The sequence below is a fragment of the Colius striatus genome, chromosome 4 (genome assembly GCF_028858725.1).
Source record: "Colius striatus isolate bColStr4 chromosome 4, bColStr4.1.hap1, whole genome shotgun sequence".
Lineage (NCBI taxonomy): Eukaryota > Metazoa > Chordata > Aves > Coliiformes > Coliidae > Colius > Colius striatus.
In genome coordinates, this window is record NC_084762.1 from 50,623,868 (window position 1) to 50,768,046 (window position 144,179).

The following is a 144,179-nucleotide window of genomic DNA, read 5'->3' on the forward strand; positions in this document are numbered from 1 at the left end:
TCTTTACTCATCCAGTCTGTTCTTATCCAAGTCTCCATTTTAGGAAAATGTTAAAACAAAGATTTCCTGGGAAAGGAATTCAGAATTGCCATCATGACAGTGATGATATCACCATCTTCATGGTGACTTAATTAAGCTTATCTTAACCATGAGTTGAAAAATAGGTATACCACGGAGCCTTATGGCCATTGTGGGGCTGAGCAATTGTCTGATCCCATTTTTGGGAAAATCCTGGTAGCAAGAAGCTGTACTGGCCTCTGAATAATCGCATCCAAGCCTGACATAGTCTGGTAAAGTAAAACCTGTCTAGTCTGGAATTTCATGATAACTTATGATTGCTTTCTCCTATTAGCGTTTTCTACCTGATCAAACATTTACTTGTTAGAGTTTTTATATGTCAGAGCTAGTTTGACTAATCTGTACTTTTTAACTCTTGTATTTTTAATTACAAATCAAAATTGGTAAAAAGACAAAGTCTGAAAAAGTCTTGAGATTCAGTGCACATCTTAATACCTTCCTATAGTACAAATATTTACACGCTACTTGCAAGGATTGAGTAATTTCCTCTATTTTCACATTTTTAAACTTGCATTAAATTTTAAGACAGAAATTTAGCAGACATCTCATATTCATCCAGGAATACCTTAAATAATATGTATGGCTTGTCTGTTTGAATTCACTCAATGTAAATTTAACAGTATATGTGGCATTTCATGTGTAGCTGTCAGAGTGCAGAAACTAAAGGTGAGATATCAGATAAAGTGGGAAGGCTTGCAAATAAGAATTCTAGGATAAATTGATTTTTCTGGGTTACATTGTTGTTTCTGTAGTGTGAAGTTTTGCACGCCTCACAGTTTATGAGTGCACAAGGTTCACGCTGGCAGTTGGTGCTCAGAAATACTTTTTTTTCCTGTAATAAAAGTTTACTTTCCTCTTGGAATGAGCTAGTGCAAGATATTCCTAGGTAAAGAGAATTGTGTGCTGTTTAAGTGCAATGTATTGAGTTGATGTGTACGTATGTGTAGGTGTATGCATGTAACTAGATATGTGTGTGTATGTATCATACATTTAAATTGGATTTCAGACCTCATTCACAGTGTCTCATTCTTGGCTGAATTACTAATCCATTTTTACATCTCTGGTAACATTTTCAAAAGTGACATTATATGTAAGAAAGTAAATGACATTCATGCTCTGAAGGAAATTTAGGTGCTTTTGAAAATGGGGTCAAAGTTTCCTTGTCATTTGGATGCATAAAAATTTTTACTTTCTATGCTTCTAACAATTTATTATTAGTATCACAGTAACATAGAGGAGGCCTAGTCATGGGAACAGAAATCCATTGTGCTCGATTTTGAATAAACATATTCCAAATAGACAGCCTCTGACTCAGAGGATTTAGGAATTATTTTTTTTTTCCTTTGTCTGTCCCTTTGTTTTCTTTTTATTGGTTGCTTTTGAGCAGACTATAAGTAATGTTAAAATATTAATCTAAAATATTTGAGCAATTTAGAAGGAAGCAAAAGTAAATTCACCCATCCATGATTTTTAGTAAAGGAAAAAGTTGAAAGTAAGGGTTCAAAGTTAAACTCTTTGGAAAAGAAAGTGATAAAAATATGAATAAGCAAACGTTTGGTTGAATAAGAAAAAAATATCTCCTGTTAACAGAAAAGAAATTTTTAAAAAAACATTAAAAAAAGCACATTTGTTTAAAAAAACCCAAACCTAATTATTTTGCCAATATAAATTAAAATCTATGAGATATTTCAGAAGACTGTAGTATTTTACATAGTTCTCACTATTTTTTCTGTGCCTTGATTATGATCATATTTGAAATGATAGTGATTTGTGGATATGTCAGAAAATATGTTTGAGAACTTTTGATTCCAAATCAGTGCAACTATCTTCCTGTTCTCTTGGTGCACTTTCAGTGAGGGAAAACATTTCAGGGAAATATCTTGACTTTTTTTGTGAAAACAGAGAGAGTATTATCATGTGGACACTCCAGTATTCAATGGTCAAATTCATATCTCCAAATCTAGTTCTACAGGTATTTCCAAATTACATAGTTAATTTAGTCAGTTCAGTGATCACAGAGTTACCCATTTGTTAAAGAACAAAAACTGCTCCAAAACAACTTCAAACACAACAGATATTTTAAGAATGTCTTCTGTGTCACTCATAGCATAACACTGCAAATAGCACACAATCCCATTTTGTTCCTTTGGTTTCTTGAATTGTTTTTTTATTTTTGATGGTGCAATCAAGTGTTGAGTTCTCCATTAATTTTGTTTTCATTATTTTGTTAATGACTCATACAAGCATTTATCAGGTGTTAAAAGTTCTATTTTATTGGAAAAAATAGGAGATATTGTGTTATTGTACATTAACAGAGACATTTATTGCTTTACAGGAGCATGACTGTTAATTTATTTAGGTACCAGAACTGTTGGTTTCACTTGTCCTCTGGAAGCACTTTGATGGGCTCCGACTGAATAACTGTGGTCAATATTCTTTGCTTATGTAGATATGTACATTTGTCAGCAGGGCATGAAGAATTTTCCCCCTTTTCCTCTTTGCATGGTTTGCCTAAAAGTCAGCAAAATTTTAGTCCATCGTGGCAAAATGTTTCTTGGAAAGTGTAAGAAATTAATGACATTTCCTTCTCTACTTTGCTCTTTGATTAAAGAAAAAGTATCATGGATGTCGGAACATCTGAGAGAAATCCTGAAAGAATAGATATGTATCTAAGCTCAGATACTTCTTCCAAACTAATTGGCATGTGTGTGCTGTAGTGTATTCAGATTCTCATTCTTTGCCATTAGGAGAGCAACAGGACTTCTCCTCACTCAGCATTTCTGGAATTCCTCATTACAGAAACCACTTTGTGTGGAGATTACCGTTTCTCCTGATGGTCTTACAAAGTGAAGTTGAAAAACGTCTGGGACTTTATATCTGAACACAAAAGCTCCTAAGTCCTCCCTGGAGACCAAAATACTAGGTGTACCATAGAATATCAAGAGGATTGGGCAGAATCTAATTTCATTGTGCTAAACGTATGATTTCTCAGTTCCTTAGCTTTAATGTCTGTGGGCAAATAATAAGTGAAGTTTTTCTGTTGTGTTTGAAAGTTTCCAAAATTGATAAAATCAATCCAGAAAATCAATGCACAATAGAGATTTGAAATTTCAATGATTTCACCAGTACTTCAGGATGAGCTTTAGAGATATTCACTCCACCTTAGCATTAAAGCAATTTCATTTGGCAGGAACCAGTTTAGTGTTCCAAGTTTTTAAAATTATAAGAGCCTTTTTGCTGAAAAAGCATTGTATCCACAATCAAATGTTCCACTGACCTGAAAATATTACACACATGTACACAAAGGTAAGATCACTGTATCTGAGTTCTCGTCCTTGTAGAAGACACAGGTCATGCATTGGAGAACCATCTATAGTTGCTTCATCTACAGCAATTCTGTGTTGACTAAAATATATATACTTATACCAGTGCAATGACGGAGCTCCAGTTCCTCATGCAAAATACTGTGCAGCAAGATCTCCTTCTTGTGAACAACAGGCAGGATGTAAAGAATGGGGGAAAAAAAAAAAAGTCTGTTATGAGAACTTAGCTGAGAGTTACTGGTCCATCAGTAGTATTGCACTGGAATTTTCCAAAGTTTAGTTTTTTCTTTTACCCCAGCAAATATGTGCTTTAAAATAGGAAATTTTAAAAAGGGCATTTAATACATGAAAGTCTTACATTTGCTTTTATGTCCTGTACTGGTATTTTAAATGGAATTTGTGAAGTTATTTCCTTTGCTTCTTGACTTTTCTATTCATTCAGACTAAAAGTTGTTAACTAAAGCTTAGACAAAACAAAGCTTTTGTTTTGTTTTGGTTTGGTTTGGTTTGTTTTTCAGAGATGGATTGACTTCTGGTTTGCAAATTAAGAAAAAGAAATTGAGATTTTCCTGTGGTCTTCAAAGTACTCCTCTGTCAGAAAATCCATTTCTCTTGCTGATCTATTTTTCTTTGTAGAATTCTTTGACTGACCTTCGAAGGCAGTTTCTGACCTCTTTGCCTCATTTTAATATGTGTGTGTACATGTATATTGAAAGCTCAAAGCTATAATTCTGATTCTTTTTTCTTATCTTTGTCTTAGATGAATAGATTGCATGCTAAGGATTTTCTTCTCCTTACCATGACCACTGTGAATATGTATACACATACACAGAATTCCATCTAAATCCCATGTTTCTAAAAATGTTTAGATAACAAATAAAATCATAAAGACATTTAAAAACTGGAAAGTTGACCTAAGTAGCTGGGAGATCCAGATGATTTATGTGTAAACTTTTGTTTTCTTCTATTAACTTGGGTATGCTTTATTGGTCAGTCAATTTTAACTAGCTAAGAACATTTCCAAAATACAGACACGCAAATGGTGCTCTATGTTGTTTTCCCTATGATTTCTGTATTGTCACATGCACCTGTTACTAGCACCAGTCATAATTATGAATGAATAACAAAAACCTGACAAACTTTGTAAGAACATTTATTCTGTTTTAGTAAAGAAAGTGAATGCTGGATCATGATTTTTACTTAGTTAATCCTATTACTTTGCAAAATGATTGCTCGTGATTGGTCAGAATTAAATCTAACAGGAGCAGCAAAAGGCAGGTCTCAATCTCATCCTGAACTGATGGTAGATATGGTGGCTTGTTTCAGTATGACCTTTATATGCTTCTTTGTTCTTGAATGACTAATTGTGTTTACTTGATCAAACAACATTATACAAAATCTGGAACACAAAAGTTAATATTCTTGTTTTAAAGCTTTAATTTTAAAGAATTGGAATATTTCCACAGCTAAGCAACAAAGAAGATCTGAAACAAGTTAGTTGTGTTTTTTTAAAACGTGGATTACTCTGCACAGAAGAGATCTACAGGAGTATCAATGGTAGAACTGACATTGATCCTGTTGAGAGCTGAGACAATGCTTAATTTCTTTGAAGATACTGCTTCCGTTTCCAGATGTCCTTCCAGGGAACCTTTTTCTGATGACAGGGAAAGATATATGTAACTAATGAAAGGCTATAAACTTTTTAACTTTTTTTCCTGAATGAGTTAACTGTCATGGGCTTAAGTAGATATATTCAAACAGGACCCTACCTCTTAGAAAAACAAAAACGAGTAAAGAAACTGCAAGGTGTCAAAGAAATTAGTGAAAGAGTTGGAAAAAAAGGAAAGAACTATCCAGACTCTAGCATATGAGCAGCACCTCTTGAATCTTAACTAATTTTTGTTTTCAGAAAAATATATTTTGAACTTCAAATATTGATATTCTATTGATATTACAAGCAATTTTTTAAACTGAAATTTTTTTATTGGTGTTTTTAGGGTTTTTTTCCTCCCTGAAATTCTTCCTATAGATTTGGTTGTTTTAGTGTTGTTATTCTTTTAATATTGATCTTGATTTTTTGAAGTAACATGAAACTGTAATTGTTACTATCCTTTTTTTTAAAAAAAACAGTTAAATGGAATAGTAGTATAAAAAGAAATTAAAAGTATCTTTAATTTAGGATAGAACAATTTCCACTACCTTCCTTAAAAAATTTTCTTCAGAATTTAACAGCTAAAAGTGACTAAAAAAAAAATTAAAATGCATCTGAATATGTGATGACTGATTCATTGTAAGGACTCTCCATAAACAAGGAAGACAATAAGCACTTTTGAATGGATTTATAGACATAAATGTGGTTTGTCTGAGCTATGAAGAATACAAACAAAATCAGAATACTACTTTTTTACTATTTTGAAGTTTGGTCCCATTAAAGATGATGTGAAAACTGAAGGCAAAACCATGCATATACAAAAAATCACTTTTTTTTTCCTAGCATGCTTTTTATTTTTTTTGATAGAGTTTATTACTGCTTGCTGTCCACACTAGATCTATTTAGTCATCACTTCTTGATTCTAAAATTTACATGCACAATACCTTATATCCAGAAATATGAAAGGCTCTTTAATAAAGGGAAAAAAAAAAAGAAAAATCTAGTTGTTGGCTGGTGGGGGTATCTGAAGGAAAAGTATATCAAATTAAGTTCTCTATTACAGCAGAATTTGCATTCTTTTCCTAAAGACATTTTAGGAAAAAAACTGAGCAAGAGAAATCAGAGCAAATAAAGTAGCTGCTGCTATTGGATCCTTGGTGTCAAACCTGTTGTCTTATGAATATCCCACTCTCCCTCAGGGGCATTTAATGTTATGACAGTGTTCCAGTTTTCTTTGCTCCCATTTTGATCCTCCTGCTTCCAACAGTTCAGTGTTAACAGGGAGAGATGTGGAAAATGAACAAGTTGGGGAATGAGAATTAGTGTGCTCTTTAAAAACTGAGGAGATTGTTACTTATTGACAGATGGGTGATGTGTTTCATAGTATTCTCTGCACCACAGTTATTAAGTTCCACAAATGTTTTAAGCATTGAATTCCTTTTTGGATCATTTGATTCAATAATGCTCATGGTACAACTGTGCAACTTCTATAGCCATGCAAATTTTCCTAGAGATTAAAGGCCATAGCAATTTTCACAGTCAATGGGAACTCTCACTTATTTTCTAAGGAATTTTGAAATTAACCTATTTGATGGCTTTAATTCATAAGATAAACCAGTTCTTTTTTTATGTTAAAACAATGGAATCCATACTCCAAAGGAACTTGTAAATTGAGACAATAAAAAACCAAAAGTACACTCTCTTTAGTAACACCATATGAGTTTGAAAAATGTCCAGGACACGTGTCTATATTTAGTTTTTTGTTTAGTACTGTGGCAATGTAGAAAGCCTATACAATCAAATCTAAAGAGCACTAAATACATGTCCCTAATTGTGGCTTCACTACAGGATGCATTTGCATCCAGTCTACATATTGAAGGCATTCAGTCTTAATGTTAAGCTGATGAACCAGGACTCTCCATATCACCAGGGGTTCTCTGCCTTCAACTCTTTCTTAAGTTGTACTTCTGTGCCAGAATGTAAGGAAAGTTTTAAAGGAAAAGATTGTTGCTATGTGCCTTTAGGACGTGGGAGCGTTATGTTTTACTCTAGGAGCTCCATACAGCTCCCTACAGTAGAATTCCATACAATTCTTCCTCCAAGAGGCTATGTCAGGGCTGTATTCCACACTGGAGAGACAAATCTGGGGCCAGAAATATAGGACTGCCCACTTCACTCTCAACAAGGTGACTGGGGAGCTAACAGGCTACCCTGCAGACTATCAAAAGTATGAGGAACTGTTTGTAGGGCTGAAAATAGAGTTATATTTTTTTCCCGAAGCTTAATTTAATGGTAAATATGGCACTAGGCTAAATAATAAACTGTAATCTCAGCACTGGTTTTCTTATTCAGCTACATATCCCCTGAACAACAGTTCAATTGCTCTAGAGTCCATAAGGAATTCTTTAGAAAGGGAGTTCTTGCCCTATGTATTCTGGGTTCACTTGCTAGTATAATACTAGTATGTTATAAAGTAATAGTACAATAGAAGAGTTAGTAGTATTTCCAGTAAATTAAAATATAGGTTTGATATTTGTGTCATGATTTAATCCCAGTCAGCAACTATGCACCCTGAGGCTGCTCACTCACTCCTCGTACTCCTAGTGGGATGTGGAGAAGAATTGAAAAAAAAATAGAAATTGTTGGTTCAGAGAAGAATAATTTATTAACAAAAGAAATAAATATAATATAATAATAGCAATATTATTAATAATCCAGAGAATAATAACAATAATAATATTAATTAAAATGAGTATAATGTCAAAGAGAGAAATAAAATCCAAGGTAAAAATCCAAGAGGTGTACAATGTAATTGCCCACCACTGCTGACTGATACCCAATCACTGATCTGCACCTCCTTGCCAATTCTCTCCAGTTTTTATATCACACATGGCAGCCTATGGTATGACATCCCTTCAGCTAGTTTGGGTCAATTGTCCTGGTCATGCTTTCTCCTAGCTTCTTGTACAGCTTCCCACTGGCAGAGCATGAGAAACTGGAATATCCTTGACTTAGGATAAGCACTACTTAGCAACAACTAAAATATCTGTTTGTTATTAATGTTATTCTCATACTAAATCCAAAACTGTACCTCTAGGAAGAAAATTGACTCTATCCCAGCCAAAACCAGAAGATACTATTAGGTAAACCAAATAACCTTGTTGTTTTGCTTGCATTTGCCCCTTCTTCATTTTTCTTATTAAGGAGATATTTCTCCCACTGAAAATAGTTATCAATATATTTTACCTAAATTACATTTTTCTACACATTTTTGAAATGGTAATACAATCACATTTGTAAAATTACAAAATTACCATAGAAAAAGTCCCACATTTTAAAAAAGATGTCATTATAGTAAGAAGAATGTGAAAATAATGCCTACCTTCCAGCAGAAGAAAACACACAGCTATATTCCATCAATTGCCTAGTTAATTTTGCTTCCTATTAAAAATAATTGTTCTTAGTAGTAGTTCATTGTGCTTCATTTAGTTCCCATAACAGGAAAGAACAGCACCTTGTGACTGTGAACTCTGAATCTCAAATGACAGCCCTGGAAAGGATCTGTAGAGGTCATCTGGTCATCCAATCCAATCCCTCAAGACCAAGCAGGGTGAACTAGAGCCAGTTGTCCAGATGACTCTACAATGTCCTTGAGCAACCTGCTCCAGCACTCAGTCACTCTTACAGTAAAAAAAACCCCATATTCTCGGAAGGTAAAGAGACCATTAATGTGGAGACTAAATATATGTCTATGGGAATCTTAGGATGTTCTGCATCTCCACTTCCTGTTCAGTTCAACAGAAATTGAGTTGACAGATACTCAAAACCTAAGAAATTATTTTCCTTACCTTACCTGTGTAAGGAAAGAACTGAGTCCTTTGTATTTGACATCTTTCTTTTCATCCACTTTAGGGGCTCATGAACACATGTAGTCCAATTTGTGCTCTTAAAGGCACTTAGGTATCTTGTTCTGATTGTGCACAATTGGAAGCCAGGATGTATGTAATTTGAAAATATAGCTTTTAGAGCAGGGTAAGTGTTTAACATATTAAAAGTTCGTTATCTTCATAAACGCTTCTACATTGGTGACACAACAATTATTTTGGAGAAGCAACATGAGATGTCACAAACACGGGGCTATGACATCCCTCAGCTAAAGGAAAAGCTAATACGTGAGGCAGAACACTATTAAAACAAAAGCATCCTTAATAATAGCAAAAGGAATAAAGACTGTTGCTATCTAAGGAAATTGCTTTTTATATGAATATGCTTGGATTGTGGGTTTTTTTAATGCACTCTGAATGAAAGTCTTCTTTAAATGAAATTGAAGGAATTTCTTCTTTATTTTTTTTCTTTTATTTTTTAAGGAATTATTATTTTTCCCTCTTCAATGAAAATTTTAGGCAAAAAGGAAAGGTAACTGACTATATCCAGCCTCTGTTACTCATCATGTGTTTGGAATAATGTAATACTAACATCATTTGCTAATCCTGACTACAACAATGTACTCCGAGTCTAAAAGCTAAAGACCAGATCCCAGTCTTCCTAGTCATGCAGGGCTGTAAGTTATGACTGGGAATTTCCTTTGAACAAAAACTAAAGCAAAGTGAACTATTAATGGTAAATATTTCATTTGGCTCATTTGATTCAGATTTTTATACTCAAAAATTTTTCACAGGATGATATTTTTTCCAATTAATTGCTGTGTTTGAGTTCCTGTGGAAAAAATGAATGCATATTACATTAAGGTATCTTAGCCTGTCATTTCAAAACTGTTTGCTTCACCTACTTAACCTTTATTTTTGGTAGTATGCACACAAAGGCACCAAAAAGCATTAGACACAGTATGCACTGCAGGAAGAGGGGAGAAGGACTGATGAGGTATGTGCTCTTCCACCTGCCCACACACCTCAGGGCTTGTGTCAGAGCTGTGCTTCCACCACTGCAAAGAGGGGCACAATGAACAATCCACAGCTAGATGAGAGGAAAAGAGCAACATAGCTGAATAACTACAGTCTTAAATGAGGATAAGCAGTTCCACCTTATTATTTTCTCTTTTTACAAGTGCTATTGTTTCCTATTTATCTTTTCACTTAGTTCTCAGAAAACCAGCTGATTTCTTGTACATCTTTTTGGTAAGATAGGACTCCAGGAGAGATTTACTCAAATGTGTAAAGCAGAGTTCAGCTGGGAGACAACAGGTTAACACAGCTGAAGTGACAGGAATGCTTGCATTTTTATTGGCAAAATAGCAAACAGGAATGGCATATAGATGGAGATGAAACGGTAGTGCATTTGCTTTTGAAGAAAACAGTGTTCATAAGCAAAGAAAACTTGGAGCTTTGGAGATTTTTGAAAACTGAATGTGCTAGGAAAAATAATTAGGTAATTGAAAGTATTGGAAAAGCTGTCTCAGAGATATTGTTACAGGAGATATAGACTGTAGAATCGCATATCAAACAGACAGTACCTTTACTCCGTCATTTAAGAGTAAACTATAACAAAACCAACAGAAATATTTGTCTCTATATGTAATATATACATTTGAAATGATAAGTAATTATAGAAATTTATATTCTTTATCACAAATGAAAACAACAGTAATAATTGTGACATATATTCTTAATATAAATATATTTTAAGTTTCTCATAAAATTCCAGAACAACACTTATTTATATTCATTGGTCAATGTGGAAAGCTAGAGTTCCCCCTGGCTTGTTGAAAGCTATTCATCAATGTCCAGAAAGTGTCAGTATCCATGATTATTGTGCTGACAACTACTGGGAAGGTATCATATATCAGTTGATTTGATCAGTGGTTATATTGCCTTCAGTTATAAACTACAAAATTGTTTTTTTTCCAGCTGCAGAAAGGAACTTACCACAAAGCATCTGCTATTATAAGGTTTTCATCTGAATTGTTACTGCTCTCATTTTAGCATGCAGCCTTTGGATAACATTAGGATAATCAATCTTGTGTTTTCTTATCCAAACCAAACCTCATGTATTAAGGTTTGCCCTTCACTATTGATGTGAATTTGTTTTATTACTCATATCAGTTAGAGTACTTTTAATTATTGTCATTATTCAGAAATAACTTAATGTCTGACAAGAGAAAGGATACCACTACATAGTAAACCCCTTATCCTAAAAGTAGGAAGGTTATTTACTGAGATCTGTTAGGAAGAAAAACAGATGAAAGGCAATATTCAATAATAGATTTATAATAGATTTATAGATTAATGGCTGTTAAGATAAATACACACCTGTGGGTCCCAAATTCTGACAATACTTTCCTGTTTGTGAATTTCATTTAAATGTGTATCTTTACCAAACTTTAAGAAAGAAGACAGATAAAGTCCCACTTCCAGTACTTCTGAAGTTTCTCTTGAAGTACTTGATTAAAAAACTTACTGAGAAAAATCTTTCTCCATGGGAGTAGAATGAAAGAATTGACCAATGCAATTTTGCTCTAATTTGAGAATGCGTTGGTAATATATCTCTTCTGAACCTGATCTGTCTCACCTTGCACCCTACTGTGTTACGGATGGGGAAAGAATGTTTGAGCACACGTCTAATGGGCTCAATGGTGTAGGATTGAAATCTATTCTGGTAATGCAGTTTTATAAAAGGCTCCACAGTCTTTGAACCTGGCTCTTTTCCAAAGCAGAGGAGCATTGTTGTAGCTTGCTTGTCATTTCTGCACACTAAATAAAAATGAAATTGGACTCCAAAGTAAGCTCCTTTCCAGATCACCTTTGAAAATCGCTGAAGCATACTAGCAGGGGGCAGCAATAGAGGAAATTAAAGGCTAAAGAGTTTAATCCAAATATACTGCAGAGCTTCCACAAGGAGTAGAAGGGACCAGATGAACTAACGTGAGGCATAACATAAGAGTTATGGGGAAGTAGAGTGTTAAATTAGCTAACGTTAGAAGTGAACAAATCAGAGTACATAGGCTTAGATGTGATGAATTTCCCTTCTGTTTGTGAATTGTTAGCAAATAGATTGTCAGAGGTTGACATTCCTTGCTGCACACAACTCATACAAATTTGTGCGCTGAAAATGGATGGAAATCCAGTCTAAGTATGTGCATTCAAAAAGGTATCTTTACTCTTACTATTTTTTGCAGTTTTGACCAGCCAGTAATGAAGTACCATGATAGTCTCTTTCTCACCCCTATCTCACCCCTTTCTCACTGTCCCCCCCTCCACCCCTATCCTCCTTGGGATGGTGGAGGCCCCAGGGAAATGGGAGGAAGAAGATAACCAAGGATGCTGTGGATAGAGACAAGGGCAGGGAGGGCTCACTGCCAATTATGGTTCCGTGCGAAACAGACTCCAGTACTTGACTTAGAGAGGAAAGTAGGAAAGTCTATTCCACTACCTACAAGAAACAGAACAGGTCAAAAAGCAAAAAGAGAACAGCATGATGAGAAAATTACAGCCAGCACTTTTAGATCTCCCTCCCCCATCCCTTCTTTCTTCCTGGGCCCAGCTCACTGTTCCTGATATCTCTACCTCCTCCCCACTCAACGGCTCAGGGGGGCAGGGAATGGGGCATGTGGTCAGTCTCCTCACAGATGGACTCTACTGCTTCTCTCTTCTCAGATGAGAATGACTTCTGGCATTCTTCCTCTGCTCCAATACAGGGTCTCTCCCCTGGGACACAGTCCTTAACGAAGTCCTCTGGTGTAGGTTCTTCCCAGCAGTTACGGCTTCTGCCAATACAAGATCCCTCTCATGGGATACAGTCCTTAATGAACATGTCTGGTATGGGTTCTTCCTAACAGCTGCAGCTTTTGCAGATACAGGATCCCTCCCACAGGACACAGCTTCTTCTGGCCATAATTTTAATGAGCTTCTTTGGTGTGGGTTCTTCCCCACAATTACAGCTTCTGTGACTGGGGTCCCTCCCACAGGACATGGCTTCTTCTGGCCATAGTCACTGTTCCTGGCTCGGGGTCTTTAATGAAGTGAGTTGCTGCCCTTGATGAGGGGTCTTTAATCAAATGCAAACAAATCACAGCTTCACCATTCCTTTCTGTAGAATGCAGGGGAGTCTGCTCCAGCACACCTCTCTTCCCTCATTAACATTATGGTTGTTTCTCTTCCAACTCCTTGCACCAGCATCAGCTGGGAAAAGAAGAAGAAGCAGAAGAAGAAGGAACAGGAAGAAGTCTCCTCTTCTGGCTTCTTCTGAAAAAGTGATCAAAGCATCTAACTGGCTGAGCCCCAGAAGTGGGTCTGGCTCAGAGCTGGGGAGAGTTTTGAGCAACTTCTTACAGGAGCCATCTTTACAGCCACTTTCCCCTTTCCAGAAACAGCTTCATGTCAAACCTTGACACCATTTCATTTCTACTTCAGAGAAGTTTTGAGCAGCTAAAAAGGTAAACTATCCAAGGCATGGCACGCTGTCATGGTGCTTTTCACTCTGCTAACCACTGAATTTCCAATCCTGCCAGCACTAAATCCAGGGAAATGAACCATATCCTGAAGGTGATCTTGCAGGATACATCCCACCATGCACAACAAGAGAATCTCAGTACCTTTTCTGAACCCATGACTTCTACTTTAAAGCTTTCCTGCTTTAGAGATTTCTCTCTGAACTTCAGGAATTTATCTTTCCAAGTACTTTCTAATTGCAAACTGGACTAAAACACATGCATTAGAGTGGTTTTAGACAGCAAAGCAAAACAGATTAAGCTAAGGGTCCAGGAAGCAGAAAGTTATCAACAGTCTTGTGCCTTTGCCTAACCACTTTGCAAAGGAAGCTTTTCTTCATGTCGTTCCTTTACTCTTGTTCATATAAACTACCAAATTTGTATGGACAACTGCTGCAATTAGGCATCCTATTAATTGTAAATGACAACTTCAGGGAACAAAACTGTGTCATTTCAGCCCAAATAAAAAAAATTACTGGTTTTATTTTTGAAAATCTAAACATTTAAAATACCTTAAGTGATGACTTGTGAAAAAAAAAAAAAAGGTGGTAATTTTTTTAGCATGAAAAACCTGCATAGCTGAGTTACACATTTCATTTTAGGTCAAAGTGAAAGAGATTTTTTTTTTCCTTCCCTAAACCAAGAAAAGAAATCAGAAAAATCCAGTGCAACTCTAGTACCAGACTCTGTCCCATATAAAAGAAATAACAGACTGTATGTCCTCTCGTATGACAAAAGACAGAATTTTATCCCCGCTAGACCTAAGGTTGCCCCTTATTACATGTGGAGCTTAATGTTACAATACGATATCAGCTTTCTACCTTTTGTCCTGTCTTCATTAATTGCAGAGTCCTTTTGGAGAAATGAGTGTGCCATCAATTACTACAAAAAAATCTGTGAAACTCTGATTCATATCTGTGATTCAGGGTACAATGCTTATATTCAATTTCTTTGAGAGCAAAAATCAAGGGGAGATTGACGTTTCATTCCTCTACTCTTTTAGATTTAAGTACATTACCACATTATCCACTTCTCATCTGACTCATAAAAATCAAGTTTAAAATCATAATGTTTTGGTCTTTGTGACAGACAGGGCTATTTTCTACATGGCTCTGTGAAAAAAAGATTCATGATCAAACCCTTACCTCCATTAAGCTTGCCTGCTGTGCATTTTTGTTACTATTTAGCAGTTCTGACCTTTCTAATCAGTCACTAATTTGCATGAAAATTAGTGAGGATCTGGGCAAGATCCCCATTCCAGAAGCTATGCATGAAATATTGCTGCACCACTGACTTATAAGCCCATAAGCTGTTTTCTAAGGCACTGAAAAAAACACCATTACAGAAGGAGACTGAGATGAAGGAGTGGTAAATAAGGTTAGGAGACCAGCAGAGGCAGAGTGCATTAATTTTCTACCCCACATGTTTTGCTGTGAGTTATTTCATTTAAGCCTGTTTTGTTTATAAGCAAACATTACTTTTTCCTGTTTCTTCTTGACTTTACTGGAGAGACAAAGATCACGTGCCTGGGGTTTGAAAGCAAATTTGGATACTGTGAAGGAAGGCAGTAGAGGCTAACACTTTTCTTCTCTCCATTTTTGCTTCAAATGTAGCTACTATAAACTGTAAAATTACTAAAGAAACACACAAGCACAAAGGAAATGCAGGGCAGGAATTAAGGTCAATGATTATCTGCTACTTCTAGTCATTTTCACCTTTTAAAAATGAGCCCAAAGTGATGCTAAACCACTATCAAGGCCAAACAGTATCAACTCTCATCCACTCTGCTCTCACACAAGTCACAGCACAAGGTGGAAGGTACCAGAGGATCAGGCCGTAATCTCTTTATCCCAGTCCAATTCATGACGTACCTCGGACAAATTGCCAAGCCACGGCCCACTCCCGCTGAGCCCACAGAGGGCTAAGCCATGCTGTGAATAGAACATATGGCCCTTCTGAAAGCACTTAGGCTGTAATCAAGTCTCAGCATGACAGAAGGATATCTCTTAGATCCATTATACATAGACCTCTGCTCAACTGCTCCTCGTTGTTGCTGTCTTTTATAAACTTGGAAAGATTTTCGGTTCGATAATCAGGATGTATATCTCTTTGTGTTATGCTCTGAAACATGCTTTGTGTTTATATGCACTGAGAGGCTCTGCAAGCATGGCAGAGCAAGTTGTTAGGCCTCAGCTTTCTGCCTTTCTGCAAACACAGCATTACTCATAAGGGGCAGATACTGCCAGCCCTTCCCAATGCTGAGGAGTCCCCAAACCACAAGGAAGAGACAGCATTGCTTGTGATCCTATGAAGGTTACAGAGCTGCATATAAGACAAGGCTTCAAAGGTGAAAATGTCAAGGTGAAATCCTTAGATCACAGATATAGTCATACCCTTCCTGGCTGTTGGGAGAGGAGATATACATCTCTATATACTTATAAGCTGATCTGATAGCTGACTACTACTGAAGGCTCCTGAAAGCTTATAGAGGACTCTTAAAGACAGCTATCCATGAGGAAGGATAAAGGTCTCTTGCACAATGACTCACCTTCTGGCAATTGAATGTTAAAATGACTTACCTTCTCCTTTCATGAAAGGTGCATAGAGTTCTAGCCGAACATGGACAGTTTTGGTGATATTTCCTTTGGACAACAACTTGAAACAGAGTGGAAAGGAGATCCCAGATTTCTCCTCAGACCAAAGAGAACTATAATAAACATGACAGGGATGTGACAAGCTAGGCTTCCAAGGCAGTTTGAGGTCTAGATCATCTGCAATTTCCTCCACAGGATGGTGCAGCCTTATACTGCCTTTTGCTGTGGGCTGTAGTAGAAATCACAATGTAGCCCATAAAGAGTGTTTCCTCTCTAGTACTTCTACACAAGCCTGCACTAACACTGAAGTTCACCGAAGTGCTCCTGAGAGTTTCAAAATATGAAAAAAATTATGTCCTGTCCAAACACAATAACAATGGTAATGATAACATGCAAGTAGATAAGGCTCTCAATTTGGAACAATAACTATCCACTCTATTTTCATTTGGTGATCCATTTTTACAAGGCAATCCAAATGAGTAAGGATAATGTAAGAAAATGAAGGGATCAGAATGGGATAAAACCCCACATTGAATAAATAAATCAATGGCAGAACTTTGCAGGATAAAGTCAAAGAAAAAGATGCAATAAGACAGTCCATAGTGATGTCAAATGTCAGACAAATCTGAATGCAGTCATACCTGTGTGGTGCTATCTGCCTACAGGTTGAAGGACAAATTAGCTAATGATAAGCAGTTTTAGAAAATTAGTTTTGGAAAAATAGTTTGGATTGATGAGCTCAAAGGGAATTTCTGTTTCTGCAAGTCTTTGCGTGTACTTTAGTAGGAGTCAGAGTGCTAAACTAGGGCCTCACTTTTAAAGACTGTTCAAGTAAGAAGACTTGATCAAAACTAAATGCCCTGTAATACAAAGAGTTAAATGTGGCATGTTATGTTTGTCCAAGGATGACTGTTCAAACCTGGACTTGATCTAACTTGATCTAACAGGTGCTTCAAGAAGCCAAGGAAAGATCCTGTGAGACTTGGGAATGTAACAAGAAACTGTCCCACAGCTTCTGTGACCAGGGGTGACTTATTCTTGCTCATTGGTGTCTGATGCAACCAATGTAGATTTTGACCCCACTAAATAGGAATGGTGCATGTCTAATGCTTGCAGGCTCAGGTCAGTTCCTCATCCTCCAAATATGACCTTATGGAGAAGGTGAACTGTGTGTACGACCTGTGAGAAGGTGAACTGCTGTACAACCTATTCACCAATCCTAGATTTCTGGGAGACTCTAATGAGGATTGCCCTAGCACTGCAGGGTAAAAAAGCAAGTGGATAAAGCCACACTATCTAGCAAAATGGGAAGAGAGACACTAATCTGTTTTTTTTTGTGGTGATCACAAATGACAGAGCTGACCTTTCATGAACTACAACTATGGGAAGGTCAGCAGAGCTTAAAATTGGATTGGACAGCATATCTGCTCAAGCTAATAATGCTGCTGGTACTTGTCAGTCGCCATGTCACTCCTGCTCTTGTAAACTGTGAACATAAACTTTGTTCTGGGGAAACTTAGTGAGCCTCAGAGACACAACTTCATAAAGAGATTCACAAATATGAGTACTGCTGAATTTTGATCTGTTTAGATTTTTAGGGGCAACCCTCCCTGTGTAAAAACACTGTGATGTGAAGTCATCAATGGAGAAAGTATCTGAGGACTAACTTTATCCAAGAACAAAAGTAGAAAGATCAGAATCTGGAAGAAGTGCTTAAAAACAGAGGGTTATTTTTGTATTTGACAATTCTGTGATGTTGATACAGTGTTGAGGAGGTGGGAACTGATGCAATGTCAAAAGGCTGAAGGAAAAACGTCCCACATCGTATGTGAATCAAAAGCTATTTATACCAAAAGGGGGAAAAAAAGACACAAAACCGCAGTATGGGGAGGGGATAAAATAAATCCAAGTTATTAAGAGAAAATGTCTGGAATTAAAACATATACACAACTTTGAAACTCTTTTTCTAGTAAGCAGTAAATTTGGACTTGCAAAATAGTCCCATGTTTCATCCCAAGGCAGTAGCTATCCCTACAATGCTATAATATCAAGTGCAGAATGTATATTTCCAGGGATGCAGTCTTTGAAACTACCTTCAGCTTCATGGGAGTTGTATGTGATAGGTTCCAAACCTCCAATCTGGATTTGAAGAAGCTCTTAGAGTTTCAGTAACTCACAGCTTAAAGAGCAGAATTCGGTGGAACTTGTCTACATTCATCTTCTGGCAGAACAATGTCACAAGAAGGCAGCTGCTTTCAGGAAATTTTTTAGAGGTTTAGAGAGAACAACTGTGACATCCACCACTAAACCATGTCCATAAGCACCACATCTACATATCTACTAAATACCTCAGGTATGATGACTCATCTGCTACTCTGGGCAGCTTGTTCCAATGATTGTCAACACTTTTGGTGAAGAAATTTTTCCTAATATCCAATATAAACCTCACTTGACACAACTTAAGGCCATTTCCTTCTTATCTTTTCACTTGTTGCTTGGAAGAAGAGACTGACACCCATCTCACTACAACCTATTTTCAGATACCTGTGTAGAGTGATCATGTCTCCCCTCAGCCTCCTCCAGGCTAAAAAACTTCAGTTCCCTCAGCCACTCCTCACAAGACTTGTTCTCCAGACCCTTCACCAACTTCATTGCCTGTCTCCAGACATGTTCTAGAAAATCAATGTCCTTCTTGTAGTGATGGGCCCAGAACTGAACACAGTATTCGAGGTGCGACCTCACCAGTGTAGAGTACAGGAAGACAATCATTTCCTTGGTCCTGCTGTCCATGCTATTTCTGATACAAGCCAGGATGCCATTGGCCTTCTTGGCTGCCTGGGAACACTGCTGGCTCATGTTTAGCTGATTAATACCCACAGGTCCTTTTCTGCAAGACAGCTTTACAGCCACTCTGCCCCAAGCCTGTAGTGTTGCCTGGGGTGGTTGTGGCACAAGTGCAGCACCTGGCACTTTGCTTTGTTAAACCTCATAAAATTGACCTCTGTCCATCAATCCAGCCTGTGCAGGTCCCTCTGAAGAATCTTCCTCTCCTCAAGCATCTCAACATTCCCAGCCATCTTGATATCATTTGCAAACTTACTGAAGGTGCATTTGATCCCCTCATCCAGATTATCAATAAAAATGTTCAAGAGAACAGGTCTGAACACTGAGCCCTGAGGAACACCACTGGTGACTGGTTGCCAAACGGATTTAACTCCATTCACCACCACTATCTTGGCCCAGCCATCCAGACAGTTTTACAGCTAACAAAGAGTAGATCCATCCAAGCCATGGGCAGCCAATTTCTCCAGCAGGATGCTGTGGGAGAGAAAGTTTTACTAATATCTAGGTAGACCACATCTGCAGCCTTTCTCTTATCCACTGAGCAGGTCATCTTGTCGTAGAAAGACATCAAGTTAGTCAAGTAGGACCTGCCTTTCATAAAGACTTGTTTACTGGGCCTGATCAAGTGATTCTCCTGTACATGCCACATGATGGCACTCAAGATGATCTACTTCATAACCTTCCCCTGAACTATAAGGCTGACAGGCCCAGGATCCTTCTTTTGGCCCTTCTTGTAAACAACTGTCATATTTGTCAACCTCCAGTGTGCTGGGACCTCTGTGGTGGGCCAGGACTGATGTTAAATGAAGGAAATTGGTTTACTGAGTAATTCCACTAGCTCCCTCAGTACCCTTGGGTTAATCCCATCCATAGGCTTGTATGCATCTAAGTGGTGTAGCAGGTAGCTAACTATATACTCTGGAATTATGGGGGCTCCGTTCTGCTCCCTATCTTTAAACTCAGGGGACTAGTACCTGGGAAATGACCAGCGTTACTGAGGCAAAGAAGACATTAAGTACCTCAGCCTTTTCCTCAGTCCTTGTCACTTTACCTCTCCCCACGTCCTACAAAGGATGCAAATTCTGCTTAGCTCTCTTTTTGCTGTTAATGAGTTTATTGAAACATTTTTGTTGTCTTTACAATATTTTTGTTATCTGTACAGCAATATGAGGGAGGTCCTCTTCCCCCTCTACTTTGCCCTGGTGAGGCCTCATCTGTGTCCGGTTCTGGTCTCCCCTACTCAAAAGGGATAGGAAACTTCTAGAGAGAGTCCGTCACTGGGCAACCAAGTGGATCACAAAACTGGAGCATCTTTCTTAGGAGGAAAGTCTGTGGGATCTGGGGTTGTTCAGCCTGAAGAAGAGACTGAGGTAAGACCTCATTAGTACAAATATTTGAAAGGTGAGTGTCCAAGGGACGGGGCAACACTTTTCTTTGCAGTATCCAGTGATAAGACTAGGGGTAATGGATAAAAGCTGGAACACAAAATGTTCCACTTAAATGTAAGGAGAATCTTCTTTACTCTGATGGTGATGGAGCACTGGAACAGGCTTCCCATGGAGGGTGTGGAGTCTCCTTCTCTGGAGGTTTACTGAACCCACCTGGATGCATTCCTTAGTGACCTGATCTAGACAGACCTGCTTGAGCAGAGGGGTTGGACTAGATGGTCTTTAGAGGTCTTTTCCAACTCCTGCCATTCTGTGATTCTGTCATAGCTGCATTAAATTCTAGTTGGGTTTTGGTCTTTCTAATTTTCTCCCAGCATAACCTCATGATGTTCTTGTAGTCCTCCCAAGTAAATTGCCCCTTCTTCCATAAACACTCTTTTTTTTTTTCCCCCCAAGTTATAGCCAAATCTCTCTTCAGCCAGGTTGATTTTCTCTACTGTCTTGTCTTTTGATGTGTGAAGAAAGCATGTTTCTGCAATTTTAAGAGTTCCTTCTTGAAGAATGTCTAGTCTTCCTGGACTTTACCCTTCAGGATTGCCTCCCATAATCATCTCTCAATCAGACTCCTAAACTGGCCTAAATACACTCCCATTGTAATATCTGCATTTTTGGCCTTCAGCCTGGTTCTTATCCATACACACACACTCTCAACCCTTATGTCACCATTACCAAGCTCTAGACAATCAAAACACTCTATAACATACAGGAATACTCCACTGTCTTTCCTTCATTGCCTGTCCATTCTGAAGAGCTTATTGTCATGCACTGCAACACTACAGCACTCCAGTTATGCAAGTCATCCCATCATGTTTCTGTGATGGCAACTGTATCATAGTTTTCCTACTGCACAAAGATTTCCAGTTCTTCCTATTTGTTGCCCATACTTCATGCATTGCTATACTGAACTATATATTTTGTTAACAATATTGAAAACAAATAAAAACAAAACTCAAGGTATTTATATTCCTAAGTTAAAAATATCACTTGGCTGAATATTCTCAACATTGCCTCCTAGAATTTTGAAAGTCTCTTCTCCAAGCTGGCATTACTACACTAGCAGAACCACAACGAGTTGTAGCTATACTAAGGTAAATTTATTTTGCTGACTTTGCTTATAACATTTTGAAAGCCAACGGAGAAAAAAGCAAGGCAGCAAAAACTAGTGATTGGTGGATGCCTTGTTTTTGCTTGATCCAAATGACTGTAGATGAAGCTTTAAAAGAAATCTTACAGAAAAAACCCCATATGAATGTGTTTTCATTCTGGAACACAAAGCAGTACTCCCATCCATTCTAATTCTGCAAAAGGACAATGCTTCAGGAGGGGAGACCATGGGTTCTGTAAAATTATTTCCCTCCTGTGGCTGAGAAAATTTTGACCTAAAAATCTTTCCAATTATAAAATATTTAGAAGTTCTATGGAACACTTTTATGTTTGAATGGAGCATCTTTCTTATGAGAAAAGGCTGTGCGATCTGGGACTGTTCAGCCTGGAGAAAAGACTGAGGGACCTCATTGCTACTTACAAGTATTTGAAAGGTGCATGTCAAAAGGATGAGGTAACATTTTGGAGTCTCCTTCTCTGGAGATTTTCAAAACCAACTGGGACATGTTCCTATATGACCTGATTTAGGTGGACCTGCTTTAGCAGAGGAGTTAGACTAGATGATTCAACCCCTACCATCTGCGATTCTGTGATTCTATAATTATGTAATTTAAAGAATCTGTTTTTGTGAAATAGTTCTAATAAAACGCTCCCCTGGGAAGGCAAGTATCTTTATTTCTTTGCTACATTTTGCAGAATGAAGAAATAACAGGTGGTATCAGGTTGATTTGAGATCGCTACTCTGGAATTCCTGAATGTTGCTTCTGTGTTACTTCCTCTAGATCATGATCATCCACATACTCATACATTTGGTGAGATTCGCATTTGTGAATCTCCCTCCTAATCATTCCACACAAAAGTAGCTTTGTATCCTTTTTGAAAAGGCATATGAATGGACTAAGAGAAATATGTCAAAGGACTGAATTGCTTGCAACAGCTTAAAATGTTCTTCTTTCTCTCATTGTCCTCTGCATCTCTGTTAGATAATTAAAGGCCATATTTCAGTCCTACATCGGTAATATAATCTCTTGTTTACATTTTCTACTTGGAGACAAAAGTTCTAGCTATTTATCATTTGAGATTTGTCACTCAGTTAATTTTGTTATGATTTCAATAGGCTGAGATCAGCAAAATGAAGTCACTTTTAGTTGCATGTTTCCAACACATTTTTACAGGAAAAGAAGTAGTGTGTTGCATTAAGTAGGAGTTTTATTTTTGTAACATTTTTTTCTCTCATTATCAATTCAGTGGTTAATTTTATATGCAGAGGTGTTGAATCTCTGAAATGCAATTTATCTTCCTTGAGTTTATCTGCCACAAATAAAATAAATGCCCCAGGAAATGTTACTTTTTTTGGGCTGCATGAAACATAGTCTTAGTATACATTTGTGCTGTTTTTGGCTGGAATAGTTAATTTTTTTCATAGTTGCTTGTATGGTTTTGGATTTGTGCTGCAAATAGTGTGAAAAATTCAGGGATGTTTTTGTTATTGCTGAGCAATGCTTACACTGAGGCAAGACCTTTTCTTCTTCTCACCCTACTCCACCAGCTAGTAGGCTAGGGGTGTACAAGTTGTGAGGAGACAAAGCTGGGACAGTTGACCCAACTGACTCAACGGATCATAGAATTATAGAATGGTAGAGATTGAAAGGGACCTTTAGAGATCATCTAGTCCAATCCTCCCTCAGAAGCAGGTTCACCTAGATCCGGTCGCATAGGAACATGTCCAAGACCTCCAAGGAAGGAGACTCCACAACCCCTCTGGGCAGTGATATCTCAGATCATCTGACATCATGCTCACTATGTAAAGTTGGTGGAAGAAGGAGGAAGGGGAGGACGTTTGAAGTGATGGTGTTTGTCTTTTCAAGTAATCGTTGGAGTCCTGCTTTCCTGGAGATGGCCAAACAGATCTCTGTCTGTCAATGAGAAGTGGGGAATTAATTCCTTGTTTTGCTTTGCTTGCATACATGGCTTTTGCTTTCCCTGTTAAACTGTTTTTATCTAAACCTATGAGTTTTCTCACTTTTACTCTTCTGATTCTCTTTGTCATTGCATTAGGTGGGGAGCAAGAAGGTGACTGTGTGGGACTAGGTTGCTGGCTGAGGTTAATCTATGACAACAGTATGACTGATGAGCTAGTTTTCGTTAATTTGGATAAAAGAAGATAGTTTGATGTGCGGTCTCTATAATTAAGAGCAAATTTATTTTAAATTTAAGAGAATAAGAAGATTGTGTCTCATTTTTATATGTTTGGACATGTTTCAGTGTGAGACTAGGTCAATGCAGAATATAATCCTGAGATATTTGGGAAGGGAAATCTGCATTTTGGATGATTGGTCTACTCCCTGTAAAACTTATATTTGAATTAGCATTGGATAAGAAATACTTATTATTATTTTCAAGATGAGCAGAAATTGCTGAGAATGAAATATATTAAAAAGTTGGTATTTAAGGATGTCTATAAAATGAAAATTCTGAATTGTGAAGTAATGTATAATAGTTTGGATCAATGATATAATTTCGTTATGACAATTTCAACCTGATTTAATTTGACTTCTTAGAAATATGTTACTGTTCCTTCAAAAAGTTATATTTTGAGCTGACAAATATTTTATCCTGAAATTGGGAACCAATTTCCAAGAATAAAAAAGCATGTCATATTTTAATATATTTTTTTCATTAGAAATGTTTCTTGATTTATATTGATATTATTTTGTATTTTTTTTTCAGATTCAGAAAAATCATTAACGATTCTCCCCTATTCCTTCTATTATGAGGGAGCCATAGGCAGTCGCCAGAAACAAGGGCTTGACTGCCTAATTTATAAATGTTCTGACAGATTCTTTTAAATTAAAATCAGCCATGAGGAAGTCTTACTTTTCCTCCTGAGATGATTCTTGCTGTGCCATCTGTAACTGAAGTTAAAAAAGTTCAGCAAGTGGAGACACAGTTCCTTCACTGGTTGGGCACATTACCCTTTCTGCATCATCTAAAAGTTGTCATTCTGCACTGTCTGACAGCACCATCTGGTTCAGAATATAATCTCTCAGTTATGGCCATTTCTAGAGCTAGATGCGCTGCAAGTATATATAATGTGAGTGGTTTTTGCCTTTGTGCTTTGTCTTCTGAAATCATAATGCTGATGCTGTATTTTCAAATGGTCCAAAAAACCCAGACTGTTTAAATAGAAATGATGAATAATTCACATCAGAAACAGAGAAAAGCAAATAAACAAAAGTCAATGGGCATCTCCTCATTTACTGGGAAAGGAAGGGATACACACTATGCATTGCTGTCATTTTCAGAGTATTTGGAATAACCTTTGCCAGCTGTGGAGAGCTCTCAGGAGCAATGCTAGCAGTGGCAGACCATTTAGAGGATCACTGGCTCCATATCACCCCTCCTTATGTATGTCAACCAGGAATGAGCTATAGCACACAAAGATCTCTCTCTACAGGTGCAGTCTTCTGGGAATCATAATGACTGGATATAACCAGTTGTTTTGGGTATAATTACACAATGTGTTTCAGACTGGGAGAATTTTACACAATGTCTTTAAGTAGGAAAAAAATATTTAGTACTCATAATAGTGCTTCTTCTATTAGCAGGTGGGGAAACTTTATACTGTGAGATGGATGGAGAAATTCAATGGAACACTCAAACTGCCTTGCGCCACTTTCTGACAAAAAGCATCCATAAATCTGATTTTATGTGGCAGTAGCAATAAGCTTCTGACTGCTTTGTCTTATTAGAGTTGTGGAAAGAAATTGGAATATGTCCCTAGTCTGGCAAACTAGGCCCTCTACCTGTAAATTATTAAACCTTATGCATGTCAGGTGTGCTTAGAAAGGAATGAACCAGAGAACAGAGATGAATAGAGTTTGCATCATTATGTGCAGGAAACAGAAAAGTGATCAGATGAAAAAGATCATATTTTGATTTGCCTTAGCTTTTTTTTGCTTAATAAGGAGAGTGAAACATTAAAACTCTCTATGAAAGGTCATGGCGATATGGGGAATAAAAAATGCACTGAGCGCACACACAGCTTAGTGAAATGTAGCATGTGTACTGACTAATATATGTGGTGATATTGAAAAAAAATACTTAGGGAGTCATACTCAGTTCTAAGACATCATTTTTTCATTGTATTGGAAGTAGGAAATGATGCTCACTAGAACTATGTAGACAAATATAGCACAATCCGAATTTATGTGAGTCAGTACTGGTTCTACTGGCACAGTGGACACTCAGCAGCAGTGAGTTTTCTACAGCACTGCAGTGTCCTAATTGTTCCACATAGAATAACTCTCTTGGCAAGTACCACTGAGCTGCAGGAACCCTAACAAAACACACTGTTTATTTGTTGTGTGTGCCAAATTGACCCTGGCACTTCTATGTATCAAAGAGCACCATGCACAACTCTCCCCTGTGTTTTATTTCAAATTATTTTAGGCAATCAAAATATGACTTGCCTGGGCTACATGCTACACCTTTGATGGCATTTTTTCAGGTTGACTGAACACATGCTTTAGTACACAGTATGTGAAGAGAAAAATAAAAATCAAACAGCTAAACAAAAATAATTACATGTAAACTACCTAAATAACTTCAGTTTCTCAGAAAAATTAAATAAATATAGGCATCTAATATAAAATTTGATTATGAAGGACCTGGGCTATGATTGGTTCATAGCAGAAAACTGAACGAGGATGTGACCTTACATTGTTATCTTAAAGACACTCAAGAATGATGTCAGTTATCCACAAAGGTATGAGTTGCTATAGCATAATATCACAGATTTAACCATTAAGTGCCATTGGGAGTGATTCTGTTACTTCTAGGGTAGTGCCATTACCACCCATAGATAAAATAGTAAAAATCTCCATTTATCTTTTAAATGATGTTACTTAGCAATTAGTTTCTTTCCTACTTCAAAACCTAGAATAAATGATGTACATCTGGGGGATAGAATATAGGGTCTGGCTGTTCTGAAGCTTTTGGTAAGAGACATGGCGGAGGTTCCAGTTAGCTGGCCTAGTTTCTGGCAGAAATGGAGATATTTGTACTACATATTTCACTACAATGTATCAGCTCAAGTTTGAAGCTCTATGATCTGGATGAGGATTTGTTTGTTATGGTTCCATATGTTTACTGAAAAAATAAAACCAGGACAAACTCCTGCCATTATAACATTTTCATTGACACAATAAATGCAGAAATATTCCTTTAATATACCAACATGTGATCATTTGTAACAATATGTGAGTGCACAAAGAATGATTGACCAGTGGCAGAGCGAACTCTAGCAGCATGATTCATTCCAGACATTAGAACCTTATAGCTCTCCTGCATCCTCAAATCAGAACCCCAAGCTTTCCACATTGCTCACTAGATACTGAGAATAACATGATCATATTGGAAATTCAGTCTTGCCTGCAGGCAAGAACTTGTCCCATCGTAGCAGGAACAAAAGTTGCACAGCAGGACCTTCACTATTACGAACAGCAGAAGAAATGGTCCTCATGAAACAACAGCAAGCTTAAATGTGGATATTTCATTTATGTGAATGTAATTTTCAACTGTTTCTATATCAACCTAGATACATAATGAGCATCATGATTCCCGTCAAATAGTAAGTACAATTCTGGAGACAATATTCATGTTTTACAGTTACTTGAATAATAGGGAATGGTGAAACGAAACTGCACTGATTTTTCCCAAATTAACCTTTTGATTACTTAAGTAACAGCTTCAGCACATATATATCAAGTCCAAAGAGTCTTTGGCAATGGACTTAAATTCAATTGGTAGCTGGTCATGAGAGGTGTTCCCCAGGACACAGTGCTGAGGCCACTCTTGTTTAACATCTTTATTAATGATCTGGATGAGGGGATAGAGCTCATCCTTAATAAGTTCTCAGATGACCTCAGACTGGGTGGAAGGGTTGATCTCCTTGACAGTAGAGAAGCTTTACAGAGAGATCTAGACAGGCTGAATGGCTAGGCCAAGGCCAATGCCATGAGTTTCAATAAGGCCAAATGCCAGGTCCTGCACTTGGGCCACAACAACCCCCAGCAGTGCTACAGGCTTGGAGAGGAGCGGCTGGAAAGTTTCCAGGCAGAGAGGGACCTGGGAGTGTTGGTTGACAGCAGCTGAACATGAGCCAGCAGTGTGCCCAGGTGGCCAAGAAGTCCAATGGCATCCTGGCCTGTATCAGGAACAGTGTTGTCAGCAGGAGAAGGGAGATGATCATTCCACTGTACTCGGCTTTGGTGAGGACACACCTCGAACACTATGTCCAGTTTTGAGTCCCTCTCTACAAGAAGGACATTGAGGTGCTGGAGGGGATACAAAGGCAGGCTTCCTCATCAGAAAGCTCGGGCAGTGTGTCTTGGATGAGTGGACAGTGAGGTGGATCGAGAGCTGGCTGAATGACAGAGCCCAGAGGGTGGTGATCAACAGCACAGAATCGAGGCCTGTGACCAGTGGAGTTCCTCAGGGATCGGTTCTGGGGCCAGTCTTCTGATGATGTCCTGGCACAGACTGCCCAGGGAGGTTGTTGAGTCTCCTTCCTTGGAGGTCTTCAAGACCCACTTGGATGTGTTCCTGTGTGACCTGATCTAGGTGGATCTGCTTCTACAGTGAGATTGGACTAGATGATCTCTATAGATCCCTTCCAACACCTATGATTCTATGATACTTAGCTAGTAAACGATTTGGAGCTCATATGAGGAACAGCTGAGGGATCCGGGGCTGTTTAGCCTGGAGAAAAGAAGGCTCAGAGGAGACCTTATTGCTCTCTACAGCTACATGAAAGGAAGTTGTAACGAGGTGGGAGTTGTTGTGTTTTCCCTAATTAATAATAAGCAATAGAACAATAGGAAATGGCATCAAGTTACACCAGGGGAAGTTCAGGCTGGATATGAGGAGGAATTTCTTTACTGAAAGGATGGATTGTCAGGCATTGGAACAGGCTGCTCATGGAGGTGGTGGAGTTACCATCCCTGGAGGTGTTTAAGAGAAGGTTGGATTTTATGTTTCTATCAGCTGAAGAAGTACCTTGTGGGATAGAAGAGACACTGTTGCTTAGATGATGATATGGGACTCTTCAGCTGTACTACCATTTCCTCTGCCTGCACTTTCCAGGCTATTACATCCAAAGATTAATATGCCCACCTGAATAAAAAGATCATAATGGGACAGATTGTGAATGAACGTAAAATCTTACATGTCAATGGAGTGATAGTTTTTCTCAAAACACACATTCTCTTAATGACAAAATCGTATCTGTCAGGGACATGGCAACAAAAACAATTTATCAATAAATTACATTTACACTGCTGACATCTGGCTAGCAGTGACCAGATGCTTTATAAATATAGAGACAGATAAATTACTTAGATTAAATAGGTAGATGTTTGGACTGAATAGCCATGAACCCTTACTTAAGGGATTTATCCTATAAATTCTGTGTAGCAGATTACTTTGCACTGATATCTTTTAGCTATCCAGGCTCTAAATCAAAGAACTATTGGCTTGCATGAAGGATGAGGAAGGAATCATATTGTATTATAAAGAAACATATCATATTCAGTTGTTCATTTTTTAATTTGCTACATGAGGAAAAAAACCCCTTCATTCTCTGACTTAAATTCTGTAATGAATTGCAAAATAGCAGAAAGAAGTTTAAAGATCTTTATTCTTTGGCATCAAATAGGCTTTAAGGTCTTTCTGATGAACCATTAGTACCTGCAGGCTACATGCTGTCTCAGTGGGATTCTGTTGCACTCATTTGCTATACTACACTCAAGCATAGTAACCCTTCCATAGCTTAAATGCAGCAACCACTCAGCAGGCAGTGGAATGAGCAAATCTGAGTGCAGGTATATAGGAAAAAACCAGAATATTAGAGGAGTCAGATCAGAAACCACAGTATTATGTATACCAGTAGCCTACCTTTATTTGAAGTAGTTACTTTCATTAATTTTAATAAAGTTGGCATCCAAAACACAAAGATGAGTAGGGAAAAGAATAGTTGTAAAGCAGTAACAGCAAAGTCCAGGCATAAGATATTTGCAGGGAACAATATGGAGTATTTGTTTAATAGAGTAGAATATTTTATGTTCATTACTCCATTTTTCCTGAGGTAAATATAGTTTCTCAGGTTTTGTCCCTCTGTGCTTTATGTATTGGCATAGGGTGTTGTGAATCTTTGGTGATTCAGTCTTGCTCTGGATCTGTGTGAGATGGAGAACAGACTTACCTGTGATAACAAGAGACAGCCCATGTCACCCTCAGGTCATGCCTCTCAGCATTCTGGCAGTTCTGCTGCTGTGCTCTGTCTCTAGACCTTAACCAAACTGCCAGCTTCTCTTGTATCCACGACCCTTACCCTGCTTGCTGTCACACAGAGAAGTTTTGGCTTGAACTCATGCTTATAACCTAATCACTACAGATGTTTTGCTGCTAACTGTATTTTGTTCTTACTCAGACAGAAACAATACTCAAGGAAGTGTCTCATTTGTGTTTCTCCAATATAGTGGTTTTACAGCCCTTAGTTAAAACTTTCACTTTACAGTAATATGGATCTTGGTAACAAAAGCATAACTAGTTGGAATAGAGTCATAGAAACATTGAATGGTAGGGATTGGAAGGGATCTTTAGAGATCTTCTAGTCCAACTCCCCTGCTAAAGTAGATCCATCTAGATCAGGTCGCATAGAAACATGTACAGGTGGGTTTTGAAGACTTCGAGAGAAGGAGACTCCACACCCTCCCTGGACAGCCTGTTCCACTGCTCCATCACCCTCACAGTGAAATAGTTTCTTGTTATGTTTAAATTGAACTTTTTGTTTTTCCAGCTTCATCCCATTAACCCTTGTATTGTTGCTAGATACCATAGAAAACAGGGATGCCCCAACCTCCCGACACCCACCCTTTAGATATTTGTAAATATTAATAAGATCTCCCCTCAGTCTCCTCTAGATCAAACAGCCCCAGTTCCCACAGCCTGTCCTCATAAGGAAGATGCTCCAGTCCCCTGATCATCTTGGTGACCCTGTGCTGGACTCTCTCCAGAAGTTCCCTGTCCCTCTTGAGGTGGGGACCCAAGGACTGGACACAGTACTCCGGATGAGGCCTCACCAGGGCAGAGTAGAGAGGGAGAAGAACCTCCCTTGACCTGCTGGCCACACTCTTCTTGATGCATCCCAGGATGCATCATGTTCAGTTTATTATCAATCAGGACTCCTAGGTCTCTCTCTCCAGAGCTACTCTCCAGCAAGTCAACCCCCAGCCTGTACTAGTGCATGGAGTTGTTCCTTCCCAGGTCCAGGACTCTGCACTTGTCCTTGTTGAACCTCATGAGATTCCTCTCTGCCCAACTCTCAAGCCAGTGGAGGTCCCACTGAATGGCAGCACAGCCTTTTGGGGAATCAGCCAGTCCTCTCAATTTGGTGTCAGCAGCGAACTTCCTGAGGGTACACTGTGTCCCCTCATCCAGGTCATTGATGAAGATGTTGAACAAGACTGGACTCAGAACTGATCCCTGAGGAACTCCACTGGTCACAGGCCTCGATTCTCTGCTGTTGATCACCATCCTCTGGGCTCTGTCATTCAGCCAGCTCTTGATCCACCTCACTGTCCACTCATCCAAGTCACACTGCCTGAGCTTTCTGATGAGGATGTGATGGGAGACAGTGTCAAAAGCCTTGCTGAAGTCAAGGTAGACGACATCTGCTGCTCTCCCCTCATCTAGCCAGCGGTTATGCACTCATAGAAGGCTATCAGGTTGATCAAACAGGATTTCCCCTTGATGAATCTATTTGGACTCCCTTGATAACCATCTTTTCCTTCATATGTTTAGTGACAACATTCAGGATGAGTTGTCTCAGCACATCAGGCCCCGGGGTGCTTGACCGGCGAGGGAGGATCTGAGGTCTGAATACCCTCAGGATGGTCAGAAGATGCGATGGAACGTATATTGCACAGATGCTGGGAAGGGGTAAAAAACTGAGCATAACATAGCCTAGTGAAGTGAAGCAAGGCAAGACAAGTCCTGGCAGTAGCTGGCTAGAGAAGTTTGGTCGGGGTGGACGAGGGAGGTTCCGAGAGGGGTCTCCCATCATGAGATGGGCCAGGTAGCCAAAGACAATACAAGTTAGGTCAGAAGTTTGAGATAAACCTTGCTAGGAGTCTGAAGGCCCTCAAGATGATCAGAAGATGTAATGGAACCTCTGTGGCAAGAAGGTTGTGAAAGAAAGGAATAAAAAATATATTAAAATATTACTTAAATAATAAATCATTTATTAAATGATCAGCACAATTTTCATCTGAGAATAACAGAGAAAATAATGAGTAATTTTTGCTTCTTTTCTCATGAGATGTTTATAGCTAAATTACATTTATGGGAATTTGTATTGTCAATCCTTTCTTTAGTAAAGCCTCTTAATACATTTGATAATTAAGCACAAGAACAGACTTAAGCCCAGAAAATTAGAAACCTGTAATTAATAGAGTGAGCTGTTAGTCATTATTGAAAACCAGATATGAATCATAGGAGCCATACACAAAGATATGGTACTACCTGTGGTCCATCTCAGAAGAAAAAGTATTGGTTCTTGCTGAAACTGTGTTAATAACCTAGGTAATGGAACTAAGCACAAAAGCTGCATTTGGCAAGGACAGCAGGGCTGACTTCAGCATTCATTCAAATATCACTGTGTAGTTTTACATCTTGTCCAAAAGACTGTAAACCAACTTCTCTTCACTTTTATCCACATGCTAAGTTGGAGTGACATTATCTGAATGTTGTAATGATATTGATAAAGGCAGTTTTCACACATCTCAAGTACCTAGTTATCTTTCAGTTATGACCTGAGGTGGCTGTGATAAATGAACTGGAAGTCATCTTCAAGATTCAGTGAGATTAAATAATCTAATTTAAAAATATTGTTAAAATTGGAGATGATTGACAAAAATGATAGATTTTTGGGATTGGTGAGAGATGAGAGATTGGTGGGATTTTTTTTTGCTCTTATTTCTCACCTATCTCGCCTTGCAATACATGCATAATCAGTTTGCATGATCCAAACTCTGTTTTCTAAGATTAATGATAGCAGAAAGAAGAGTAACATCTTACATATACATAGGTTAGAAAAGTGTTCCTCCTTGAGGAAAATATTTTCCTCAGTTCTTTTGCATTTATTTTAAATTTCTTATCAACTTTAAAAGCATGAAGAATGTGTCACATAATACAGTACATATTTTCTCTGCTCAGTTATCAAGATCTTGATATGTTACTTGCCGATATTTTTTTTTCTTTAAATTTATTTTAAAGATGGCATTAAAATTCACAGCTCTTGTAAAATCCACTGAAGGGACAGATTTACAGAATTTTAAAGCAAATTTCAAATGCTCAGCTGTCATCATACCATCCGTTGCAATGAGTATAAATAACTTCTCTTTAATATATGAAGAATTGGGAGGGAAAATAAAAAGATATTTGCATTGCAAGAAAACTCCAGGTGCTCCTAGATTTATTTGGGACATTTTCCAATTGACAATATGGAAACATTGTCACTCAGGCCAGAAATCTTGTTGCTATGGGGACACAATAGCAACATCATTTGACAACTTGGCAGTTGTTAGAGTTGGCAGAGAGAAATTCAGAGAGAGGGGCTGTTGGATGATTTCAGGTTGGTGTGCTTGATGAGTGGTTTAGGAAGGAAGAAGAACACTGAGAAATTTATTCAATCTTACAATCTCTCCTTCACTTTTTCTTTTTTTTTTTTTTTTTTTTTTTTTTTTACTGGTGGAGTATACCTGCTCAAAAACAAGAACTGGCAAAGAGATGAAGCTGCAGAGAAAGTTAGTGTGATTTTGACCATTCCCTCTGAGGAGTCATATCACAAACCAAGATTATAGTTCTTCTGTAGTTCAAATGTGAGAGTAGTTAGAAAATTATAGCAGCTGCAGCTCAGTACATAGAAAGTCTGAGATTAACTAGTGAGAATTTAAAAACACGTAGCAGTAATTATAAAAAACTGGAGACTTTTATAAAGATGAAAGAACTAATATTGTTCAAATTGGCTGAATGTCAGATAAGATGCATGTCACAAATTCGCTAAATTTCAAGACTCTTAACATCAAAGTAGTTAAGGAAATATTTAGTCAAATGATAGTATTCTTGGAAGAAATTGGGGTGCAACTTAGGCAAATAAAATCCAAAATAGATATAAGGCAAAGAATCCTGCTGCTGCATCTATTACATTACAGAATGATCACAGTTTCTGAGGTATTCTTCACTTAAAAAGTCCCAACAGAGATTGCACAACACATTGGAAAAATGTGCATTAGGCAGATATTGTGCACTGTGTGTCAGCTGAGAAATATATAAATCTTTCTATTTTTAATACCAGGAGGGGGTGAGCAAAATCTGGTGACTGCATGGGAGCGCTTTTCTAGCTGAAGTAAATACAGGCAACAAGGACTGAAAAATGATTTGATGGTTCTTTAATAGTTTTTGAGGGGAATACTTTCTTCCCTGTCTCCCATAGAAGAAAGAAACAAAGCAATGACTATTTTTTATGTGGTTATAGTACAATATAAATGTTAAGTGTGATCATAGTTTTTTATCTTTATTCCTATACAGGTAAATTGTTTCCTTTATGGTCTCATATAATCATAGCAGCTAGACAATTTCTCTTCCCTGTACAAATCAAAATCAATTAAAAATATCCCCAGAGGACCTGATTTTCAGAGAACCTAGATATCCACACCTCTAATTGAAGTCAATGATAGCTGCAGGCATGTGGCATCTCTGAAGCTCAGACTCTACAGAGCTAAGTAAAGAAAAACATATGGATTTTGTAGGTAATATATCATGGGAAAAATCTCTAAATAGGCTCTGAAATAATGAAGCTACATGTTTTATGCTATAGCCCAAGTTGCAATCACTAGGCCATCTCACCACAGGGGAAAAAATGGATATTGAAAGTTATTGAACATTGCCAATTTTTGCTGTGGATCAGCTTGAAGTTATTTAGCGCAGATGTTTCTGTAATTGTGACACGCTGGGAAAATCCACATGCTCAGTAGCCCTCAAACTTGCACTTCCATCTGTGCAGTGTGATGATCTACAGTTACTGCACACGGCTGCTATATAAAACATAGAAGAATACTGTCTGGCTTAAGATCTGCTGAAGGATTTTCCTTAGCACCATCTGTACTTTTTTTTACCTGTCTTCCTATGGTTCTATGTTTAGACGCAGTACAATTATAAGTGAGTAAAATGCATGTCTAACAAAAATAAGAGTGTGTAAAGAACCATACAAAACTTAACAGTGTGGTTAGAAAGCTCTCATGATATGAAATGACTGATGGGAATTTAACAGTATACCATGAAGTCCAGCAGCATTTCTATTTATAGTCCTAGATTGGTTTTGAGCCATATTAGTAGCAACTGAAAAATATGATTCTTATGATTGCATTAGGAAAAGATTGTGATTTGACCCATATCATTGAAAACCTGAGTTCTGGAAAACGTCTCCTCATCTTAATACCTTCTTAGCCTTTGATCATATCCCAAAAAGTACAGGGAAAATAACCCACCTCTTCTGATTTAACAAACGCTTTGGAATCAAAACAGTGTGTACCAATCCAGAAAATTAGAGAGGAAGACTTCCACTACCTTTGAAATTTAAATAGACTTGAGTGTTAATTATTCATAACTTATTTGTTCAGCTCAGGCTACAAAGAGAAAAAGAAGGCAATGTTTCAGAATTTAGGCATATACAACTCAGTGCAGAAAAACAGAAGTTATGGTTTGTACTAAACAGACAGGGTGAAAGCTCTGCTGTCATATTTTTTCCTATATACTGTTATTATAGGTCCCACTAGCTACCCCATCTAGAAAGCAAGTGGAAGTGTTACCCCAGCCCTTGACTTTATAGCCCTGGCAGCAGGGTGGACTTGTCATTTAGCTTCTCTACAGTGAGCATTTCTTTGTTCTGTAACTCTTCCTTGCAGTCTCCCAATCCATTTTGCATCTATGGCTGGTTGTTGAACTGGGAAGTATAAGTGTCACTTGAAAATGTTTACAATCATGTAGCCATGCTAAATACCAGAAGAGAATTTTTAGGTTCTTGCATTTAACAAAAATCTTTTTTACTTTGAGAGATCAAGGAAAAATACTTCAAAACCAGATAATAATATAAAAAAGTTGTCTGGAACACTAATTTAATTCTGTCCTATTGAAAACTGGAACATTAATATCAGTGTTTCGACCTTTGCTAGAAATGCCATGGGATCTGGAATGGTCAGAACGTCTATTTTACATCTTCCTTTCTTCCCTTCCAGACTTTTGCTCTGGAAGCTCAGCTTCATCGTGATCGGAAGGAAAGAGCTTACTACACATCAGTGTTGCAGAACCAGCAAGTTTCTGGGATGTGTTTTGTCCTGCTCTTGAATCAAGCTATTTTTCTTCATTTATATTTATAGATGGTAGAGCCAAAGGTAGATGCACCGTGTGTAGTCATCCAGCACTACTGCACATCTGTTACTATATTTTCATAACATTTACTTTCTCTCAAAAAAGTGGAAAATATCTTATACCATAATACATAATATTAAGGCATTACCTTCCCTGGTTGCAAGACAAACTTTCCACCTAATGTGCATCATGGGAATCTAATACATAGATATCTTGAGGAATCCCCTGTAATGAGAATGACTAAATTTTGTATGCTAAATCTAAAACCTCTGCAAAATGTATGAGGATGAAGAATGTCATGTTCTCCATTTTAATAGTCTTTCCCTTATGATATTTTCAAGGTTAAATTCATAATGTCTGTGTTTCCTTTTCCTTTTTTCTTAGTTAATATTTATTTCTTTCAATCTTTCTTTATCTATTTGCAATGACTTTGGGGAGCCCTTAACAATATTTATCAAAATATAAGGGCTGTACTGCATTTTGAACTGTTTCTCTGCTGACTCATCTGCCACAGCTAATCAAGACTTTTTGGTCTGGATACTGCAACATTTTAGACCTTTTAGCAGTAAATAAATGTTATTTGCTCAAAAGCTTTTAAATTATAGCACATGGTGTGTGGTTGATAAGAATTTTTATTTTTCTAAAATATTATGTCTATCTGGTCTTCTGTTTATCAAGTCACAGGCTTTCTGATGTCTATTAGTATTTTTCTGAGATGGAGAAATTGTTTCCTATTTAGGTAGCCTCATACATTTTCAAGTTGATTTCAACCACACCTGTTAGTGACATACAAGCCTAGGTTATTCTTCCTGTGTCCCACCACCACATAGGAAGAGGTACACAGGTCCTAAGTCTGCATGTCTATGGAGTGAAGTTGGGGACAAGAAAGATTACGTGGATTTTGTTGGGTGGAACACACTCAGTTTATTACAACTCCTCAGCTGCTATGGTGAGGGAAAAAAAGAACACAGCTTCCAGGATTTTCTAGATTTTATGCTCCCCCTTTTGCCTGTTCTGAGTTGTCTGTATTGTTCTCTTCTGTGTTGGCAACCGCTATCTGCTCCAGAAGGTTCCAGAAGGGACTGGATGACTTAGACTTGGTAATATTTCTCACCATTTTGGCAGCTGGGGAAAAAAAAGCACAGTTTGCAAAGGAAGAGTCTGTGCAACTTGATGAATGGTGCAGTCTCTGTATGTTCTTTCTAAAGCAGAGCTCAAATGTCTTGTCACTACTATCTGTTCTCAGCAATTTTCCTTTTTGTCCAGTTAGTATCAGTAGGTAGCTCCTTCCTCCCAAATAAAACAAGATGGGTTTCACAGAAACTTTTTATTTGGGTTTCACAGAAGCTCAGATAGAAGCAGAAATCAACTGTATTTAGGACCTCTATTGAATAAATCCCCCATTTTGCAGTACTGTTTACCCATGCATATTTCAGTACAAAATTTTGAACTTTATCCTCTATTAACTTTTTCCATTTTGGGGTTAAAAAATGAAAACCACATAATACAGAGCTAATTTAAGGATGTTATAGACATCTCTGTGTTAAGAAATATAGCACACAATCACTCGAGATTTGTTAAAAATTATCTAATCTTTGTTTCTGATTTTATGCTTACAAAAAATTAAAGAGGTAATTTTACAGACATTGGGCATTTAAAATCCTATAAAGTCTAACACATCTCTTTTACTGAAGTTATATTTGCCCAGAAGTTATACCTTTAATAGCTTTTTGATTGATTGCAAAATGATTATTAAAAATCTCAAGACATTTTCACAATGATGAGGAAGTCCAGATGATTTGCAAGCAAATAGGAATATCAGGTAATTCTTTACAGAGATTTTTCGTCGTAAGACATGGATGAAAATGTCAAAATTGGCACTCTATACATTTCAAAGTTCAATAAACTCTCAGTAATGACCTGGTTTGTGTGATTTTTTTTTAAATATTTCTGGAGTGTAAGTAGGTCAAAGATAGCACAGTACAGGTAGATTTTAAAATGTTCTTATCCAGTAAATTACATAGACTGAGAATTAGTAAATTATGATACATCTTTCTGGCCCAACTGCACTCTTTTCTCTCCCTAAGTTTCTACAATTAGAGCTCTGTAAAAGTAGAACATCTCTATTTTTTATCCTAGAGGTAATATGTATTTGTGGTTGGTGTCTCTGCTCCAGAGTACTCAGATTTACTTCAGTGGCCAGGAATCATGAAATCCCAGGACTAGAAAAGAACTTCAAGAAAATATCTCATCTTTTTTGTTAGTTTAACTGCTATTTAAAGCAAATGCCATCCTTTAGTCTTAGTTGACTCTATCAACTCATTTCCTTCAGTCTTTCCCCACAGACTGTATTTTTAAACCTCTGATCTTCCTTTTAATTTTTTTTTCCTTAGACTCTCTGCATTGATCTGAGTTTATTGAAGTGTAGTGCCCAGGAATAGACACAATAGTCCATCTGAGGCTATAGTGTTGAGTAAAACATTGAACAGAGCAGAGGGTTTGCTTCATGTTTCCTTCCAGTCATACTCATTCTTATACATCCTGCTGCATATATCCTGAGACATTTGCCTTTTTCACAACGGCATGATACTGTTGACTCATATTCTCTTTGTGATCCCTTACAACCACTCATTTACTTTTTTATAGAATTGTTTATAGTAAGTTATTTTTCATCCTGTATTTGTGGTGTTAATTATTCCTAAGTATGGCTTCTTGCACTTACCACTACTGAAGGTTGTCAGATTTTCTGTCTATATCTCCAATTTATTAAGATCAACTTGAATTTCGTCTTTGTCCTTTAACATTCTTCAGTTAATCCCAGCAAATGATATTTGTAAACTTAATAAGCTTATTCTCTATTCCTTTTGTGTCGTTAATGAAAATATTGAATAGTACCAAACCCAGAAGAGATAGACCATTAGAATTTGTCCTGCTATGCATGTTTTTCTGATGAAAAAGAAATCGAGAATATACTTCCAGTGTCCTAATGCATGTAAATGTTGGCTGAGTACTGACAATATGATTTTATTTCAGCAGTTAAAGATTTCGTTGTAATTTGAATTCAAAACAAGGGTAATTAATATTTCTCCAAAAAGGAGTGTGCATTTTTTAGTGAAAAGATTAGTTTTCTAATTTTTCTCTGCCTATATGCCTTTTTAGACTTGCCACAGATTATATGTGACCTTAAAAATCCAACCATCAAAAATTATGTTGAAAACTATACCATTTAGTGAAACATTTTGACATCAATAAACAGTTATTTAGAAAAAAGAAACCAAACAGTTTATTCTAAAAGGTGCAAAGCAAATTTAATATCTGAAGCTGAAATACTGATTAGTAAAACTTTAGTCTAATTACAATAAATTACAAGTAAATTGGAAAGAGGAAAAGTGGCTAAGGAAATCTTTCGGGTAATAAAATCAATGAGTAACTTCTTCATGTCCCTTCCCATAGCAGGGGGCTTGACTAGATGATCTTTAAAGGTCCCTTCCAACCTAAACCATTTTGTGATTTCTGTAATTCTGTAAACTACAGTGTTCAGAATTTTTCAGACTTAAGTGGGCAGGTATCCCACAAGGACCTGCTATGCCCTTACAGGCAAACAAGCCCATCTCAAGGCACCTAGAGAATTTATGCACTTCACAAGTCTATAGCTGCTAATGCCAAAGAACACATGATCTCCATTAGGCACCATAAAGGAGGAAAGGGAGTCAGCTCCCCTGAGCTCACTATGGTTCAGTGCCTGCAATTGTCTACAAGGCTTAGCACACCGTGTATTTTTTATTTTTTTACAGGTTGCCCAATATTAGGAATTTAAAGCAATGGTACTCTGTTTCTTTGAGGTAGTCTAGTTCTTATTATATCATGCTTTTTAGAAACCCACACAGAGAGAGAAAAATCTTCACTATTGAAGTTAAAAATAAAATAATTCCTCTATGAAAAGAAAACCCCAAAACTACAGTGCCTGTAGTTTGAACGATCTGCTTTTCACTTGTGAAGGAATAGAAAGCAAATAAGACTTTTTAATAAATGTCTGTTACAGGTTATTTTCAATTTCGATCTTTATTTACTCCATGCAGTCAACAGTCCTACTCTTCCCACTCTTTATACACTACTTTATATGGATAGTAATAAAGTACAAGAGAGAGAACAAACCACTTGACAGATGGCAAAGGCACACTTAATGTGCTCTTGGGAAAAGTATTACAGAAATGAGGACCATTCAGGAGCATACAGTGAAAAGTAGTACATTACACATAGGAGGACAAAGTTTTTCTGAATAGAGGAAGTGTGAATTTAGGCTAGCTCCAGTTTAACCATGGTCCCAGAGTCACTAATGTGCGTTAGCACTGTGCTGATTTCTAGAGGTAGGTCTTGCAGGGTTAGAAATCTACATATAGAGATTGAGAAGAAGATGGCGTGTTATGATAAATACTTGTCACTGATCTATTTTCCAACCCTTTCCTTCCCTAACTGCAGAAAATCTGGCAGTTAGATATATTAATTAGTTTTGGAACAGTTCTTCCCCAAACCTCAAGAATCCCCTTTAACAATGGAGAGTGAGATCCTTGACAGTTGGAGGCAGCTACTTTGGGTCAGGTTGAGGTTGCCAGGAACCCACACAGTCAATTTTCTCTAGTGGATGAATGTCTACTCCTGGACTCTAATTACAGACAGCAAGGAAAAATCCCTTGCCTTTTGTATTACTTTTGTGCTTGAGCAGTCAGTGACTGATTATACTCTGTTGTTGTAATGGTGTGTTACTGGTACTCAGCTCTGATTTTTACTTTTGTGGTTAAATTTAGTTTGGGTGAATGCAAAAACAAGAATATTAGTAGGGAAGCTAAGTAAAGCTTTAATTAGGAAAAATGAGTCTTTTGGTCATATTTGATTTGCCTGACAGACATAGTAATGTCCACTGAAATTATGATTAGATTCATTAATAATAATTTAACATACATTTTTTGAACTTATAAGGGAAACTCCTACACATTGAATCTAAATTTGTTTTCCTTCTTGACCTTTGCCTGTTTAGATGATAAACTTGCCAGAAAAGACTGTGTTTTACTAACTGTACGCAGTGTAACAGTCTCAGATCTCAAGTTGAGCCCTAGACACCACTATAATGCAAATAATAAAAGTTTTTGTCAAGAGAGGCTATATATGTATTTATATATAAGGATTTGTCTCCTGTTTTCTCATTCTTTCCTTTAGAAGTTTAGAGTGTTCTTTGCTAGTCACTCAAGTGCTAAATATTTAGCATCAATTCATATGAAAGTTGCTTTGATCTTTGTGTAAATAATCAGACTCTTCTACCCCCATAGGTCTCTTTCTTGAAAATGATTTCTTTCATCAAGTAGTTTGTTGTATCTCTGTGAACATCAATACTGTTTCCTTCAGAACTTCAAACACATATTTCCTGCACGTTTACAGGAAACATATTAAACACTCTAAATGGCAACCTGCCTTACACCTGATTCAACAGTTAGAGACTTGGGCAACTGAGTGATACAGATCTCTCCTGACATTATGGCAGATAAGTGTCAAATATACAATTTCTCTTCTGTAATAATGTTGTCACACACATGCTTATATTTGTGTATGTGTATATATAAGCAAACATTTATTTGTATAAATTATGTATTTATATACATTTACAGATATAAGAACGGTTTCCCTTTTGCATCCTAAATGTTTAAATACTGATCATATAAACCCTGTAATTATATTTTGCATTTAGTTGATAGTAATGTTTCTGGAAAACCCTAAATCCCAATGACAATAACTCTGATTGTCATTCAAGTGCAGATCCTTCATGGACAGAAGGGTAAGCAAATAGAAATGTAACCGGGAAGTGTGGGAGGATAGAAAGCCCATCAAGATGGAAATTTACCTCTAAGAAAATTTCAGCAAGTTTCAAAAACAGACTGTAATCTCTGAGGCGTGATCCGAAAGAAAAAAAATAAATCAATCCTGCCCTGCCTTCCCTCAAAATATCTCACCCAAATCTTCTGAGGAACTCAGCTTTCTGCCTACCTCACAGGTAAATGCTTAGCACACTTTGAAGGGCAGATTTTACGCGTGGAATGTACTTTTAAAATTTGTCTTCTCTTTTTACACAAGATTTTCACTTGTAACCTTCCATTGTAAAGTACTCCTTATTCACTTTATTATCTGTGTAACCATGTGACCAGAATCTGGTCTTCAGTGTCTACAATGTGATGTATTGGGCAGGAAGCCATGGAAGATTCTATCCCTAGAAGACATATTTTCAAAATGTTGAGTATTTTCTGCAGAACTAATTTATTAAGACTCTGAGAAAGAACAAATGGTTCAAATGAGTGGTTCTTTTCCCTAGCTAGCTTGTTGGCACTAATTTGTATGATTGTCATCTTCACCTTGTCATCAACTCTGCAAATTTCGAGTTACCAGGAGGTCATTGGGAAGTTTTCCATAGAATTCTTGTTTTTTTTAGAATAAACCAGCCATCTGTGAAGCCAATTTTAATAGCTTTACTGGCTTTCAGCACCCTATTCTTTGCACTTAAAAAACTCTGAAATCATTTTAACTGAATCAAACTCATGAATTATAATATCTGGGAAACACTGCAAAAAATTTTCTCTCTTTGTGATATTTACATTCTAACTCAACTATCCTTTTCAGTGTCCTGCTTTGGAGCTCCATTTTGACATTATTTATGCTGCAGTTGTATGCTTCACAATCAGTCAAGGCCCTACTATCTAACTCTAACTTTATTAAGTGATATGAATATTGAACAGCTAAGTTTTGTTAACTTTGAGTGAAGACACTCTTTTTTCTTCCTGTCTTACGACTCAGTTAATATTCCAAATAAATTCATGGCTTCCAAATAGGTATACAGTAGGCCTTTAGCTAATCTTCAACCAAAGAGATTAGGGAAACTAAAGCCTGTTTGACCCTTCAGTATATTTGAATCTACAAACACTTTCAGTGCTTTCCATTTTTTCTTTTTTCCCCCGAGAAATAGCTTTTCATTTGTCACTGTCCAAAAGGGAAAGCGCTCTCATTCCTGAATGAGCAGACATACACACAGAATATGTATAGTTTTACAGCATTTAGATATTTTACCATTACAACTTACATAGACTTTCTCTCTTTTGTTCCCAGCCAGTGTAGCTAAGGTTTATATGTCATGGCTATCATTAATTCTTAGTTTGATTCTACTGTTTAAGTATCTTATACTATTTTGACAGTGAGTGACTCATGGATCTCCAGAGCCTTGACAAATGCAGTAAATGCTCAACAGACTGGAGTTTTGTGGAGACAGGATTAACGTTGGCTCCTAGACTTGTCCAGGAGTGAGTTGAACACATTTGGGAAAAGGATGTACCAGAGTGCCTGGTGTACTATTCCCAAGCAAGATACTAAAAGACAGTAGAGAGGCTTATCATTTTCTGGATGACTCTTGTCTTCAAAACAGATATTTGATTCATCATTGTTGTTTGGATCACCATTAAGTTGAGAAGAAAGTGATATGTACACAGGACTGCTGATAGCGCACAGTGAAGGCATGAGAGCTGAGCAATAGCTGAAAGGCTTTGGTATCTAAATACATTGCTGAAAATGTGAATTTTTTTTAATGTGTGTTATAGAAACCTCTTGCCTGGAGTCAGATTGAATTTATAACCACTTTTTCACTGAAACACTAGGAAATGTAGGCCATGGTGTCACTTACCAGCCTTACCAATCATAAACTCTTCAGTTTTGCCAGGAGTAGGACACAGCTCTGGAAGAGATTTTGGATTGATCCAGAAATATAATCCCAGCCTTCCTATGACAGTATAATTTTGAGGCTTAATATCATCGTGGAGTTTATCTTATGGGTTTCAGCAAGAGAAAAAATAAAAATGACCTAATTTTCCAGAGCTGTGAAAGTGGATTAATGAAACTACATAAATACTACCTTGTCAGTTCACAATATCTCATTTTAGAAACAACCTTGTTATGAGGTTGACATATAATGATATATTTGACATTAAGTTGAATGTTTGGAGTTGTTTCCCTTTCCTTCTGATGAATGCTTTCTAAAAGCTATGCTTTCTATTTGCTCATGTTGAAGACTATGACTAAAAATGCATGTCACTGGTAGTATTCAGATGTAACCAAACTGATGTCATTGTTTGGATTCTGGGCAGATAAATTTTAGAGAGTGTTTTGCAAATATTATGACTATACTGTACATTCTTATTCATCAAATGCACATTGTTTATTTAACATAAAGATGACACTGTTGTAACTTTTCCTGACTTTTTGCCCATTTTTTAATATTTGAACTGTTTTTCTTACGCAGCATTCTCTGATCTACTTCTATTGACCTGTGGGTATGAAAGCTGTTTCAGCCAGATTAGTAAAATACAATGAAGATCTACTTTTCAGGAAAAGAGAGAAGTGGGTTCAGGAAAAGGTTGAGTGGGTTGGTTGGTTGGGAATAATTATCTGAAAGACTAGTCTGGTTTATTTTTTTAAACTCTGCTTTGTAAAATAGTCTTTATCAGGCAGTAAATCTGCAGTTAACCTGGTTTCTGAGGCCACTTAACCTATAGTAATTACACTGATGGGTCAGTGCTATCCCTGGGATAACGCTATTAAGAGCAGTTGGATTACACCACCATTGGACTAAATTGTGGTGGATTAAACAGTTCCTCAGTATACCTCTGAAAAGTTGAATCTCTTTTAACACACTGGATTCAGAGGGTAAAAAAACAGCAACAGTTTAAAAAAATCATTGTGGTAGAGGGAATGAATTCTTGCTTTTCATCTTCCTATGTCTCTACTGCACCCTTCCTTTCCTAGTGCCTTCTCAGTGTCCTCCTTCCTCCTTTTCTCTTGTTGCTCTGAGTGCGAAGAACTGGGTCAAGGTAGTGGCCACCAACAATACAGTATGCACCTCATTGTGCTATGCCATGAGCCATGCAGGATTGCCTGCTTAAATTTCTCACTCTATTTCATAGGACCTAATCTGCTCTCCATGAAACAGTAGACAGAGGCAGTTAGCAAAAATGTGCATATTTCAAAAGTGGAGATACTTTACAGCTAACAGATGTAAACTAAATGTTAGTGATATTTCTAAGTGCAGCTCTAATGCAAGGACTTTAAACAGAGTTCTTTTGTTCCCTCTATTCAAAGAGAAATAAAAGACCCTCCAAAGTCCAGCCATTTGTAGCTCAGTATCCTGATATTAAAAGAGAAAGAGATTAAATCTTTCACATGCCATTTGGCATCAGTCACATCATGTTATATAACATGACTGCTTTGTCACAACATAATGCACTAGGGAGGAATGACAAAAGCCATTTTTCACAGCTATGTTTGAAGAAGCCACAACACTTGAAACAGGCAACTTAATATATTTTCTTGTTAAAAGACCTTCTCTAAGAAGAGACTGGAAATGTACTCTTTTCCCTAGTCCATCTCTGGAAATATATATGTTCTTCAATTACATCTGCATTGTATATATGAACATGATAAAGACAACATCTCTTCACACAGGAAGAAAAAATGATCGAGAGTAAATATTTATGTCGTAGTTTCTACAGGCTTATATAACAAGCAGAATGGTATGTGTAACATGCAGTTACACATGCTTGCATGGATTACCTCTCATGAATACTTTGAGTTTGGTTTAATAGTTTCAGCACAAATATTGAAGTTTCAGTAAATTATATGGGATTTTACTGCCATCTTAATAAAGTGAGAGTTCTTATGCCTGTAGGCATTTTCTCTATCCCACAGTTCATATGATAATAGTAGCAATTTATTTTTCCTATTCATCAGAAGGCCCATCTATCTGGTTTATGCCATGTGATTCTACCCTACTCTTTCCCTCATCTGTGCTTGCTACCTGCTTTTTATACTCTCCTCAGGTCTAACCCTGGCTGCCTGCCATCAGGTTTAAAGGCTTGTGTTAATCCCAGGCAATGAGTATCACAGAAATCAGATGACAGCATTAGCCACATTGGTTATCTTGAGTCTCCATCAACTCTAGCACTTCAACTCAGTTATATCTAGCACTGATGTATCAAGGAGCTCTTGTTCTTTGGCAGCTGCATGGTCTTGTCACCATTGACTTATTTTCCCAGCAGTGTTGTGTCCTTTGCCATGCTAAACTGCCATTTCTGGAAATGTCACCTCCTCAAGCAGAGAAATTATGGATATAATGCATCAGTGCCAAGAATGAATGATTCAGTAATTCAGTGATGCCTGAAAATGTCATACTTTCTTAAAGTTTGACTGTGGCTCAGACATGTTAGTCCAGAGAGAAGGGACTGAAAAAAATGGAAGAATCTTCTTAGCTTGTTTTCCACAGTCCTTCTGGGAAGGGTTTGTTTCTCTTCTGAAACTCCTTTGCTTCTGACCTGGAGAGTCTGAGTGGATTAGGAAGACCAATTTTGCTAATTAATACTGTGATCTAATGATTCTGCAGGATGTAGACTATATCTGATAAGACTACACTAATGTTAACTATGATCTTATGACTGTACAGGATGGCCTCAATACTTTTAGTTATTTACTGGCATCTGACTATGGTATGAAATCCAAGCCTACTATTAGTTTGCAATACAATGGGATTCTGCCTTCTCTGGAATAACTTCATATTTATAAGACTGTGAATAAAAAAATGAGCTCTTGATGTAACAGTAAAAGGAAAATTTTGAGATTATTAGATGTGACAGCTCAGGAATATGGGCTATTAGGCTTACAAGAAAAAAAAGTACATTAAATTCACACACTTTTGTTAAGAACTACATGAAAACTTCCAGCTTGCCAGTCATGATGAAATATTTTATAGTTTTTTACCTATGCTTGTAGTTGCAGATGTAAAGAGAGAAACATTAAAATTGTCTTAGAGAAAGACGAATTTCCATTTTTGCCCATGGTAGTGGTGTTCAGACAACTACTGTTTAAGTAGATTCAGGATTATTTTTTGCTACTAACAATGAAAGGGTATTTAGTTCCCATGCCTGACCTAAAAGAAATTTTTCATTTGTGAGTGAGAAGAAAATAGATAAATACTGTGTATCATAGAATCATAGAATGGTAGGGGTTGGAAGTTGACTTCAGTCGGTATCTTGGTTTTAAAAATTAAAAAAAACCTAAGAATACTTGAAGTATGGTTTGAGCATCTGGTCTTAAAGAATGAAAATTAGATAAGTTTGAATTGTTAGAGTTTTGTAATCACAAAGATCATTTGATTGCAGACAGGTTGTTTACAAGGCTGAAGCTCATTACTATTAAGTAAATGATGCCAATAACATTAGAAAAAGTTGGCTCATTTATTTCATATTACAACTAGCACTAAACTCAGTGCTGATTTTCTTTCCTTGAAACATATTTGATATACTTCTGCATTTAGGAAGTAGATTTTAAAAGGGAAGATATGATCCATTTTCAAACTTTCCGTATGACCGGTAAAAATAAAAAAAGTAGCAATAAAGAATGCCTCCACATTTTCTCTTCAACTAGAGGAAAGGGAAGGAAAAGAAAAGTCAATACTTGGCTGTAATCATGAGCAGCTTGTTGGTTGAGTAAATCAGTCAGGAGCCCTGCAGCTGGTCAGCTTCACCTCACCGATAAATGTCACAACTCACTGCTGTCAATATGAATTACCAGAAAAGATTTTCTAGAAACTATGGGATGAGAGAACTCCTTTCCTTTGAATGAATTAAACAGACTAAAAACATACTGAAACAAGATTAGAATAGGTTGCTCTGATGGACTAGGCAATTATTTAAATGTACCCTGAAGGTAAGACAAGTCATGGAAAATAATGCAGGCCAGGTCACAGAATGCATGAAATTTATGACTTTAACTGCAGTTTGAGAGGTTAAGTTGTATTAAATCACAGAACAAATTTGCTTTAGTTTTCAGTGCTAGGAAGCATGAGCTTTCTACATAAAAGGAAGACGGGCAAATAACATTTGAAGTTATTCCGGAAAGATTTCTTCCCGAATCACAGGTTGCTTTGTGAAGCTCCAACAGACTTCCTCACGGGAGGGGGCAAAGAAATCTTCCTGCACAGCTGGACTCCCACGACCCACCCTCCGGGAGCAGGAGGTGGCCACTGTGTGCAGGTCTTTTCTATTGCCTCTTTGGGATGAGAGGAGGACTCTGAAAACATACAATGAACCCAAATTAGCTTCAGTCACAAAGAATAAGGATCATCCACCAATCTGTGAGCCAGCTGGGTGGTAAGCACTCCTGACATTTGTTACCAGAAATAACAGTGAGTGGGTAGCTGCCTTGAAACAGAAAAGCGTAGATTTTAATCGCTGCCTCTACACCTTGTCCTCATGTGTTGCATGTTAAGTTACACCCAGTTGTTTCCATTGGACCTGACAGGATGTTGACATGGAAACATGTAATTTGGGACAAAACAATAAAATGGTGACAACTGAAAAAATGCTATTTTTATGTACCTGAAAAGCACATGTCCATGTTCTATCAACAGTTACTATGTTAGTCAGAAAATGGAATCCCTTTTTCACAGAAAATCTGAACATTTAAACTAAAGGAGAAGTTATGATCACAGGAAAAAAAAAAGAAAAAAGAAAAAAATTTCACAGTAGAAAAATCTTGCAGAAAGAGAGACTTTCCAAAAACTGAAATGAGATGTTTATTTTAATTGAGATTCATAATCTAGCAATGATAAATTATTTTCACTTCAATAACATCAGCTATTTTTATTCAGCAAGGCAGAAAATGGAACTTAAGAGAATAAAAATATTTCAAACGTAGATATGAGTGTCTTTTTTATTCTGAACAAAACGTGAAAAAACTTGTGACTGACCAAATTGCTCACTCACTTTGGGTGTTTTATTTTTAACACAGTTTAAGAAATACTACTGTGTTCTTAAGGATACAAAAGAATAATAACAATCAGAAGCATGATTTCTAAAGGAAGGACATCAAGTGCCCCAGTGCAAAAATGTAAAAGTGAAACATTACAACATCATCGTATTTTTTTTCTAAAAAGAAGTCTTGGTGGTATCAAAAAGACTTTGTGAAATGTTTTGATTTTGAGTGTCTTAAGTAATAGAAAATGGTCCTGTCAAGTCTTTCAAGCAATTCTTTATTTCTTTATGTAAAAAATGGTAATGCACTCAACATTTAATCTAGTATACCTACTTAATCCAGACATTTTCCTACAATATTAAAATTAAACCTCAAATCAAGAAGAATATTTCGACTTCATTAAAAAAACATGTTCTGACTTTATTCAAATGAATCAAGGAAATAATATAGTTTTAGACTTTCTTTCCAATTGAATTGCAAACTAAAATGGACAAGTACATTATTTTGATTATAGCAAAATTGTGTTTCTTAGTGAAAATAAATATTCCAGGACTGCATAGAAGAAGATAATAAAACAAAGGATGAGAAAATAATGAGTAGTAAGGCAATTTTCTTGACAGTGTATCAGGTTCTGCTGCACTTAAGCCATTTCCTTAATTATCTATTAAAACTATCTGGATGCCACCTTCTTGCCTTTGACATCATCTGGAAATCAGCAAGATAAATTGTAAAACTAGATACTAATGTAGTCTCTGTTTTGAGTCCTGGGGCTTTGCTCCGCTATGCGACCTGATCTAGGTGAACCTGCTTCTGCAGTGGGGTTGGAGTAGATGATCTCTAAGGGTCCCTTCCAACCCCTACCATTCTATGATTCTATGATTTTATGATTCTACCAGTTCACTGCTTTTCTCTGATTCCTTGTGGTCCTGCAACAAAGCTGGCTAGTACATCAGAGATGCTGAACAACAACAGATACAGCATCTTGCTCATGAAAAAGATCAATGTGCATGCCCTATAGAACACAGAAATCTTTATCTCCACCTAGTTTTGTAGGCAGAAATGCAAGAACTCTGCCAGTACACTACACTGGCCCAAGAAGTGATAGTAGTTACTCAGGTCCTCATTTTAAACTGAGTTATTTAGAAAGGCATTGGCAAAACTTCTGTGTAGGCAAGTCCTGTGCTGCCTTTGTCCTATAAGATAACCAGAGCATAACAGCTAATCTTGCTTGGTATCCTAACATGTGGATAAAACACACTACAGAGCTTTTAGGCTAGAAAAGCTACATGTTGCTGAGTAGGTGAGATCAGATGCCCATTATTGGAGAGCTGCAACTGAAATGCAGTGCTTTACCCAGGTTTATCCAGCTATTTTGAAAGTATACTATGAACTAAGAATATACGTCAGCCAGAAACCAGGAATGTGTAACATTTTTGCAGAATTTCCTAAAATCTGGTGTGATACTACATTAAGGAAATGTTATCTGCAGAGAAAGAATTTATTTTTCATGAAATACTTCAGCTCCCTTTATTCTGCATTTTCTCCAGAAAAACTCTTACTTCTGCATGTGTTGATATCATAACTGGTTTGAGAAATCCATACTCCAGCAAGTAGTTTGTTGGGAATTCTGTGTTTTATGGGAGTCAAAGACATTTCCCAGCATCCTATGTGAAAAGTATACCACTTTCCAAACAGGTAGGACTACAATCTTCTGACATTGTAAACCAGTTCAGTAGACACCATGCCATAGACCACCTGTGAGAAAAGTGGTTATAAACTCAAAATGTACACTAATGTGAACTTGTAGTTATGTGAGGAATTGATTTGTGAGGGCAGATAACTGATGCTAAATTCTATATTCTATTTGTTTTAAAGTAAGGTTCATTCAGTTAGTTTTATAATAATGGAAGTCACTTTTAACATCCTTATTTTGCCTATGCTTTTTATGTTCCACTCTTGGGAAATATATCCTCAAAAGACCAAAAACCTCCCTTGGTGCAACATGGGCCACTTTACAATTGAGTGCTGAGGAACACCACTGGTGATCAGCCACCAAATGTTTTTAACTCCATTCACTACCATTCTCTGGGCCTGGCGATCCAGCCAGTTTTTTATGCAGTGAACAGTTTCTCCAGGAGGATGTTGTAGGAAACGGTGTCAAAGGCTTTGTTAAAGTCCAAGTAGACCACATCCACAGCCTTTCCCTCACCCACTAAATGTGTCACCTTGTCATAGATGGAGATCAAGTTAGTCAAGAAAGATCTGCCCTTCATGAACTCATGCTGACTCAGCCTGATTACCTGGTTGTCCTGTTCCTCATAAAATTACAGAATTGCTTCTAGCTTCTTCAAAAAAACTCATTACTAAAGACAAATGTATTGACAATAAAGTTAAAATTAGAAAAAATCACTTCCAAAGAATGAACACACTTGAAAGCATTTATCAAAACACATCTTACATGACTATTATTAGGAGTGTATAAATGACAATAACTGATTTGATGGATTTTATCTGTATGGATCATAAAATTCCTGAATGGATTAATTTTCTCAAAATATTTCAGATGTCTTCAGGATTTAAGTCTATATTTTCAAATTATTGTCTTGGAAATACCTGATGTAAGCTGTGCAAACCACAATGTGTGGTTTATACAATGGTGACTGTAACTGGTATTGTTTCATAAATAATTGCAATATATTTTGATAATTTTCATTTTTTAAAACTAAACTCCTGTTTATAAAATTTTATATTAATTCGGTGAGATTCAAATCGATGTTTATAAAATACCTACTTAAAAAATCAAAAGCATAGTTTTAACTCTCCTCATGCACCAGTATAGAATAAAAAGCAAAGAGGGAAAAAAAGTGAAGAAATAATTAACTTCCTTAATTAGCCTCATAATCTTGAAGATAAAAGATGGAAATACCACTATTAGCTCAGTCGAAATAACTTTAGGGCTTTGTCTCACTTTTGATTTGGGGTTTATAAAATGACTGTCACCAAAGCAGAATTCAGATCTCCTGTGGTAGTATAGAATTGGATATGCAAGTTCAGACAAGAGAGAGACTCTTCCCTCCGTCTGGACCTGGCTATTGTTTTCAAGAGCGGTGGAGAATACAGAATCGCAGCAGAGGCAGACAGGAGCCAAGCAGTAAATTGACCCGCTCATCTCTCTGTTGGAACTCTCCCAAAGAGCTTTCATTTTATACTATAAACACCTCCATTGCTCACTTGAAGGTCAAGTGACTGCCAATGTCTCGCCACTTCCCAGTCCCTCAGTACTTAAGAATTTCTACATTATATTATCTTTTCCATTCACATCATCAGCTTTTTTTTTTTTTTTTTTTTTTTTTTTAGCAGAAGCGGCCATCAGAAAACTATGGCTACAAATAACAGTCTATAAAAGTCCATAGATAGTCCACTCTTACAAATTTCAATCTAACACTGCAGGCAATAAATCAATGCTTTGCCCTTATGTAGCATCATTTATCAACAATGTCAAAGTTCTGCAGCAATATCAGGCTTCTGTAAAGTGGAATCTGAACCCCTAGAGACACTCTTGGGAGATTGTAAGGACATTGTTCATGCAATTGAGTTTACATGAAATAAAAAGCAAACTTAGATTCTCAACTCATCTCTTTCCTCTTTCAGGAAGACATGTGCCACTTGAAGAACAGAAAGAGAACAACTTTCATGTATCTTTAGTGGGAAAAAGTGAAGATTATTGTCCTCATGTCTCAGAGGGGAGTTTTTTGTTTGTTTTTGCAAAACTATTGAAGTTTCCATTTTGTTGACTTGATTAACTTTAGTAAGCTAGGAAATATTCTACTGCTAATCTCAACTATGATTATGTTATAACTGAACATATGAAGGAAAAGATGGTTATCAGAGGGAGTCAACATGGATTCACCAAGGGGAAATCCTGTTTACCAATCCATTAGCCTTCTATGAGTGCATACCCAGCTGGCTTGATGAGGGGAAAGCAGTGGATGTCATCTACCTTGACTTCAGTAAGGCTTCTGATATTGTCTCCCATAACATCCTCATCAGAAAGCTCAGGCAGTGTGGCTTGGATGAGTGGAAAGTGAGGTGGATCGACAACTGGCTGACTGACAGGGCCCAGAGGGTGGTGATCAACAGCACAGAGTCGAGTTGGAGGCCTGTGGCCAGTGGATTGGTTCCACAGGGATTGGTTCTGGGGCCAGTCTTGTTCAACATCTTCATCAGTGACCTGGATGAGGGGACACAGTGTACCCTCAGCAAGTTGGCTGATGACACCAAACTGGGAGGACTGTCTGATTCCCCAGAAGGCTGTGCTGCCATTCAGCGGGATCTCGACCAGCTTGAGAGTTGGGCAGAGAGGAACCTCATGAGGTTCAACAAGGAAAAGTGCAGAGTCCTGGGACTCTGGGAAGGAACAATTCCATGCACCAGTACAGGCTGGGGCTTGAAGTGCTGAAGAGCAGCTCTGCAGAGAGAGACCTAGGAGTCCTGGTTGACAATAAACTGAACATGAGCCAGCAATGTGCCCTCGTGGCCAAGAAGGCCAAGGCCATCCTGGGATGCATCAAGAAGAGTGTGGCCAGCAGGTCAAGGGAGGTTCTTCTCCCCCTCTACTCTGCCCTGGTGAGGCCTCATCTGGAGTCCTGTGTCCAGTTCTGGGCTCCTCAGCTCAAGAGGGACAGAGAACTTCTGGAGAGAGTCCAGTACAGGGCTACCAAGATGATCAGGGGACTGAAACATCTTGGATGGAAAGGCTGTGGGAACTTGGGCTGTTTACTCTAGAGAAGAGGAGACTGAGGGAAGATCTTATTAACACTTAAAAATATATAAATGATGGGTGTCAGGAGACTGGACCATCCCTTTTTTCTATAGCAGCTAGCAACAAGACAAGGGGTAATGGGATGAAGCTGGAACACAAAAAGTTCCATTTAAATATAAGAAAAAAACTATTTCACTGTGAGAGTGACAGAGCAGTGGAACAGGCTGCGCAGATGGGTTTTGGAGTTTCCTTTCTTGGAGGTCTTCAAGACCCTCCTGGACATGTTCCTATTCAACCTGATCTAGGTGAATGTGCTTCTGCAGGGGGATTAGAGTAGATGATCCCTAAAGGTCCCTTCCAACCCCTACCATTCTATGATTCTATGATCAGCTGCAGCCAGTAGAGGAAGAAGGGCTGATTTTCTGAAGGCCACACAAGATTCACACCTCTCATTCAAGGATCCAATAATGGGACTGCACTGCTTTCCACATTACATTACCACTGTTCTCTAAAACATACAAATGTTTTAAGTGCTAAAGACACAAATTTATGAGAACTGCAACTACATTAACACAGTATGATTTCCCTAGACTCATAAATACTAAATACCAAACATCTTTGCTATCTGCATGTGCAGAATAAGCATTTCCTGCTGATTATCTCTTACACTTATGAATCATAGAATCATAGACTGTTAGATGTTGAAAGGGACTTTAAGATACCATCTTGTCCAACCCCCTTGCAGAAACAGGTCCACCTAGATCAGGTCGCATATGAACATGTCCAGTGGGCTTCCCGAGGACCAGCCTTGGCTGTAAAGACTGAAGCAAAGAAGACATTCAATACTTCGACCTTCTCTGCATCCTTGGTCACCAGGGCATCCTCTGTATTTAGTAGCGGGACTACATTCCCCATCATCTTCCTTCTGCTGCTGATGTACTTGAAAAATGCCTTATTACTGTCCTTAACTTCCCTAGCTAAATTTAAGGAATAGCTATTTATTTAATACTCTAGGCATGAAGGAAAGAAATCTCAGTGTTAGAAAAATAAATCCCATTATCATGCCTTGTAAATTTTTCTTACTCATTATAACTTATTAAACTTTTCTAGAATTATCTTGGCACAACAAGAGTAAGGTTAGATTGAATCAGGAGTCAAAATATATACTCGCTACAGCTACCTGTGGTGGATGCAGTAAGTGGTCCGTCAACAGCAAGCCAAATTGACAGTGCTTCCAATTTTGCCATGTGAAGATTTAGAAGCTGGTGATGACTCCAACTAATGCATCAGAAGAAATCAGAGTGGAGAAATACAATGAGTACTTATTTGCATGTTTGTGTTCCTTTTTTTCAGTAGCAGATCTGTCATGGTTTGACATGACAGCCTTTTCTGGTATGGGGGAAGGGGCTGCAAAGATGGCTCCTGCAAGAAGTTGCTCACAACTCTCCCCAGCTCAGAAAAGGCTCACTTCTGGGGCTGAGCCAATTAGATGCCTCCACGATCACTTTTTAAGAAGAAGCCGAAGGGGAGGTGTCTTCCTCCATCTTCTTCTCTTTCTTCTGCCCCTTCTTCTCTTCTTCTGGCTGGTGGTGGTGCAAGGAGTAGGAATGGTGAGAGAAACAACCATGCGGACTCCAAGGTCAGTGATGAAAGGGAGGAGGTGTGCTGGAGCAGAGACTCCCCTGCATTCTATGGAGAGAGCTGGTGAAGCTGAGATTTATTTTCATTTCTTTAAAGACCCCGAGCCAGGGACAGTGATTTTGGCCGGAGGAGGCCTTGTCCCGAAGGAGGGGCCCTTTATCACTATGGTCGGAGCAGGCCCTGTCCTGAGGAAGGGACCTTGCAAGTGCAGAAACTGCAACCACGGTGAAGAATCCATGTCAGAGATATTCACCAAGGACTGTGTCCCGTGTGAGGGAACCTGTATCGGCAGAAGCCGCAGCTGCTGGGAACAACCCACACCAGAGAAGTTTGTTAAGGACTGTGTCCTGTGGGAGGAACCTCGTGTTGGAGCAGTGGAAGAATGCCAGGAGTCATCCTCATCTGAGAAGACAGAAGCGGCAGAGCCCATCTGTGAGAGACTGACCACATCCCCCACTCCCTGCCCCCCTGAGCTGTTGGCAGGGGGAGGAGGTAGAGATATCAGGAGCAGTGAGCTGGGCCCAGGAAGAAAGGAAGTGGGAGGGAGATCTTAAAGTGCTGGTTGTAATTTTCTCATCATCCTACTCCCTTTTCTTTCTGCTTTTATTCTGTTCTGTTTCTTGTAGAATAAACTTTCCTACTTTCCTCTCTAAGTCGAGTACTAGAGTCTGTTTTGCCCAGAACCATAATTGGCAGTGAGCCCTCCCTGCCCTTGTCTCAATCCACAACAATCTTGCTTATCTTTTTACTCCCATTTCGCTGGGTCCTCTGCCATCTTAACGAGGGTGGGGGTGAATGGGGGCACCGAGCGAGAGACTGTCGTGGTGCTGTTGTGCTAGCTGGGCCAAACCACGACAAGATCCTTTACAAACCACGTGTCCCTGAAAGAAGCCATTGATACAGATCACACCCCTCCATCTCGTCATCTGAAATATCTGTATACCTAAAGCATAGGACTGGAAGTACTATGACAATACAGCTTCCCCTCTCTCTCCATCTGTCACCAACAGGTTAACCAAAGCTGCAGTCTATTAATCTTCCTTAGTCTCTAACCTGCCTGCCTGCTGTTCTGAGTTACAAGGTTAGACATATAATCTGGGTGCATTTTCTGTATTCAATTTTAGAAAAGGGGTCTGGATTCTTTTTAATTGTTCCTTTAAAAATACTGTCAGTGATGAGAAACACACTTGGCCTTCCAGTTAAGTCAGAAGAAATCAGTGCACGGTCAATTTATACAAAGGTATTTTGTGTCACTGCTAATATGAAAGAACTAATTAGCATTCTAATAACGCTCTTAGATATTTCAGAAAATAGAATATATCTCTCAGAAAATAAATGTGATAATTTTTTTTTTTGAGAACAGAGTTGCAGAATAACTTGTCAAATATACAAGGAGAGATTTCTGCAAAGAGAAACATGATACAGATTTTGCCAGCACAGAAAGACTCCTTTTCAGCTGACCCAGCAAAGCATCTGCCAATGGATTATAAGGGTCTTGGACTTAGAAATATACACTTACTGTCCGGCAAATGGATAGATAGAGGGAACTGTACCTGCCTTTGATTGATTTGTATCTCAAAGTTGCAACTTCATAAAATTAACAATTAAGGATTTGACTTGTTTTTTGAATGTGCAGTTAAGTTTATTGCTGATGTTGCTGTAGATGTTATTCTTCTAGTTTCCAATTGTGAACAAAGCCTTTTGTGCTTGATTCAGGTAAGAGTCAGAGAAACTCTTTCTGGGAGTAGGATTCAGCCTCCTGGTAACACTGGATTTGTATTTGTACTACAAGATTTTTTCTGTTTTCATGGCTCTTTTCCTCTTTTTTCAAAATTTACTTTTCCAGATGGGACAACATTATCTTTCTTAAGTGATCATCCTTTTTCTGATTTCCCAATCCTTTTCCTGATTGACATATTTAGGACAATTTGTAAAATGCCTTCACTGTGGACTTAGTGTATGAGGTTACAAAATTGTCCCTCTGATGATTTCCTTGTGTGTTCCTGGAAAAAAAACAACTACCTTGGGAGAGAGACACAGTGCCTGAAAACAATCTCGGTTGAGATTTTGTGGACCTTTTGAATGAACTTGGTGTTAGACTCCATTCCTTTGTTCCCTTTATCACACTTTTCTGCTACATTATTTTTCTAGAAAAAGAAAATATGAGATTTCATCCCTGCTTCTCCTCTCATTCATCTGTCTCAAATCCTACTTTGATCACTGTTTGTACACCCATCTCCATGAGTCTGAATTACTTTCAGCATTATTGTTTTTTAAGAACAACAGACAGGGTTCCTCCTGTCCATAGAAACGCCATTCTTTGGAGACTGGAAAGTTCCTGTTTCTGTTAATAGAACTAGGAGTTGAAGTTATACTTTGAGCTCAGTGTAATCCATTTGCAGTTTGATTTTTCAAAGTAATGATGTCCTCATAGATCAGACAACACGCTAGCAAAGGACAAAGAAAGAATTAAGAAAACACTTGTGTTTAAACACGCACACATACACAAACCTACCACAGTAACAGAAGAGAAATAAGGAAAAAAAAAGATTTTGATGACACTTTGTCTCCCCCTTTCTAATTTGCACTATTTTCAGTATCATAAAGAAACAATACTGCAATCTCTTGGAACAATGAAGACATAAAACAAGTTACAGCTTTAAAGAAATGTTTCTGAAGGTAATTACTTCAACAAATATGTGTAAATAATTGCTTTTTTACTTCAAGGGATATTTTGTTGACTATCTCAAAAATATTTTTAAAAATGTTCATGAAGCTGGTAAAAGTATATTTCTTTGAGACAAATTTTTTATCTTAATTTTGGACAATATACTTGTATTTGAATGGTTAATACAAAACCATTTCTGATCTGAAATATCAGCTCTCCATCTTTTGGCATGAATTGTTTGAATTCCAAGGAATTATGATTTCAATAGTTCACTGGATTTAAATTTTCTTTCATGGATTCAGTCTGTAGTTTTACCACTTCTTTCTTTGGACAAACAAGCAAACAAACAGTTTTAGGTCAATATCAGCTACTATGAGGAGCAGTAGTATGTATAGCAATATAATGTGCATATATACATGTAATAATGAGTATATATAAGATAGATCTACTAATTGTTATTTTAAATCAATATTTACTATATTAAATATATTATTATGATATGTTAAAATGCTCTACTATTAATTTTAAAGAATAGATAGGTTCTTTATATGTTACTTTGCACTGTTCCAAAACCCCAAAAGACTCCAGGACCCAATTTTCAGATTACTATTGGTCTAAAAAATCACACGAAATCTTATTTATTATTTTTTTTTTTTTAAAAAGGAAATTTTATCCATTCATGGGTAAAGATGAGCTGAGAAGGAATGAAGAGCAAGAGAAACACTTTTTAATGGTCAGAAGAATTGCTTAGAAAGGAATCAATATATTTTAGTCAGGAAATTTTCTGGAGGTTATAATTTTGTGGACTCAGATGAAGGGAAAAAAAACAATTCAAACTTTTCTTTTTCCCATCAAATTTTTACTCCTATTTTATAGTTTGGACAAAAATCTTTAATGCACTTCAGTTCCTATCCATATCATTAGCATGCATTGCTATTGACCTAGATAATTGCCTACTCACTAGATGATTTCTTCAGGGCTTGAGATGGGGGTAACTGGACAGAAGTTTCTTTGATTATTCTTTTGGTCTTTTGTGAAAATGAGTATAACATCCACATTTCCTTGGTCATTGTGACATTCCCTGGTCTTTGCAGTCTTTAAAAATGATTAAGAGAAGCCTCATGATGTTATTAACTGGATCTCTCAGCACCATCAGAGTGACCTATAGAGATTTCTAATGGGACATATGGCTCAGTTCTATTCCACTACTGGAAGCTTTTCTACTGCTTTGCCAGGAGCAAAGGCCTGTAAAACTTCATTGACAATAGCCAAGGCAGAGTGGACATTGAATACCTTAGACTCAGCTTTGTCTGTTGGCATGAAATTAGCCGCTCCATCTATCAGCAAGTCTATGATGAACAAAACCTCCTAACCATCAACTCCACTTGAAGGCATATACTGTTGCCCAGAAGCAAATTACAAAAAGCAGCAAGAAAAACAAACCTGGATATACTGTCTGCAATTTAACTCTTATTTTTTAAAATCATGAGAATGAAAGAGACATTTCTTCAATTAGTAATGATAGGACAATTTTTCTTAATGTATCTCATTCCAGGTCTTTATGAACCTCTGTAACATCAAAGACAGTTGACTCTTTGGGCTTTTAGGTCTTGTATCATCTGGCTAAATATTACAGTCACAATTTCTGTGATATCTAGGCTGACCTGAATTCAATAACTCTTCTTGAATATGCTAATGGAAAACTGGGTAAGAGAAATGACAAAATTATGTTAAAATAATAAATTAACTTAAGAGAGGGAGGAATGTTCCCAAAGTCCATTGTATTTCTGTCTTTCTACTTCAAAACTGAAAAATGAGTAACTTCAGGTGTTCTTAGTGTAGAGTGCAACATATGGTCTCTCTCTTTAATCTTAAAAAAGACTACCTGCATTTCAGGTACTATTCTGAGAGGGAAAATGAGTATTGGTGTTTGTCAAACTGGTTTTATTCATGATACTAAACTGAACACAGTCATGACACATTTTTGCTCTCTTCTCATACAAAAATTGAAATAGAAACTGTTTTAATGACAATAACTACAAGATACAGTGTTTTCTTTTCTGATTCTTGTTGCTGAAGCTTAACACAGTGCCAAGTGCCTCCAAGTTTTCATTTAAAGAATATATAGCTTTCTGGTCTCCAGAGTTATGAAAAGTGTTCCTGAAAACAAACAAGACAGTTTACAGAGAGGGAGATGGAAAAGGACTGATGAGCAACTCACCTTTACTTAACCTAATGATTTTTAAGTCAATGATAAAACTTCTTTTAAGCTGATTCATGAATTTTGAAAGCTTGAAGTTAGCAATACTGACACAGACATAAGTACCTATCACTGGCTTTCCTGAGGTGACTGGAAAGGGAGCTAGCATTTTAAGCATTCTGCAGTTTTAATTACTAGTGGAGATTTTTTTTTCTTTGTAAACATCTAAATCTTTTTTTCCAAGTGTATTTTCAAGTCATCTAATCATACTGTTAGCATTTACACACAGTAGCTTTTGAAATGCTGACATACAGTTAACGAAAGCCTGCTGTAAACTGGCTGTTTTTACACTTTTTACACTTATTTCTTGCCATACTTTTGCCCAGTTGGGAAAAGTGGAAAAAAAAAAATGACTCCTTCCCCTCTGGGAGAAATGAGGAAGGGATCAGAGAAAAGGGAAAAGAACCCACTTAGGGTGACTAAGAGCAGTTTAATAGAACAAAACAACTTGGAAAGGAAGATTTATAACAAAAATGAGGGAATTCTACAAAGAAGAGTGGTGAGGGATGCAATTGCTCATCACCCAGGACCCGACCCAACTGACCACTCTGGATGGACAGCTGGAAACCACGATGCCAGAGGCTCCCCATCTATATACTGGGCATGACATCAGGATGGGATAGAATACCTGCTGGCCAGCCTGGGTCAACTGGCCAGGTTGTACTCATTCCTAGTTCTTCATAGGAGTTAACTCTATCCTAGCCCAAATCAGGACACTCCTATATGTCCACTGTTTTTGGAGTTACAGACCTAAGGGTATAACTTCTGAGACTTTTGTAGTTCTGGCCAGCTCATATACATCCTGTACCTTCCACATGTTCTGAGGAAGTAATACCAGAAAGGTTTTAAAGATACTCTGCACTAGATTTCAATGTCAGAGCTTGTATTCAGTACTTCAAACTCTTTCGAAGCTTTTAAAAGACCATACAACAGATGCACGCAAAATATAATTACGAAGTATGTTTACACTTACTGTCGCAAATACTTAACACTTTTAATTATCCAGGATAACCTGCCACCATTCCCATGAAGTTGCTGCTTTTTCTACTATGAGAAAAGGTAAACAATTTTTCTAATGGAAGAATTATTCCACGTTGGAAGTTTGCTGGATCTTAAATTTACAAAAGGATTCACTTAAAAATCTATAAAAATCATAAGTAAGGTTTCATAATGCAGAAGACTTGAACATTAAAAAAAGGTAAAAATCTTGGTTAAAACCCAGGCCCTACTGAACACATTACACATTTTCTAAACATACTTTCTTAACAGCAGTAAATCTTCTATCAAGGACATAAAGAGATATTAAATATACAGAAAAACTCTTTGATGTGACTTACTAGGTTCTAGCATTGAACAGCTGAAGGAGTTTTCATAATTAAAAAAAAACCAAAACAAACAGGAAAATCATAGAATCATAGAATCACAGAATCATAGAATGGTAGGGGTTGGAAGGGACTTTTAGAGATCATCTAGTCCAACCCTCTGCAGAAGCAGGTTCACCTAGATCAGATCTCATGGGAAAATGTCCAGGTGGATCTTGAAGACCTCCACAACCCTCCTGGGCAGCCTGTACCCGTCACTCTCACAATGAAATAGTTTTTCTTATAAATCTTATAAATCTTTCTCCTAAGAAAACATTCCTTCCTATTCTCTATTTCATATTCATTGTGGGCCTTTTTATAAATGCAGGAAGCACTAAAAAAATCCCAAAGGTGGGCCAAAGAATCCTACTGCCATCCTAATTAGGTCATTACAAAACTGGATTCCTCTGCTTTTGTTTTCTTCATTTAGTGGTTATGAAGCTACAGTGATTATTTTGTAGAGACTGCTTTGGGGTTTGCATTTAAATATATTTCTTTTACAGAATATTTCTCGCTTTCTTCTTCCTTCTGGTAGTGCTCTTGATTTACCTGATCATGTTGCGAATTTTAAGGGGCTACACTATTAGTCATGATAGACAGTCACCACAGTAAATTTGTTGGATGCTGTTTGATTTGGAATCTACAGTGTAATGATCTTGTTAGGTACACGGGTAGTCATTAGGTAACACCTTAAATAAGATTATAAGGCTAAACTCTTCTTCCTGATGAGAGAGAAATAGAAATAGTGCAGTTGCTTGTTCTCACAGCCTTGGACTTTGTGTTAGATTAATTCTTAAGTTGGGCAAGTTCAGAAGTTTAACTTCCAAGTTAGCTCTTAAATGATAACTACTGTCCATAGCTTTTAAGACCTCAGGCTAAGAGGTAATGCAGTCTGACAGAAGACCAGGACAATACTCTTGTTCCTAGTTCCTGTATGCTATGGTACAGACAGTGAATATCTGAATTAGGATACACTTATCACAGGGTCATCTTTTCTAAGACTTTATTTTTTTGCCTTTATCTGTCATTTCTTCTCTTTTACTTCTGGCTACCTTACCTAGCTGATAGCCCTTTGTCCTCCCACAGGCATGCTCACATCTCAAGAAGAGGAAACAGTCACGTGTCACGTATCTTCTATTCATCCATCACTATAAAACAAATGGCTAACTGAGCAAAGAGCAGACCTGAATTCTCCAATGAAATCCCATACAAACCATTTCTCTGATGCTCTAACCAACCAGAAAGATACAGACTTGACTCGATTATAAAGCTACTTCTCTACTTTCAGCAGCTGCTGTGCTGCTGGGCTGGGAGACTTGAGCCCAAAGGCAAGAGTACAACATTGTTACTACCCATGAACTTTTAACTGTTGTGTCTCTTCTCCGCCTCACAAGGAGTGTGACAATGATGCTCCATGCCATAAGAAGGAACCACAGGCAAAGCTACTCTGACATACCTTTCGTTGAAACAAATGTGACTATAGATGTGATATTCAAAAGAAAGTATGACTCCAGAAAGAAATTTGTAGTAGGTTAGTGTATGTATAATTTTTTTTTTTAACTATGTAGCATGCAAAGTGTTTACATGCTTCATAGACATAATTTGGAACATCACTAAAATTTCCTATTTAATTTCCTCTTTTTTATTGTAATGATTCATTTTATGGGAAGACCACAAAGCATAACAAAAGAAAACAAAAGCTAGATGAGATGGTGTTATGCATGGAGCATCATATTTGGCCACATGAGATTAATGGACCTGCTTGTGACTCAAGTATTGCTTTCCCTAGCTAACCAGAAATGAAACATCATGAGCCTCAACTTATACCTTGTTGCTTTTAATTTGTTGCTGATCTTTGTCACTCTATGTCAATGTCATTCTATCAGGCTCCATCTTTTGTTTATCACTATAAACCCTGACTATTCTTGTCATGTTAAACATTTATCCAAGACATGTCTTCTGGTTCTAAGGAACAAATGGTATACAGAGATTAACTAAGGAATATAGGTAGACCTTAAATCCTTACTGCGCCAGAAATGTTGCTTTGCTAGAATTTTAAATAGTGAAGAAGTATAAATACTAAAATAAGGACTCTTCGCTCTTGAATAAATCCACAACTAGAAGCTGGCTAGTTAACCCCAGCAAACAGACGTGTTTAAATGTCATGGCTTTTTGATGGTTTTGCCCATAGGCTCACAGTAAAGGATGGAAGATACAGCCATACAGAAACATAGATGCACAAACGTCTTATACCAAGCATCTATATACTGTGTAAATTATCTTTGCAAGAATGAGAACTGTCAAAGCTTCCAAGCTGATAAAGCAACACTTAAAGTTCTCTGCTTTGTGGCTAGGGCTGGGCTGGAAGAGAAGAGTGACTTCTGTGCATATAATGTGGTGGAGAACAAGTTGAAGAGAAGAACTAGGAAAATAGCAATGAAGTGAGGAAGAAGAATCTCATGAGGTTCAACAAGGACAAGTGCAGAGTGCTGCATCTGGGAAGGAACAATTCCATGCACCAGTACAGGCTGGGGGTCGAACTGTTGAAGAGCAGCTCTGCAGAGAGAGACCTAGGAGTCCTGGTTGACAATAAACTAACCATGAGCCAGCAATGTGCCTTCATGGCCAAGAAGGCCAAGGCCATCCTGGGATGCATCAAGAAGACTGTGGCCAGCAGGTCGAGGGAGATTCTTCTCCGCCTTTATTCTGCCCTGGTGAGGCCTCATCTGGAGTCCTGTGTCCAGTTCTGGGCTCCTCAGCTCAAGAGGGACAGAGAACTTCTGGAGAGAGTCCAGTACAGGGCTACCAAGATGATCAGGGGACTGAAACATCTTTCATACAAGGAAAGGCTGTGGGAACTTGGGCTGTTTACTCTAGAGAAGAGGAGACTGAGGGAAGATCTTATTAACACTTAAAAATATCTAAATGATGGGTGTCAGGAGGCTGGACCATCCCTTTTTTCTATAGCAACTAGCAGTGCAGGGCCACCATGATGATCAGGGGAATGGAGCATCTTTCTTATGAGTAAAGGCTGTGGCAACTGGGGCTGTTTATTTTGGAATAGAGATCTCATTAATAATTACAAGTACTTGAAAGGTGTATATCAAGAGGGTGGGTCAACACTTTTTTTGTTGTCTCATGTGACAGAACAAGGAGTAATGGATATAAGTTGGAACACAAAAAGTTAAATCTAAGGAAAAACTATTTTACTGTAAGGGTAAAAGAGGTTGTGGAGTCTCCTTCTTTGGAGTTTTACAAAACCTGCCTGGGCACATTCCTGTGTAACCTGATGTAGGTGGACCTGCTTTAGCAAGTGGGTTGGACTACATGATCCCTAGAGATCTTTTCAAACTCCTACCATTCTGTGATTTTGTGAAGAATGTGAATAGGATCTTAAAGGAACTCGTGAAAGTGGATTTTTTCTAATTCCTTGTGAGCAGTCACAATGCCAAAGGGAAGAACAATTAAATGGAGGCTTTCACTGAGTGCCAAAGAAGTAATTTCTAAGGGCTTTTCTTTTTTCTTTTTCTTTTTTGTTTGAGCATAAGAGAAGGATTTAAATGATACAACCCTTAGGCTCAAGAGCTTGGCAAATTTTATTAATTTTTTTCTGTAAAGACGGTCTTGCTTTGCCAAATAGATTTCACCAAGCCTTCACAGCTTTTCTAAACTACTCTAGGCAACAAGAAACCATAAATTAACCCAAAATAATAAACATATAAATCATAAATTAAACTGAAACAACAGTGGTAGAAATCACATAAAATTCAAAGTGAAGAATCTTTGGTGGTAGAATTCTAATGCAGATAAGTAATTGAGTTTCTGTTTTCCTGTTTGCATTGTTAAATTGTAATAAAACACGAATTAGGAACAGTTTTCCAAAAGTGCCTTCCCCTCTGTTTTGCAATATGAGACTTATTAGGGAACGTAATATGTCAAATGCTTCCATTTTAAAGATCTGTTGCTTCTGGTTTGCTTTTGAAGAGCAATTTGTGAACTATGCAATCTCGATGCATACTGTTATTTTTATGTACAATTATTTTTCCCCCTGCTGTTCTATTCCATTTAAACTAAGCCGTACATTGTCTTTTAGATTTATAGGAAAAAGTTGTGATGAGAACAGACAAGTTGAATGTATTAGAGGCCACTGGTGAAGGAGCTAAAGTCAGCAATATCAGAAATAAGACTGTTCAGATAACCAAAAGAAAAGTTTTTACTTGTTCTGCTGTTGATCTGTAGGTAGTAGAGTAGAAAAGGAATCTCCTTTTCAATTGTCTGATAGGAAGGACACAAACCGAATGACTGAGACTTTCTGTTGTCATACAGAATCTGGACTTCTAAACTGAGGAGGGCAGTAGGTGCCTATCAGGCCCCCTTTTCCCATTGCCCAGTCAAAACATGCAATTAGCGTTTTGATAAATCTCAGTAGAAGTGGCATTCACATTATTCAAGGTGAAACTACCAGCATTACCATTATTTTCCCTGTTCTGCCTTCCTTGTTATGTTTCTACATTATTAACCTTCTTCCCAAGGGTTTTGAAGGCAAACTGTAGTAAGTCACATCAAGCATTATATTGTGTGTGATGTGTCTGTGTTGAATTCACCATTCTCTGCTTCATTATGACCAACATTTTATGATTCCTATTGTAAGCATCCTTTCTGACCCTCTGAAACTAATCAGAAAGATTTGTCCATTCCCATTAGATCTACAAGAGAAATAGCAGAATCAGAGGTGATTTATGAAAGGAAAGAGGAATGGAATCACAAAGTGTTGGTTTCATTAGTGACTTCTTGTAAAAAGAGAAACGCTACTATATACAATTATTAATACCGAAATAGAAGTGGAATGATGCCATACATCAAATGGCATCACTTACATGTACTTAGGAACAATGCTACTAATAAAATAAACCTGAATAAAACCCTCTTATGGGTTATTCAGATAAAAAGGCCTGATTCACTGAAGCTTAAAAAAGAAAAGAGAGTAAAGGCTTCTTTTTTGAGAAAAAAAGATTGAAAATGATGTCTTACTTGCCTTCACAGGACAGCAGAGCAATGACTTGATATGGAAAATGTTTCATCTAGAACAGATCTTTTTGAGAAAAACAAAGACTTTTAATTTTATTGTGGAGTCTGTCTAAGAAAGAATAAGCAAATTTAGAAGACTGTGTCCACAGTAAAAAGCAACTTATAGAAAGAAAAATTACAAAATGGATTTAAAGAGATTAAAAAAAAAAAAAAGATTATTCAGTCTACTCTTCTTAAAATTGAAAGTTCTTTTTTTTTCTTTGTACTAATTCAAATTAATTTAAATTGTGCTGCTTAGCTGTGCAGCATCAGTGTGATTTACTCTTATGTGCTGCACAGATACTGGTGGTGCTCTCTCTGCTCCTCCTTCCCAAGCTTTCCTCCTGTGCAACGCTGTCAGTGTTCAAAAGGTACATTGTTTTTCATCCATGTACACAACACGAAATTCATCCTGGTCTCTGCTCTGGATAGCTCACAAAGAGTTAAATTTTCTGAAGAAAACCATGGAGATTATTAAAAGAGTTTCTTATAGAAATTATTCACAAAAATGAGACTTATTGTACAATGTAAGGATTAATTTATTAATCAGAGCTTTCTGAACTCTCACATTAAGCAGCTTTGTTATGCTAATTCCCTTATAAATGAATAATGGTCTTATTCTCCCCTTATTGCCTATCATTTTAAAAGACCCATTTAGGAAATGAAGATGTCCTTTTCGCTTGAAAATTATGATGTGTTTTATGGATCAAGTTTTTTTAAATTGAATATTTGCTCCCTTCTGTTCTCCCCCGCCCAGCTTTTACTTGTCAGCCAATGTTCAAATCAAACACAGCTATATCTTTTTGTCATAGAGATGCATAGTGTGTGGAAAGAAAGCACAATGGAGACAAGAAGCTTTAATAACAAACAGGGACCCAATCTTCAAAGCTATTTACTTTTCACATATCTGTGAATGTAGCCTTAGGTCCTGCAGACATTTTAAATAAAATTCTGCTATAAATAAGGATATAAATGAAGAAAGTCGAGAAAGTCTTAATTTATGTTAAAAAGAAAAAAAAAATCTTTATTAGAAGACCTTAGTTTTGCCACACACTTTCCATATGGTCTTGAAGACTTCATCTGCTCTTGCTTGCATAAGTATGTGCTTTAGGTCCAGACCTACCTGGAAGATAAATTTACATTGTCAGGTCTCTCGCACTGAGCTGTAGTGTATTCTGGGGACTAGATTGATGTCTTAATATGTGTTTACTCTTATACACTATGCAGGGATTGGAGAGGAGTGAGAGAACAGGGTGAATAGGTTTGATCATAGTTCAAACTGCTGTCAAGCAGATACAATCACGTTACTGTGTCATAAGCATGAGATGTGTTCCTGTTCTGCTAATGTACACCTTGGTTGGTGAACATGGGTTCCCTTGCTCCCAGGCCACAGCTAATATTAATTCTGGAGGGAAAAACCTTGTCACTTGCTGTTTATTACATCCCAAAACAGCCTAGTCCATTCTCATTTTCCTTGCACTCTTATGGACGTATCACAATATTAAGCCAAAATGGCCTGAGGTTCTAAAAGGTCTCTGACATCACCTATGTCAAGGAGAGAAGGGATTTGCGTGCAGTCTAAACTGAGGCCAAGTTCAGACTACCTATCATGCAAGTACCGGGATTTACATCTCCTTTAGAACTTGCAATTCAGGAAAGTGTTACCAGGTAAATGTGGCTAAACAATCAATATTGTGTCTGAAATCAGGACATTTGACTTCCTTGGGCCTAATTTGGAAGACAAAGTCGAGCAGAATGGACATTGTCTACCTGCAAAACAGAAATAACATTTGCTTTGTTCCCCATTCACAGTCAGGGCTGTATATTCTTCTGAAGCAGAGGTGCTTCTTGTGATGTGATTGCTTAATTCCTACCACAAGATCTCTTAATATCAACACAAGAATGTTCTGTTTTGTTACCAACTTTCTTTTTAAAAGGTCAGTTATGCAGATATGGGTTGAAGGAAGTGTAATGTATTCTGCTTCTAATGTATCAGTAGATGAAAAGGGACATATGTTTAGATTTCTCTTCAGGTTCATATCATATAAATGTGCTGTTCAGATGAATATATTCTTTCACATAGAATTGAACATGCACTTACAATTTTCAATACCATAAGTATCAATAAAAATGGAAATGCCTCAATGGATGATGCTGTAGCAGACCAATTTTAAATAACAGGTCTGATTTTGCTTAAGAAATTGGTTTTCTAAGAGCAACTGAACTCAGTTTTCCAATTCAGCTGTTCTATTGGTTTTGTACTCTTAGTCCCTTAAGACTGAAAGAATCACAAATTCAGTGTAACTTTGGCTTGATGTGGCCGAAATGTGAACAGTTCATCCTCAGTTGGATGTTGCTAAAGCAAGTGAAAACACAAAGAAAACAGGTATAGCTCAGAGCAGAGTACACATTGTACCTTGTTTTGGCTAAAAGACTGAGATCCATAGTGACAAGCAGTGAAGTGGTTAAGGCTGTGAGAGAATTAGAGTCGGAAGAATACAGCTCTTTCCTGAACTCCACTGCTGCTTAGGCACATTTCTCTGTGCTTCACCTACCATTTGGGTAATGAAGAAAAATGACAGAGTTCATAGGAGCTGGAGTTGAGACTCTTATTGTAACATAAATTTACTGGTTTTATGTGAGCTCCCATGTGTGGCTTCCAAGAGCTGGCTCTGAGAATTTTCCTCAAGTTGCTAAATGAGTTGTTTGATGGCTTTACTACCTTATGGTCTGTTGTGAGGAGTACATTGAAATCAGGTGGTTTTAAACTATTATCATAATGGTTGTATAGGAAAGAATACCTGTGTATCAGGTATTTTTCATTTCATCTAGCCTTGTTTTTGCAAACATATCAGTATATGAGTAATTCGGATGACAGAAAAGAAATAACAAAAAATGATTCACAATTTGGGCTCAATTTTAATTTTTAGTTTAGTCTTCTGGGTGAATAAAAATAATACATTGGTTTTTTTCTCTTTTCAACCTAAATGGAAGTTCTCATAGTGATTTTAATTGGAAGTGACGGGGTTTGTCCACTGTCAGGAAAGGAGAGGTCTTTGGAATGTAAGTATAGCTCCTTACTCGATTGTGGGAGAGACTAACAAACTCTGGGGAAGAAGTTTACTGTTTTTCCTTTAAATGTCAAACCAAGGCGTGATTCTCTGGACCAAACACATGTACAACAGATTCCTCATAGAGTAGAGGTAGAAAGCAATAGATGCCTCCAGAAAGTTAGGAGAGAGAGAGGGAAAGAGTTCAGAGCACTAAATTACAGGCCAAATTAGATGACATGGCCATTTTCCTTTATTTTCACTGGCATTAGTTATAACTTAGAGCCCCTCTGTGAGAAAACACAAAGTGTATATCTTTGAATGGTCTCCAGGTGGGAAAAGAAGGAAAAATGTCCTCCAAAATAATCCTGCAGCTGCATCGTGGATTGTTACATTTCACAGCTAATCCTTCACCTGTCAGTTGTCCTCCCTATAGCCCAGAAATACTAACACACACTTTTTCTCTTGTCCTTAAGGATATTCCTTTTTGCCAGATATGTCCACACTGATCCTGCAATGTTCCAGAGCTGAAAATTTGCTTGCAATTTTCCCTACTCTCTGCTGTGGGAGAGTCACCACTAACAATTTGACTGCTTATGAAATCTTTAGATAGTGAAACAGTGGAACAAACTGGGTCGCACTAAAAGTAGAAACAAATTCTATTACAGCTATGTCAAATTAAGTAAATTGACCCTGTATTTTCAGCTCCTGGGGCTTTCTGAGTACTGGACCTCATCTGTTTAGGAGCCTGTAACAGGAAAAGACACAAGCATTTGACCATTATCAGTGATTTATGAAACCCACATATTTTCTAGGCAATTACCTGAAAATACTCCTAGGCTGCTGATAGTCTTGTGCCCTTTTCTATTGTCCTTTTCATTTCAGTACTGCTGCCATGTGCTTTCCTTGATAGAGGTTAAAAATATTCCTGTATTTTCCTGACTGCTGTGCTTCTGAATTGGAGATCTCCAATATTTTTTTATAAGACAGGTGTTCTTGTTATTAAAATCAAATATAAGTAGTCATCTATTCACATTTTTATAAAGGAAAGGAAAAAAATGTAAAGGAACATAAAGAGTATGAAAATGGAGTCTATGTGTTTGGTGAGTATGTAAACAGGAGGTTTGAAGTTGAGCATTTGGCAATTTCTGAACGAAAATACAGAGTAATATTATTTTTAAAAGCCCTACACAGTTGAGGTTTCTATTTTACACCACCATCATGTATCTATAAAGACACAGATAATACATAATAATCAATTGCAGAACTCGTGTTCTGCCTTAAATTACTAAGGAAAAAACAGAGGTATTACAGCAGAGGATCTAGCACGTACAAACTGTACCAGAGGATTTAAGGGAGGAATCAGAGCTCAAGGGAAGCTGGAGAGCTTGTAGGTTCTTGGATATATAATATAGTGGGTAAGCCTCACATTCAGGAATCTACAAAAATTCTGTATCATGAAGTTAAGCTTTCCTTTTCTTGGTAAGCTTTAGATTGCACCTACAATTTTCAGTGGAGATTTATATCAAAGCCTTTCAGTTCTGCTGTTCTGGTTTAGAGTCTTTTTTCTTTTTTTTCCTTCCTTTATTTTTTAAATTTTTTTCTTCATTTCCCTGCTTTTTACAGTTAACTTTTTTTTTTTTTTAATGTTTAGCAATTATTTTTCCTTCCTTCCCCTTCATGCATTTAACATGAATATTTAAGGATACTTCAGTCAGCCAGGAAGACAGTCAATTGTTACAAGCAGAGTTTGATTTCAGACCATTATATTTTTTAGCTAAAAAGATAGACATTTCACATCTCTGTTTTTCCATTTCACTGTGTGGTATTTCCATCTGCAGGACACAGGACATTGCCAGCATTTCAGACTTTGACCTCTTACAGGCTGATACAGCAGGAAGGCTGTTTAGACTGACAAAAGGAGAAGAAAAAGCAAAACTAAACGGCATTTCTGATTCTATTTAGGAGGGCAGAGATTTAATGCATATTTAGTTACCAATTAAAAAGATGATTTATAACAAATAGATCTGTGAGTACTGAATGATAAGAAGCCCTTTCCACATTGAAGCTGAAAAATACAGATTTTTTTAAAACCTCTAATGTTACTACTAATATTAGAGATAGCTGATCTGCATTTTTCTCTATGTTTTTCTTCACAGTTCATCTCTGATTTGTCTTCTTGTGATGAAATCATATTCTTTTATCAGTGACAAGCCAGTGTAATTATTGTTATGAAAATAGGCTGTAGAAGAAAGTGAAATGGACAAAGAAGGAAAAATATTCTGAGTACTTGATTGCTGTTGACAATTAATTGTTAGTGCTCATTTTTAACTGGAAGAAAAAATGTTGTCAAAGACTTCCCCAGTATATGAAAGGTCTTCTTTGTATAAATATGCTCATTTTAACTTCTCCTTAGGTTATATATTAGAAATACTACTATGTGTTTTATTTACTGCCTGCTGAGAAACATAAAATAAAGCTGAATTCTTACTCCATTCTGTCTTTTTGTCATGCTGTATATTTTTTTTATAAACAAATAATACTGTGCAATCTTTTATACGAGGCTTCATTCCATGCAGGATACTAAAGCATGTAGAGGGTGAATGTGCAGTAGCTTTGTAGAAATCTGCACATACTGAAAAACAGTCTACTTGAATATCTTGATAAATGATCTTGTTCATTTGTTATTTATAGTATTTTACAGAATATAATAGCATTTCTGAAGGGAGAGGAGATATCTCTTGTTCTTAAGCCTTCCCAGTATCTGATGGAAAGTTTGGAGAAAAAGATGTTTCTGAATTGTTACAAAACCATTTATAACCATTGTAACTATCCTTGAAGCAATTGGCTTATTTTAGCTCTTTATTTGTGCATTACGTTGAATCTATCATCTGTCTTTCATCAGCTCTTCTACCTACCTAAGTACTGTTTCAGATATTCAGCACCAACAGCAGACCTAGTGTTCTAGACTTATATGCCATCAAAATGTTCAATAACCTCAGTTCATATTTCCATCCTTCATAGATACACAGCAAGGAAAGGGGACTTTTAGACAGATAGCAATATGACACCGTTGAAGAGGGATGGAAATCAGATGACCAGTGAAAGCTCTCTGTTTTTTCTCAGTTTCTCAACTAAATTAGTAGTATCTTGGTACCACTGCTAGCAAAGGCAGTCATTGGATATGACAGTTTAATATAGACATCTGGATCCATTATTAGCATACTGAAGATTTCACCTTGATGTTCAACCTTTGTGGATGAAAACTGTTGTGATAATGTGTTTCGTGTTATATGGATAACTACTGTGATATAGGTCAAGGAATTGTTGTATTTTGTACTTAACCAGTGTGAAGACAGGAGTTTTCTGATTAAAAATCAGTGCAGGCAGGATCAGACTTTATAAACAGAAAGGACAGGCACAATTTAAGGTCTGTGCCCTTTTTTTAATCTATTTTCAATATCTAGCTGCTCTATTTCTTTTTTTGTTAATTGTTTAGAAATTTTCTCACGGGTATTGCCATAAATTAGATATCCCAGTGTTAATTTTAGACAAATCACACAAGAAAAAAATGGAAATTGTTATAAAATAGGTAATTGTGCTTCATACACTCCCTGCTCTTTCCATTATACTTGAATAGGTTAGTTGAACAAATGCCCATAGCAGATGATGAAATAAAAAATTATACTCTGCACATATATTGTACTTTTCATCTTCAAAGTGTTATACAAATTAGCTAATTAATGCGATGATCTTTCCAATTCTGTTTTTTTTTTTTTTTTGCTAAAGCACATAGTGATTAAAAGCAGTGTCAACACACAGGTTATTGTCACCAGGCATATGGTCTGTATTGCTGTTAACTAAGATGTAGTAGAAAATGATACAAAGATATAGTATAGAGGCTGCAGACTAAAAATCTAAAAATGTTGTGGGTTATTTTTGGTTTTGTTTCAAATTAGCTAATAAAAATATGTAAGGAAACAATTTACAGAGAAAGGGCATTCATGTAGTTTATGGAACAGGGCATACAGACTTGAGGTCAGTATTCAGAACAGAAATCATTCGCTTCTTAATAATTTTTGTAAAATTCAACACTTTCTGCCTACATCTTTTCTACAAACATTGTCAGTTCTAACTAGGGCCTGAATTCAAATAAGAATCAGTGTGTAGCACTTCTTTTCATCCAGGAACACTTCAATAGAGTTTGTGCTTCCATGTGTGCTCCCCTGCGTGCTCCTTTATCTCATTGCCTTATAGTTATTGAAAAGAAACCTGTACCATCAATAACATGGACAATATAGAGTAGTTTTCAGATAAAACTGTTGATGTCAGTGAGAGTTTTGGTCTTATCTAACTGATGTCCATGAAGCTACACAGTTATCAACTTGATATTAATTCAAGAATGGCAGCAAAGTTAAGGGTCAATGTCAATAATAGATTCTGACTACTTTGCATTACTACAGTGATATAAAAAATAGGATTCAGCTGGCTTTATAACCAGCTAGTTAAGACAATATTATTCATAGAGTCTAAGAACAGAAAGGTTTGCTGTGTTCACAAAGTTTAACCTTCTGCACCACATAGACCTTAGAATTTTGTGAAACTTATCACAGTTGCTGCACATTTTCCTAGAGGAGCACATACAGGTCAAACTGACTTAGATAATCCTGTGAGGTAATATGAATAGTCATTTAACGCCCTCCATTGTATTATATTTGCCCTGTGCTAGCAACTGCAAAGTCTAGGATCTGACTCTTGGGTTCAGTCATACTTTAAAATAGTGATGTCAAAAACAGAAGTTGTTTTGTATGTTGGTATCAAGCAAATAGGTCTTTTTAACTTTTTATTACAGAGTACTGAGCAAAATGTATTCATGTCACTAGCACTGTTTAATTGATAAGGAAATGGTGGCAGTCCTTGTTGAAAATGATTTTACAGAAAGACTTGATTACATACATCCAGTCAGATGTTAGCTATGCCACATTCTGGGATGGCTAAATGGGTGAAAATTCTGCTTCTGAAGATATGTAGTCATATAAGATTGTGTCATCTATTTCCAGTTTGTTTCAGAGTTGCAGACCACGATCATGGGCCCATACTAACAAACAGGTCTCAGGAGCTCTGGGACAGAAGCTATTTTTCACCCTGCAGTGATTTACATAGACACAATTGCACTTTCTAGTGAAAAGGAATGGAAATTTTACCAATTCATCTACTGTTTAATTTTTAATCTCTCTAGACTGTATTTGTCAAAATCAAGTCTGGGTGTGAATCGTCTCTCTCTATCTGGAGCCTAGAATACAAGTGAGATACATTATTTTGTCACTTTGGTTGTTCTGATATGTTTTTACTAATATTTTAATGAGAAATGTTAGTGTCCAATTAATGAAGTGGTGACGAAGAAACAAGCAATAAAATACCAAATTTCTAGATAATGTTTTATTATACTATTGAATGTACTGAAATTGCAGGTAGCAATATAAAATAAAAAGGCATTGAAAACTGAACCACCAGAATCCATCAAAATCACTTACTTTAAATGTTTTCCTGTTCACTAAATTCTGTACAGCTTTTGTGAGTGTTGAGTAATCTGCACTGTCTGCGATTTATGTTGCGTTTGTCTTTCGTGTACACTTTGGGCTACTAAATTTACCATAAATAAAGCTTTAGTGAGAGTGTAACATCTGTTTTGAATTTGACACATTTTAACCAGTCCTCCAGTTGGTGTGTAGACAACCCAGCAGAGTGATTACTCTAAGCTTACTTACAAAAGAAATTAACATTTCTGAGAAGGGAATTTCATTTTACATGTACAGGCATACAGTTAAGCAATGCCTATTGTATAATTCCCATGTTTGTAATCCATCTAGTTAATCCTTCATAATGTATACCTTTTGTAAATGGCCACCTTTGAAAGATATGCCTGCAAATGACAGTTCATCATTCTATAAGACTATCTACTTAAGCATCGTTAAGGATGGAAGCAGGGAATCTTGTTATCTTTCTGAGATTTTGTTTTATTTCATCCCAAAAGGACATTCATGAAAAAAATTCTCTGTGACACCAGTGGAGTCAGGCAGTCAGTTCTGGTAATAGGGAAATTTACTTATTGTTTTACTAATGCCTCTAAGGTACACCACACTGTAGTCTTCTCTATCATGAAAATTTGTCACATTTTAAAGTGGTAGAATGGACTTTCCAGGCATGAAAATTCATTTGTAAATTGTTGCAATGCTGAAAGGAGGCATTTGCAAAAAGCAAATCTTTGTTCAGAGAGAATTAATGGATATTTTATATATGTAAAATTATATATATGGGGATAAAACACTTATCTAGGAGTAATTCTGCTTATAAAAATACAAGTGGAAAGTGTTGTGGTTTGGCCCAGCTAGCACGGCAGCACCACGACAGTCTCTTGCTTAGTGCCCCCATTCACCCCCACCCTTGTTAGGATGGCAGAGGCCCCAGCGAAATGGGAGTAAAAAGATAAGCAAGGTTGTTGTGGATTAAGACAAGGGCAGGGAGGGCTCACTGCCAATTACAGCTCTGGGCAAAACAGACTCCAGCACTTGACTTAGAGAGGAAAGTAGGAAAATTTATTCTACAAGAAACAGAATGGAATAAAAGCAAAAAGGGAGTAGGATGATGAGAAAATGCCAACCAGCACTTTAAGATCTCCCTCCCCCATCCCTCCTTTCTTCCCGGGCCCAGCTCACTGCTCCCGATATCTCTACCTCCTCCCCCCTCAACGGCTCAGGGGGGCAGGGAATGGGGGATGTGGTCAGTCTCTCACAGATGGGCTCTGCTGCTTCTGTCTTCTCAGATGAGGATGACTCCTGGCATTCTTCCCCTGCTCCAACACAGAGTTTCTCCCCCAGGACACAGTCCTTAACGAACTTCTCTGGTGTGGGTTGCTACCAACAGCCGTGGCTTCTGCCAGTACAGGGTCCCTCACACGGGACACAGTCCTTGGTGAATATCTCTGGTGTGGATTCTTCACCACGGTTGCAGTTTCTGCAGTTACAGGGTCCCTCTCTTGGGACAAAGCCTCTTCTGGGCATAAGTTTAATGAGCTGCTTTGTGATGGGTTCCTCCCCACTGTTACAGCTGTATTAAGTATTTTTCTTATCAACTAAGAAATGTTAGAAGATAAAAGAATTGTAGCTAAGAAGGGAGAGATGAGCTTACATGAAAAAAAGATGTGAAGGTCTTCTGTTTTCAGCAAATGTGGTAATTAGTTCTGAAGCCAGTGAAAAAATAGAGTAATTTTAAGGTGAATGCAAATGGTAGCTTCTGTTGGCTGTACCATCTTCACACATGTGCAGTTCAAGTAACTCGATTCTCAAATTGGAAACCTTATCTTGTAGATAGGTTCAGAATCAGGCAGACATGCAGGATCTGATGACCCCATCCTGGAAATCCGTTAAAATTCATGTAATTTTTTCTGGAAGTTCTTCCACTTTACCCCAATGTTCATTGGTTTTAGTTTTTGAGGTTTAATATTATTCTCATCATCACTTGAAAAGACACACCGGAGACAAAATAATACCAAAGAACAGGAACTGTCTTTTCTGAGGAACAAAATATATTCTCACATATGCATAATCAATGGTAAAAATTATGCTTTTCTTTAAGATTAAATAGTGATTGATTAATATAAAATTGTAACAATTCCTTTTCACAAGTTAGAGCCTCAGTGAAAGGACAATTGATAGGATGTTTTCCTTAAATTCACATGATTTTGAGTCAAATCCAGAGAGTTAAAAGGATTAAAAGGGAATCTCACTAATTTTTTACATGCTGTTCTCTCTGGACATCCTACAACCTATCTCAATAGAGAAAATGGTAATTCTTACTTCATGTCAAGAATTACTCCTACTCAGGTAGCAGTATTTATTGGTAATTTTATTTAATCTACAAAAGTGTATTAGTTCCAGACAATCCCAAACCACCTAGTTGAAACATGCAGAGAAAAATACTCAAGGATTTAAAACTGTTTTCCAGATGGTTTAAACAAATGAGGATAGTACAACAAACATTTCTTTGACCTGCACTGTGAAAATATACAGCTAAAATCTGCAAGGTATGCGAACAGAATAGTCTTTGTAGTTTTCAAGTAAAAAGAACTCTCCTCTGACCCCAGGTTTTTTACATTTTCCCATTATGTAGATTGACTGTTTTGATAGGCTAAGGTGACTGATGATATCTGAGTCTCAAGGTGGAACAATTCTGATTGTCTGTGGCTTGCTAGAGAAATGAATTCTCAAAGGAACTGTCAGTTACATTATTGGCATTGCTTAGGTGAAAATCAAATAAAATTTTGAAGCAGATAATTTTAAGAATGGTCATTGAATGACAATATCAACAAAACTGAAAAGATGAGGAGACCAAAATACAATAAGGCAAAAAGGGGGGAAAAGGTTGTTTATTGTCTTTCAATATGTCATTTGGTTGTTTAGTTTTGAGAAGGGATGAAATGAAATGATCCTTTGTCAGTGAAAAAAGTCACATCAGATAAATATTACACAAATTTATATGGACCTGCTCTTGTAAGGACTTCCATTCCTTTAGGAAAGCTGTTGTATCTATACTATATTTCATAACGTGTTGAGTGACAAATTCTAGTTTGTTATAAGGCTGGCAACATGTGTGAACCAATCCAGATTTAGATACCTAAGCCTCAAAGACAAGATATGAGATATACTCTGGTTTTCCATGAGTTTCACCATATATAAACCAGTGAGGAGCCCTCTGAGCTTGTATTGATTTAGAATGACATATCCATATGATATACTGCAGATTCATATAGTATTACTGATTTAGCTTCAATACATTGGTCTGAAAACTGCAATGATTTAGGAGTAATTAAACCTCAGCTGTGGGAGTAGTATGGGTATCTGTGTAAGGTAATCACTCACATTCTCAGGTTAATTTGCCACTGAATTTGAATCAACACGAGCCCTTTAGATAAAGATCCAGTCTCAATCTTTTTGATAGATTAGCCCACAGAGAGGCAAATAATCTGTGATTCATAACCCCATCAAGTTCTTCAAGTGTTTTTGGAAAGCCAACTGTAAAGTTATAATAGGATACTCAATATTGAAAGGTTGGTTAAAGAATTTTATGGTGTTAGAAAAAATACCTGATGTAATAGCAACTATTTAAAAGAAAAGCTATTTTAATTGGTTTACCAAGATGTTGTGAAAATGCAGTGCTTTTGAAGAGCTTCTACCCAGCAACAGACCTTTGGTCTCTGCTTGGTAAATTAATGAAATTCATGCTAAATAAGTTCTAGTATCCCAGAGACAGAGTTTAGGTTTAAGAGGGGAAAAAACTATTGGAGCTAATGCTGAAAGCTTGTGTTAAGGTTAATCCATTTGTTGGAGCAGATTTTTTGCTTATGAAAATTGCTAAAACCATTGACACATCTGCTAAATAGGGAACAATGTTTACTAGCAGAATGCGGAATTTAATGGTAATAACTGCAGTGAATTACTGTGCACTAGAATATCTTCCAAGTCTTGTATATTTTATCAAACACCTTTTTGTGCTCAGTAATCCCTAAACTTACATAATACAGAGAAAATGGCATTCAAAGTGATCTTTATGAACGTTTTTTGTGTTTCATAGCTTGAAGATAAGAGCTTCTGTCTGCTGTGGAAAGTCTGTCAACAGAATCTGCTTGATCAAAGCATCCTTTGTCAGTTATTAGTAGAAGGAGTGAAAATCCACTAAATTGTGATTTCTCTGTTATCTTTAGCATTTCATCTTGCAGCCTTTGCAATTTTCATGCTTCCCAAATTGTAACAATAGTTTAACATTTTAAATATGTTTTTGGCATGCAGCTAGGAGAATGTCAGGGGAAGTATTTGTTTCTTTTCTTTGGAAAATAATTGAGGATATTTTTTTTGTCCTACAACATATTTCTACTGCTGCTTGTTTTATTCTTCACATTTCTGGACTTCTAGTGCATGACGATATGAGTCATTAGTTATTATAGCTGAATGAGGCCCTCTCTAGCCTTTTTGATAAACTAAGGTACCATCACATGCAGGATACTAGCCAAAGCAAGGTGAGAAAAGCTGAAACTAAATCATTTTTTCATTGTAAAGGCAAATGATTTCTGTAGACAAAATTGGAAGATACAAAGATGGTAATGTTGGACTCATTCATTCACCTGCTCCTGTGAAAGGTGACTTCCCAATATCCTCTCTCTTATCTCTTGTGATTCCTTCTTTACTTTAAAAATCCTAATATATCATATTTCCCCTTTACTGTTTTAAATATTTTTAAACAACTCACTCAAGTGACTGACTTTCTCCACTATGCCTCATTAAGTAATTGAGCTAAACTTATTAAAAATAAAGTGACACACTTTATTTCACAGTGATTGGTTTGAATCAACATTTGCCTTTTTTCCCATTGCGTCTTCATCAGAAGCCTTTTCTCTCTAATGTTCCCAGAGTTCTTTTATTGTTTTAGTAAGGCAAGTAGTGAGAATAAGCATTGTTCATATATATGAGAAAAGAATACTGTGTCAGAACTTTTGTGCTTCTATATGATGATTAGAGCTGTTTTAAAAAACCTAATTAGTTTCACATGACTAAAGAAAAAATATCTAACCTTTCTTTTTTTTTTTAATTATCTAGAAAGATTTTCAAATGAAAAAAAAAAGAGATGGAATTGAAAAGACTCTGAAAAATATACAGAAGCTCAAAAATGTTTGTCATAGAATAAAAACATTATAAAAAAACCTCCTCACTTCATTTTTAGAGGATAACTGAAAATGTATGGGGAACATGAGAGAAAATAATATTCATTTTTTCCATTTAAAAACTGGACAAAATGGTGACTAAAATAAAAGGAAAAATTCTTGCCATAAAAATTGTTTTAACACAAGGTATTCAATCCAGTCTTTCTGTAATGTCTTCCTTTGTGTTTATGATTCACTGATTAACACTTCAAACCATTGTGAGCTTTAAACTGTAGTAGTAGGACCAAATGTCTGAAAATGTAAGAATGGATTGCTACAAAGAGATTCCACATGAATCTTTAAGCTTCAGAACTTTATCAACAAATCAGTTATATTGGTCCCTTCCAACCCCTACCATTCTATGATTCTATGATTCTATGAAATATCTAAATGGTGGGTGTCAGAGAGCTTGGGGCATTCCTTTTTCTGATGGTATGTAGCAACTGGACAAGGGGTAATGGGGTAACTGTGGAACACAAAAAGTTCCATTTAAATAAAACAAAAAGGTATTTTATTGTGAGGGTGAGGGAGCAGTGGAACAAGCTGCCCAGAGTTGTGGAGTCTTCTTCCTTGGAGGTCTTCAAGATCTGCCCGGAAATGTTCTTATGTGACCTGATATAAATGAACCTGCTTCTGCAGGGGGGTTGGACTAGATGATCTCTAAAGATCTCTTCCAACCCCTACCATTCTATGATTCTATGATTATCCCTGACATGAAATTGAGCTAGATGATACTCTTCAGGAAATAAAAAACAGGCATGAAAACTATGCAACACTTCTTCTTATGATGGCTGCTGGCAACAGTAGGTTACTTTACTAATAGGAAAAATGTATTTCCAAAATGTCTATGATTGCAATCAGATGTTATTTGAATATATATGCTTAATATAGTAATAAAACAAAGGAAGGAAATCTGTTTTTCTTTTGTTTTTTCTCCGAATTAGAAAATGTGTCATTAGAAAAACACCAATGCTTCATTGGTTAGGTTGCTCAACCAGATTAATGTTCCAGTACTTTTTCTTGGAGAATAGATCTAGACTTGCACATTGTAATATAGCTAATGATCCATTCCTAGTCTTGCTATTGTTGGAAGATTGCTATTTATAATTTCTTCTAAGCACAACATGCATTTTAAAGAATATTACCAAGGGAGGCAATGCTACTGAAACGAATCTTTTAGCATTCAAATAACAAAACTATTCCAGTCACCAAGGCTGCAGTAATATTACTTTGTGCAAAATAAAAAAAAAAAAACAACAAAAAAAACCAGAACTTAATATACTTTGATGATGTCTTTTTTATTATCACCATCTCATCATTTTTCTTTCCTGTATTTTCATTTCTCACAGTTTTTAGAGATTAAATATATTTCATGTGAAAGCTCTTAAAATTCAATTCATGCATGTAAGAGTATTTGTATATATACAATTTAGGTGGAAATGAAAGGGTATCTAGCTCTGTTATCTTCTGAATTAAATTGGAATCCATCAGTACTAACCTCAACAAAGTATTTTTTCCATGAATCAGCATAAATTCTAGAATTTATTCTAGAATGCACATATCAAAATAAAATTTTTTTTGAAGCTACAGCTAAAATTAAAGGGTTTGAGGGATATTTTTAATAGTTTCTTTAGAGATAATGATTACTGTCACAAATTACTTAAATTTGGTTTTATTCCACTGAGAAGGTCCCTTCCAACCTGTCATTCTGTGAACATCTTCCTGATGCGATCAGGAAGGATTTATCTCTTATTTTTGGTAGTTGCTGGGTACCTCTTTGTGCATTACTAGTTGCAATGGAAAATATTAATTCTGTTAACAAATAATTCATAGAAGATGTTTGGGAGCTTCACATCTTCACAGGGATTTAGAAACATTAACTGAGTCACAGAACAGTGTTGCAAAGGCTGAGATCTGTAACTGTCTAAAGATGGGGTTGAAAGAGACTTCCGGAGGTCATGCAGATCATTTTTAAGTAGAAAGCAGAATCAATCATATCCAGATCATCCCAGTAATATTTGTATAATTTTCTTAATTATAAATAATATGTCTAGTGAGAAAGATTCTACGGTTGGCCTGGGAAGCTGTTTATGACTTTCATTGTTGTCATAATTAGAATACTTTTCCTAATACCAGCTTTATTCCGATTTGCTGTAATGAATACAATTTATTTTCCTTAACCATCCTAAAAAGACAACATTCCTCTTATGAAACCAGAACTGGCTGAAGACAAATTATGAGCATGGAGGTTGGATGTAATTCAAGGACAGAGTCATAAACGTGGAAATAGTACTGTGCTAAAGATCATAAAAATGCATACCAGGCTGATCTTTATGTATGCATTTTTTAGTGCATTGACATATGCAATATATGATGAATTCACTGTTCTTCCTCAGAAAGCAGAATCTGCTGTCTTTGGATGAAGTGAAAGTTTTCTTCCTAGGTTTGGTCTTTACTAATCAATAAGTAAACAACACAAGAGATTCTATCCCAGATGGTTCCAGGACACTTAGATGAAGAATACTTATCTCCCACTGTAAGATAATTTCTGACATGCAGATCATATAGCTTTGCCATGTCTAGATGTGTATATTATATCAAATATGGTGGATTCATAACAATTAGAAAAAAAGCTTGTACTTCAGTCTTTTGTTTACTTCATTAATCTCCTCCTTGCCTATAGCTATATGGATATATAGTAGAGGATAACATTATTGTAGCATTCCTTAATTTTTAAAGAGAATAGCCAATACATCTTTTTTTTTTTCTTTATATACTTGCCTTGAAAAATATAATCCCTCTGTAGTGACTTATGAACATTCATCTGACTCAGGCTATACAATCAGAAGGGAAGAACTTTTCTATGACAATAAATCTATGAACAAAATCAAAATCAGACAGATCAAATAAACCTTGTGCAGCTCATATCTTTAAATGCTGAAAAGTGTATTTTACTCCATACAGCATACAACTACCAACAAAGATTTAATCAGAGAGAATAAAAACAGTGTTCACTTCAATGTTTTCTGTCTGTTGAAATATTTGTATGAGAAATTGTTCTATAATATGAAAAACAACATTTACTTAGAAAGTCTCATGTCAAGAAAAAAAAAAATACTGACAATATTATCTTGGAACAAAATATTTTTTCTTCAACTCATATATGCTAATTTTCCCTTGAGTCTGACCACTGCAGCACCTTATCTGATACACTAAATAGATTAATTTCCCCATAAAAATGCCAATGCTTGTATTTGCACAAAAAAATATCCACATACAGAAACTATTACATATGATTTTTTAAAATTAAAAGAAATATTTATTTTTGTTAGTTTTACGAGCAAAGTCACTAAATTGTTCTCACTGGTGGGTACATTTCTGCAATCAGCATGTTTTCAATTGGTCCTCTAAAGGACTTGTCTGTTGGAAGATACTAAGTTTACTTGCATAATGATTACATTGGTGAATTAAAACTAGAGATTTGTGTCATATGTTTTATTAATATTCAGAATCAAATATTTCAAGATGTGTGGGCTGTAATTTTCAGTTATGCAAGTATAGAGTACATACAAGATAAAGTGCTTTAAAGTGCAAAATTTCCATCAAACTTCCCTGTTGAGCATAGAAATCGAGCATTTCTGATATGAACTGTTGCTGAACTGAAACTGAAGGAAAGAAGTAGATTTCTGTTTGTGGTCAGACCCCACAAAAAAGAACTGAGTCAGCAACACCATCAATTTGTAATAGCCTCTGCCTGTTGACAGCTATAGGAGTAATGCAGGAAACTGAGTGGACAAGGATAGATTTCTGCCACCTGACCATGGGTATCTATCCATCTACATATGTACCTATATCCCAGGAACTGAGGTTTCCAACTATCCCTTATCCTTTGGCAATGTACACCCTTATTGGATATTTTCCGTTCAATAACAAAAACTATATACTAAATAGCTGTTCTGATCTCTAGATCCCTTACCAAAGAATTAAAAATTGAAGTTCTGCAAGACAAGAAATATCTTCACCTCAGCCCTAGTTCTTCCAAAATCAATATCCCCTCCCGACCCTTTGTCTAAAATTATCACAAAACAAGACTGTCCATCAAGCAAAAGCTCTTGCAGAATAAGGAGATAACACATACCTGAGGAATCTTGCAGTTCTTCTAGCTTGGAGAATCTGGACAACAGTAGAGCATAGTTCACCTCATTACTTCCAGAAGTTCAAAGCTTCAGTGTTTTTGTCCAGAATGGAGATCTTCCCTGAGATTTACTGCTCCTTCCCTGAGATTTACTACTCTGCATTCATAATTCAGAATGTGTGTATGTAATACATGCACTTTCCCTAGAAGTATTTCTCTAAAACTTTGAAGGCAAGACTTTTGGAACCATGTCTTATACTCGTGTGTAAACTCGGCCTGGCATCACAACATGCTAGCCTCAGACAGAGTTTCCTGTCATTATCACAACATCATACCTGATGATAATAAGGTTCTACGATATCTCCAGGGTCAGGGTATACTTACTCTTCTTCTCTTTTCCCATCTGTTCTGAGTATGAGATTGTCCCCAGTGTCAAGTGATAACATACGACCAAGTGCGTGCTAAGAAAACATGTGTTACTGCTACAATGACACTGATTCCAGTACATAAAATGACTGACCTATTAAGTCAGTGCTTGGCAGCTAAGTGGTTGGAGAAAGCATTAGTAGGTACCATTTATGGCACAACATACAGAACATTTTGAGGTTGCAGAGCACTGATAGCAACCTCAAACAACTGAACCTTACTTCATTTTTCATCCACTACTCTTTGACCCAATGCATCTTAGATAGGCAGAAGAGCAATTAATTTGTGTCACAATTTCCCTCTCTTGGCCATGCTCATGTATTTCATATTACTGTGAAATAAAATCACATTTGATGTTGCTACCTTTAAACTGGTAACTCTAGGAATTTGCCAGCTAGCCTTAAAATCTTTCCAGGCTGCCATATCTATGTAGAAGAAGCTTAATTCTCCAAATCAATATACAAGAGGAAAAAAAAGTCAGCTGGTGTTTAACAACAAGATGTATAAGTTGTATGACTTCTTTCAGCCTGCTCAATTATTACGAAGGCCAGGGATTATTTAACACACTTAAGAGTTGTTAATTTTCATAGCAGTAGTTTACAGACGGCCTAAATTAAAACAGATTGCTGCTGTGCCGTTACTTTAGATAATCTCTCAGTTAGGTGCTCTGAATTTCCAGACAAGTTCATTAAAGAAAAACAGACAGAGCTGCAGAATTTACATGTGCAAAATATTGCCAAACAGATGTCAGAGTTTGCTGTGCTGGGCCATGCCAATACGTCCTCTATTTGCATATCACCTCAAGTTATCTGGTATTATGCTAACGAATGCTATATATAGTATATAGTATATAGTATATAGTATATAGTATATAGTATATAGTATATAGTATATAGTATATAGTATATAGTATATAGTATGCGCCACATGGTATCAGAATTTAAAATACCGTTATAACATTTTATCTGGAAATATGGAATAATTTATAAAAAAGCCATCGGTTTCATGTATTTTCAATTGAATGCAAAAATGATTGACTTAATGATAAAGCAGCCATGCAAGACTGTTAATATTATGCACATTGACTCAGTTTGGCCTGATTCAGTTCTAAACAACATTAACCACCGTCTTGTTTGTAATGTATTTTCTTTTTTCTTCCTGATCAGCTCACAATCATGAAGTCAAATTAGTTGAAAAATCAAGTGAGGTTGCATACCAATAACATGCTAATAATTTTGAGAAGTGTTTACACTGTTTTTGATTAGAATGTAGGAAGTCTGGCTTGCTGTAAAATATGCTTAATGTGGTATTAACTGAGAAGTAAGAAAAAATTCAAGTATATAGAAAAGGGTGTTCTGATTTCCAGATGAATTGTTGGTGGTATTTGCAAAGAATATTATTTTTTTTAGGAACTAACTTTTAATAAGTTTTTAGAGTAAAATAGCTATGCCAAACTTCACAGTTTTCTGGTAATTTGAAATAAAAATAATTTGTATATATGTGCACATATATATATGTAAAAATATATGTATCTATACACATTTTGGAAGAACGGCCTTTAGATTTCTGCAGAAATTTGTGGAAGTTGTTATCAAACTTGAATTCTGGAACCTTGATCCAGACTCCCACAAAATTTATTCATCTGTACTTTAATCTCAGAGTTATTTAAAACATAATAAGTTAAATTTATGAAGCAGGTCAAAAGCTCACAAATGTAGAAAAATTAAGATTTTATTTCCTGAGAAAGGCGATGTAAATAACTTATTTTTCATGTTGGAACACAAAGAGAAACTATTCTGAACAAATTGAAATTAATAACTTCCAGAGTTTTATTTTTATTTATTTTTATTTCCCCTAATCCAACCAGTCAAATTATTGGAATTATTTTCTTACAGTTTAAGCAGCCACTGTCATTATACACAAAACTTCCTGATAACTATATGCAATATTCTCCTCTACGTAATTTGTGGCTAATTATTTCTGTATAAGATCAATTTCTTTTACCCTCCTTTTTTATGACTCTGCCATTATTATCTTTTATCTATGACACTAATTTTGAGTAAATATTATGATGTACTGGTCATTCAAAGCAACTACAATTTTTAAAATACCTCCTTATGAAACTGAGATTTGAATGCTCCTTTGAATATATCCATGATGAAAATTTGATGAGGGGCTTTGATGAGGAAACAGCATCAGTGGTAATAAAGGAGGATAACATGTAGGGCAAACAGTGCCATTTTTAAAGAAAAAATAAGAAGTCAGATCATAGAATCATAACATCATTATGGTTGGAAGAGACCTGTAAGATCATCATGTCCAACCACTAACCTCACACTGTCAAGCCCATCATTAATCTAAACTGTATCTCTCAGCACCTCATCTATGCATCTTAAAGGTCTCAAAGGATGGATTCCACCACCTCCCTGGGCAGCTAGTTCCAATGCTTCAATGACCCTCCCTGCAAAAAAAGTTCTTACTAATGGCAATCTAAACCTCCCATGGTGCAACTTACGCCCATCTCCTCTTGTCCTATCACTCATTACTGTAGAGAACAGATCAGCCCCCACTTCACTACAACCCCCTTTCAGGTAGTTGTAGAAAGTGATCATGCCTCCCCTCAGTCTCCTCCAGATTAAACAGCGTCAGTTTCCTCAGCCACTCATCACAAGACATGTTCTCCAGACCCTTCACCAGATGCTTCAAGTTTAGAACAACGTTCAATCAGCACAGACAATTTAAGTTTGATACTGACACTAACTGACCAGACAGAAGCGTAAGACTCTAATAACACAGAGAAACTGAAATCAGTACACTAACAAGCAAGATTATGTGTTGTAAATATTTCCATGAATTGATTTTCTCTGGTAGTATGTATACCTCTACAACTGGTCCTACCTTTACAAGTAATTTCTACTCTGCTTCTTTTCTAAGCCTTTCTTTCTTCTGACAGCTCACTTTGACCATTGGCTGGTAGGCTTTAATACATTTTCTTTGGCTTTAGCAATGCTATGTGTTTGCGTTTCCTAAAGTGTTCACATGATTGTGGTTTACAACTTCTTTTTCTAACATGGCAAAGACAGGGGTCTGGAGTTTTTTTTTAATCTTTTCAAGACTTGACATATGTTTGGCCCTGTCAGAATATCCATAAAATCTCATTCGGAACAATTCTTGGGTGCCATATTTTTTTATTAACCTTCAAAGAATATGTTTACTGACTCCTTGATTATGGGGAAAATTGTCAACTGTATTGTGGAAAAATGGATTGGATTCAGATTGAGTAGTTTGCCTTTGTACAAGCAGAACAAGATCCTTTTGGAAAAATAATACATTTGTTTATTTTCAAACATTGCATTCTGTCTGAGATCTGTGAGGAATTTTACATTAGAATTGTGATGTGAATCCATGCCAGATTCAGATGAGGAAAATCCAGTTGTTAAATACTGAACTCAGTGCTAATAGAAACTCATAAACACTGTTATGTGATCTAAAGCCTTCAAGATGGTGACAGTCATAGAATGTTTAGTGCGCTTTTCTGTAATCTTTGTAGCAACAGTCAGTGCAGTCCACCTCCTTGTCAATCTGAGTAACAAGTTGAAAGGGGTAGAATTTAAGAACTAGATTTGGTATATAATTTTCCATATGACATTTTTAATTTCTTTCTTTTCCTTTTGGATAAAAAAATATCTGTTTACTGGAAGAAGGAAGTATATCAAAGAAGTTTTAATAAATTCCTGTCAAAACAGATGGAGGTCTTCATCTGTAATCCTGGAGGTGCCTTTTGAATCCTACCTGAAATTCAAGGCTTGCTTTGTACGTCGTACTGAGAACATATTTTGTGGTTGTAGCTTAGGGATTTCTAAGTTTCTATTCCACATAGGATTCTCTTTTAGTTTCTAGGCTTGGGAAGAAGCTCTCAGATATTTTTGTTCTTGATACATAGTAGATACTGCCTTGGGTTCTGGGAGCCCTCATATAAAAATTTAACTGAAAGTTCCTTTTCCATGGGCAATTTAAAGTACTTTAAAATTTTTTACAACTTGGATTTTTTTAACGACCTTAACTTTAAAATTGTACATTTGCCAAGTTTAATGACCATCTCTGTCTTTTTCTTTTCAATAGCACAATTTTTCTTAAAAAACATAATGTATTCTGCAAGTTCCTCCAGAAAATCATTTTGGAAGATTTTTATTAAGAGGTTAAGAAATACTTTTTTAAACTTTGACAGATTACATGAAAATTTGGATTGTTTGGCAATCAATGATGAGAAGTACTTTCATAAAGTTTCCTTCTTTGGATGTTGACATTTCTCCTATTACCTGAGGGGCGTTTTGCCTGTAGGAAATCAACAGGAATTATCTGACATGGTTTCACAGACTTTGCACATGAAGACCTCAAATTATAGTGCCGAGCATTTGCTCTTTTCTGAACATAATTCTTGAAGGATTCTAATGATCTTCATCATGTTCTGCTTTCTAATATGTAAGGGGTGAGTGTCTCTCAATGGCATCCAATGATAAGACAAGGGGCAATGGTAGAAGCTAGAACGTAAGAGGTCCCAAAGAAACGTAAGGAAAAATTTTTTCACTGTGAAGGCGACAGAGCACTGGCACAGGCTGCCTAGATGGGTTATGGAGTCTCCTTCTCTGGGGACATTCAAAATCCACCTGGATGAGTTCCATGTGACCTACTCTAGGTGGTCCTGCTCTTCCAGCCCTCGAGATTCTGTGATTCTGTGGTTCTGCTTTCTCTTCATGAATAAAGGAAATCAGAATTGCACTCTGAAGGAAGACGAAGTTACAGTGTGTTTTGTGTCTGTGCAGATAGACCTTTCTAATTCACATCTCTAATTCTACCAAATCAATGTTTGAGTTTGTTTTGTTTTGTTTTGTTTTGTTTTGTTTTGATTTGGTTTGGTTTGGTTTGGTTTGGTTTGGTTTGGTTTGTTTTTCCAGGGTTTGACTGAAGTTACAGCAAAACAGCTGGCTCAAAATTACTCTATATAAAGTAAGTGATATGGTCCTGGTTAGAAGAGATCTGGCATATCTGCCTCTTTCTGATATTTGATACTTGTGCGGCTATCCAGGACTTTAGTTGCTGTTATTGTTGGGTGATCAACTTTCAGCAGAAGCCAGGATTACCTTCCTTTATTTGCGTATGGTGAGATTAGAATTTTATTTCTGAAGGGCACTTAGTCACTTTAAGACTTTGCCAGCTTCCAGGCCTCCTACTTCAGACCTATGTTCATTTGTAAATAGTAGCAAAATATGTGGTGGGATTATAACTTTTCCCATCTCTCTTTCAGAAAAATAGTATTTAATTGTATTTCATTTCAAACCAGGAAGATCCTCCTGCATCCATACAGGCAAATCTGTGTGTTTGAGTAAGCCCTTGCTTTGCCTCTACACCAATGCACATAGCCTGGTGAATAAGCAGGAGGAACTGGAGATCTGGGTGCAGATGCAGGGATACCACCTCATTGAGGTCACTGAGATGTGGGACAGTTGCCATGACTGGAGCACAGCCTTAAGGGATATGTATTGTTTAGGAAAAATAGACTGACAAGACAAGGAGGTAGAGTTGCTCTCTATTTGAGAGAGAAATTAATATGTATTTAACTCTCTCTGAGTGCGGATGAGGGGCAGGTTGAGTGCTTATGGGTGAAAATTAATGGGCAGGATAAGGTAGGTGATACTGTTGCAGGAGTTTGCTACAGGCCACCTGATCAGAAGGAGGAAGTGGATGAGGCCTTCTACAAACAGCTGAGAGCTGCGTCACAATCACAATCCCTGGTCCCCACAGGGGACTTCAACCACCCTGATGTTTGCTGGGATAGCCACACAGCCAAGCACATGAAGTCCAGGAGATTCCTACAGACTGTTGACAACAACTTCCTATCACAGATGATGGAGGATCCAACAGGACAAGGGGTAATGGGGTGAATCTGGAACACAAAAAGTTCCATTTAAGCATAAGAAAAAACTATTACACTGTGAGGGTGACAGAGCAGTGGCACAGGCTGCCCAGAGAGGGTGTGGAGTCTCCTTCCTTGGAGGTCGTCAAAACTCATCTAGACATGTTCCTGTACGACCTGATCTAGGTGGACCTGCTTCTGCAGGAGGGGTTGGACTAGATGATCTCTAAAGGTCCCTTCCAACCTCTACCATTCTGTGATTCTATGACTCTATAATTGGTTCTTGCTTTATACACTAGAGCTTGATAACTTCAAGTTATGCTTAACTGGCATAGTCAACCAACAATTGATTTAAATTTTTTTAGTCAGTCTGTTATAAATATACAGGTACAAATATAATAAATGAATGCAAATCAATTCTTTCTTTGTTTTTCACTGAAATAAAAGAATGATGTGACTGTAGATCTAACCTTAAGGTAAATTACACAGAAACCCCAAATTCTTTTGTTCTAATATGTCATTAGAAATGCTTCTAGAAGTTTTTCTTAGTTATTTGTCAACAAAACAGATTTACATTATTTTAATTACAGATGGCATCTGCTGCTTTTAGAGTATGTGGCATGAGCGTGCTACTTCAACTTGGATATAAATAAATGGTGATTTTAATCATATCACTATATGTAACATAACAGATAAAAATGAGTGTGAGTGCAGTGAAATGTCCTCTTAAAAATGTCTGGTACAGAATGGCATGAAATTAGATTTATCGTTGTTTTGAGGATAGTTTTTATAAACTTGATGGCTGCTGTCTGATTGTACAAATCAGTTTCAAGGTCTATGTAGAGAAACTTTCCTTACTCTTCTAATCTTGTTTGCACTGATATATGGAGATGAAATATTGCATGATAAGCACATTAGCCAAGTTGCTGCTGTGTGGCATGTCTGTTGTGGGTCTCATTTAGGATTGTTTCTTCATCACTCTGATGATCCTTGACCTTCGTGCAATTTTTTTGTTCAACTTACTGCTAATTGCTGTAGTCATTTGTGGTATTTGATATTATTGAGGAAAAAAAGAAACTAATGTAGAAACCCTCAGCATGGCACTTAAAAAGGGGAAAAACTGTCAGAATTTCCCAAGAATTTCAATCATCACGACACAAACTCATGAGTTATGTAAACATTTGTTCCTTCTGGAAAACATTCAGTGAGAAGAATGATTCCTCTTCAAAATAAATTCTTCATGATTACTCATTTATTAGATAAATGTAGGATATTTTTGTCTTGATTTATGGAATTTCTTAAAAGACCCTGTGATGTTCTCCACCATGGTCATTATCTCATTTTCTTTAATGAGTTTCCTTTGCAATATTCTTTTACTCCAAGGGTTTATAGTACCCGTAGTAGACGAGAATTTTGTTGTGTAGTTCACCTAAGCTATGTGATCTTGCTTCCATTTGTTTGTTCATTGTGGTATACGTAAACAAAACTAGAATGGCTTTTTTCATGTGCAAATAAGAAATGGTTTGCCTGAACTGTCTTCAGTTTGGAGACTGAATTTGGACTTCTTGGACTAGTAGAGGCATAAACATGACTAAAGCTAATTCACCTAAATGTTCACATAAATGTAAATGACAAGTCTTCTTTTATTTAAAAAGATGCAATTTAGAAAACAAAATTCTTGCTGCAGTTGGAAGAGGGACTAAATGTTAAACCAATGCATCCTTACCATATTTACGTTTGTTTCTGTATTAACTTCTAGTTCAAATCTACAACACATTTTTGTTAAAATACAGACCTGAACTCTCCAACTTTTTGTGAATAGACTAACTGCTGTATCCCTGCAAGGCTTCACTGAACTACTCAAGGTTCAAAAGGCTGCCTTAACAGGAGAAAATTCTGGACTGAGCCTTCTGTTGCAGCCATATTCTCAGTTGTCACACTTCACTTTCCTTTCTCAAAATCAGTCATGTGAACTTGTAGAGACAGTAGTTAAAACTTGTCTTATTTCTTCACCAGCACATATGCTTGGGTTTTTTCAGGCTTGCCAAAATAGATATAATATATCCATATTTAGTACAAAGTTTGAATAGTGAACAAGGTTAATGCTATACCATAGCCACATATGATCAAAATTTCCTCAAAACTCCAGTTGGAAAGTCTGTCAGAGCAATGAGGGAGTTTTATAAACAATAAAAAAAAGTAAATAACAGGACAAAGAAAGAAAAAAGGAAAACATCCAACACTTTTTTTTTTGTGAAATACTTTGTGTCTTTTTGTGAAAAGACTAATATTCATTAGAGTAAAAATACAAGGGCAGATCTCCATCTGAGTACCTTGCATTTCAAAATCACAGATTTCAGAATTATTCTCATACATTTTCATTTTCCAGTTTAAGTGTTGTGCCACTCTTGAACCTTGATATCAAAGAAAATAATGCTTTCTATTTTAAAATAAGATCATGGAAGCAAGATCAATGGAAAATAAAGCAACCTGTGCTTTTGATATTTGGCATTTTGTTCTGAGCGTTTCACACGGGCACAGAAAGAACAATGCCTAATTTTCTGATCCCAGGTTGAATTTAGAGCTCAGGCAGCCAGAAAATTATCTTTGGACCTGTAAACGGTATGCACTTGATCTGAAAGTAAATGAAAGAGAAGAAATACGAAACCCCAGCAATATCATTCATTCAGAGTTATGTTTTGGCACATAAAAATTGTATTTTAAGAAGTGATGCAAACAAATACAAATTATTCAAGTATATAAAACCAGATTCTCCAAGTGAAAACCAGCATCATCTCTGTACCAATCCTTAGGCCACTTCCAACTTTATTATACTTTCAAGGATATTTTGTCCTCACTTGTATAGCAATATGTTTTGCACTCAGCACAGTTATTGATATACATATGTTTATGGAGAAATTTGCATTAAAAATAGACCACTTTACCTGGAGTCAATATTTCATTCCATTTTATCAAGTAATCTAATTCAACTTCATTTATAATATTTAGGCCTAACAATATAATCTTTGAAAGACAGCAGAACAGGAAGCAAAAGCAGGAGATGTGAGGAGAGAAATGAAAAAGCATGCCAGAGAACAGTTTGCTTTCCTCTCATTATTGCTATCCTGTCAAAAAATGTGCAGAGCCCTCTGTCAGTGCACAACCCCTTTCTTCTTTGTTCCTTTTAATAATATTCTTGGAGAAGTTACATCTAAGTTTCTTATGCACATCCTTCACTGACTGTGACTCAGAAAGTATATGAGTATCTATTCATTTACATCATAATTCTGATGTCAGCTTTTCCTGCTACCACAGAAACACAATCCATGACCATGCTTTGTATTAAAAAGGAAATACATGATACCATAATGATGACAGCTTCCATGATTTAATCGTTGATTTTTGCCATAAAATCTGATCCTTACTTGATCTTATTGTTTTACTTGCACATTTGATTTTTAAGGCTGCTCATAGCTTGGCTTCATTTACTTTGCCAGTTTCTTCTAATATGAATTTACAGGGATTGGAGTTTCCCAAATACGTTACTTCTCTGCGGCTTTTGTCTGCTGAATAGAATGTTGTATTTTTGCCTAACCAGAACGATAGTTTCCCTAATGCCTCTAATGCTTATCTTAAATTATCTGGGCTTTCATATCTGAAATAAAATCTTCCTAGAATATTTTCTTTATATGCCATTGTTCCTTTGTCTGCTTGATTAGCAGTTTCTACATGTCAGACAAAGCACACACAGATCAAATTCATTCTGGCTTTCAGGAGTCACAGTCATTTGATAGTGTTTTCTCATGGTTTTTATTTAAGTTCTTCTCATGCTGAGAAATCTGATAAATGAGTTCTATGTGCTGTTATACTTGTATTCCAACTTCTAGAGCTCAGGAATCCTGGACTTTGTCAGTAAAGATCTGAACCCATATGTCACCCAGTGCTTGAAGGTTAGCAACATAAATCTTCCAATAAAAGAACAAAGGTCTACAAGCACATTCAAATTCTTAGTGATATTGAAAACATTGTCAAAACAGCAATTAGTTCAAATCATAAAACTGTATACTCTAATTTTGTTCTTCATAAAATAGAGCCAGAGTAGCCTTGCATTTATACTCAATATATACTGATTAGTGTCTAAAACCTCTGATTTGTCTCTAAATTTATTTTCTGTTTTGTTGGTGATTTTTGTGGTTTTGGGGTTTTTTGGGGGATGTTTTTGGGTTTATTTTTTTGAGTTTTTTTTTCCACACTTTTCCTCTGTATGCTAAATATTTTTTTTGTTTGGGTTGTTTGCTTGTTTGTTTTTTTTTTCCTCCTTTGGACCATTTTACTTCAGACATTTTTCATTATCTAATGAAAATCACAGTGCATATGAGGCTATTATTTTCAGATAAACAAAAATATCTTCTGTAGTTCTAGTTTAAGTATCAGGAGAAGATGGATGGTGAGATTAAGAAACTGTACTATTACCCCTACCGGCTCCCAGATGTTTTGTGAACATGAAATTTTCATAGATGGGGAAGGTGAAGAGGCGATGGTGTCCAATACTTAAGACAGAGATTATTGTTATGCACCATGGAGCTTTTGTCCCTGGAGCAGTTTCCCGCTCTTTTAACCTGATGACCCTTTTTCTTTACGGCAGTGTCTTAGCTAAGATGGAGCATGTTGGTGCATTGCCTTCCACCAATGTGTTTCTGCATTGACTGCTACAAATACAGTATTTCAGTTTGGTATAGCAACTGAATTTTTTAAGCTGATCTGTGGTGGGGGGAAAAAGAAAGCACCCTTCAGTCTTACACAATCAAACATTACTTGTCTTTCTGGAAATGGAAGAAGTTTAAAAGGAAAACACTTTGTAATAAACTACTTCTTTTTAAAAAGACACTTTTTTGTATCTCAGCCAGCAGGAGAAAATTGTACCATGGCAATTTTATTTCTAACCTCAGACTTGTCATTGACTCTCTAGGAATTAAGTCAAGACATTTCACTCAGGATAATGATCAAAATCAATTTTTTAAAGTACTATGATATGATAACTATTATTTTACTGTGTATTTTAGTCTAAAGGAAAATTAAGTTTCTGTGTGGGCTTCTCCAGGTGTGTTTACACTATCGCTATATCACAGTTCTTCCTTACCCATCATCTAAATTACAGTTTATTAATGGAATTTTGAAGGGAAAAGAAAAAAATAAAAGAATCCATCTCACTTTACAGACTAAGAGAGACTTGTCCTCTCTGGAATAGACAGAAGATCTTTTATGTTTTTTTGATTTCTACAAAAATGGAAATTAGAAAGCTGATTTATCTGAATATTGCAGTTTTGGCTTTGGCCACAGTAATGGGCAAGCTGAGCTATACCATAAGATGACAGATAACAGGAGATAAAAATATGAATAGTTGGGAAAAAAAAGCCAGCTGAGAGTTAGGAATAAATGTTGAATACATGATTATGACAAGTGCCAGCATCATCCTGACTGCAAATAAATGAGCTGATTTGCATGGGATTTTTATTTATGAATTCAAGACTGAAACTAAGCTCTCCTAGGAGTGCAGCCAGGAATGTTCATGTTCCCTACACTTCCTGTGGGATATGGAACACATCACTATTTAATTCTGTCTATATGGAAAAAAAGGAACAGTGAAGAATGCCAATGTTGGTAGTCATAATACCATAAAACATCTTCAGCAGGAGTTCACAACCCAGCTTCCAGTGATGCTCAGTAAGGGATTCAGTTAATTCAAGGCAAGCATTCAGCACCATTGAAATGATATAGGGAGGTCAATACAGTACTGGACTACAGGAGACTCATGCCCTTCTGGAAGGGCTGCTGGATGCCAGAGGCATTAACAGAAGTATCTCAAACAGCACTCATAGTCAGATGCATACTTTTGTCAATGCTGGTTAATAACTGGCACGTTTGTGTGGGAATACCATAGCAATGCTAAAAGTGACCTGAAGAAGTGTGTTTAAAATATGTGGAACTTTTCAGCCAGGCAAATTATGTCTCATTCTTTTTCAGAACAGCATATTTGCATAAAGCTGTAATAAATACTATTTTTTTATTGATTTACAAATAAGTAAAAGAATAAGAATGGGCTTTATGAGTTAAAAAGAACACAAAGCACTAAGTTATAGGAACACTTTTGAATGACCAGTGTGACCAGCAGGACCACATGATCGGCCTCCTATACTCTGCACTGGTGAGACAGCACCTCAAATATCGTGTTCAGTTTTGGTTCTCTGACTACGAGAAAAACATTGAGGTGCTGGAGTGTGTCCAGAGATAGGTAATGAAGTTGGTGAAGCTGAATTCTATGAATATCCCTAATTATAAAGTCAGATGCCCTAGCTCACAAGCATAAGGAATGCTGTAAAACCTCCAAAATAAGATAGTAGAAAAGGAAAGCCATATCTTCATAAACTGACATTTTAAAGTGGTTAGGGCTGGAAGCACAAGCTATGTGTAACTGGAAGCAAAAGTCTCTGTTTTTTTCCAATAGTATCTGATCCAGTTGTTAGTCCTGTGAGTTCACAGGACATTAAACTTTCAACTGTAACAGCCTGCTACTCACACATGGGATCAAACTTACAATACCCTGGGAACAGAGCCAGAGCTGCTAGGTGTACAATGCCACAGGAGAAGCTGAGTCTCAAATAAGATACTTTTTCTCTCCTAATATTGTTTTTTCCTAGGTTTTAGGCAGATATCCCTGGAGAAAGAGATGATTTCCTTTGGGATATCTTTTCTAGGAGGTGGAGAAACACTATATAAAACCCTGTAGGGAAATTTCTGCCAAGTCAATCTACCAAAGACTTCCGTCTAAATCTGTCAACCTAAGCATACTTTTTATGTATGCCAGCATGGTTTGGAAGGCATGTAAAGAATCTAAGCGAGCATATAAGTAGCTAATTTGAGGTGCACAAATGCACTTTCCCTTGGGAATTATCTGAGCTCCTAAAATTTCATTCCAATAATTACCAAGGCAAATTACAAAGATTTCCATTGATTAATCTGGAGCTTCCTGAAATCCTTTAATTACTACAGCAAGACAGTTTTAATAGAGCAAGGATTTGGTTTCTGTCATGCTCTTTTCAGTGCTTCCTTCCCCTCACCACAGTCATGTAGTCAGATGAACATCTCTGGTGGTAAGGCACAAAGCTAGTGCCAGGAGAAAATGACGTGTCTTCAATAGTAAGAAGATAATGGTTTTCTCCTTCAGTGTTCTGTATCACAATGATATTGTTTAATAAAGTCATAAAATGTCTTTACACTATGGTAAAAATAAGATGAAGCTAAAATTGTATGAGAATATTCATACAGGACTTGTAAATATCGAAACTTTAATTAGATTGTATATTCTAATATATGTATAATATGTATATTATACTAAACAAAATTTATATTTAAGTACAAGTGGTCAAAGCTTTTAAACTTTATTTTTTGTTTTCCTCAACCAGAATCTGTCCCACAGCTGGACTGTCCATTGTGTAGCCAGGTCAGTAAGACAAATTACCCTGAATATTCCTTTTGCAGTGACAGACCTTTTGCCTTTGAAAGGAATCTTCTCCATACAGCCCTTCTGACTGTTTCTAAAAGCTATAGTTGAGAATAATAGGTGGCAATAGGACAATAGTTGAGAATAATAGGTGAGAAATGTACAGAACAACGAGCTTTAAACCAGGCTCTCCTGTGTACTAGTTAATTGAGCTTTGCTCAAAAGATGCACTTATCAAAAATACTGAAATAGTGTCAAACAGACATTAGTGGTTCTACTGACAGTTTAAGATTAACTATCAGTAGTTGGAGGTCTGTATATCAGCTACAAGTTTACGTTTTTAAATGAAAGGTCCTTTATTAATGCACATCAGCTTTATGCTTTCACTTAATTAGTCTGTTTATCTTCTCAACAGGAAAATGAAAGAATAGCAGAATAGGGATATATGAACCCTAAGAGTGAAGGAGGGATGACTGCACAGCTAAGTGTGCATTATCCCATGCTATATGACTATACTAAATGAGATGGAAGGGGAGGTAGACTCTAAGGCAGCCTAACTCCCTATGGTTGCTCTGTGCTTGTAGAGCATTTAAGTAAAGGTCAAAAGAATAGTAATGCAAATGAAACACGTGAAAGCTTCTAGATAAGAAAGGAATAAAAAAATAATAGCTTGGAAGAGCTAATTAGAGATGATCAGCAACATAAACCAGTGTTTAATAAGCATGGCTTCCAAAAGTCAAGTTACTATGCAGAGCGATGAACACTGACCAGATGTCAGGGTATGAACATTGGGTTTTACCTGATAGTCCTTGATCCTGAGGTCTCTGGATTGCTTCTAAATATCTGCAGAACATCTTTAGTAGAAACACAGTGATAATCCAGTTAACCAAAGCCTATATATCCAACAGACAGCCTCTAGGGTTCTGAAAAACAAAAAATGAAAGTCAGTAACATCCAAAGATCAAGACACATTGAGATCCTTGCTGTAATAAGGATATAGTAATGGTGTACATTCAGGAAAAGTGATATGAAGGGATTTTAAAACAAGATAAACTTACTTGTCCTTTATAATGAGAGAAGAATAATGAGACAGTAGATGAAACTGAAAGGAAATAAATTCAAACTGATAAAAGGGAGTATCTTTTTATACAATGCATAATTAATCAGTCAAACTCACTGCCATAAGATTTCACTAAGACATAGAGTTCAGAAAGAAAAACAGGCATTTATACAGATAATGAGAACGTCTTTGGATAGATTAAAAAAAAGTACATAAAAAGTGGTGCTTTATGACATAAATCAAACACTAGCTTAATGTGGAAGGCATTAAAAGGACATAGCATAAGAAAGGTAATGCTTACTCATACAGAGATTTTAGCATCCTTTATGAGATGAAACCATTGTCCTCAGCATGAAGGCAGATCCTCTTATACTTGTGATGTGTTTCATTTGTCATCGTTCTTGGTTTATAACCTCTGGATCTGCAAAGTGGGAATGGTAGAAGACATAACAGAAGTTAGCAAGTAGAAAATATTTGGGCATAGAGTAAGGAAGAATTTGACAGCAAGATGAACAGGGAAAGCCCAGATTTGATTGGCTTCATTCTTTCTGCAGTAGTAAGAGTTTGAAAAAGATTGTGAGTTTTAACATAGCTCAAGCTTAGCTATTCCTGCCTTTTCTGCCTCATTGGATTCTGGTTCCATCAGCATCAATGAATCGGAATAAAGCCTCAGGGCAAGCATTTAGCATGGACTTACAAACTACAGTTTTATTTAAGCAATTTCTCTGGGGATATTGACTGGTAAATCTTTGAAAAAGTATCTTTCCCTCTGTATTTTTAAAATGTCATCTTTTCTTATATTACATGGTGATACTTCCCTGCTTAGGAAATGATTATTCAAGTTCTGACTTGCAGGATGATGAATCACTGGGTAACATACTACTGTGCTTTTAATACTGTTGTGATTGCATTAGGAGATGGTTGATATGACTTGCAGAAGAGAAAACCAGGCTGGAACTTTCACTCAAAAATAGATCTGAAGTTCTGAAGTTCAGTAATAGTTAGTAGGTTTTCATTATTTCACATTTTTCTATTTTGAGATTCCAGATGTGGCCTAAAATAGTGATCACTATATTTGTGAACTAAGGTTGTGTGGTGGTTTATCCCTGGCTGAGTGCCAGGTGCCCACCAAGTCATTCTATCACTCCCCTTCCTAAACTAAACAGGACAGAGAGAAATATAATGAGGCATTTGTGAGTCAAGATAAGGACAGAGAGATTGCTCAGCAATTACCGTCATGGACAAAACAGACTCAAAGAAGAAACTGATTGATTTATGAATGAACAATCAGAAAAGAGTAGAGAAAATGAGAAATAAAACTGAATCTTAAATTACCTCCCCTAACTCCTCCTTCTTCCCAGCACTTTGTCTTCCTTCCCCACCAGCAGTGCAGGGGATGGGGGATGGAGTTTGCAGTCAATTGATTACAGATGGACTTTGCCTCCGCTTCTTCAGAGGGAGGCCTCCTCACACTTCCCACTGCTACAGTGTGGGGTCTCTCCCATGGGAGATAGTCCTTCATAAACTTCTCCAGTGTGGATCCTTCTCATAGGCTACAGTTCTTTACAAACGGCTCCAGTATGGATCCTTCCCACAGGGGCAGCTCCTCACACCTTGCCCCAGCGGGGGTCATCCATGGGGAAAATAGTCCTGGAAGAGACTGCTCCAATGTAGATCTCTGACAGAATCACAAGTCCTGACAGCAAACCTACTCTCTGATGTGGGCTCCTCTCTCCCCATGGGTTCCCAGGGCCTGCCAGGAACTTGCTCCAGTGTGGGCTTCCCATGGAGTCACAGCCTCCTTCAGGCATCCACTCCCTCTGATGTAGAGTCCTCCATGGGCTGCGAGTGGGTTTCTGCTCTCTGGTGGCCTCCATGGACTGCAGGGGCACAGCTGCCTCACCTTGGGCTGCACCACAGGTTATAGGAGAGTTTCTCTTCCAGTGTCTGCGCACTTCCTCTGGCTCCTTTTCCACTGACCTTGGTGTCTGCGGAGATGTTTTCATATTCTCACTCCCTGTTGCTGCTGCAGTTTAGCAACTGCACAGCAACTTCTTCCTGTTCTCAAATATGTTATTCACACAGGCATTACCTCAATCACCAATTGACCAGGCCTTGGTCAGTGGTGAGTCCATTTTAGGATTGACTGGTGTTAACCCTGTCACATACAGGAGAATCTTCTAGTAGCTTCTTGTTTAAAGAAGCCAACCCTGTAGCCCCCTGCTACTGAAACCTGACCTAGACAAAACTACTGCAGGAAGCAAACAGATAAACAGCTAAATGAGTTCAGCCAGGAATGTCTAACATATTTGCAATGTACTGGGGGGAAGATGGTGTGGCTGCAACTGAGTGTTAGCTGTGTGAAGAGGGAATAAAAATGTGCTGCTTGGTGGAAATGCAGGAAAGCAGTGTCTGGAGGAAGAAGTAGTTCTGATAGAACATCTGGACCACTGGCTAAAAGCAGAAAAAAGGTGCACATGAATGCTGGAAGAAATGGAATTAAGATGTTCCAAGTGTTTGCTGACTTTGCTATATTTAGGCACAAAAGAAGCTATAGAAAAGAATAGTGTTGTGAACCACTCAGCCTCATTTTGTAAACCACAGACATGGAAAGTGGGTCATTTAAAATTTCAATCTGTTATGATTCATTCCTCTCTAATTGAGATGATATATCACAGTGTGCTTCATGATGTGCAGTGTGAGAATGAGATTACTAGTCTAGGACACTTGGGCAAATTAGTTGGAGAAATCTCTTTAAAAATAAGTTATATTCAGAATAGATTTTAATAAAATAAGACATTTCAATGCATTTTTAAAAACTAACTTTCCCAGGGAAGAAAAGTATATAAGTAATATATATATACACACATAATATACCCATCCAGTGCCAAGGCTTTAAGCTCCAGTTTGGCAAGCTATTAACCAATTACTTTGGATTTCAAAAGTTTTTGTCATGCAGAAATCAATGAGTATTTGAAGTACTTATATGCTTTAAATTAGACGTAAAGCTGCTACATCAGTAGAAGAATGTTTCTTTTTCCTCAGCTGGCATTAGAACCTATGTTTTGGATCACTTTCCTCTTCATCCACCACAGGTGTTTGTACCTCTTTTATGAGTAAAATAAGAACCTTTTAGTGTATCCATAACTATCTCAAAACTCAGAATAAGAAGCTGGGAGACATGTATTTTGAGCCCTCATCCTATGTGTAACACTCCTTATAATACCAGTCTGACTGGATTGCATGTGTTGGTGAGTTCACAGCAAAAGCAGAATAAAATGCTTCAAACAGAATGAATGCTTTTTCAGATGTTATCTCCTTTGTTGTCTCATTTATTCCTTTCAGAGCTTCTACTGACAACACTTTGACCAATTAAAAAAAATCTTCAAATAGTATTTTTTTCCTACTTGAGGAAATTTTTTCAGTTTTATGTTCATTTAACTATGCACAGTATTCTTCTATAATATTATATATTGTCATTAGAGTACCTGTGGGGTTGGAGAGACTGAGTTCCTTTTTTCTTCTGTTGCTGTTTCAAAGGTAAACAGTTCTGTATTTTCTGTGTTGTTTTTTGTTGAAAATCATTCCTATCTCATGGATAATAGACATAGTATAACTGTCTATATATCTTTGAGTAAATGTGTATGTGCATAGAAATAGACCTGTGTGTATATGCAGTATTACTGCTGTGAACAACCACCTGTTCGATGAACCACGTTTCTCTTCTTTTTCTCTTTATCTTTCTGATCTATCATTGATGCATCAGGATATGACTTACAAGATCCACACACAGAAGCAGTATTTAATCTCTACAGTTATTTATCAAAGAATCCCATTCCTTGCAAACTACCCACCACAACCATAAAACAGCATCAGGCAGCATATATGATTAAACCATTTTTATCGGTAGAATATATTTATCTGACTTTTTTTTTCCCTAAGGAATTTGAGAGCAGATCTTTTCATTAATTTTAGTCAAAATGCAATCACTCTTTATTTCTATCCAAATATGCATGTATTGTTCTTAACGTATTTTTTACTGATATAAAGCTTTTTAGTATTTTTCTATGCTTATCTTGCAATATGAGGAATCTGGTTTTGTTCACTACTGAATAGCAGAGATAATACTCAATTTTCAAACTTTAAAGTAGAGCATTGTCTTGTACCTACTGACCAGAATAAGGTAAACACCTTTTCACGTGCCTACCCCAACCCCTCCCTTTTCCCAGGACTCTGCCTCCCCCCACCCCAGCAGTTCAGGGTGATGGTAGTTATGGTCCAGCATAGGCACTTCCCATGAGGGTAGCTCTTCACACACTGCGCCAGTGTGGGTCATCCACCAGGATAACAGTCCTTCAGGAACAGACTGCTCCAGTGTGGGTCCCTCACAGGATCACAAGTCCTGACAGCAAACCTGCTCTGGCTTGGGCTCCTCTCTTCCCAGTTCTCCCAGGTCCTGCCAGGAACTTGCTCTAGGGTGAGTTTCTCACGGAGTCACAACCTCCTTCAGTCATCTACCTGCTCCAGCCTGGGGTCCTCCACAGGCTGCGGGTGGATCTCTGCTCCCCTATGGCCTACATGGACTGCAGGGGGACAACTGCCTCACCATGGTCTGCACCACAAGTCACAGGGGAGTCTTTCTTTCAGGGCCTAAGCACCCTCATCACCTTCCTTGTTGGCAAGGTATATTGGAAAGGATCTCTAGAGCTTGTCTAGTTCAACCATTCTGCTCAAGTAAGGCCACCTAGAGCCAGCTGCCCAGGATCATATGCAGATGACTTTTTAATATCTCCAAGGATGGAGATTTCACAACCTGTTTAGTCTAGAGAAGAGATTAGTCTAGAGAAAAGGAGACTGAGGGGGAGATCTTGACATTTGCAAATATCTAAAGGGTGAGTGTCAGGAGGTTGGGACATCTCTTTTTTTCTATAGTAGCTAGCAACAGGACAAGGGGTAATGGGATGAAGCTGGAACACAAAAAGTTCCACTTAAATATAAGAAAAAACTATTTCACTGTGAGGATGATGGAGCAGTGGCACAGGCTGCCCAGAGAGGTTGTGGAGTCTCCTACCTTGGAGGTCTTCAAGACCCATCTGGACATGTTCCTATATGACCTGATCTAGGTGAACCTGTTTCTGCAGGGGGGTTGGACTAGATGATCTCTAAAGGTCTCTTCCAACCCCTACCATTCCGTGATTCTATGATTCCACTGCTTAGTCATCCTTACAAAGAAAAAGTATTGATATGCAGATGGAGCCTCCTGAATTTCACCTGATGTCCACTGCCTCTGGTCATGTCAGTGGACATCACTGAAAAGAGCTTGGTTCTGTCCTTTTCACACCCTCTCTTCAGGTATTTATGATCTCTCTGAGCCTTTTCTTCTCCAGGCTGAACAGTCTGAGTTATCTTAGCTTGTTGTCACAGGGTGGATACTCAAGTCAATCTTCTATGTGGCCTTTCATTGGACTCTCCAGTATGTCAATGCCTCTCTTGTAGTGGAAAGCTCAGAACTAGATGGAGTACTCTAGGTGTGGCCTCACTAGTTATAAGTAGAGGTGAAGGATCACCTCTCTCAATCTGCTGACAATAGTTTTCCTAATGCAGCCCAGGATGTCAGGATATATGACTGTGAAGATTTGTTCTGGCCTCTACCCACAATCCTGATCTCTTCTGAACAGCGATTCTGGCAGACCTGCACCTCGAAGCCTGGATTGCCATTGTGTATTTGTTATACAGTTGTTCTGATAGTAAACACAGAACTTCAGTCTTTAGGCTTGTCAGACTGATGTCTGTTCAAATCTATGCTCTCTTTTTCTTCCTTTTCAATAGCAAGGCAGAACCTTGGCAATGACTGCTCATAAAAGCTCTGTCTAGATATCCTCATCCCCACTGGATTTGCATACAGGAAGCAGCAGCAATAGTGCCAAAAATAAATCTGGCACAGCAGATAAAAACAGCTGCTATTGTCCAAATGGTATTAGAGTAATTTTCATTCCTGTTATAATACCCCATAGTCTAAGACACTTATATATTTAAACCCTGAAGTTCTTACCATAGAAAACAGTAGTCCAAAGTAGAAAGGATTTTTTTGTTTCTTTTGTTTTGTCTTGGTGAATATTTAATCAAATAGTTTGAATGGGTTGTTTGTGTATATCTAATTCAGAAAGATGTTAAAATCAGAAGTATTGTTTTACTGGTATAATGCTTATTCTGCTAGCATTGGCACATACTGCCATTTAGTTTCCTTCAGCAATATTTTGGTTTAAGTTTAATCTGTTCTTGGTAAAAGCATCTTTCATATCTACATACAAAACACACTGACTCAGGTAACCCATCTCTCAAAAATTATGGAGTTCTGCAAAGTGATGAAAATGTGAAATTATTTAGATCTCATCTGTAGCTCACACCTTAACACAGAAGCCATACCTGATTAATTTTTGTCTGCGAACATAGCCCCATGTAAACTAAACACCAACTGATTGCCACAAACTGACTATATTTTCTTGTGAACTCTAAACTTTCATCAGGTCTCTGATCAGGTGAGTATAGATCAGATTTTATAAAGGATACTTGATCTGGTTTTTTTAAATAATAAAAAAACCCATTTCTTGTCTTTACTGACTATTCAACATAGTTTATGGCATAAATTTACCTGAGAAACTCCTGTTTACCTCAATTTGTCTAATCCCCAGGGTGTGGGAAGACAGAAGTTACACCTTTTATTCAAATCTTTTCCTTTCTTTAGAAAATAAAATATGGTATCTTGCTTTAGTATTAAAAACTCGAAACAAACTAAGCCTCAAACTTGGCAAAGCTTTAAAATGACTGTATTAAGCATTGCAACCAATGATAAATGTGGCTTAACAAGGAAAATCCATTTACCCACTTCTGCTATAGCATCTTTGAACATCAAGTGCTTGCTTTATTCACTTTTAAGCATCACTCAAATATGTTATTCCAGTGGCTGTAGTCTATCACTGAAAACACTGTAACCATGATCTACAGATTATGTACCCAATACAAATGCACCAAAACTTAGCATGTGCATTTTAAATAATCAATTGGTATTTAATTAACTCACAATTTCTTCCCTAATACTGAATCAAATCCTATTAAAGTATGACCATAATTCCCATTAGAGTGGTAATGTCCTGAGAGTGAAAGAAATACTCTGTGATCATTAGAAGAGTATTATAATTTATAAAGTTTTTGTCAAGAGATTAAGTAATTCTAGAATCTATTACACTTGAAAAATGCACAGAAAAGAATTATGGTCTCTCAGTCCTAGCGATTAAAATACATTGTACTGCTATATACTGTTTTTAATAAACAGATTGCCTCAGAATTCTTTACAACTAATGTACATATAACTTCTGTATAGTATTTCTTATCAAATATAAATGAGAACACTCTTAGGTAAAATAACACAAATTCAATTTTTCCAAGACTTATTATGAAAATATATCACTAATATTATCTGTAATGACAAAAAAAAATGTTGGACAGACATCTATAATTTTGCAAAGAGAAATGACTCAAAGATTCCTAATAAATATAAATGCAAGGAATGCCTCCTGTTTTATGTTTGACAGAAGCTAAAGTTTATCTTCTAATGGATTATTTAATGAATAATATTGTGAAATGTAACACAAAGTGTCTAATTTTTAACCAACTTGTCATACCTCAGTCAGAATGTATGAAAAAGGACAGATTTAAGACCAGCACAATGTTTTTTTCTGTGCTGAAGCAAGGATTAATCAAAAGTAAAATTTTGTCCAGCAGGTCTGTTGAGTAACAGAAGTGTATTTTTTCAGCTCAATATCACAGAATCACAGAATCTCAAGGGCTGGAAGAAACCTTGAAAGATCATCTACTCCAACTTCACTGTCAGAGCAGGACCACCTAGAGTAGGTCACAGATGAACTCGTCCAGGTGTGTTTTGAAAGTCCCCAGAGGAAATTCCACAACCCATCTGGGCAGCCTGTTCCAGAGCTAATCTGATGACACTTCTGGGGGTGGCACCCAGCTTCTTTCAAGGTGAGGTGTCCCCAGTGGGAATGTATGTCCTTCTTCATATTTAATGAGCTTTTCACTAACTTCTTTCCCCACTCCTCATCAAAGGACTTCTTATTTTTCAATTCCTTAAAAACTTAACACTTAAAATCTCCTGAGATAAAGATTCCTATGATCTAATTACACTGTGAAAAATTGTTTTTGTTTCTTTAGTCACATCATTCACTCATTACACAGAATTAACCTCTAGTCTTTCTGCTGTGTTACATTGGTCATGGTTTTGTATATTTCCATTATAAGCATATTTAGCTGCATATTTTCAATGAGGGGCTGAACATCAATTCTAAAAACAGATTAATTCAAATGTTAAAGATTTTGTACTGTAAACCTATATTGCATTTCAAAATCTTTCCACATGAAGGAAAAGATGGTTATCAGAAATCAATACGGATTCACCAAGCCAAAATCCTGCCTAACCAACCTGATAGCCTTGTATAATAGCATGACTGACTGAACAGATGAGGGGATATCATCTACCATGACTTCAGAAAGGTCTTTGACACCGTCTCCCATAACGTCCTCAAAAGGAAACTTAGTAAGTGTAGCTTGGATGAGTGGATGGTGAGGTGGATCAAGAATTGTCCAAATGACAGAGGTTAGAGGTGATCTATGGCACCAAATCTAGTTGGAGGCCTATGGTCGGAGGGATTCCACCAGGGTCAGTTCTGGGGCCAGTCTTCAACTTTTTCATCAATGACCTGGATGAGAGGACAGAGTATACCCTCAGCAAGTTCACTGATGACATTAAACTGGGAGGATTGGCTGATTCCCCAGAAGGCTGTGTTGCCATTCAGCAGGATCTCAAATGGCTTGAGAGTTGGGCAGAGAGGAACCTCATGAGGTTCAACAAGTACAAGTACAGAGTTGTGCACCTGCAGAGGAACAACCCCATGCACCAGTACAAGATGTGAGTTGGATTACTGGGATGAGCTCTGTGAAGAGGGAGATGATATCCTCAGGGGCATCAAGAAGAGAGGGACCTGGGAGTTGTCAGCAAACTAAATATGAGACAGCAATGTGCCCTCATGGCCAAGAATGCTATCCTGGGATGCATCAAGCAGAGTGTGACCAGCAAGTTGAGGGAAGTTATCCTCTCCCTCTCCTCTGTCCTAGTAAGACCACATCTGGGATACTGTGTCCAGTTTTGGGCTCTTCAGTTCAAGAGTGAGAGAACTTCTACAGAAAGTCCAGTGGAGGGCTACCAAGATGATTAGAGGATTGGAACATCTCTCTTACTAGGAAAGGCTGTGAGATGTGAGGCTGTTCAGCCTGCAGAAGAAAAGATTGAGGGGGAAATCTTATCAACACTTAAAAATACTTAAAGGGCAGATACCAATAGGATGAGCTGAGTCTGTAACATCGGATGTCAGGACAACAGGTAATAGACACAAGCTGAAACACAGGAAGTTCGACTTGAACATGAGGAAAAATGTTCAATATAGTGAGGGTGACAGAGCACTGGCACAGACTGCCCAGAGAGGTTGTGGAGTCTCCTTCTCTGGGATTTTTCAAAACCCATCTGTACATGTTCCAGTGCAATGTGACTGAGATTAACTTGTTTTAGCAGGGGAGTTGGACTAGATTATCTCTCAAACTCACTTCCAACACATTCTGTGATTCTGTGAAAATAAAAGAATATACATTGGTTAAAGATTTGCAGTACTTCATGAAGCCAGTGAAGTTCTATGTTGCTCTTGCTGTTCTATAGTTCTCATAACAGAGTAAAAACTCTTCTGTTTCAAATTAGTCTGATTGTGCACTTGCACATCTACTAGAAAAAACTTAGATACAAACTATAAGTAGGTAGCAAACTTAAAGGTTGAATCCTGCTGTACTTAAATCAAGTGTTTCTACTACTAGAGTCAGGATTTCATTCAATGTTTTTTGGGTTTTTTTTCACAAAATGTTATTAAAAAAACATCTGTACCAGTATTTGCAGAATAGCTCTGTGCCCTTCCAGGTAGTAAACTTTTTGTCTATTGAGCTACTGTGCTTCTCACATATTATGCTTCTTGCATATGTCTTTGTGTGTTTTTATATCTGTATTCATATACGCATATATTTTTATATAAACATATGTAACATCTTTATACTGTTAAGAACCACAAATGAAAACCTGTATGCAAGTGTGAAGCACCATCACAGATTATTTAGTGAAGGTTTTTGTCTGAAAAGCTCCTTCTGTATCCCCATGAGGTCCTTCAAAGCTTTCTTATTTTTCAATCTCATGTCCTACAGAAGTAACACTGTGTGATGATCGCATCTAAACCTTTAGAGTAGGTTGCTTAGTTTCAACCAAGTAAAGGAGGAAAATACTATTTTTCTGAAAGAAGAAAAGATGCATCAGGAAACTGAGCATTATCAGTCATGACACAATCAGCCTGGAAAAGAAGTGCTTCAACTGTAGGAAAGCTTCAGCTGGAGATTATTCTTAAACTCCAAACTTGCTCAAACAAACATGAATCCATTGAAAGATCATGTAATTCTGGTGGGATAGATATTATTATTGTCATGAAGGACTATTAAAAAAAAATAAGTCTATATGCTTTATGTGTATGCACAGACCCATAAATACGCATTTGCATACATGTGTAGAGGGAGACTTTGAGGCTTTATTCCTTTTTTATCTCATGGTGCTATTAAGTTTGCAGCTCTTTAGAGCTTTACAATGAATCTTCCTGTCCAACATCATGATAGAAATATTTTCATCTTGGAAACTGATAACATGAAATTGATCTCTGGGGACATAAAATAAAAATCCATAATAGTAATATTAATAAAAGTAAACTTTATTTTTTAAGAAGACATCTGACTACGTAGAATCCAAGACTTGATTAATATTTTCAACATATTTGTCTCCTCAAAATCATTTTATTTCTGAAGTACATTTATACTACTTTACTGCATCAATTATACTGAATGTTCATTCTGTCTCTCAGAACTTCCTCTAAGAAGAGTTTTCTTTGTATATATGTTTTTGTGTTTTGGGGATTTTTTAATCATTTAAACTCCATTCTGGTTGGCTTGCAAGCTCAGAGAGATAAACTTAACTTTGAGGGGCATTATACATAATATGAATTTTCCTTTGAAGAATTTCATGGTAAATGTGAAACCTGAGAAATTTACAAACCTGATTTTTGTGATGTTTTAAGATTAAATCTCCATATATCCTTTAACTGTTGAATTAATATAGATGTCCCTATAGTGTTTCTTCCAGTACCAATGACTTCTAGCTGGAATGCATGACTGTTTCCTTCATCTTCTCTTGGGTGTGGATATTTTCTCTCTTTCGTATGTATAGTGTATTGTACGTTTTGACTCTTGAAGACTAAGTCACAAAGGGCATTATGAATGGAGAAAAGTATGTGAGGTTTGTGGTGACTCTTAGATCTTCGAAAAGTTTTTCCTACAGTCTTGGATAATTCCAGGAAAAAAATCTGTCCTTTCCTGGAAATGACATGTCATTGTAGTAGAATGTTTCATTACACTTCTCAGACTGATTTTGTTCTGATTTTTTTTCCTCTCATGTTACTCATTTTGGAGCTTGTAGAAATCCTGGAGATTTATCTTTCTGATGATCTCAAATCAATATTTTATAGAATAAGTGGCTGGATATATTTGATGATATTCCTTGTTGCTTTAGAAGTATACAGTTTCATTTAGCTTTCTGTAGGATAACATCATATGGTTAAAAAACAGCAGTTTTGTGTGCGTTTAAAAATGTCATTTTTGTTGTCTCTTAGTCACAAACTAGGCCATCCATTTTATAATGACAATGAACACAGCAACAGCATGCTCAGTGGATAAGCATTGTGCTATTTTTGTTCAATTTATGGGATGGAAGTCAAGCAAAATGAGAAATTCAATGTTCAGACAATAAGACTGAAACTGCGTTAAGGCTTTACTTTTCTTATTGAATACCATTGAGCTATATAAATAGTTTAATGGTATTCAATGTTTAGCCTCTCAATGTAAAAAAAACTTATTAAGGTAAAACCAAAAGCTTATGTTAAAATAAAAGACTAAACAAAAGTGATTTTCTGTGGACATGGTTTAAATGATCCAACCTTTTCCTTCAATTAAATTTACCTTTTGTTCAGTTGTCAATGAATAACTAAATTTTATGGCTATAATGTTTAATTTTGCTCTATACTTTACTAGGTTTATAGCACAGAATCAGATTGCTTCTGATAAATGTTAACATCTTACAGTTTTACTTGAATTTTGACTCTTTTTCCTGTGCACATGTTCTAGTTTAGGTGTCACATTAGAGAAAATAATTTTCTGCATAAGAGTATCCAGCCAAGTACACTACCTTATTCCCAGTTGCTAAATATTGACACTTTCTTATCTGTATATCATATTACTGTTTAAAACATTGTCCTTGGGAATTATCAGTAAACTTTACTTTCTGTTATACACTAATATTATCCATGAGAGACAATTATTGGAAGTGTTATGAACAGATGGTGCACTAAAGAAATAAGAAATAGTATTCAATAATGAAACGTAAAGGGCTAGTACACTATATAAAAATGTTACAAATCTTCCACCTATTTGACACCTGAAGAGTAAAATTTACTTACCATTAGAGTAATGGCTCTATATTTGAATGAGCAAATATTGTTTTCATTAAAATGCCTTCTTTTTTGGAATGTTGCTGTAATAGATGATTTTTTTCCCCTGGCTTTGGATGACAATTGTAGATGTCTATAAGTATATGCAGGTGTTCATGGAGGAAAGGGTTCATAAGAAATGTTTTCCATTTTCTTCTTTGCAATCCTTTAAGATAAGATTTTTTGATAAAATAGCTATAAACTTTCTACCACACAATTACTTTAAATCCTATTTTTTTTCCATTTTAAATTACAAGTAAAAGTGACTGACCTGGTCTTCACAGCTCTGAGTAGGCAAATTATCCCATTGAATTTTAACGTCTCTGAATGAAACTACTTAAAAAAAGGTCACAGCTAGCTGATGGGGAATATACCCATTCTTTAACCGAGATCAATTTACCCATCTCATCTAAATGCATTTTAGAAGACATCATCCACTAGTTTAATGCCTCTGAATGGTCTTTGAATGTTACCTGTCATTCAGACCACCCATCTCAGATGCTTAGTGTGGAATCAATCTATCCCACTATCTTTCACTTTAATGACAAATGACTTCCCACATTGTTGTGTAAAGAAACTATAGATTCCTATAATGCTGAATTTCAATTTCATAAACAGAAAATTCTCAAATCCTTCTATGAAAAAATGACCCATTTAGTGGATGAGGGGAAGGCTGTGGATGTGGTCTTCCTGGGTTTACTAAGGCCTTTGACACAGTCTCCCACAGCATACTCCTGGAGAAAATGACTGCCCATGGCTTGGATGGACCTACTCTGAGATAAATGGAAAACTGTCTGGATGACCAGGCCCAGAGAGTGGTGGTGAATGGAGTTAAATCCAGTTGGTGGCTGGTCACCAGTGGTGTTCCCCAGGGCTCGTTGTTGGGGACTGTTTTGTTTAACTCATGAACCTCTTAAATACATTATGTTGTTGTCTATTACACAGTTATATGTCTGATGCAGTACCAGACCCCTTAGGATACATTTGATTTATGATTATTTTAGCATTGCATAACGGTGAAATGCTAATCCCTACACCAGGACTTAGTTTTTCGTCTCCCACTGAGTAGCACAGTGCTTTGAGAAACCACTAGTATTCTTAGAGTCAGATAGTGGTTATTAATTATGGCTAAACCTCAGTTTCAATTTTAGATACCGATGGCATTAGATAGTTAACTGTATATCTCATTAAAGAATTTAAACAAAATATTTGATAAACTTCCCTGCACTTTTCTGCTTTCTCCAGCAGAGAGACTGCAATCTGGGCTACAAACTGAAAAAAACCCGTCTCTGTTCACCATGTCCATCATCCAGCCAAGGTGTTGGTATCTTGCAGGCTGCAGATGGCTTTGCTGATGTAGCTTAGCTTCTGGGAACTGTCATGGAGAATTGCATGTTTTCCAAAGGACCCACTCTACCTACATGGATCCTGTTCTTCACAGAATAACAAAGCTAATATCTGAAGTGGTTTACAGAGATCCTGAAGATGAAGTATTGCTTTAATCCCCTGACTTCACTTCCCCTACACATTCAAGTGTTCATCTAAGGTAGATTGAGAGTTGTAATTAAGATCAACTAGGGAAACAAAACACCACATTTTCCTTAAAAATCTAAGCATGGTTGGTCATGGGGTTTTTGTTTCTTTGTTTGCTTGGTTTGGTTTGGTTTTTTGACTGATAGCTTTAAATACTTTGAAAAAAATTAAAAATGCACTAGTAGCACCGATACTAGCTCAGAATATATTATCTAATGGTTCTTGTGGTTTTGAAAGGAAGAGTCAACAATTTATTTAAGAACTAATAATTTTTGATGAAGTAATATTATATCTTCTAGCCTTGGTAACCTTGTAAGAGATAATTCCCATTTACTATTATTCTGGTTTTTTATCGATTTTATAGGATTAACTGTAAGAAGAAAATAATTGAAAATTTTTGTCTACAACTTCCTATGAAAAAAATAATTGAAGAGATGTAAGCTTCCACTGAGCCTTACTGCCTTATCTCTTTCCACTTTTTCATATGTGTTATATATGGAAAGCTAAATTACCAATCCTTGTTATTTTTCTCTGTTATGATATAATGCAAAATGTCTCTAATGTCTTCTATGTCTTTCAAAAACATGTTCATTTTGTCACAGAAAAGTTTTTTTTTCCTATAGCAAAACATGTGCATTTAAGCTGAAGCATTCCTTTGTCTTATATTCTGAAAATTGTATTTATATGTATCTGTGATTCTTTTTCTGGATAAGAGCCAGGAAAAAATAGTTTCGGCAAGATACTAGTTGAAGCTTTTTTAGTAAGTAATATTCTGGTTCTGATGCTTGAAAACCGAGAATACAAAAGCCAGACAGTGTCTCATGATGATCCCTTCCTTAGTGAGACCTTAATGTCCCTTGTAACTAAATACACTGAACAGATAAAATTTCCACCACAGAAGATCCAGTTGGGAAGCATATGCTTCATACTACTTTTCCAAATCAAAATTAAGATGAGAGAGAATTAGGAATGGAGTCTACTGGGAAAAGTGTTCGGATCTGTAAAGGTGGGCAGTCTAATAGAGGAGCGCAGACAATGTTCCAAGATTGTAAGATTTCTCAGATACACAACCATCCCTGAGGAAGTTATATTTTAATATGTAATAATATCTGGATTTCAGTTTCAAGACACCAGCTTTGCAAAACCATTCAACTAGGGAACAAAAGTATGAATGACAAAATGTTGATAATATATCTTTTTTCATAAAGAACAAATTGCATACTATTTGCTTGTTTCATAAATGTACATCTCTAGCCCAACTTAAGGTGCAGTGATCAGGAAAATTCTGAGAGGACATCTATAAATTAACAATAAACAACACTTCTAACCAAAGTGTGTCTTCCAGACTTTTTCCACTGTTAAAGAGTCTGTTTTAATGAGATCATTTAGCTCTGCATTTAAAGGGTCCCACATTATCTTGGTATTTAAATATGTCTCAATTTTTTAAACCCAAACAATAAAAATTCCTAGATTTTCCTAGTAGGAAAAATTACTAGATTAATTTCTATTTGTAAAAAAAAGAGAATGAAAATTAATTGAAATTGAAATAATAATTTTTTAATTTAGATTTGAAAATAATTTAAAATTATTTCAAGTATTTAATTCAATGATACCTTACCTCTTGACCCAGGCTCCTCATCTAATATGAAATGTCTTGTGTATTGGCATAATTTTAAGTTTCTTGTAAGAGAAAGTTACTCTCATAAAAAAAATCTTCTATTGCATGTGTAGTTCTCTTTAATATAAAGTAACAAATAATGCGTATATACTTAGTGAGTTCTCTAGTCTTCACCAGCTTTGTGAGTCCTCTAGTCTTCACCAGCATTCATATATATTTATATAAGTATAGGAATATTGCCAGGGCATGCAGAGGTGCAACTAGGAAGGCTAGATCCCTCTTTCCTGAGGGAGATGGCTGATGTGGTTGCTAAGCCTCTCTCCATCATTTTTGAACAGTCGTGGAGGACAGATAAGGTACTTGAGGACTAGATAAAGGTCAATGTCGTGTCAGTCTTCAAAAAGGGCAAGAAGGACGACCTAGGAAACTACAGGCTGGTCAGCGTCACCTCCATCCCTGGAAAGGTGATGGAACAACTCATCCTGAATGTTGTCACTAAACATATGAAAGAAAAGATGGTTATCAGAGGGAGTCAACATGAATTCACAAAGGGGAAATCCTGTTTGACCAACCTGATAGCCTTCTATGAGTGCATAACCAACTGGCTAGATGAGGGGAGAGCAGCAGATGTCATCTACCTTGACTTCAGCAAGGCTTTTGACACTCTCCCATAACATCCTCATCAGAAACCTCAGGCAGTGTGGCTTGGATGAGTGCATGGTAAGGTGGATCTAGAGCTGGCTGAATTACAGAGCCCGAGGGTGGTGATCAATGGTACAGAATCGAGTTGGAGGTCTATGGCCAGTGAAGTTTCAACAACATGGATGAGGGGACAGAATGTACCATCAGCAAGTTCGCTGATGACGCCAAACTGGGAGGACTGGCTGATTGTCCAGAAGGTTGAGCTGCCATTCAGTGGGATCTCGACCAGCTTGAGAGTTGGGCATGAGGTTCAACAAGGATAAGTGCAGAGTCCTGTATCTGGGAAGGATCAACCCCATGCACTAGTAGAGGTTGGGGGATGAAATGCTGGAGAGCAGCTCTGCAAAGAGAGATTTAGGAGTCCTGATTGACAATAAAATAACCGTGAGCCAGCAATATGCTCTCATGGTCAAGAAGGCCAATGGCATCCTGGGATGCATCAAGAAGTGTGGCCAGCAGGTCAAGGGAGGTTCTCCTCCCTCTCTACTCTGCCCTGGTGAGGCCTCCTCTGGAGTTCTGTGTCCAGTTCTGGGCTTCTCAGCTCAAGAGGGACAGAGAACTTCTGGAGAGAGGCCAGCATAGGGCCAATGAGATGATCAAGGGACTGGAGCATCTTCCTTATGAGTAAAGGCTGTAGGAACTGGGGCTATTTACTTATTAACATTTACAAAGATCTAAAATGTGGGTGTCAGGAGGTCGGGGCATCCCTTTTTTCTACAGTATCTAGTAACAGGATAAGGGGTAATGGAATGAAGCTGGAACACAAAAAGTTCCACTTAAATATAAGAAAAAACTATTTCACTATGAGAGTGACGCAGCAGTGGCACAGGCTGCCCAGAGAAGTTGTGGAGTCTCCTTCCTTGGAGGTCTTGATGACCTGCCTGGACATATTCCTATGCAACCTGATCTAGGTGAACCTGCTTCTGCAGGGACGTTGGACTGCATGATCTCTAAAGGTCCCTTCCAACCCTATCATTCTATGATTCTATGGTTCTATGATTCTATGATTCTATGATATGCAGCAGTAAAATCTCTGGGGTGTGTCACTAATTGTCAATGAGAAAGATGAGGAAACAAGGCACACAGTATAAATTGCATGCAAAGACCAAAGCAATGCTGAATTTAAATTTCCTTGCAAGTTCCATTTAGGATATTGTAACATTACTCCAAATGCATGATATGCAGGAAGCAAAATAGCTATTCATTAATGTACTTTTTTGTAACTAAAGCAATGAAGTACTACATTATATTTTTTAATGGAGTATTATTTGCAATCTTTTTTTTCAGGAAAAAAAATACACCTAAGGTAAGAAAACACAAAAAAGAATTGTTTTTCCCAGTGGAATAGCCAGATCTTTGTGGATGAAAGGAAACTTTTACTTAGCATTGCCACCTTCTGCTGTATATAACTCACTCAGTACTGCAATCATATCAAAGGTTGAAACACTTTTCAAGGCTATTTGGAATGTGACAGTTGCTGGCTGAAGAAGTGATAGTAAAGCTGCAGTGAACTCAGGAGAAACTGTCTGGATACAAAAAAAAAGAAAATCACTCAGATGTAGAATAATATTTAACTTAAAACTACTTCTCAAAGGAAGACCTTTTACAGTGTTTTTGATTTTAATCAAATTTGGAATTGTATTTTCTCAAGTCTTCCCCCACCCCAGGGTGTTAATAAGAATGCAGAAAAGAGCTGTACTGTTTCACTGGACACATTGCCTTCAGGGTCTTGTGAACATTTCTGTGTGATTAGTATGAACTAAGCTTTGCATTATATTATTCGTTTGTTATGTTTGCTATTTATGTGCCCACTCATCAGGGTACAGATTGTGTGTGGGCATATATTCTTGAATTGTGACAGCACAGCTTGTTTGTGAAGGACTGTAGTTATCCCAGGACAGGCTGGTGGAGTCATAGGTACACAAGAACCGGCACTGTGCAAATAAATCAGTTATAGCCCTAGCTCTGGGGAAGGTATGGGATAATGTCCTGCCAATGTGGTTGCCTAGTTCTGCAATTAGTTCATTTGAGAGAAATGGCAGAAATCTACATCATCCTGCTGGATGATATGACTTAATTTTTATGTCTCTTCCTGGAAAACAGTTTGTGTTCTGAAGCGCAGCAATTTTTATATCTAGAATACTGAATGTGTATCATGTACTTCTTAAAGAAGCAAGCTCTTCATAATGTAGCCTTTTGGTAAGATCACAATTATATCCAAAAAGTGAATTCTTAATAAGTTTTGATGAGAGAATCTCTTAAGGTAGCTAGTACAGAGTATATGGACGATTATTTATTTTCATGATGTGACACTTTTTTGTACTGTTGTACATATTTAAAAAGGGAAAAAATAAAGTAAAATGTTAACTAAGTGAAGAGATGAGGTTTCTGCAGCTCATTTTCTTAACTTTTTTTATTGACCTTGTGTTGGTATAACCCTGACTGGGTGCCAGGTGCCCAAGTGGTCGTTCTATCACTTCCCCACCCAAATCAGACAGGAGAGAGAAATGTAAGGAGAGGTTTGTGAGTCTGGATAAGGACAGGGCGAATCATAGAATCACGGAATGGTAGGGGTTGGAAGGGACCTTTAGAGATAATCTAGTCCACCCCCCCTGCAGAAGCAGGTTCACCTAGATCAGGTAGCATAGGAATATGTGCAGGTGGGTCTTAAACACCTCCAAGGAAGGAGATTCCACAACCCTTCTGGGCGGCTTGTTCCACTGCTCTTTCACCCTCACAGTAAAATAGTTTTTTCTTATATTTAAGTGGAACTTTTTGTGTTCCAGCTTCATCCCATTACCCCTGTTGCTAGCTACTATAGAAAAAAGAGACATCCCAACCTCCTAACACCCACCCTTTAGATATTTTTAAATGTTAATAAGATCTCCCCTCAGTCTTCTCTTCTCCAGATGAAACAGTCCCCATTCCCACAGTCTTTCCTAGTATGAAAGATGTTCCAGTCTTCTGATCATCTTGGTGGCCCTGCACTGTACTCTCTCCAGAGGTTCTCTGTCCCTCTTGAGCTGAGAAGCTCAGAATTGGACACAGGACTCCAGAGGAGGCCTCACCAGGGCAGAGTAGAGGGGGAGCAGAACCTCCCTTGACCTGCTGGCCACACTTCTTGATGCATCCCAGGATGCCATTGGCCTTCTTGGCCATGAGGGCACATTGCTGACTCAGCAATTAGCATCACAAGTGAAACAGACTCAATTTGGGAAGAAATGGCTTGATTTAACAAATAAACATTCAGAAATGAGTAGAGAAAATGAGAAATAAAACTGAATCTTAAAACTCGTCCCATAACCCCTCCTTCTTCCCAGGACTTTGCCTCCTCTCCCCCCAGGGGGATGGCGGATGGGGGTTATGGTCCAGCATGGGCACTTCCCATGAGGGCAGCTCTTCACACACTGCCCCATCATGAATCATCCACTGGGAGAACAGTCCTTCAGAACAGACTGCTCCTGTGTGGATCCCTCAGAGGATCACAAGCCCTGACAGCAAACCTTTTCTGGTGTGGGCTCCTCTCTCCCCAGGGACACCCAAGTCCTGCCAGGACCTTGCGCAAATGTGTGTTTCCCACAGAGTCACAGCCTGCTTCAGGTATCCACTCTCTTCAGCATCGAGTCCTTCACAGGCTGCAAGTAGATCTCTGCTCCCCCGTGGTCTGCTGTGGAGTGCAGAGGGACAAGCCGCCTCACCATGGTCCTCACCACAGGTCAAAGGGAAGTCTTTCTTTCAGGGTGTAAGCACCCTCCTTCCCCTCCTTCTCCACTGACCTTGGTGCCTGTGGAGATGTTACATTCTCCCTCCCTTCTGCTGCTGGTACAGTTTAGCAATTATGCAGCAACTTCTTCCTCTTTTGCAGTACATTATTCACAGAGGCATTACCTCAGTCACTAGTTGGTCAGGCCTTGTTCAGGAGTGGATACATCTTAAATTGTCTGACAATGACCCCATCAGCTACAGGGGAAGCTTCTAGCAGCTCTTTGTTTAAAGAAGCCACCCCTTAACCCACTCCCTACCATGCTACCAAAACCTGGCCTAGACAAAACCACTATGGCACTTTCAGGATTTAAAGTACATACTTAAGGGAAATTTCTTCATTAAGATAATGGGAAGGTTCAACCACTGGTTGTTAACTAATAACAATGACACCCTCAAGAAGAAAACTTCAAGAAGCCATGTGATTAAAATCTTTTGAAGACAGCAGGACAGTAACGTAGGCAGATTCTCACTAAAACTTTATTCTAGAAAGCAACTTGAGAAGTCACCCTCCGTGACAGTTAAAGTCTTTGCTAAGACAGCACTTTGACTTGAGAATTTGCCTTGCTGTATCTCGCATTAGAGTGACAGATTTGGTATACTAGGAGATAGAAATATAATCCCTGCTAATGGATGATAGAGCTCAAATCTTCTGACCTCCCAGGATAAAAATGAGAACAAATATTTTTGGACAATTCTGGTCCCTTCATATAAGAAAAGGCACATTACAACAAGAGAAGCTACACTAAGGGCAACACAGATGATCAAAGTATGACAGGGCAACACAGATGATCAAAGTATGACATGGCTTCTGTATGAAAAATGGTTAAACAGTTTCTTCTGGCCTGGAAGAGAAATGATGTAAGGTAGGTATGGCAGAATGTCATGAGTGTCAGGGAGAAGGTAAATATGGAAAAATTGTTTACTGTCTCTTCTAATAAAAGATGTAGGGGGCATCAGATGAGACAAGTGTGTGTCAAGTTCCAAACAAACAAAAAGAGATACTTCTTCAGGTATAGTTATCTATGGAATTCTCTGACATAGAACATTAGAGATACTCTGAGTGTTAAAAAACAGAATGTCACATACATGAAGGGAAAAAGTCACTGACAGCTACACAAGAATAGTACCTTTCTACATAGTGTCCCTAGCTGCTATAGAATTGACATATATTTTAAGGAGTGTCTTTGCAGTGTTCAGTAGAGATCTACTGTTGGCTATGTCAGGTACACAAAATTGGGATAACGTCTTCTTTGCTCTGGTATGATATGACTTAGACAATTTCTGTAAATGTTTCTTGTTACAGAAAATTCTATTGCCTAGCAGTAATTCCTACCAACTTCCACAATTCCCATTCAGGGTTCCATCTTATTTGGAAACTGGTTTCTCCTGTCACACAGTTAAATAAGACACGTGTGACTTGAGAGTAGGGAAATAGTTAGACAAGCTTGATTTTATGTAGACACTATACCAGGAACGAGTGAGACTCCATTAAATGCTAGGGGTTCAGGGGGAAAAACAAACAAATAAAGCAACTCCTTCAGCATAGTCTATGATATCAAGCAAAAGTAAATAACAATGTATAGGTACATAGATTTAATAATGATGTGACTGTTTCAAATACAGAGCATGTAATTGCCTCTGTCTATGAATATTCACACCTTGCATGCATGTATACATATGATAAGTTAAATTAGACCTGCAGGAGGGTAAAGGATCGACTGATCTTAGTCACTTTTCAGTGAAATTCTTATTAACAATTTATATACAATATATGTCATGAAATGGAGACATGACTTCAGATGGCTCTGTACACTGACAGAAGATTTTCAAAAGCTTATCTGAAAGGACGCGGGACTATTCCTTCTGAAAATGTCTCACATAATGTTCACCACAACATCCTTCCTCAAGAAACAACTAGAAATATTTTTGTTTTGATATATACCATAGTGATATAAAATAGGGGTCTTTCCCTTTTGTAAAAGATCAGGAGCAGTTTTATGTCAGGATATAGGATCTCTGTTTTTTAATATTAGGAAAACTATCAGTCTCTGTTACAGACTACACATTTTTAAACAGTGCTCTATCTCTATATTGATGAAAAGCCATTTTTGCAGAAGAACTGGTAACAAAAGAGGATGAACCGTCCTTGGTTATTCTTTTAGCTATTGCACAATAACATCTTTTTGGCTGTCTAAAACTTTCTTTTTTTGTTGTTTTTTTTTGTTACTAGGGTAAAAATATCCATTAATACATTAATTCTTTAGATTTTCTCTGACATTGCCTATGATTTCACCAAGACGATCGGGGGATCGGAGGATCGGGGGATCCTTTCATATGAGGAAAGGCTGCGGGAACTGGGACTGTTTAGTCTAGAGAAGAGACTGTGAGGAGATCTTATTAACTTTTACAAATATCTAACGGGTGGGTGTCAGGAGGTTGGGACATCCCTCTTTTCTATAGTAGATAGTAACAGGACAAGGGGTAATGGGATGAAGCTGGAGCACAAAAAGTTCCACTTAAATATACGAAAAAACTATTTCATCATGAAGGTGACGGAGCAGTGGCACAGGCTGCCCAGGGGGATTGTGGAGGCTCCTTCCTTGGAGGTCTTCAAGACCCATCTGGACATGTTCCTACGTGATCTATCTAGGTGAACTTGCTTCTGCAGGGAGGTTGGACTAGATGATCTCTAAAGGTCCCTTCCAGCCCCTACCATTCTAAGATTCTATGATTTCATTCTGTCAGTAATCTGTAAGAGCATTAAGTAAGGAAGAGTAAGTGGGTAGGGGGAACTATCATTGTTTACATTTATGATCTTTTCATAAAGAATACCTGTCCACTTGCTATCTCTGAATTCTGAATCAGTAAATAATATTTGTTGCTTTTTTCTAATGAAGAGGGAAAATTTTGGTGATTCGCACAAATTAATTTAATTATATTGATTTCATAAACTGGGATCACGTTAGACCCCTACATAAACATCTTTGTCCTTTATACTGTGAAGGAGACATTGCTCCTAAAATATTTCAAGCTACTATTACAGGAAAAACATGAGACAGTGACTAACAACATTTATTTTCATTACAATTATGTTCAAACTTAAGCAGCATAATCCAAAACTAGAGAAAAATCAGTATTACATCCATATGTACTTTTCATCCCAGGGCTTGGTGCTGGGGCTAGTTTTGTTTAAAATCTTTATCAATGATCTTGATGAGAGGACTGAGTGCATTTTCAGTAAATTCACAGATGGCACCAAGCTGGGTGGATGTGTAGACCTGCTTGATGGCAGGAAGGCCCTGGACAAACTGGAGAGATAGGCTGAGGTCAATTGCATGAGGTTCAACAAGTGCTGAGTCCTGCATCCTGCACTTGGACTGCAACAACTCCCAAAAGTCCTACAGGCTTGGGCCAGAGTGTCTTGAGAGCTGTCCTGCAGAAAAGGACCTAGGAGTGTTAATCGACAGCCAGCTGAACGTGAGTCAGCAGTGTGCCCAAGTGGCCAAGAAGGCCAACGGCATCCAGACCTGAATCAGAAATAGTGTGACCAGTATGACCAAGGAGGTGATTGTCCCCCTGTACTCAACACTGGTGAGGCTGTACCTTGAATACTGTGTTCAGTTCTGGTCCCCTCGCTACAAGGACATTGAGGTACTGGAGTGTGTCCAGAGATGGCCAACGAAGCTGGTGAAGAGTCTAGAGAAGAGGCATTATGAAGAGCAACTGAGGGAGTTGGGGAGCCTAGAGAAGAAGGGGCTGAGAGGAGACATCATTACTCTCTGCAACTACCTGAAAGGGACTTTTAGTGAGGTGGGAGTGAATCTCTTCTCTCCAGTTCTGAATGATAGGACACAAGGAAATGGGTTCAAGTTGCACCAGGGAAGGTTTAGATTGGACATTAGTAAGAACTTTTTTTTCAGGGAGGGTCATTAAAGCATTGAAACAGGCTGCCCAGGGAGGTGGTGGAGTCACCATCCCTAGAGATATTCAAAAGATGTGTGAATGAGGCACTGAGAGGTATGGTTTAGTTTAGTGATGGTCTTGGCAGTGTGAGGTTAGTGTTTGGACTGGATGATCTTAAATGTCTTTTCCAACCATAATGATTCTATGATTCCATGAAAAATTAACAGGAAGTTGGAGCTTTAGGAGAGGATTAAAAATGGATTTAAAGAAAATTGGTGGATCGTGAATATAACAGTCATAAACACCTTTTTTTTAAATTTTTTTTACTGGTAGATATTCCTCCTTATTTCTGGCTTCCAAACAACGCTTTAATAAAACAGTTGCATTGCTTGGTTGGTCACCCCTTGATTTCTACTTCATTTTCTTCATTCTGTGATGGTTACAGTTACAGTTAATAAGCAGTTAATCAGCTGTGAGTAATATATTTGTTACCATTTTCAGATAATTGCATTTAGAGTGGGTCTGTCTAGAATGTGAAGCAGGTATTAATAATGCTATCCTTTACTTCAAGTAGCTAAGGTTTCTCAGTGGCAAATTAAGGCATCTGGTGTTCTCTTGACAGACATACAAAGCTTTCAGCATCTAGAATATCCTTTCAGCTCTCACTCTTCTCACTTTAAATCAAGTGATTTTACCCTACACCATTTGCCAACTAACAGTAATTAATTTTATGGTATATTTGGCAACAGTTGCATGTTGATTCATTAAGATTTTGTTGTTTTGTTTGTTATGTTTTAAACTTTACCACGATTTATAGAGCATATACTTATAAAAGAGTGGCTTTCCATGTATTTTTTTCACACATCTACTTGTGTGTCCTTGACAGTGCTGTGACACTTTAAAGGTGGATAAATAACCCTAACAAGTGAAAATTTATTGATTTAAGTCTATCATGATCTTGTACACAGAGCACTGTGCTGGGGAAAATCAAACAATTCAAATTTTACAGAGCTAATACAAAAAATGACTCATCCATTTTTAAAAATTACTTATCCATTTTGCTATTTCTTGTTGGAATGAGACGTATGTTCTGCTGATATTGCCAATTCTCTCATTATTTATGCTTACACATGAAGCTATCATGAAATAAAATCAAGAATGAAAAAGCAAAGTAAATCTTTGGACATCTGGTTACACTCTTTACTTACACAGAAAAGCCATACACATCTATTCTGCTGTATAGTTTACTTATTTTAAAATGGAATTTTGGACTGAACAACACTTTATTTAATGATTTAGTGAAAAGTTTAAACTGTAAGAAAATTGATGTGGCAGAATTTATGAAGTACATAGACATTGAATTTCACAGGTTTTAAAAGTAACATATCCAGACTTCCTAGGTATAGCTACACTGTAGAGTGAACAGCAACAGTAATGTCACAGATAGCACTTACAATAGAAGCTATATGTACGAAGATCAATTAGATTTGCATAGTATATAAACACTGGAGAAGGAACACTGCTTTGGTATGGTTGGATTTTCTCTGAAAACTCATTCAGAGGTATAGACTATGGTATATACTTGTCCTTTGTTCAAAACCCACCTTTTGCGTAGAAATTTCACTTAATAAAAAAGGGTAAAACTAACTTACAATTAGCAACTTTTATCTTTTGAACACTCTTCTCACATATTCAAATCAGTAAAAAAAAAAAGGAGAAAATAAATCTATATTAATCTAAAATGATCTATTTTTCCTGTTTGGTTGGGAGTTTCTTTGTCACTAAAGTGGTGGTTAAAAAAACAAATAATGAGCAATGTAAGAATTAGTCAGCACTAGTAAGTATTCTTCAGGGTAATCCATCCTTGTGCTTCAAGTAGCTTTCAATCTTGAAGTAAAGTATGGAGATTTAGTATTCAGACTGGTGTTTAAAAGGGTGTTCAGTTCAAAGGGTATAGCTTACAAATTGTCAGAAACAGACAAGAAATGTAGGCTGAAACCTAAATTTCGTCACATGACCTTGAAGAGAGGACAAGATGTTGTGAGATGATCTGCTGAAGGAGAGAAGGGTTTCATGGAGGGAGTAACCATAGTCTGTCTAATGAACAGGTAAGTTAATTTTTAATGGGCTAGAAAGAACAGCAGCACTAATCACAAGTACTTCATAGACCTAAGCTGTGTTCATATTTGCTGGATAAATCCAGTATTTAATAACTATTTCCTGAAGCTTCTTTTATTATTCCCTGAATCTACTCCTAGATATTCTCTTTGCTCAAAGGGACTACTGCTTTCATGGTTAAAGTCTGACAGTAATGCACTGGAACGCATCAGCATGAAATATGGGGGTTGATTTTTATACAATTTTGATCATATTTTCAAAGTATAGACACTGAAACTACTTTAGGGTGTAACTGAAGAGCCCTTTTAAAATGTCCCTGCTGGCTGTATCGTGCTGATGAGCTTGATAGTGAAACTGGCCTTGCTGATATAATAGTATCTTTGCTAGCCTGTAAACAATGACTTTAATCAAGATCCTAAATGCTTTACAGACAAAATGTTCTTTCAGAGTTTCCTGATTTTATGGAGTCAGAGAGAATGTTTTACTTTTGCTCCCGTAGTGTAATTCTTTTCACTCTCATTGTCTTCTTATCTCTATAAATCTTAACATCTAAAGGCAATTGCTTAAACTATTTTTAAAGCATTGACAGCTGGATATTATAGTTCACTACATGTTGTGAGTAATGTCTTTGCTTTGTCTTCTTGTGAAGGGAAGAAAAGACGCAGTAAGAAATTCCTTTTGTGAATGTTTCATTCTGTTTCTGAAGCAGGCACATAAGAAAGTCAGAATTGCAGCCCTTTAATCTCAAAACTTTTCTACAGGGATAGACATCAGCATATCTACACTGGGGAGTTCATGATTACTAAACATGACTCTAAAACAAAAGTAAGTAATTTAAGACCATAAATGGACACTTGTCAAGCCCACATAGCTTCACTCTGTGCTGGGTTGGCCTCAGCTCATAGTCAAACAACTGCACAGCCACTCACTCTTACCGCCTCCAGTGGCACAGTGAGAGAGAGAGAAGACTTGCGGGTTGAAGCGCACAGATTGCTCAGTAGTGGTAACGTGTGACCAAGGAATGATCTAGCACACAGGGCAAGGCTCAAATGCAAGAACTGGTGAAGCAGGAGTGCCAGAGACAGAACAGACTCTTTGCAATGGGGTGAAGTTTCCCTTCATAATTGTCTTGCAGACTGTCCTGAAATGGAAGTATTCAGGGGCTTAAGCTCAAGGGCCACGTTTAGGCAACAGAGCTGGGCTGAGTCACCTCGAGAGATACTGTAAAAATTCTCCAACAAGGTCAAAAAAAAAGACAGAAATCATTTACCATCTATTCTGTGGACAAACCAGACTTGGCTTTGAGGAATTTAGTTTCACTTATCACCAATTAACATAAATATTTTGGCAATGATTAGACTATTGGGATACAAAAGCAAAGGAGAAAAGAAACAAGCATTTAGACATATAGGGAGAACACCTTTCCTCCCTCTCTCAGTTGGCATGAGTTTCCTTCACTCCCAGGCCAAACTTTGTTCCTTTACTGCAGATGCCTCTCCTCATTTTGTTATTACTGTGGGTTACACCTAGTCCCTTCAGCAAGATAACAAGTGGCATGGGAAACAAGGGAGTTGTGGCCTGGACTTGTCTCTGTTGCCATTTCATTTTCACCCTTTTCCTGTGTTTCAGCATGGGTCTTCCATGGGTCACTGTCCCTTTGGTGGTTTGCCATGGAGCACCAGCTCCTCTAACCTTGGTGTCCTGTGTTTTTTTCTCTGTCTCTACCCAGCATTTTCTGCTCTTTCTTAAGCATACTTCCGCAGATGCACCACCATCTTGGCTGAGGAGTTGCAGTGGGCCTGTTGGAGACAGCTGACATGTTCTGTGTCCAGCTGAACTCTAACACCCAATACCCTTTGCATGCAAATTTGCATTTGTATGTTAATTATTGGTGTCAGCATTGCCAGAGATCTTTGACAATAGAAGCTTAGGAGTAAACGTTTTTGTAGTCAGAGAGAAACTCAGTTTACTGTTTTTGCCTAAGTACAAGGTTTTAAATACACAATAATCAACTGTTTGAAACGTTTTGGGAAGGATTTTGATATATTAAAGTATGACTTCAAAACTTAGCTGAGAAAAAGCAGAACAGTTCTTTTACTATATTTATTTTATTTTGAATAAGATTACTTTTATTTCTTTTACTTTGTAGTATGCTACAGCATACAAAAGAAGCAGTGAAATGAGAAGTCATTTAAGTCAAATACTAAACATTTTATTCACAAAATGCAGAAATGGAACATTTTCTTTTCTTCTGGAAGTCAGTTCTTCACATTTTAAGTGTTTTGATAGATTATGACTCCACAGAGTTTTCTTAAGGAACTCCTCTTCCACGTTCCTCCTTGGTATGCAGTCTATTCCCAGAGACGTGTAAAAATCAGATCTGTAGCTTCATCAGCTCATTTTTCTGCTTATAAAGGAAGGTTCTGGAACATGAAATTTCTACATGTTCAGTATGCCTGCAGTCTGGATTTTTGTAAAATTTATGTAAGGATCATTCCTCTCCCACTCAGACAAGTCAAAAGGGAGGACAGGAGCTAAGACAGGCATGGAATTATATCTACAATCTGCTAAACGTATTAAAGAACCTCAAAACTTACTGTGACTCTCTATTCTGCTTATTGAATTAATGTATTATAGAAGCAGAAGCTCTAGTCCTCCATATTTTATTCACTTACCCTTTCTATGACATTTTTTTTTTTTTGTAGTAGTAAATCCTTTGTTAGCAAGAGTCCTTAAATATTTTAAGGAATCATAGAATTATATAGGTTGAAAAAGACCTTTAAGAATGTCAAGTCCAACTGTAAATGTAACACATCATCCTTCAGTTGGCACATAGATTTGTCTGTACTATCTCTTATGGTGACCAGGATCAGTTGTTTAGGGAAATGGTACAGAACACAGGTATAGAGCAATCAGTCATTCTGTGATTCTGAAGCTTGGTATACAAGACTACTCAGGTGGTGTGGTGTCTGAACTCTTGAATTTTGTTGTTCCACATTGAAAATTGCTTTGGACAGAACACCGTAGAATGGTAGGGGTTGAAAGGGACCTTTAGAGATCATCTAGTCCAGCCCTTCTGCTGAAGCAGGTCCAGACAGATTAAAACTATTCATATGTGAGGTATTTCAGTATCTCGCCTCCTAAGTACATGTATGAAGCAACACCTCTAAACCAGATTAAAGAAGATGATTACTTCTTCCCTCATTAAAATATTCTCTGACTAAAAATGTCAAAAAAAAAAAAAAAAAAGCTGCTGCTCTCCAAAGGAAGGGGTTAACACTGGCTCCCTGCCACAGCTGTGACATTTCAACTGGTGTCTTGGCATTGCCCACTCTTGTAGATGGGCAGCATATTCGTTAACTTCCAGTCAACTTTCCCAGTTACCAGTACTGCTAAGTGATGAAAAGTGGCTTGGTGAGCACTTCCACCAGGTCCCATAGTACTCTTGGGTGGATCCCATCTGGTCCCATAGACTTTTGTATATCTAAATGGTGTAGCACGTTGCTTACTTTCCCCCCTTGGATTATGGGGCTTCATTCTGTTCCTTGTCTCTGTCTCCCTGCTCAGAGGGTTGAGTATCTGAAGAACAACTGGTCTTGTTATTAAAGACTGAGGTAAAGAAAGAATAAAGTACTTCAGTCTTTTCCTCAACTTTTGTGACTATGTGTCTTTGTCACATCCAATAAAGGATGGAGATTCTCCTTAGCCCTCCTTTTGTTGCTTATGTATTTATAGAAACATTTGTTATTGCCTTTTACATCTGTAGCCAGATTAAGTTCTAGCTCAGCTTTGGCCCTACTAGTTTTCTCCCTGGATAACCTCATGACCTCCTTGTATTCCTCCTGAATAACCTGTCCCTTCTTCTAAAGGTCATAAACTCTTCTTTTTTTTCCTGAGTTCTAGCCAAAACTCTCTGTTCAGCCAGACCAGTCTGCTTCCCCTCCACCTCATCTTTTGGCACATGGAGATGACATGCTCTTGTGTAACAGTTTCTTCTTGAAGAATATCCAGACTTCCTGGACTCTTTTGTCATTCAGGACTATCTCTCAATAGGCTCTGTCAACCAGGCTCCTAAAGAGGCTAAAGTGTCTCCTCTGGAAGTCTAAGGTAGCAGTTCTTCTGACTCCCTTCCTTACCTCTCCAAACCACTATCATTTTCTGATCACTGTGTCCAAGATGACCTCCACTAATTTCATCACCCACAAGCCCTTCCCTGTTTGCAAACAACAGGTCCAGGGAGGTGCCTTCCCTCATTGGTTCCCTCACCAGCTGCACCAGGAAGCTATCTTCCACACACTGCAGGAACCTCCTAGGCTGTAAGTTAAAGTCCTCCACAAGAAGAAATGCTACAGATTGTGAGAATTCTTCTATCTGATTATAGAATATTTCATCTGCCTCTTCATCCTGGTTGGCTGGTCTGTAACAGACTACCACTGTGATATTTGCCTTGTTAGTCTCATCCTTGACTCTTACTCATAAAAGCTCCTTTATATTGCAACTGTCATTAGGCTCTAGACAATTACAACAATCCCTAACATACAGGGCTACCTTCCTTACCTGTCCCTTCTGAAGAGTTTGTAGCCAACTTTTGCAATACTCCAGTTGTATTCCTTATCCTATCATGTTTCCATGATGACAACTATGTCATAATTTGTTGCCCATGCTGCATGCATTGATAAACTTCAGATGAGCTATTGATCTTGTCAATTTTTTAGGAAAGAAGCCCTAGTTCCTATTTGACCATTCTCAGGCGCTTTTATGGTTTCTAACACATTAATAACCCTTGCATCGTTGAAACCTCACTTTGATGTGTTGTCCTCAGGCTTATCTCTAGCAAGTCTAGTTTTACCTCCTTCCCCTTCAAATACAGTCTAAAGATCTCTCATTGAGCCGTGCTAACTCCTGCACAGAGATCCTCTTTCAACAGATGTTTCTGATCAGGCCAGCAGTCCTGGTGTCGTGTAAACCAACCCATGGTCCAGAACTCCAAAGTTTTTCTTGTGATACCAGTCTCAGAGTAAGTTCTTGATCTATTGACTCTTCTCATTTCTTTCCTCAAAAGATGGCAGGAGGTCTCAGTCACATGTAAGTCATCCCATACAGATTCTATCAGCTACAGTATGCTTACAGTCTGATTATAAAATTAGCAAATTGTGTTGTGGTCTTGTGTTTATCTGAGCTGGGTGTTCTGGGGATGGTGTCCTGTGAGCTGTGAATTTTTGCAAAGCAGCAGCTTATAATAACTGATCACCTGTACATTCTGCATGCAGTAACACAGAGCGGTTGAACATCTTTGCAAACAACCACCCCACTGATAGAATGGGATAACTCTTAGGTGTTCTGTCAATGTTTGAAACTGTGATTTGTTTACTGCTGTGGGCATTGAGTAGATATAACTATTTCTTTTTAATTAAAGGAAGTCAAACTGAGATTTTTCATCAGATTTAACAGTTGCTATTGGTCATAATATTTTCATTTTTTTTTAAGATGACACTAAAGCAAAAACAAAACCAAACCAAAAAACTGCACCCAAAACTCCAACCCACTGTATATTGCTTTGTATGGTGGGAAGGATGAAGGCCGTAGTGCAATACGAATTCCAAAACAAAGGTTTTATGCATATAAAATGCAAACTTAGAGTGTTTTTACTGGCAAATGGATTTCTATTCAAAATGAAAAATGTAGACATACTTAAGATTCAGTAATATGGAGTCATATTTTTAGAAAAAACAAAGAGGTTAGTTTACTAATTTCCATACAGAATATATGCAGACTACTTTGAAACTGAGATTAGACAGTTTACCTTTTGCTGACAGTCACTGTTATCCCATGAACTAAAATAAACAGGAATGCCATTCCTATACTAATTGGACAAGAAGACTCATTGTCATAGCCACATACCATGGAATACTATTTTATATTTTACTAGATTTTTTTCCCCAGTTACTAAAAGATGCATCCAATTATGCTCATAAATGCATACATTAGTCCTGATATTATTTACCATATACATCTGCAATAGACTAGAGAAAAAATACAATAATATGAAAAAAATAACACCTTTGATGTGATTCTGTCAGTGTCTCAAAAAGGTTCATGAAGAATTTCTGTACGCTTTATGTATTTACCAGTAAGAATGAGTAAGGTGCCCAGAAAATTACTCTTACTTGATAAGCTGGGTTTTTTGGTTTTTTCTTTCTGTCCTATTTTTATTTGTTTAAGAACAAATGTAAACTCATAATCAGACTGAACCAATATTATGATTTTTTTGTGGAATTGTTTATGGTAATGGGAAGGGAGCTATAAAATAGGTCATGTAAGACGTTTCTTGAAACTCACCGCAGCTCTGAGTCAAACCCATTTCTGGGGCTGAGCCAATTAGGCATTTCCATGATCACTTTTTAAGAAGAAACCAGAAGAGGAGGTTTCTTCCTGTTCCTTTTTTTTCTGTCCTTCCTTCTTTTCTGGCTGGTGGTGATGAAAGGAGTTGGAAGGGAGAGAAGCAACCATGTGGACCCTAAGATCAGTGAGGGAAGAGAAGAGGAGGTGTGCTGGAGCAGAGACTTCCCTGCATCCTGTGGAGAGTTGGAACAGGGCAAGAAAGAAGTCATAATCCTCTGAGAAGAGAGAAGCAGAAGAGACCATTTGTGAGAGACTGACCACATCCCCCATACTCTATCCCCCTGAGCTGTTGAGGAGGGAGGAGGTAGAGATATCGAGAGCAGTGAGATGGGCCTGGGGAGAAAGGAGGGATGGGGGAGGGAGAACTTAAAATGCTGGTTGTATTTTTCTCATCATCCTGCCCTGTTTTTTGTTTTTTTTGTTCTGTTCTATTTCTTGTGGGTAGTAGAATAAACTTTCCTACTTTCCTCTCTAAGTTGAGTACTGGAGTCTGTTTTGCCTGGAACTGTAATTGGCAGTGAGCCCTCCCTGTCCTTATCTCAATCTACAACAACCTTGGTTATCTTTTTCTTCCCATCTTACTGTGACCTCCGCCATCCTAAGGAGGGTGGGGGTGGATGGGGGACAGTGAGCAAGAAATTGTTGTGATTCTTCATTGCTGTCTGGGAAAAACCATGACAACCAATTATTAGGACAGGGATGAAGGTGCTAAAATAATCATACCAAGTCAAAGAGAATTTAATGAGATGTTGACACCTTGTAACAACCAGCAGCTATAGAAAAAAAAAAAAAAAACCCAAACAAATCTAAAAGAAACAAGAGAGGAAGCTGCAGTAATGTCTCTCAGAGATATTTTGTTGATTTGAGCTGTGGTTAATCTGTCCACATGTCTAATAAATGCCTTTGCAAAAACAAGATTGGATAGCATCACTGGAGCTACGCCTTTGTACCTCAGGCAAAGATACAGATGTCACCTTTAGCTTTATTATGCTGCTTCTTTTTCTCTCACCTCCATTTCTGAAATTCGGTATAAAAGGTAACCAGTGACAGGATGCATAGGAGAAAAAACAACAATCCTGTTTTATCAGATGACTCTTATCTTTGATGGTTGAGTATTTTTAAAACAGAAAATTCCTAATCCAAAGCATGAGTGGTAGGTACAGTCCAAATAAATACTGGCTAGTTTTGCACAAATGGTAGATAACAATGTGCACTTTCCTGAGTATTTCAAGGATTCATTTGCCTGGGGAGTCATCACCTCTGGAGTCAGCAGCTGAAAGAGGAAGCTGGGAAAAACTGAGAAAGTGTCTATATCTGAGACAGTAAACCAGGACATGTCCCTCCCAGATTATATCTCAAACAGGAACCTTCTCAATAACTTGGTTTTTCTTCTTACCACTGACTCATAGCACCTGGTCCTCAACTCATCTGTGATCACATAACGTCTTATTCTGCTTTCATAAAAGTCTAAATGACCACATAAGCTTGTGGTGAACCACAGCCATGGTATTTCATAGAAGTAGCCTTCTGATGCTCCCCAGCTTCCTGTCCTTTGAGAATTCAAAGTTGTTCGTAGAAGTAAGCATGCAAGAGAAGAGTTCATTTATCTATAAAAAAAAAAAAAAAAGAGAAATATTTACCAATTCTATTTGAATAACCAATAAGTGTGTTTTACAGAGCTGATGTGATATTTCTTGTTATTCATGTTTTTTATTGCTTTGTCCCTATACTTTCATATCAACTGCAAACACTAACATTCACCACTACCTTTTTTCTCTAAAGACTAATAATTTCTGGGACAAGTAGCCATATTAAATTCGTATGCCTTTCCAAATAGTACCATATCCTGCAATCAGATACATTATGGGTCACTCAAGGTGAGTCAGTAAATAGAATTTTCCATGAAGCTGTTTACATATGTATGTATACAAATGACAAATAAAGAACACAATGTCAGAAAGCAAGAAAATGAAATCAAGAATTTATATAGTGGTATTACTATTCAAGTGGAAAAAAGCTTTTGTAAAACAACGAAGTCACCCTGGATCTGTCAGTTAAAAGAAAATGCCGGTGTAAGCGATTACTACTAATATTACATGTAGAAAAGTAGCATCTATGTAAGTAACATTTTTAGAGTATCTATTTGTTGATATTGAAAAAAAAAAAAAATTCTTCCCTCTTGCTTTGCCTTTCTCCTTGAAGGTGCTCTTTTTTTTTTTTTTCTTAACAGGAAATGCAGTGTGAATTGGAATAGATACAAGCATTAGGATTCAATTATTTCCTGATTTTCCTTCTACCCTGTGACCTGTAATCCCATAATGTAGTGCATGCCTACAAGTTTAAGTTTTTAGCCAGAGCAACTGTAAGATCTACTTTAGGTCTTCAGTGCTCTTTGATAATTTTTATTTATGCATTTTATGTTACTGTGAACCTCACTGTGGCACCACCTGCATCCTACTGTTTTACTGCTGTGAGTATACAGAATAAAGAAACAAAAAGCTCATGATTCAACAAACTCAAAATATATTATTTAAAACTAGATAGTTAAATGATAAGAAGACCATCAATGTAGAAGACACATGGATGAATGAAGATAAATCTGTTTGCAACTCAATCATTCGTGCTCCTGCTTTCTCTGTGGCCTTTTTTGCTGTGCACTCACACACATATGCACACAGTCAAGCCATTGTGTTGTGGGTTCAGTAATGCTAGTTCCAAATGCACACAAAATGGACAGAGCAGCATTTTCTCCAAGGACAGAGCTGCAGAGAGAGGGACAGGGTTGGGAATAAGATACATGCTTAATCAAAGAAGTACTGTCCATCCAGGGCTCTTGCTATGCATATGTTTCCAATGCACAAGACAGTGCAGCAGAGAGATAATAAAGCTGAAGGTCAGCTTCCTACTTCTAATCCAACTGCAGCAGTTTGGTGCTTAAAATGGTCTAATTTATCTTGCTTTTAATAACAAGAGAAAATTTTCCAACTAAGAACCAGAAAGGAGTTTGAAGAATAATCTCATTCTTCTCAGCTAACCATTTAGAGAATACTTCAGGGTCAGCTCCTGTGGTAACAATTATTTGACATATTCTAGTCTGACTGAAAGCAAAACCAGTAGCTGTGATAGCTTAACTGCACTTGAAATTCAGATTCTTCCACAACAAAGGTCAAATAAAAAAACCCACCAAACACTCCTGCAAAATAAGGAAAAGGAACTACCAATGTTACACTGATCACTCAGATTTGGACAAGACACTTAAAAAAAATTAATAATATCCTATGTATGTTTTTATGCAACTTTAAAAGGGAGCTAACTCTCTTGTTTTATATAAAAAAAGTTGAAATTCTCTATATTTGTGTTCCATTATTTTCTTTAGAAATCTTAATATAAATATTTTGAATAATTTTGCTTTGTTTTGATTTAAAAAAGAGAGCAATGTTTATTTCAGGACCATTTCTAGTGAATTTTGTCTCTTGAGTAAATTGAACAGTGGGATATTCCAAACCATAAAAAGGTCTTTCCAGTGGCTAAATCCTTTCTAATTATTGAGTAGTTTTGAATAAATGAGTGCATAACCGGCTGGCTAGATGAGGGGAGAGCAGTGGATGTCATCTACCTTGACTTCAGCAAGGCTGTTGACACTGTCTCCCACAGCATCCTCATCAGAAAGCTCAGGCAATGTGGCTTGGATGAGTTGGCTGGCTGAATGACAGAGCCCAGAGGGTGGTAATCAATGGCACAGAGTCAAGTTGGAGGCCTGTGGCCAGTGGAGTTCCACAGGGATTGGTTCTGGGGCCAGTCTTGTTCAACATCTTCATTAACAATCTGGATGAGAGGACAGAGTGTAGCCTCAGCAAGTTCGCTGCTGACACCAAACTGGGAGGACTGGCTGATTCCCCAGAAGGCTGTGCTGTCATTCAGTGGGATCTCGATCGGCTCGAGAGTTGGGCAGAGAGGAACCTCATGAGGTTCAACAAGGACAAGTGCAGAGTCCTGCACCTGGGAAGGAACAACCCCATGCACCAGTACAGACTGGGGGTCGAACTGCTGAAGAGCAGCTCTGCAGAGAGAGACCTGGGAGTCCTGGTTGATAATAAACTGAACATGAGACAGCAATGTGCCCTCTTGGCCAAGAAGGCCAATAGTATCCTGGGATGCATCAAGAAGAATGTGACCAGCAGGCCGAAGGAGGTTCTTCTCCTCCCCTATTCTGCCCTGGTTAGGCCTCATATGGAGTCCTGTGTCCAGTTCTGGGCATCCTCAGCTCAGGAGGGACAGAGAACTGCTGGAGAGAGTCCATTTCAGGGCCACCAAGATGATCAAGGAGAGACTGCGAGAACTGGGGCTGTTTAGTCTGGAGAAGAGGAGATTGAGGGGAGATCTTACTAACATTTATAAATATCTAAAGGGTGGGTGTCAGGAGGTTGGGACATCCCTCTTTTCTATAGTAGATAGTAACAGGACAAGGGGTAAAAGGATGAAGCTGGAACACAAAAAGTTTGACTTAAACATAAGAAAAAACTATTTCACCGTGAGAGTGACGGAGCAGTGGCACAGGCTGCCCAGAGGGGTTGTGGAGTCTCCTTCCTTGGAGGTCTTCAAGACCCGCCTGCACATATTCCTATGCAACCTGATCTAGGTGAACCTGCTTCTGCAGGGGTGTTGGACTGCATGATCTCTAAAGGTCCCTTCCAACCCCTACCATTCTATGATTCTATGAATACACATTTCTAAATAAATATATCCAGTAGTAAATAACACTGATCTAAAGCACATCTGCAAAATCCAGTCATCCTTCCTCTTTCATATGTTGTCTATTTGTACAAAGGTGTGTGTTGACAGTCTACTGTACACAAACACTTGGTGAGAACAAATTTTATATCAATACACTCATCTGGCCTCTTGATGTAACGTAACTGGACTCTGGTGTTTTGAAGTTAGCAGTGTTTGAATTAATGACCTGTGCAACAGAGTTCAGGAACTTCAACAATTTAAATCTTCAGAAACATTTCACCAGTATTTTAAGACCATAAATCAAAGTAGCTCAAGCTCTTAATAGTATTGACAGGATTTTCAATTGTATCTGAAAGGAACTCAACTCATGTTTCCCTTTGGCACTCAGCTGGATCCCTCTTTTCTAAAATCCTAGCTATATTTTTCTGCCCATGACTCACTCTAGTGGCTTAAAGTATGTGAAATTTGCAGGAACTTAATGGACTTTGAGTGCAGAAGCATCCAACTGTGTCCACTGGGAACTTCTACATGACCCATGTCATAGAGCTTCTCTGTTTCTTCCTCTCTATGCAAATTATTCACATTTAACTACTGTATGGGTATCTGCTATGTGCTAGAAGATATCAAAAGATGGAGACTCTATACCTTTCCTACATAATGTATATAAGTAGTGTATTTTAATTGCTTTATCACTGTTTTTTTAAAAAATAAAAAGTGTTTCATTTAAATTTAAAGTAGATCAGTTTTAATTTCCAGAACCTTCCAGCAATCACATTCTCTATGAGAAGGACTTCCATTTTAGATTTTTTTATCACAATGAAAAACACACATACAACATATGTGTATATATGTGTGTGTGTGTGTTTGTGTGTGTATAATATGACCAATGTGATTTTCCTTTTGATAAAAAGTCATCACTCACTCAAGGAATTTTTTTTCTCCAGTTTTTACATCACTTTTACTGGTCTTCTAAGATTTTTCATACCTTTTTTCAAACAGTGGGCACCAAAGCTGGATGGACTTTTCTAGTAGCAGTCTTGAAAAATTCTCTCATAGAGGAACACCTCTGTACTGAGAAGTGTTTCTCTATTAAAAGTACAATAATTGACTATGAAGTCCTTAGCTGCTTACAATGCAACTAAAGGAAGAAGAATTTGTCAGTTGGAATAAGTGCAATGAATTATAAGAGGTAATAAATATCATGACTCAGATTTAACCTTAAAGAAAACATTTAGCTTGTATCTCCTGGACTAATAAACATTGTCCTGCTAGTCTGCAATATGTGTAGCTAACATACCAATGTCACTATACCACTGGGTTCCTGATACTTGTATGATTAACTTCCAGAGCATGGCACCTATGGTAATGGTAACATCAATGCTGCTGTATAGTGTATTTATCAGTGCTTAGATTACCCTCAAAATAAAGGAAGGTACATGACCATGGATGGCTTTTGTATGAATATATGAATAGATTATTTAAAAGACTAAATTTTTGAAGGAATTTTCTTTGGAGCATTTTCTGTAAGGCAAGATCTGCTATCTGTCACTTACTATGTTGCTGCCAAATCATGAATTTGTGGAAAGAAATTAGGGGTAGATTTTGTTCTAATGAAAGAACTTCCCCAGATTTTAGCAGTACGCAACAGTTAATTCACATCTTGTCTAGTGTCTGTTGTACAAATGTTCAACACCCCGGTAATAACTTTGAACTGTCACAAATAAATATCACTACCGATAGGGACAAATTTTTAAAAAGGAACAGGTGTATAAATGGCCATTCCTCTACATAGCAGTCAGCACCAAGAATCTCATTAACTTGATTTATCTCAGCCTCCCACAGGCAGATCATGTTGAATTATTTTAGTTCTGCTTTGAACTCCAGATTTTTTTCTGCAAATATAGTTTTCTAGGATACAGTTACAAATGCCAGAGATATAGTGTCTAGTTCAGAGTCTCTGTGACCTTGTTTCTTTGACTACATTAGGAGACATTTAATGACAGGGTCTGATGTAGACAACAGTTTCAATTGCTTGGAATGAACAGCTAGCTGCCATTATTTGGTACTCTATAAATCCATATACCCTTTGAAAAGCAGTGATTTGATATTTATTTCCAGACCACTGAGAGGAATATTGAACAAGGTGATGTCTAGTACTAATATTGAACAAGATGAGGTCTAATACTAGTGACTGCAAAACAGTGCTAACGTCTGTTAAGAGACCTTTTGCCTTTGATAACTACTTTGAGAACAGTTAGGTAGTCAGTGCTTTATCTATTTAACATGTGCTTTATTGATATTAAGAGATCATTTTTACGTTTGAAAACCCATGAAAAAATATTCCCTACAGAAGTCTTAAGTATCTTATGTCCATACATTAAGCAGGAAAACATTAAAAAAACTATTAAAACTCTAGTGCTTTGAAAAACTGAATATCCCTGAATTATCACACTTCAACAAAAGACAGAGTCCCTACTTAGTGGCAAAATTAAAAAAAATAAGCATTCATGACCAGTATATGTTTAGTTGAACCCAGTTTTCAGTTTTATTTGTGACAGAATTCCATAAGGGATCATGGTGATTCAATTACCATTTCCTTCTTTCAGTTTTTGTAAAGCTTCTCAGACTAAAAAAAGTTTTCCAGTGAAAATTCATCATAACCTTTCCCTGGTTACCTGTGTTAGCTGTGTGTGAAAATAAAAGTATGAAAAAATGAAATGAAGATATTAGAAATGAACCTGAGAAACCTAAGTCTTGCAAATTGTTAGAGATTTCACTAGGAAAATCTGACCTTCCCAGTGAAGTCAGCTTTTTAAATCTATCTCATTAGGGTTTTCTGAGTCAGCTTCACCCCATCTCAGTGGTGAGAGTCAACTAGCATTAAAGATAGTTATCTAGGATTGCTGTTCAGCTTCTCTAGCCATTATGGTGTGGCAATTAGGTATCTGATTAAACTTTTAGGTACTAGCTAAAGAGAAATTCTAAAATGAATCATCTTCTGAAATCCTCTTTTTAATTTACAATGGGCAAGTAAGTGATTAAATGTTAAAGTCCAGGAAGGTGACTCCTATCACCTAGTATTCATTATTACAAGGTCTCCTTAAAAGGCTTCAGATAACTTCTTAAAAGCAGACTTATGTATTATTATTTCATATTATATTACAATGCACAATCCCAGGAATAGCTGTCAGGCATATGCCAGGTGGCAAGATGGAGTAAAGAGGGACTCTGAGGTACTGTCGTATGTATTCTAAGAACTTACCCAATTTAGTTAAAAGATCATTCATGTCCATTCAAACATCCAGATGCAAAAGAAGAGTTACAATTCAGTACTCAAGCCAAAGAATGCATAGATTTAAATATAACATAACAACAAAAAAAAGTTTCTCAAGTGAACATTTTTGCATCTACAATAAACAGCAGCCTTGCCTCTGAATGTTGCCAGAGATTTATCCAGGTAAAACATGTGCATTTGTTACTAAGTAGCATGATAGTGACTTTTATTTCCAGAAAGACTGAAGATCAAAGGGAACCAGACTAGGCTAGTGAGCTTGAGTGGTAGAACTGTCAGTTGAAAGATATTTTCTGTTTATATGTATTAGCACAGAAAGGCTGAGAGAATCTTGGAATTACAGCTTCTGGAAAAGAAAAGTGGAAAGTTGATGAATTCCTACACCACTTTTTTCCACCTTTAGTCTGTTGTGCTATCCTTAGGACGCTTACTGATCCAATTCAATCCATGGATTAGCACTTTATTCAAGCAAAAATAGAGAAGCACATTTCACTGTTTCAAATTCCATTGTAGGAGCAGAAGGTAAGCATTTGAACTGGGAGAAAGTGAGCAACTGACTACAAATATAAGTAAGTCTTGTGTCAAGGCTTTGACAAGTCATTTGTTGGAAAACCTATTTTACTGATTGCAGTCTACACTTAATAGATGTGCCATCCAGGGACATGTCAGCTCCCTTGCAGCATACCAATTAATGCAGTCACTGGTGGTGAAAGTAGCTCTTTTAATCAAAAAGTGGTATACAATATAATTTCCTTTGTGGGAATGTCTGAATGCATTTTACCCACTGAAAAAATAACAATGTTGTATTTGAACAAGCTAGACAGAAACCTGTCAGCTTTACTGTGTCTCTTGACTAGCTATCTCTTGTTTTCTGACAGAGTTCACTCTTTTAAAATTTGATCTAGTAATGAAGTTTTAGTGTTTATATCCCTCCCATTCACACTTTAATACTACTAGTGGTTTGAAGTTTATTGAATTTTTCCCTGATAATCCTTAAAAACAATCACATGGAAGCTAGAGATCTTAAAATAGGATGATTCAGACTGCTAGATAGAGATTTTTTCTTACTCTTGATTTTGAATTACATGCATGAAAAACAGATATTATGGGTTAGCTTTGCTCTAGAATTTAAACACCTACTTGCCCTTGCACAGTTGCTACAAAAACCTGTGCTTCAATCCTGTCTGACTCTCTCAGTATGACCTTCTTAATATGCTGAGTTGCTTAGATCTTCATTCTTCTCTATTCCTTGGAGACTGTATCTACAGTAAGAGCCTCAGAACAGAAATGCTTCCATTCACTTCTTCTATTACTTTTTACAGAAGAGATAGGGTATTGTGCCAGTAACTGCAGTCAAAACCTCAATGAGTAGATCACACCCCTGGTCTGGCTTGCAAGTATTTGTTTTTCTTCAGACTCATGTTCAAGAGTCTCAACATCTCTGACCTTGAAGCTGTTCAAGATTTGACTGGACAAGGCTCTCAGCAACCTGATCTCATGCAAAATACAGAGGATTGGACCAGGTAGTCTGCAATCTAAATAAGTCTGTAATTACTAAATGGTTTGGATGATACTTTGACCACTAAAATCTAACAGTCAAACAAGAGTGTCGATTGGTATCACACCTCTTTGCGGTTCTGGGTTCCTTTTTTTTTTTTTTTTTTAAGTGAAATTATCTTTTATTGAAGTCAATTGACTTTTTAACCTTACTTCACCAGGAGCAGGCAATCACAAAACCTTCCTGTAGAGCTGAAATGTTTCTTCCATTAATATGACTCCCTGAAAGACATATGTAATAAATTATGCTCTATCCTTGGTCTTCAAAGACTATTAACATTTCAGACTGACATTATGTAAATTTCCCTTAAAGTTTGGAAACATAACAAAAATATTAACAAGTGCTAAGTTTCGTAGCTTTTCCTGATCCATCTATCCCTAAAACCCAGCAGTAACTTTTATTTGGCCTTGGTCGTACACTACTATTTCTTCCAAATTCTCTTCCACAAAGAGCAATTCAAGTAGGTGTATGGTTTATGCATTCATGTACCACATAGTGCATAGCGGTGATGCTGGCATACTATTCCATTTTAAACCCTTTCTTTTTCATCATAAACTAGTAATGTTATGCAAGTCTGAGCATCAGTGTTGACCAAGACCACATACTAGTATTAGGTTTTTTACTAGTGAGGTGAATCGCTGGGCTATACCTGCCATGATCTTACTGGTAGTAAAAGATGGAGCTGCACAATGCTTGGTTGTACACTGATGAAATTAATAGGCTTTTTCGCACTGATTTAAATGACAACAGGAGAAAGATTTACTATCCTCATTTTCAGTACTTCACTATGTTACTGAGAGATTATTCCATACTATTGTGAGCTAGAATGAGATGATCATTCTCTTTTGAAGTTTCTGTCAACAGTTTATGTGTTAAGTTTATGTGTTATGAATTATTCTTTCATAGTATAAGATTTGAAATGGCTGTGCAAGAGGAGACATGCAGTCTATGTAATCCTTCAGATGCATTATTTCCATTGACCACTCACTGGGGCTTCAGAAAAGTGAGAAGAAACTAGTACTAAGCAGGGATGATGTAAATTGGTCAGTGGGAACATTTCTTCCTAGTCCTTGATTACATTTTTTTTTCAAGGTGAGTATAAGCACTCACTTAAAGACTGTGTTTATACCTCATTGCAAAGTGTCAGATTGTGTGTGAAGACATTTATAAGCTATATCTATACATATCTACAAAATAAAACAAGTTACATCCTGCTGCCTGGATCTGAGAATAAATAGCTTATGTTTATGTATGTATATTTCTTTCCCCCCTAAAACTCTCTTTACCAATGTTTGGTGTCTTCTATTTTAAAAAGCAAATATACTTTTATGGAGCTTGTTCAACAATGAAGGATCTGAATATTGATACCAAAAATAAGAGACGTGGTTTTAATGTCTTTGTTTAAGCAGCTATTTTGTTCAGTGCTGTATCACCGTGCAACCTAAAGAAGTCATGCATTGTGTGCTCTGTTCCTCTCCCAAGTAATAACAACAACACTACTTCATGGGAGAGTGACTTTGATGCTTGCAGTTCAGTGAGAAAGGTAGCAAGGTTCCAGTTGAGGGATAAATATTTGTATTCTAGTGAGGAGTCATAACTTCATCAAAAGAAGATTAAGATATTCTTAGGCAAGTGCAAGAATGGGGAATGAATTTTTTTTCATATTACCATCCTGTTTCACAAGCAGTTTAGGAGCCTCATTCATTATCCATGGTGAGTTGAAGTGACTGGAGCACCTTCTCACTGCTTTTCTGTAAGTAACGGAGCTTGTGAGGCAGAAAGTGTGGGCTGTTGTCTTGATTTTCTCTGTAACAATTCTACATTGCAGAAGTACAGCTGAAAATATCGAGGTATTGCTTTGATCACTGATCCTCAACGTGAGGAACAGTTCTTACTGAGGACACAATAACAGCAGAAATAGGCCTCCCAAGCTACCTGGAGCATGCATGGGCCTTCGATGTAATCCAGAAACATAAATCACCATGTACAAGGAGGTCCAGAATACTTTTTTTGTGCTTTCTAATGTAAAAAATTATTTACCATTATTTATGTTTTGTACATTACTAAATTTTGGAAACAAATATATATTTTTCTGGTTTTATTGTAGACTAGTTTTCTACGTCAGTTACCAAATCATTTACAGACACAGACATTTTTGATCAAGGTTCATACATTCAGACTTGCTTTACTAAAAGAAAGATGAGATGGGGAAGTGCATCAGCTTAAGCTTTTTGACCCTACTAAGTACTTTTCGGATGTACATGAAGACATTGTCATCTTCCCAAGTATTTGCCACTATTTCAGTGTATAATGTGATGATAGCATTTTCTTGAGTGAGATTTTCAGATTTGTGATTATTTTAATAGATGTGAAAACCAAAATAATTTGTTTCTTTTAAAGTTACTATAAATATAATGATGTCTTGATAAATTAACCAAAAAGAAGACATGTATTAATAACA